Below are 128,020 nucleotides of genomic sequence, written 5' to 3' on the forward strand. Positions count from 1 at the left end.
TTAAGAGGGCATGTCTTACCGCACTACTACAGTACGGGGGTAGGATTTTCGGGTTCGTTATACTCCGGCTTTATTCGTCGTCCGCTAGCTCCTTAGGTCGATATCTCTAGTTATTTTCCTTCCGATATCTTAATTATTATAGGGAGTATAGGATAGAGTTATTAAAATATTATAATCGGGATATAATAAAGAAAGAGATAGGAAGAAGGTTTATTTCGCGATTACGAATAGTAATGAAAGGTTTCTTATTATTAGTATCGCTTATATTACTACGGTAATAGTAATTCTTCCGATTAAGTAATAATAACTCTTCTAACCTTACTAATCTATATTACTAAGTCTAATAATACTAATTAATATTAATAGGTACGTACGTAAAGCAAAGTAAATAATAAGTAGGTAGGAAATAATAGGAGTAAGACTGGTTATATTAAGATATTTAATCCAGGAGCTATTTATTTAAGAGTAGGACGGGGGAGCCGTCCCTTATATGCCACGCAAGTACGGAAGTACTTGCGCTACCCTTGATTACTGAACAGACCATCATTACCCCTTTTCTCCCCTTACCTCTTATGCCTTCGAGCTAGCGACTACTATATCTCTACGACTAAGGGGCACAGCTAAGATACGATAACTACATTAAATTCCTTACCTTTCGATTAGTATAGCGATACTAGTTTCATCCATCTTAGACCATCGTACGTACTATAGTCTTCGATAGAATATACTTTCGAGTGAACCTATCCGGGTCTCTAATATCGCGTACGCTCTGCTCCTCCTCATTATAAATTTTAATATCAAGATTTTAAGTTTAAGTTTCTTTTATAAATTCTTTTTTTAAAAAACCTTACTATTAGATTCTTTTAATACTATTTCACTTATATTAAACTACTAAAATATAATATGAAGTTATAATAAATATATATAATGTTGAAATAAAAAGAAAAACTAGTAAAATATAAAATTAAATATATAAATATAAAATTTTAAAATTTTAAAACTATTTCTTAATAATAATATAAATATAAAAATATATAATAAAAATAAAGTAAATGTTTTATATTAATAATAATTATAATTATAATTATAATTAGTATTAAAAGAAAATTTTTTAAAAATTCTTAATATTTAAAATTTTTTTAAGTTTTTTAAGTTAAGTTTTAAGTTTTTAAGTTAAGTTTAAGTTTTTAAGTTAAGTTTAAGTTTTTCTTAAAAAAGTTTAAGTTAAGTTAAGTTTTTCTTAAAAAAGTTTAAGTTAAGTTAAGTTTTTTTTCTAGAAAACTTTTTTTTTAAGTTAAGTTTAAGTTAAGTTCGAAATTGCTTATGTTAAGTTAGGTTCGGCCCGAACTTAACTTAAAAACTTTTTTTTTGCAACCCTGGTAGCAGCTAATCGGGAGATAAAAGGTACGAAAAACAGCTCGTAAAAGGCTACGTAAATAGCTATAATTCTATTAATTATTTATCCTTTCTTTAGATAGTTATATAGTAGTACTTCGACGTTTCGTAAGTTTATAATTACGTTATTTTATTTATTATTCATTTACCTATATTACGGAGGTAATTAAGTAACGAGGCGGGTGCACGCTCGAAAAGGTCCATGTCTTCGGGAGATACAACATCGACTTATGTGCTTCTCTTAACACACTCCACATTCCGATAAAGCTCGAAGCAGTGACTCGAGCGGACGCCAAATCCAATTCTAAATCTAAAAACATAAAAGATGATCGGACTAGTTTTCTGCCGCCCAAGTTAGTTGAGGACGCGATGCTGACTCATGGCGTACGAAACCTGATCCTGTATGAGCTGGGTGTCGCCTTACTTCAGATCGGTCTGTGAGAACGCGTGCCTTATGGGGACCCCAAGCAGGTTCACCAAAAGGTGGCAACATGCAACAACCTTGGGAAGTCGTACATGAACGCGACGAAGAAGCTAATCAATTGCGACTTCGGGCTCGCGAAGGAAGATCTCTGCGATCCGGAGCTCCAGCCCGCCATCTTCGATCATATTATAAACGAGTTAGAGGGAAGGATTCGCGAATTGATGCTCCAGGAAGCTGTCGCCTAGGAAATCCTACCTTATAAGCCCGCATAGCTTACGAGGGAGATGTAGACGTTTACGTCTTCACCTGACAGAGGCCTGGGTGTCCGCCGTCGTCTTGATGTTGACTCAACTCCGCCGTAAACCTTCATACCTTAACTCTTGTCCATTAGATGGCGGCATACCCTGAATTGCTGTCTATTTGGCATAATCCCAAGTCAATTTTGTTATGCCTTGGCTCGAGATAGTCAGGATAATACTTCGAGTCATTCCCAACATGAGTTCGTCACGGCCACTATTCGGCATTTATTAATCTATTATAGTTTCAATATTATTTTCTCTAAGATATATTACTAGAGGAGACCATATTCCCCCCCAAAGTGCCCTTAGTCGAAGTCACAATTCTATCTACACGTATCCCAGTCTAATATTAGAATACCCAAGCTCATTCGTATTAGCAATATCGTCAGATCATAATACCCCCCCCCCCCCCCGCGCGGTCAAGGGCCGGGGGAATGCTGGCCGTCACGACTTCGCCTCCAGGGCCATGGAGGCCTTCCAACACCTCTCAATCGCGTTCCAGTACCGCTCCGGGTGCATGCGCATGTGGCCGACGTGCGGGGAGTTGTCGAACCTCTCCAGGACGGTCGTGTATCCCCTGCTCTGGGCCACGGCAGCGTGCGCTTCGACATCCTCCCACCCGATGAGATCGTCGGCTTTGGAGTACATGTACAGGCGCGGAGCGCGGGGTGTCGCCATCGAGTTCTCGAGGAAGACGCGGCAACTGTACTTGCCCGAGGGCTCGCGGCCCACCGCCGTCTCGATCAGGTTGACCGTGTGCAGGAACGCCCACCAGAGGCCCTGCGTCACCGCGAACGGCCAGGGGAACCACTTGGCGGTGCCGAGTGCCATCGCGCGCGACCACCGCCCCACTTCGGTCGAGAACTCGAGCCCGCCCGGCGTCGAGTCGCTGACGCTGAGGAAGTGCGGCAGCGCCTTGTCCTCGCCGTGGCGCTGCTTGAACGCGTTGAGCGCCGCCGCGGCGTAGATGCCGCCCGTGTTGGACATGGTGTGGAGGAGGACGCGCTCCCGGGCGTCGTCCGCAGCCACGGGGAAGACGGTGTCGATGATGGGGATCATCGACTTCGTCCGCTGCTCGAGGGAGTCGTAGATGGCGGCGAAGATCGACGAGATCACCATCAGGACCCGCGCCTTCGGGTACAGCTTGTGGTACCCGTCGGCATACTTGGAGACGTGCTTCGGGAGGCCGTCGCCCCAGCCGAATATGATGATGGTCGTCGGGTGGTCGGCCGCCGAGTCGCTGGGAGGCTCGGCAACAGGTCCGGGCGCTCCATCACGTAAGAAGATCCGGTCTGAGATGGGTGTGAACCCCGGTAATGCCGACATCGTCCCCCGCAGTAACGCCTGGGTCAGGTGGTAGTAGCGCTGGTACTGAGAGAGTCAGACGGGCGGGATGGTTGGACGGATGGCGCTGGTTCGGGGTTATTCTACTGCGGCCTCCGTTGGATACGGCGCGTTAAGCTGACGGTGCCTGAGAGCCGAGGCGACTCCCATATTTATCAACGAAGCTAATAGGGGTCGCATCCGAGACGCGACGGGGGCTAGCCATTCCTACCTAACCACACGTCACTACCTACATCTGACAACGCCTAACCACGTCGAACCTAGGCACAGACAAGCCAAGTCTTCCCAGAGCCGAGGTAAGTGGGGCGGTTGAACTCGAATCCAACGAAGCTATACAGAAGAGCCGTCCCCAACAATTTTGTACAGGGTTACATCCCGCTGCCTTGTTGAAAAGGAGCAGGGGTTAGATCTCAGCCCCAGGGTCAACTACGTGGGCACGGCACGCGCTGAGCCAGGGCGCGACTTGTGAATATTACCCACTTCCTTGAGCTTGCTTAAAATGATAGAGCGAGTGTAGTTAGCGGTGGCGAGAAGGACGATTCGGATTAGTGAGCCCCGCGCACCTCATAACTCTCGTAGTGATGTAGGTGATATCATGATCACAAGTCTTAGTGTCGTTGAGAAAAGGGGCTCACTTCGAGCGTTGCACACAATTACCTACATAACGGCGCAACGCAGTTCCCTTCGTAGGCTACCTCAATCTTGCACGAACAAAGCAAGTAATAGTCTATTACCACACGCCACCACGTAGACGCATCGTGCTAGGAGGCCTCAAATTCAGCATCACATCTAGTCAATGCCGATCTCGCCATTTTTATCTGATACAGGATTGCAGTTTACTTAATTAGCTTGTTGCCGAGGCGAGGCAACCCTCTAAGGATCTCAAGCTGAGAGGACATCGACGCAACCTCGCAGGTTCAAAGACCAGATAGATCGACCGAACTACCTCTACAAAAGGCCGGAACCAACTTGATATTCTGTGGGGCTGATCAAGAAAGAGGGATCGGCAATAAACATGGTGCTAGGATAACCATAACTGGTTATAACCCGAAGCTACCACGTTTAATACCCCTGAATCAAGAACAAGGCTGTAACTAACTTGAGCAAAAGAAATTCGAAACTCGTAACTCTGTTTCGGGCTAATACCTCGCCAACCCATCCCATCACCGCCCTCCCTCCTTCTCCTTCTTACCTTCTTCATTCTTCTCCCCCTCTCCCTGCCCCGTCCCCGCCCCCTTCCTGCGCTTGCCCCAGGTCCAGTGCTTGCGCGGGTCGTCGGCGAGGAGGCGCATGGCGCGGGCATAGGCGCGGGCGCGGGGCTCGTCGCCGAAGAGGGCGAAGTTGAGCGCCGCGCGCGTGTACGCGGCGCCGAGGCCGACGTCGAGGCGCTCGCGCTCGTACAGCGCGACGAGCTCCGCGCCCGCGTCCGCCCGCACCGCCACGCCGCCGCCGCCGAACGACTCCAGCGCCGCCTCCAGCGCCGCGATCCGCCGCAGCCGCGCGTCCGACGCCGCCGCCGCCGCTGCCGGCGCCGCGCACGCCGCGCACCCGCACGCGAACCCCCACTGCCCCCGCAGCCGCGCCTGCCGCTCCGCCCGCCCCAGCGTCACCTCGACGTAGCTGATGCTCAGCTCCTCGCCCGCCGCGATGTCGCGCGCCGCCACCGTCCGGTGCGTCGCCCCCGCGAGCCGGTAGTGCACGCTGGGGCGCGGTTAGCGCGGGTGTGTCATGTCTGCGCTCGCCGGTCGGCGTTGAGGACGGGGGAGGGGGGGGCTCTCGCCGCTGTCCGCGAGGGGGAGGCGAGGAGCGGAGCGTGCGGACTTACTTCGGCCGGCAGTCGTGGTTGAACCGCGATACATCGGGGTAGCAGCCCAGGTGGCTTCCGGACTCGTTGCTCCCGTCGATGTACAGCTGGAAGCAGTTCTTCTCGATCTTGTCGAAGATGCTTTCCCCCACCTGGCTCATGAATAGCTCCCGTCCCCGTTCCGGAAGCCGCCCGACGGCGATATCGTACAACGCGTCCCTCGCCCCCGGCTCCAGTCCCACGTGAGGAGCGGTCTGCACGATTAGAGCCAGCGGCCGGACTAAGAGTATCTCGCCCTTGGGTATCTTCCTGTTGGCGACGAGACCAAGACCTTTTCCCGGCACCTCCGCCACGTCGAAGGGCGCGTTAGCCTCTGGGGAGCGGCTGGGGACCGGAAACCCCCTTGCGATCTGCGCATTCTTCTCAGACGTAATGAGTACAATGCCGTCGCCTATCTGCTGGTTAGAGAATATGCACGTGCTGTTCACGCAGTGGTCTGGGCCCCTCCACGCCTTCTCCGGCGAACTAGGACGATAATACGTGCGAGGCCTAGAGCATGTTGGATATTCGATTCTCTGCGATGGCGTCCATAGGCAAATTCCGGACGATACCGTACTATTAGTGGTGGTGGCAGCCACCACGCCATAGATTGCTAGATGACCGAGCTGGATAGGAATACGCATAGCGTCGTCTATCTAAGTGCATAGATATGGTTGCGAACAACACTGGCATTAGGAAGGCTTCGCCGATGCTTCGTCAATAGCCCTAAATATTGGTACGCACGACAGAAAACCGTGTTCAGATTGAAAAGAAGAATAAAGGATTTAATGAGCAACATTGGCATCGCCAAGGTTGTCCAGTTTACCCAGTTATTAAGAGCCCGCTCGGCGGGCTTTGCTCCGGCTGCTGATATTAATACTTATTACTCCTGCAAGAGCCCCAGCCTTCGGTCAAGCCGCCGTACACTTCAGTAAGTTTACCACATGGCTAAAGGAAAAAAGCTAGACGACCCTGATTAAACCTCCGACAACAATCGTAATCTCTAATCCAAGGTAGAATAGTTCGCTGCGTCCCTTAATTTGCTTAGCGGGCTTGCGGTAGGATGCCGTCAGTTAGGCGTTCACGTGGGGGAACAAAGTATGAAAGTCGCAGTCTACCCGCACTAATAATTCGAAGGAACATGTCCAGCTCTGACCTTCCTACCGTCTTCAATCTGACCTTGGGCGGAGTGATGGAGGATGGTATCAGCATTGCTCTTGTGGGACATGTTCCTGGTCATGGCTAGGAAATTTGCTGTGTCAAAGTTCGAAATTACTAACGTAATAACTAACTTTTCTATCTTCCTCAAGTCTTTGGGCCCGAAAATGTTTCCCTTCTGAAGGATTGCCTGATCGTGGTGAGATCCTGGCTGTTGACATGGGAGGCTATGACGTCGGTAAGGCGTTTGAAGCCGTTTCCCGACCTGGAGATGTAGACCGGAATTTTCTTACGTAGAATATTGTTAATTACTTCGCCAATGAAAACCATACTTATTGTAGGGTGCGGTAGATTAAGTCAGGGAAGATGTGTTCGCAAGTTCCCTAGGGGACTGACGATCGCCTTTTTATGTTTAATTGCTGCATAGGATGAAATTATATTCCTGTCCTAGCTAGACTTTGTGACAGTTCCCTCTCACGGGGAAGTGTTCCGGCTGGACAAAATTTACAGAAGAATTCTGAGGGTAAAGAGAGAGAAAGGGAGAAAGTATGGGTGCCCATTCACGCACATAATATCTATAAGTGTCTAGGACTTCATGCAGTTCTTCAGTTCTACATGTTAAAAGGCTAGGCTTCTTTACTCAGTCTGCCGTTGTCTTGGAGGTCTTTACATAGGGTTTTATAGGGCCTTCTCTGCCTGCTCATCGGAATCTCACTCCTCAAGAACAGAGCCGGAGACCACAGGAATACATGCAAGACTATGTTTGGAAATTTGGATCACAAGTGAGCTTTGGAGTAGACTGCCGGAATTGGTTAGCGAGCGATAGACGAGTGAGTCGTTAACCGGCGAAAAGCTGGCTGGAGTGCTTCTATGGGACCTTGGATATATGCCTTCCCCTCTTGGGAAGGGCCAGCATCCCTGGGGTCTGGAGGTACCATAGGATCTTGTATAGTATTTTCTGGGGCGGGAATGAATATTTTCACCGTGGGCGACGGTGTCATTGTCGCACACCCAGCTGTACGGGGTGAAGATGCAGTGGAATGCGTGCCATCCACGGTTGTGATATCACAGGATTCTACCTCTAATTGTTGAATAGAGGAAGAGCTCACGTGGGAGGCTCTAGGCCTCGAGGTAGCTAGCGAGAATATAGATATTTTATGTCAATTGTTATACCAAGGCTCTGAGAGTACTGAATGGTCGGGCATAGAATAGGAAGTTGGAGGTTGCTACGGTAAAGACTGTATTATCATTCACCACGGGACAACCTCTATGAAAGGTGAATTTACTAGTGTTGCGTAAAACGTAAGCACTTACATTCTACGACTTTAGGATATAGACTTATAAGGGCATCGAGCATTGAAATCAGGCCATCGATCTCTATCCCAATTCCCATTTCCGTTGCTGCTTCTATTAGCATCCCGAGAGCCCTCTACGTCCGCGGCTCTGGTTATCTTCTCAAAACAGTTAATAACCTACAAGTATTAGGTATTCCCGCGCCGCGAGACGCATATCCAGCGTGGGTAGGCGGATGAAATGAGATCTTAGGCGTAAACCGAGAAAGAAAAGCATTTATCTATTCGATGCTGTCCTGTTCTAATCTTGTATCCGGGACACACTGATCACTCTCAACGCCTCTCAAGACTGGCGATTCTCCTCCTCCGAGACAACCTTGTCGACCACGGCCACCACCGCTTCCGTAGCCGTGAAGTTGGGGCAATGGCCTGTCGCCAGTTCGTACGTCTGCACCTTGACGCCGGCCTTTTCCATGCCCTCGACAAAGTTCTTCTGATAGTCCAAAGGCACGGTCATATCGGCGGTGGTGTAGATATACGCGACGGGGATCTCGCGCCAGGCACAATGTTCTAGGGGCTGGTACATGCATTTTCCGTTCCAACGCACCAAGGTGTTGAGGTAGGCTTCGGTCTCGGCCTCGTCACGACCGGGGCCCACGACCAAGGTTTTCGGATCGCTGGAAACGCAGCTGCCGTCTTCGGCGAAGTCGAAAGCAACCGGCACGAGGTCGATGTGGCCAAACTCCTTCACCTTATCCATCATGGCAGTGCCCTCGGCGACGGCATACGCAGTCATGTATACGAGGCGCGAAACGCCGCCCGGGAGACCTCGGGCGGAACGGGCGGCGACACCGAGCCCGTGGAGGGCGTTGGTGCCGACTTGTCCGCCGTAGGAATGCATGAGGGCGACGACGGTACGGCCGTCCTGCACCAAGCTTTCCACGTAGCTGCGGATAAGCGCCGTGTCGCTGGACAGGTCCGCGTCTGGCGGGCGTACTGGGTTGGTGGACGGCATGCGTGGGACGTGGACATCGTATCCGGCGGACTGCAAGGCGGCAGTGAGCTCCCCGTAGCTCTCGGGTACATGCCAGCCGCCGTGGACGTGTGGACCTGACGCTAAGATACCCCATCGCCGACGCTCACTAGGTATATTGGGTACCTACCTAGCAGTATATGTAGGTACGTGCCTCTCAGGTACCTCGGTGGGTGGTGTCCTTGGCCGGAGCCGCTGTCGTGCAGGTATCTGACGTGCCGGCAGCAGGTACCCAGGGTACCTGGGTGCGCAGAGGTTGGGCGATGTCAAGTCGAAATCCCCGCGCGACCGACCTGCTTCATCAGGTACCTCCTCAGCCCAAGTCCAGGTACCCAGGCGGAAAGGCGGTACGTGCGGAGCGAGCCGGTGACATCACGTCCAGGTACCTGCGTCCCAGGTTACCATCATGTAAATACTACTAGTACCTAGGTAGAGTACCTCCTATAGTAGGTCTTCCGTCGTGGTGGTTCAATTTACCGCCTTGATAACTCAGGTACCTACCATATAGGGAGGGGGGGGTCTATTGACACTATGTCAGCAACCCTTTCTATGACTGGACATAGTGTCTGCCTCGTGATAAGAGTAAGTTAAACTCTAGGCTGATATTATTACCATTTCCCGACATAGTTACCATCCGGACATAATGTCCTTATTTTAAAAAAGGTACATTCTATAGGATTACCCGGTTACCTCTATGTTACTAAGTACGTACCTTTGTACCTTTGTATCTTTTACGTCTGTTACCTACCTCCTAACCTCCTACTTACCTACTTACCTACCTCTTCCATAGGTTCGAAGATAGATAGATTCCACGCGCGCAAACTAGCTCCCATAGATTTAAAGATAGGTTCGAAGATAGATAGATTCCACGCGTGCGAACTAGCTCCCATAGATTCAAAGATAGGTTCGAAGATAGATAGATTCTACGTGCGCGAACTAGCTCCCATAGGTTCGAAGATAGATAGATTCCATACGCCTGAACTAGCTCTCACAGGTTCAAAGATAGATAGATTCCACATGCCTGAACTAGCTCCCACAGGTTCGAAGATAGGTTCGAAGATAGATAGATAGATTCCACGCGCGAACTGGCTCCTACAGGTTCGAAGATAGATAGATTCCACATGCCTGAACTAGCTCCCATAGGTTCGTAGATAGGTTCGTAGATAGGTTCGCAGATAGGTTCGAAGATAGATAGATTCCACGCGTGAACTAGCTCCCATAGGTTCGAAGATAGATAGATTTCACATGCCTGAACTAGCTCCCATAGGTTTGAAGATAGGTTTGAAGATAGATAGATAGATTCTACGCGCGAACTAGCCCCTACAGGTTCGAAGATAGATAGATTCCATATGCCTGAACTAGCTCCCACAGGTTCGAAGATAGGTTCGTAGATAGGTTCGCAGATAGGTTCGAAGATAGGTTCGAAGATGGGTAGTAGATCATGGTGTTTGTAGAAAAAAGATGAAGACAACAGGTCTAGGTAGGTAGGTCTAAGTAGGTAGATAGGTAGGTAGATAGGTAGGTAGGTAAGTAGGTAGGTAGGTAGGTAGGTAGGTAGGTAGGTAGGTAGGTAGGTAGGTAGGTAGGTAGGTACCTATGGAATATATAGACATTATATCCGTCTGGACATTGGTTCCTACGCAGTCATAAAAACCATCCTGAAATTATAAGAAGGGAAGGTAATAAGGTCGGTACCGCGACCCTTGCTGTAATTCTTTTAGCTCTTTCGAAAGAATGACTAATTAAGGTAACCCTTACTAGATTTAGTTACCGTGTCCGTACCCCGACTCTATTGCTGACATACTGTCCATAGACCCCCCCCTCCCCGTATGGTACCTAAGTAGGAGGTAGGTATGCGTAGACGACAAGCCATTACTCTGAACTCCCCTCCCATCCTCCCAGCCTTTCTCCCCCTCCCTCTCTTCTTCCCTTCTTTTCCGTCGTTTACAACCAGACATGATAGAAATGAATAACAAAAACCCATGGCCTCGCCGGTTCTCAGCACCGACTGGCTAGCGAAATTCCCGACGGATAACCGCGGCGGTCCGCGAGCGGGGGTTGATCCTGTTGGCACCACGTCTTCCCGCGTGTTGGTCGTGACAGGCTGCGACGGCCTCCTCCTGACTGGCATATAACACAGCCCTCCCACGACCCCGATAACTATCTGGATATCGGTTGGCCTGTGCCGTCTTCTAACATCGGCCGCGGCCCAATCGGCCACGGGAGTCCTCCGCAGCGATCATGGAAGCGGCCAGATGCGTCGAATTCGCCACGATGGCCAGTCGCCATTGTACACTTGCTCCGCCCTGGCTGCTCTGGGGCCGGGGCTGATGTGTGTGTGTGTGTGCCGGGTGGAGGGAGGGCTGTAGACGGCATGTTGGCCGCGAACCAGCATTATATATCAAGCGTCGACTCCCCCTCCCGCAACGTCGAGTGCCACCCTGAACCCCGAGACCATGCATAGTACCTCTACTACACTTGGAATATTGCCATAATTTGCATCGCAAAAAAGCCTATCTCCACGGCAAACGGCCAGAGACGGTGGCACATTATGGAGGTAATGTTTAGTTCCGATTCCTTTCGTACGAGATATCTACTTAACATTTAGGCGTAGGCGGCGCAGTTTTCTTTTGATATGTCAACTTCGGGCGAAATCCCGGCGTCGCCGCCAGCCTGTTACAAATGCGGGAATCCTACAACGAGAAAGATAACCAGCCCATTCAACCCGAACGGGAACGCTAACCGGCGGTACGATATATGTCTCGAATGCGGTAATTTCGCTGGATTTGCCGGCCCTGAAGGCCTTGACCCCAACAACCCCAAATGCCATCATTGCGGAGTTCCGAGCCGAAGGCAGGCTGCGAATCGGGACAAACGTGTTGCTAGGGGTATGCATTTTGTTTGCAGTAGAAATGCGTGCAATTTCTACGAGCCGGAGCTTCATGCCGACGGAACACAAGTCAGAGCGGAGTACTGGTAATGCCATGCTTTCTCGGCTGGTATTATCGCGCTCTATCTCTCCTGGGTAATCACTATTAGCTGTGTGATGCTGGGGAAAGCTTTCCGGTGCAGGATAACGCAGTGGATCTTGGTTGTAGATTCTTTTTGAACCCATTTTCATCAACATCAAGGCGGGAGTGTCTGCGTGTCTCTAGAACGTGTAGCCACTCTAACATGACCTCGTCTGAGCCCTTACCTCTCCGGGCATGTAGGGTCCTAGAAATTAGGGAGAAACGCAAAGCCGGGAGGGAGCCACTGTTGTTAAATCTTACGGCTTTTGAAGTTATTGGGGGGCAGCGTGGCTCACGCCTCATAAAGGCAACACTCGACGGTTCTTGTTTAGGACCGTGAGCCGGGCAGTTTCAGGGGTTCCCGTGTAATCGCACTGGAGAGCTGACCAAAACTGTACGGGTTCCTGAGCCTCACCCTCGCGATCATAGCCTTGAGCGACGTAGCGCAGTACTCCATAGCAAGGAGACCATAAGGAAACCCCAAGTCCATCACCGAACCGGCGCGAGCGGGGAACAGCATCGTAATACAGCTGAGGACGGCTCACAGCACCGGCTTCACCCGCGAGCCGAACAGGACCGCCATACTCTTCACCCCGATCTTACGGTCGCCCTCCACATCCTAGTGCACGTACACCTCACGAAATATCTTTTGATCACACACCTTATACTACCACAAGGTAGATATTGGCTGCAGGGTTCTCTGTGGTGTGTGCAATACGATGTGACGCTTACCCCATCCTTCACAGCTCGCAGGCGAGGTTTCCGCTCGCATCCCTCGCAACCCACGCATTCCGCACCTCACGCCGCATAATTCTGCCCCGGAATCGTACCGTCTGCACTGTTATTGAATTGCGCGAGTTAACATATGTATAGGGGATGACATACATGATACCAGCAGGGGACTTCTAGAGAATGCCCATGCAATAAGCTAAGATGATCAAGTGTGGACTAGAATTACTGTTTTCGGCATCGCTCCCCGGTGCTGTTAGCGCCGATGGTTAACTTAGGGGAGGGGGTTGCTTTCGAAAATCTTATAGGTGATATTAGGGCTCTCGGGTGGGCTAACTGAGCGTCTGTGTTGGATTGCAAATATACCGCGAAGACGATCGTGAGCGGTCAGTAAAGACCTGCTCTCTCACCTATTATTTACTACTGAAGAATGGCGACGGTGCAGTTTCGTACCCGGTAGCCACCCAGCGTGGTTCCTATCTCCTTGGTGGGCGCCTTGGCCGCATCGCTAGATGCCAGAAAAGCTGCGAGCCAAGACCTAGAGAAGTCTTTCCGTCGAGCCAACTTCATGCCGACAGAACCGAGATATGAGCGTCTGGGGACCAGGAACTGGTGCGTTGTTTAGCCCGTCCATCCATACCTCCCTAATATCCGCCTCTTGTAGGTTTCGTATCAATAATAGGACCCAGACGGCTCGGGGGTCACCTACGCGCATTTTCTAGCCGGCTGACGCCGAGGAGCTCCAGACTATTATTATACCACTCCTTGTGTCTGTGAACGTGAGCTTTGATCTACGTTCTGGTGGTCACTTGCTGCTACCGAATGCGGCTAGTATTGACGATGGGGTTTTGGTCGGCATGTCTAGTCTTTTGACCTCCGCGTAGCGCCCAACAGTATCCTTCATTCAGGTTTGACTGGCGGGCCACCAGCTTTGCCCCCTCCAAAGCCGTATACAGCGGCCTATCGGCATCACTGCAGGTAGCGGTTATCAGCTCCTTCCTGGGGGGGCCTATTAGCCTTCGGAATACAGCTCGTATACTCGAGCGCCGTCGTGGCTCGACACGCACGCGGCGGCAACGCGCTGGGATTGGGAGCTCGCAACCAGACCTGGCTCGGCCTCGACTCGGCGCTGGGCATCACAGGTGGGCGATACGAGGGTTCACGGCACTACGCAATCCCGAATAAGCGAGGTGGGAGAAGCGGCGTCTCGCGCGGGAGATGGCAACGTTAGGTGTCTGTTCATGAATGACGCGAGCCATGGTTAAGGCGTTTTGGAGAGTTACGGAGAGGAAAGCGTGCATAGGCTGAGAGAGGTCGCCGTGCGATACGACCTAGGTAGAGTATTCTAGAGGCTTGTCCTAGGGTACTTCAAACTACCTTTCACAATTGGCCATCTAGCGCTCACGGCGGCTGTAGTATAGAAGTGAAGGGTCACTATGAGATAAGTTAAGAGCATACATACGATAGATTGGATGATAGTATTGGCATACTACTTCAGAATAAGCTTCCCGGGATCAGAGTAAACTCGGGTATAATAAATCATCAATATGGCGAAGCGTAACATTGAGTGAACCCAACTCTGAATGTCCAACCGTGGTAGGTATATATTTATGACTGTTGTCTTTTGGTGGCTACTTCTATGGTAGAATATTGTATAAAATCGTAATATTTCCCTGATAAAATAGCATATCGCTTAACTACAATAACAATTAACTCTACTCCGAGTCTCGGAATTGACAGGAGCTTGGGGCTCTTTCAGACATTGATGAAACTTCACTACAGAGCTAAGAATATGATGTAAAGATGTGAGGAATTACGGAAGCAAACCAATAGGGTTAATGGGGTAACTCCCTACTGACCAGCGTATCTTCGTCGCTGTGAGGATCTACCATGTCCATTCTCAGGCGAGACACTCTTTGTTAAACTCACAAGCGACGGCAACTAGCTAAACCCTGGGAAGAAGTAAGCCTCTATTTTGCTGTGTTTGGAACAACTGGGCGCTGCCGTACTTTTGCGAGGCCTTCTTGAGCCGCTCCACGTTCTCGGCGACGTACGAAGCGAGGGGGTTCTGATCTCGCGAGGCGCTGTTCATGTGTAATAGGAAGGGGATGTGTGCGCCGCGGGCCTCTCCGAGCTTCTTCCACTGCCAGGTGGTCTCAGTATGCTGGCGGATCGCACCGCGTCGTCGTCTTCGGCCGACGAGCATTGCCCACCCTAGTCGGAAGAATCAGCACCTCTTCAACCCCCCTTCTCCTGGGAGTAACACGATATCTACACGTGATGTAGAGGAACTCACATATATGGCTTTCCCTCGGTATGCCCATGGGGTTGCCGCCGCTCTCTATCCCCTGTTCCGCCACATTGCGGGTAATAGGCTCTAGAGTGAACGTTTAGTTAGCATCCGTCGCTCCCCAGACGGCGAGAGTCTTTAGACGCCAAAGGTTATAGACGTCATTGTAAAGGTGTGCGTCAATTCTAGAAGTAGCGGCTCGATATTCGTGGCTATGAGAGAAGTTTAGCGGTCTATTCATCTCTAGCAGGCTATCACGTGGAGGGGTGACGCTTGTACGTACCGCATTGGTTACGTATTGGTGGCGCAGGTGAGAGTCGCGGCTAGGGACAGGGACGGGGGAGTTCCTATCGTGCCTGGAAGGGAAACGTGAAGCGGCTCCAAGCTGTAGAACGGGGAGAAGACTGCTCGGTTCTCCACTGGTGCTGAGTACTGCAGAAGAACGGCGAGGGCTAGCACGGCTGTGCGTGGTCTTATCCGTTATCCGCCTCACTCGCCCACTACCGCAACGAGAGTAAGAAGTAATACAAAGCCTGCTGGGGGCGCCGGCGGGAAGCAAAGGATCTGCGCGCCAGGACTGCAAACCAATCCCGGCGCGAGACTGCAGGAGCTGCGTTTCCCAACGTCCTGTGGCGACGAAGACATGCATTGAAGGGGTTAGACCGACTGGAGGGTAGGTTGATAATCCGTCCTAACGTATCGTCTCGGTAGAACATCGCGACGACAGGTAGGTATATGATGCTATACATAAGCGTGCCGGGCTAATTTCTACCTTGAAGCTTCTATTGCCACGCCGGGGTGTTTACTAGATAGGTATCCTTGTGGGATTTCTGGAGACGTTATGCCTACGGTGACTTGTAGGTGACAAGAGTTACGAAATGGGGCTATACTAGATGTCAAGATTATCAAAATCAGCTCAGAGTACCTATATCAACATTTCCCAGCCGCAGCCTTCACATGCCTTTTCCATACCGTTACCTATATTAACCCGCAACCGAGACCAGCAATACACATAACCCCGGGTATTACGGGCTCGGAACCCATTTCCCCCGTCGCTCTCGCCAGCTAGTCACGTGCAGCAGAGGCTTCACTCGCCTCGCCTCCCATTCTAGGTATCTATACCTCGGCCAGCACGTCGGCGACGAGGCTCTCCAGCATGCGCAGGCCGAACCAGCGCGCGACGCCGGCGTGCACGCGCAGCCGGCCCAGCACCTCGTCGCGGCGCACGCTCTCGGCCCAGCGCCCGCTGCACGTGCAGTGCTCCATCATGTCGTTGAGCCGCACGCTGCCGCAGCGCTCGCACCGCACGTCTTGCGTGCTCCACTCCACCACCAGCCCCTGCACCTCCGCCAGCAGCCGCTCCTCCACCCGCAGCCGGTTCACCTCCGCGTCGCAGAACGCGCAGCGCCACGCCTTGGCCGCCGCCGCCCTGCGCGCCGCCTCCGTCGCTGCCGCCTCGCTTGCCATCCCGTCTCCCGCGGCGGCGGCGGCGGCGGCTGCGATGCTCGCTAGGTCCGGCAGCAGCGCCTCGTCCCGGCACAGGTCCCAGTCGCGCGCGAGCGTGCACTCGGGGCAGCTCCACTGCGCCACCTTGAGGCTCTCGCTCGGGTTTGCGAACGCGCCCTCTTTGCTGAACTCGCGCACCTCGAACAGCGCTAGCAGCTCTTTGCGCAGCAGCCGCGCCTCCATCGTGATGTTCTTGTCAAGCGACAGCACCTGCATCAAGCTCTTGACCAGCTCCAGCACGGCATTCCGATGGCGCATATCTTTTTGGTGGCTCCCCGGTAGGACCGGGAACGACCAGTCTGACGCCAGCTCCGGGTGTAGTAGCTCGCGCGCCTGCGTCGAGACTAGCTGCCGAATCTCCTTTTTCAGCAATTTCTCGAACGGTTTGTTGAGTATAATCTGCGTCCCGTTGTCGCCGTCACCCTGAGAACCGTTGCGCAGTGGTAGTTGCGTGAGGCGGGGCGTCGCGCCCGGCTCCCCGTCGGCAGACTGGGGCCGCTTCAGGTTGTGCATGAGGTGTATAAACTCCACTACCCAGTGCTGGAAGGTATCCTGTAGGCGGGACGGCAGGAAAGTCTTCATCTGCCAGTTCATGATCGTCTGGAGACTCTGTTGCTCGGCTTCCACGACCTCCTGGCAGGCCTTTCCGCCATAGTTGAACTCGTCGTACCACACAAGGTAGTCCCAATACTCTTTAATCTCGAGGTCGATGAAGTGGAACAGAGGCTTGCTCTTGATACTCTTCAAGATGTACTGGCTGTAAGCGTACGCGTTGCCCACCTCTGTCTTGGTCGTCTGCAGGAGCAGTCGGTTCGCATTCGCGAACACGACGTGCGAGCCGACGCGGCGGAAGTCTGCCATGAGTTGCAGCAGAGCTTTACGACTCATCATCTGAACGTAGTAGTGGAGCGTGCGGTCGTACATGAAAGAATCAGGGGATTCCACCCAGCGCACGAGGTGTTGGACCATCACGTCGGCCATCGGGCTGCCCTTGCAAGCCTCTGCCCACCACGACTTGACCATCTCACGTAGTACAAGCACCCCGGCATTGGCGAACGCCGACTCGGAATGAAGCATTTCGGATCCATCGGACGGTGCGGAGTCGGCAGCCGGGTTGAAGGAGATCGAGTCCGAGCCCTCGAGCTCATTGATCAGGGATGATGTGAGGATAGTATTGATAGCGAGATTTCGGACTTCAAGGTCGATGCATACCGAGGCGTACGTGCCGGGAGTATTAGCTGATGGCATGGAGACGGTATCTAGGGGGCCCATCACGTCGTCCTGCTCGTAACCGGCATGGTCCGGTTTAGACCCGGATGACCACCACAACACCACGTTGTTCAACTGCAAACGGCGCGCGTACGCAACATCGATGATAAATCTAGGATCGTCGCGCTCCAAGTTGCACAACGGTATATCGCCGTATCTTGCTAGTGCGGTAAGGTGTAGGATCCAAGATCCAAGGTTGAGGTAATGCGTGACTATGCGCTTGGCGACGACGGACTGCCAACCGAGCGGAGGGAGGGAGCTGTCAGCCTGGTCGTATCGAAGGGGTAGGATGGGGAACTCGGCGAGGATGGGAACGTCGTGGACGAGGAGGTTCTGTTGCGAAGACTGAATAACCAGCATCAACGGTTTTAACTCGTCCTTCTTCATCTTCTTGATGAGATCGCTGATCTCGAGATGCGCCTTTCGTCGTGTGGTCACCTGTGTCGTCTTGAAGGTGAGTTTCTCCTGATACCCAAAACAATCTTGCCAATTGGTGCCTTCGGCTTCCCGTAACCTCCGGGAAAACATTTCGCTGTATATCTTGGTGACGTTCGGCAGGTCTTGGCCGGCGTCCCTACTCTTCTGGAGGATGACTATGTGAGCTTGGTCCTTTGTCGACGAGAACAGTCCGAAGATCTGTCGCTCGCCGGCCGTGATGTGCGAGATGTAAAGATACGCCAACGGGTTCGTTTCTAAGTAGGGTTTCGGCTTCGTCGGTTTTATTAAGCCCCCAAGGTCGAAGCCCTGCTCGAGGCCCTTTCCGAGCACCCCGGGCTGGGTCTCATCAATGGTGCACGTGTTCCCAAGTTTAAGCATTGCTCGCAGGTTTAATGCAACCTGCTTCTCGTAAATGCCTTCTACACTGGGGTGATTCGATAGCAACGAGAACTTCTCTGCTTCTGCAAAGTAGATGTCCTCGGGTACGGTGATTTTAAAGAGGTGCGTTGACGCGTGCCCGTTAGGAAGGGTATGGTAGACCTGCTCAACCTCGCAGCCGTCTACGTCGATATCAGGTAGGTCTTTAGCCTTTAAGTTGAGGAATAACTGCCGGGGTACCTTGATCTTGAGCGAGTGAACCTTGGCATCGATCAAGACAAAAGCCGTCACTATGCCTGGATTGTCTGTCGTTCGAAGTTGCAGCAGTTGCCAGGTATTTCTGAACGTGACCTCGGCTCGCTGGCGGAAAGATTGCTGGATATTGCTGCCTGCGTTAGTACGATGCTCTCCAAAGAGATGCCGGCGACGTATTCGGGCCTGCTTCTGGATCTTCCATTTCTTCTTCTGGTATTCCAAAAACGCCGGATAGTCCTCGGATGGATCAGGCATCTCCTTGGGAAGCGCCGCGAATGGATCCAGGTTTTCCTTTTCGGGCTCGGGCGATTTCCGCTTCGCTGCCGTCGGGGCAGGTTGGGTTTGCTGAGATGCGTTGATGGCAGCGGTGATGCTCTTCGGCTTCAAGAGCTTGGTCCCAAAATCCTCGAGGTCATCTAGCCTAGCTACCGACACATTTGTTATATCCTCCAGTGGTCCCTTCGGAAAGAGATCGGTTAACTTCTTCTGCTTCATCTTGTCGTCCTTGATGTTGATCCGCCGCTGGAGCCAGTCGGGATGCAGCACTCGTGGGACTGGATTCCGAACTTTCTGCAGGGCCGCGGGGATGGTGATCAGCTTCTGGATGACGGATCCTAGACGTTCTAGATAGTAATCCCAATCTAACAACGCTCTAGGATCCGTATCAGACGGTTCTTCCTTGAGCCATTTGGTTAAGTATGTGCGCTTGACTTCCGGCGCAGCTGAAAAGATCGCCACAGGCACGGCGCGCTCCGTCACAGGGGCACTCCGGGGTCTTGCGCAGATGATGTATTTGCAGTTCAAACCCTTGTCCTTGACCATTTGTTCGCCTAGAAATTCTGCTAGTCGTTTTGCTGTGGTAATGGAGGTGGACTTCTGGGTACCGTATTCTTCGAGAGTCTTGGACATGCTTCGATTTTCGCAAATGAGATCGATGAGCTCCTCATCAGCCAGCGTCGAGCCCTTGTTGTGCAGCACGTCGAGCCATCTATTCGCAACCTTGGCTACCGCGGCGTAGCATTCGGTCAAGGTGGTTCCCTCTAAGAAGAACTTGAAAATCTGCTGTTGGAAGATCTTGATGAGCTTGAGTTCACCTCTTCGCTTCACTTCAAACCCCTTCAGCTCTGCCAAGCTGCCATCATCGTTAAAGACCGCATATCGCTTCTTCAAGTTCTTGTCTTCTTCCTTCGATGTTGGTAAGACCATAGCCTTATACGGGCCATCGACTTCGAAGAAGATTGAATTGTCGCTGTGTGTCTCGTACTTGAACCTCTTAGGGTCGACTAATGTCTGGTATTGATGGTTGGTGAATTTGGCGTGTACAAGGTGGTTCAACATCACGCAGGGGTAGGAGATGGCGCATTTCTTGCCGTTCTTGAGCTTGAACGCGAAGTTCTCGGGAAAGGTCGCGGGCAACATGCACCAGATGCCGTCAGTGTCCAGTTCCAGGGGTCGTCCAAGACGCTCGACAAGTGATCTCGCTAACTGAATGATCGTCGCGCCCGTTAGACATGTGACGCCTGCCATCTCCATAGAGTACCATCTTGAGCCCTTTCGCATGACGTAGCCGTAGAACGAGTTGAGAATGACCTTGTGCGCCAGCTGAAGAGAGTCGTAAAGGACAATCATCTTCTTGGCAGCATCGACTTCAGAGCTTGGCGCCCCGGAGGACTTCAGGGCATCGGTCTTGCCTTTCCAAACTTTCGCTTGCCCCTTGTAGTCATACCGTCGGTCTCTGAAGTCCCGGACAGTGTCGATATAGAATGGGTTCTCGCGTTGACAGATGATCGCTTCCCGAACAATAGTTGTCGAATCGCGAATCTTGTGGTAGACCTTTTGGCTGTATGATTGCAACCGTTTTCTCGTGAGATTAGCTTGTTCCTCCTCCGTCAATTCCTGAAATGTGCGCATGGGTGCGTCGGGGCGCTTCCCGGGAAATTTCTCGTTCTCGAGAGCATGTCGGATCATGTTGTATTCGTCCCTTTTCGCGGGCAGGTATTCCCCTCTCCATGCCCAAGGCATTCTCCTATCGCAACTCTTCCCGGGACGGTTAAAATCACAGGCGGCACAGTCTGATTCTTGGATCATGGAGTCGGGTTGCAATCGATTCGTTGTCATGATATTCGGGTACATGGACGCGACGTCCAGATGATAGATCAACGGCCTTTCGTTTCGATTCGGAGTCTCCTTGAGCTGAGTTAGGCGTGACGCGATCTGGTCTCTCACCTCCTCGTAGTTCGTGACATCATCCAAGGATTTCTTCTCTTCGACTTCGACAACAAACTTGAGGGCCGCGTCCAAGTCACGAAGCAGCTCGTCGACAGCTCCGGGGTCGACAACAAAGTTGACCGGGATATCAGCCCGGAACACACCCGCCTCGATACTTTCGACGTGGCCACCGACGTATGTCTCAGCATCGAGCAAGTGCCCGTCCCAGAAGGACTCTTTTGGAGATATGTGCTTATTTGGTAGTATGATTTCGTGTTGATATGCCTGCACCATCAACAACATCTCACACAGGGTACCGGTTCCTTTCCGTAGCACGTCGTCGCCACCCAGGGGAAGAATTGTACAGAGTGAGAAAATGAAGGGGTGAATATACTTCATATACAGGTAATACGTGGCGACGGCGTCGGAAACCGAGTACTCGGCTAAAGTCTGAGGCCGCTCGGCCGCGTACGGCGTCATGAGTTCGGGATCGAGTTCGTCCGGGTCGTAGCCCAGCTTGGCAACGGTGACCGCCTTCAGACCTCGACTACCCTGGGGCAAATAGGAGTCTCGGTTGACCCACGCTAGACAGTCCATGTGGACACCATACGTGCACTTGTAGATATCCTCACTGTCTTTTTTCCACCCAATCTCGCGATACATATCGATGCCGTTGACACTCGCTCTCGCCTCGACGAAAGGCCAATCGAAGAAGTCTCCGTTGTAGGTGGCAATGACAGTCGGTCTAGCCTCCTTCACGTGGGAGAAGAACCGTTCGATGACGGCCTTCTCGTTGGGCTCGTTGAAAATCATGAACGGTCCCGGATATTCTGGTTTGGGTGTGTACTCGAAATCCGCGATGTCCTCCGACACGATCTCCCTATTCGTGATGAGGAATCCTTGTCCGTCGATCATGTAAGACATCATCATGATCTGATCTATCGCGGCGTCGGGAAATTTTAGAGGTGCCTTGGTCGTTTCTATATCGAAGGCCATTACTACCGGGTCGGCCTGGACCAAGTGTTCTTCGTTAAGTTTTAAAGTGGTAATGCCATGCTTCACTTCCACGAAATACCATTTTCCTACTCGAATATCTAGCGTGTCCCTGTTAGTCATAAGCAACGCGAGGAGGCAGAAAGCGTGGACGTACCCATATCAATCATTACTCTTACATGGTAGGGTACATCATACTCCCGAATATCGACGATGTACTCGCTCGCGTCGGAAAATGAGGCATTATTTCGTGTATCGTCGTCTCGTGAATCATCAAAGAGGTCAATTCCCGCTTGTTCGCTTTTTCGCGTGTTAGCGGCTGGCTTGCCGATACAGCACTGTGACCCTCGCGAGCAGGAAGGACTCACGAAGCAACTTCGGCATAAACATCGATGGCCCCCATCGACTTCCTGTTCTTCTCCGCTATAGGCATGATATCCCTCCTCGCGGTCATCAGGTCTGACACATTCCTAAAATGCAGCTCGAGGAATGTCCTTCTATACCCGAGCAGATGGTTCGGCATGGACAAGTCCTCCTTTTCGACTCGCCTGACGTTGTGGACCAGGCCTCCGCCGGGGACTCGCTTCGCCCACTCCTCAACCTCGCTCTCTCTCCCCTTCCGGCACGCGATCACAAAGTACGGCTCGTACTCGATGGTTGCCTTGAATGTCTGACCGTCTTCTTCGATGAAGTAGCAGTCGAGCGCCGCCCTGCCTCCAGGAGACCGGTCGTCCTCGAGCGCCACGGTGGTCGGCTGGACGTTGACGAGCCACCCTTCTTTCTTCCGGCCCGACTCGTATCTGGCGAAGCCCATCGACTCGTCGATCTGCTGCGCGAGGCGCGTCCGTTCGATCTTCTCGTCGGCCGACGTGGCTTCAGTGCGCGTGGTCGAGGCGGCGAACGTTCGGGTCCGGTTTGCGCCATGGTAGGCCATCTTACCGCCGCGGCGAACATAGCCCTTTTGGGGGCGACGTAGAGACGTGTTGGGCATACTGGCGGGATTGGGTAGAGAGGGAGAGGTAGGGTAGATTTGGAGGTCCGCTTCGTCAAGGACTCGGATATCTCAGGGACCCTACAATGTCTCGACGTAAGGCCTGGCGAGCATGATTTGGCACAGGAAAATTCGAATGAAGGGAACGGGAACTTTGTTTAGAGAACCAGGGCAACTGAAGAAAATTGGCCGCTTTGGGGTAGAAATTGAGGAATTTCTCGAGTCTTTCTTCTATAATGAATGAGGGTGGTGTATTGTTACGGTGTAAGTGGGTGGGAAGAATCCGAGCATACAAGGTCCCCTCCAATGAATGGCTCTTTCCCAGGAGCCAACAGGGCCCCAGTCATTACTCGCTACGCGTCGCGGACCGCGTCGCGTTTTGGTCTCTCGATCAATCAATACTCCATTTTAAGAGCCCCGTCTAATGCATACGACACCATAACTGGCATATCTGGGTAGATAAGATCGCCCACAATTTGCTCCTTATGGCATCCATTACATTACTCATACACAACTTTGTACACAACGTGCATGCACATCTTCCTGCATAAGATCTACCCTGTGCAATACACAATCCCGAATTTGCTGCGCTCGCTCTCCCCAGCACCAAAGCCCGCCCACCTACCAACCACGAGCCAAACCACCGAGTCCGCCCGGCCGCCCTCACGTCAGCCCGCCCGTCCAGGCCCCGATGGCGCAAGACGACCAGCCACCTCCCGCGGCGCGCGGCCCCCCTCCCGGTGCTACGGCACCGCCGGCCCACGTCGGCAAGCCGCAGATCCACGAGATATTCCACGGGCCGGGCCAGGGCGCTCCCGCGGCGCCGGGCCAGCCGCCGCCGACCATCCGCGACGGGATCCAGTCCATCAAGCGCGACGACTTCTTCGGCGTGCACCGCATCCCCTGCGCCCGCCAGGCCTTCATGACCGGCATCGTGGCCGGCACCGTCGCCGGCTTCGGCCGCTATCTCGTCGGAGGTAAACCAGTCCCTGCCCGCCCATGACGACGCGCACGCCTGTGCGCGCATATAACCCCACGTCCAACCCCCCCTCCCCTCCCCCCGCCTACCGACAACATCTCCCGCAGCGCCCGCTAACCGCCGCCCGCGCGGGGCCACAGCGCGGATCCCGAAGGCGGCAAACTGGGCCTTCGGCACCTTCTTCGTGGCCAGCATCGGGCAGTGGGAGTACTGCCGGGCGCAGCGGGCGAGCGAGCTCGTCGCCATGGCGCGCGTCGTCGAGGTCATAGACCGGAAACAGGCCGAGAAGAAGGCCGAGACCGCGAGGCTGCAGCAGGAAGCTGCCGAAAAGCTGGAGCGCGAGGCCGCAGCCAAGAGGAAAAGCTGGTACAAATTTTGGTGATCCCCATCTACGATTTACCTGAGACTACGTGACTCGGGACGACGGCTCGCACCGAAGAAACAAGGCGAAGAACAGAGAAGGGAGGGAGAGAGGGAGAAGGAGAGACGGCCCAGTGAGGACTGGTGTTACATCGTGAGTTGTATTGGTATTGAGGGATTGGATACTCAGGGTAAGATTCCCCTGACCCGTCTACTACTACCGGAAGTGGCCGTGCGCACATGAATACTAATCGAAACTGCCACCCCTTGGTCAGTCTCGATGCCAGCGGGATGGATATCGGTAAAGCGATCGGCTGTATAGAGTCCAAACGCCAGGCGTGCTCCTCGCGGGAGGGCTCCATAGAAAAATCGAAACCCAAGTCAACCTAATAGAATACGTCGCCCTTCCAACCTCGTTGACCGTTTCCTGGCTCCTACAATCCTGTCCAGAGCCACCCAACGCCGTACCAATCCGTCTGCGATCGGCCTTTTTTTTTTTCAGCCTCGCATAACGCGTAACGCCCAAAGTTCTCGAGGTGACAAGTGTTAAGAATCGGGGAAATAATAGGGTGGTGTCAAATCGTGACCGCCGTAGTCGGTTCTGCATCGGAGAAACGCACCCGCACGATAGAATGGTTCGCGTCCAATTCGGAGGCGCCGCCGAGCTTACCTCGACGGCGCTGGTTTCGCCTCGCCCTTGCTTCACTCTCCTCGCGCTTCCTGTACTCGGCCAGCTGCTGTCTGCGTTTCTGCGCCCGAGCATAGGCTATAGCCGGGGTCGGCTTAAACCCGATGCCGTTGATGCCGGTGCCGTCGTCATCCTTGTCGTCGGGGTCATACACGGTAATCTCGTCCTCGTGCCAGGTAAGTGCCGCGCGAATAGGGTCGATGATAGCAGGCTCTTCGGCCGAGAGCGCCGTCGTCCTTCTCTTCGACAGGGGCGGTGTGCCGGCCCGCCTTCGATTGCGCGAGTGGGAGGCGGAACCCCGGTTGGTGGGAAGATTTGGAGTCTGCGAGTGCCCGTGGCCATTGCTTTTCGTCGCCTTGAAAGTTGTTCGCCCCGCGGTTGGCTGTAGCGCAAAATGATGTGGTTCGTTAGGTTGGATGGGCTTAGGCGCAATTGGGATGGCACGGCCGTTCAATCCCGTGGCGGCGGTGTCTTGGCGGGGATTTGGGTCTTGAAGCCTGATGCGCTTGTGCGATGCTCCGTCGTCGTCGTCGTCGTCAAGGTGCATATTCTCGATCTCGGTGTGGTGGCTGCCGCGGTTGCCGTCAATATCGCCATCGAAGTCGAAGATGGGGAGCTCCGGGGAAAAGCGTGGGCTCGCAGGACCCGGGTCACATCCAGGGTTAGCCTCCTCAGCTCCCGTTCCCACAACAACCGTCCGATCCGCCCTGTCACCATGGATTACCCCGCCCCCACTTTCTAGGGCGAGCTCCTGGAACTTCTGGGCTACCTTGCTCCGAGGGCTGCTGTTACCGTCTTCGGAACGCTCGTGGTGAGGATGGCTGGCGGGTAGGGAGATCGGGGGTTGAAACGAGAAGGTGGTCTTGGGTAGGGTGAGGCCTCGGGACTGGCCGCTGAAGGCGTGCTCCTCCAGGATCACATCATCGCGCTTCCGCTTAGGTGTAGCCCCCATCGGCCACAACGACGATTCGGCCATGACCAGGCGTTCTGGGGATGACAGATAGACGAAAGGAGGTTGAAGGACAAAAGGGAGAGGGGGATGTGATGAAGTGGGTTATTTTGCTCGCGGAGAGAGCTCGAGGAGCTAGAGCTGGTCGGCCATCGGTGTCGCCAGCTGGAAGTGTCTCATTTATAGGTCAGGTAAGCAGCTAGCGAATTCAGTTGCTCGTGAATAACGATGGTGTTATCCCCCACCGCCGCGTCATCTAGCACACAGGCCGTTGGTTAGGCGGAAGGTAGAGGTTTGTTCAGGTTGGAAGGCTCTGGGGAGCGGCTGGTTGAACCGGATAGGGAGTGTGTCTGGCTTAGGCTCGGATACGACGAGGGGCGTATGCAACGAGAGAGCGAAGAGAGAGAGAGAGAGAAGTAGAGAGGGTGTAGCACCGGCCGGTATAGACTGGACAGAGGTAACGAAGTATTGGTGTGCAAAGCAGAGCATTAATTGGCAGGGCGGGATGGGGAGAGGGTGAGATGGACGGAATGGTTAGGAGGTTAGATCCAGTCCAAGCGGGCTTGGGTGGACGGGTGGACATGTGTGAGGTACCTCGTGATGTACCTGGCCTCGCCGATGTTCCGTACCCACCAGGGTAGATCCATGCACGGCATGTACATACGTACACATATACAATACGATAGGTACACATCTTAGATAAGGTGGGTACATACCAGGCACTGCGCAGGTACGTGTGTCCCGGCCTGGGCACGACGACACAGAGGTACATGTAGATGCGATACAGCTCGCTGGTTGACGAAGATGGATGGACAACACTCCAAACTGCCCTGGACAAGCCAGCGCCAGGGCCGGGCATCTCCACGTGGGCACAGAGACGGGGCAGCACACACGGCTACAGGAGGTACCTTGCTGGCGCGTAGGTACCTCAGGTAGGTACAGATTCTGACAGAGAGGGACAGGGATACCTGACCAGGGAGCCGCCTGAGCACGCGCTTCGAGCTGGGAAGGGCACCTTATAGGTACCGAGCCCCAGGCAGGGGGGAATAGGTTAGGTACCTAAGGTGGGTACGTCAGGCAGGCAATGTAAGGTACCGCGATATCTGCCTTCACTTCACAGGCGCCCAATGCGGACAGGATGGCGGGAAGTACCCGGATAGGGAGGTTAAGAGATGCGCGCTCCGATGAGTATGTGCAGGTTATGCATCACAGGGGTCGTGGCGACGGCACGATTGGCTCTATGTAGGTAGCAGCATGTTTCCAGCGAGTTCTCTTCCTGCCACGAGGGGGCTGTGCGAGTTCTGGTTATGCCCCGGAATCCTGACTTAGAATCCGGCGACGTGCAAGGTGTTCTGCGATATCAGAATAAGCCGTTACAAATCCTGGCTGCGCATCTTCTCACCCCTGCTCTTCCTCGCGTGTAGGGCAGAGAGAGATCGACGACTTCTACTCTACCCAACTCCCAAAGAGGGTGGCTAGTCCATCTTGGTAATCTGAACCCCCTCTTCCGGTTCCATGCTCGACATGAGTCGCTCACCGCTGGTATTCGCAGCCGAGCAGGGCGGAGCAGGAGGGACACGGGAGGAATCAGCCCCTTGAGCGTCACCCCCTTACCAGCGGGAAAACACCGGGCTGTCTACATATAAGTAGTTAGCACGGGGCGAGCGAGCTCGGCGGAGTGATCGGGTTCCCACCTCACCGGCCAGGGATGGATTTCCCCTACCCCGCCGTATTACCCCACTACAACTCCTCATGGCTTATCCTTAGGTAGGTACCTGCTTAGGAAGTACCTGAAGCTTTCATCGCCACAGGTACCGAACCTTGCCTAACAATAACGTCCGCTACCATTACAGGTACCTCATCTCTCATGGTGGGTTACCTCTTATTGCGGGCAGAATAACAGATCGGTATCTTAGGAGCTAGGTACCATACCAAAGTCTCGGGCTACCCGTCACGGAATTGGCCCGAGGTACCTTGGATAGATGGTACCTAAGGCATGGAGGGGAACGAGACCCGCGGTGGGATGTCCTTGTCGATGTACCTACGTCACGAAGAAAAAGCACTAGAGCTCGCTCCCTCTCTCCGCATCGCACCCAATCCGTCCCCCTCCGTCACCTCATGTCTCGTGAACTGTTCATATATAGCCTGAATGGCCGGCGCAACCGAGAGTGGACAATTCCCATCCTCTCTAGGTAGCTATATCTACGAGCCCTCCCTCGAATTGCCAACTAGATAACCCGAGGTACCCTGCTCGCTCGAAGGCGGAGAAAGTACCTACCGAATACTAGCATCGTACTGTTGTCGATACTGCAATTGCTACATCCGCCATGGCAGACGAGATTGCCTTCGTGCCCCTGGGCGCCATCATCCAATCCTTCAAGGTCGGCGGCGTGAACATCGTCCAGGGATTCCCGACCCAGGAAGACTACGCCGCTCACAACAGCCCGCACTTCGGCGCCACCATCGGCCGCGTCGCGAACCGCATCTCCGGCGCCAAGATCACCATCAACGGCGGCAAGTCTTACAGCTTCGTCGCCAACAACGGGCCCAACACCCTGCACGGCGGTGACGTGGGCTGGGGCAAGCGCATCTGGAAGGGACCGACGCCCGTCGGCGTGCGCAAGACTATTCCCGGCATCAGCGGCGAGCTAAAGGGCGGCGAGACCGTCGAGTTCGCCTTGACAAGCGAGGACGGCGACCAGGGATTCCCCGGAGAGGTCGCGGTTAAAGTGTTTTACACGGCGGGCAAGATCACCGAGGACGGCAAAGAAGTCACCGTCTTGAGCCAGGAATACGAGGCTGAGCTTGTGGGCGGCGCCGAGGAGACGGTTATCAACATGACCAACCACTCGTACGGTCTCCACCGTTACATATAAGCGAAGTACGCTGTGCCTGGCGGGAGAAACTGACGCCGAGTTAGATACTTCAACCTCTCAGGCGGCGCCACGATAGACGGGACCGTCGTCCAGCTCTCCAGCGCCTCCTACCTACCCCTCGACGAATGGGGCATCCCGACCACCGGCCCGACGCTGTACACCAAAGTCGCCACGACGACACCCTTCACTCTGGGAGTCCAGGAACCCGACTTCGACGACTGCTTCGTCGTGGACCCGAAGGCGTCGCCGAGCGAGGTGCCGATCGACACCCGCGCCCAGCCGCTCACCAAGCTCGTCACGGCCCACCACCCCGTCAGCGGCGTCCACCTCGAGGTCCTCAGTACCGAGCCGGCCTACCAGTTCTACACAGGCAAATGGATCGATGTACCCGCCATCGCTGGCCTCCCCGCCCGCGGATCCCGGAGCGGTTTCTGCGTCGAGCCGAGCCGCTTCGTTAACGCCATCAACGTCGATGACTGGAGGAATCAGGTGCTGCTGAAAAAGGGCGAGAAATTTGGCGCCCGTATTGTGTACAAGGCTTGGAAGGAGTAGCCGGGGGGCCGTGTGTGTGGATATGTTCACAATAGATAGCTAGCCTACCCTGTCCAGGGACAAGCTAAGCCCATGCTTAATGGAGCCAGTGCCTCCGCTTACCCCAAGTTATTCATCGTCCCGCTCATCCGCCTCTTCCTCCACCGCTCTACTGCCATCTGCCAGCGGCGGCGGCGGGGCCCTAGCCTCCTGCTTCCTGTACAGCGCGGCGAGGAACTCGCTGGTGCTAGCCTCCTCGATGCTCTTGTCCTCGCGCTTGCGCAGAAAGCGGGGGAACCGTAGGCTGAGGCCGCGGTCGAGGCTCACAAGGCCTAGCGCCGCTGTGTAGATCGGCGAGAGGGTCACATCGGCAAACGCCATCTCCCAGACCTCCTGGGGTTCGAACCAGACGTCGGGCTCGGGGCCCGCGTAGCCGACGAATCCGGGCTTCGCGCGGCGGACATTGATGCGGTTCCCGTCGCGGTCTGCCCCATCGGTATTACCCTCTGGGCCGCCCTCGTCCTCGCCCTCTTCGGAGCCAGAAGGCGGGGCAGGAGATGGTGAGAGGAGGCGAGAGTCGTCGTAGAACTCGCGGTTCGCCTTGTAGAAGGCGTCGGTGAAGCCGGAGATGCACTTGCACACGACCTGGAGCTCGCCGGTGGCGTCGTCGCGCACGGCCATTAGGATCGGCGACCACCACCGCGCCTTGCGGCCCTGTCCGTGCCACGCCGCTACGGGAACCAGGTCCAGCGTCTCGAACGCGCTGCTGTCGTAGTCCTTCTTCACCTTCAGCCACGAGTCCAGTCGCTTGTCCGGCTCGTACGTGGCTAAGAGGGCCTTACGGCGTGACGAAGATGGTGGCGGGGGTGTGGACGGTAGCTTGTTATTCTCGCCGCCGCTAGTTGATGTAGTGTCGGTTGTAGTAGTAATAGCAGTAGCTGGTTCCTTCGCCTTCGCCTTCACTTTGCTCTTCTTACCTTTCGGTTTCGGTAGAGCTAAGGGCTTACTTGAACCATCCCCCCGTTCCGGATCATCTCCCACTTCGGTTCCAGCAACAGGAGTGTCGAGGCTGTCGGGCAAGTTATCAAGGATCTTGACCATGATTCCCTCGCACTTGCTATCGGTGGCCTGCTTGAAGAAGTCGAGCACCGCCTCGGAGTCCTGTGACGTGGCGTCGAGGCTGCGGACCCAGGTGAACCGGTGCGGGACCTCGGTAAACAGCGACCGCAGCAGCGACCGGCGCTCGCGGAACGGGCGGTCTAGCAATGGCTGCCCGTTGAGGTACATGAGGTCGAAAGCAAACAGACACACGTCGACGGTGATGGTTCCAAGGGAGACATCCTTGCGCGCGCGGCCGGTCAGCGTCTGGAAGTTCCGCAGCTCACCTGTGCGGCGGTCGACGGCGACGACCTCGCCTTCCATCACGAAGCTGTCGACTCCGCCACCGCGGATCCGCGGCACAATCTCTACGAGGTCCGGGTACTTGTCCGTCATGAGCTCGAGGTGGCGCGAGAAGAGAGAGACGCGACCGCGCTCATCGCAGTGCACCTGCGCCCGCTGCCCGTCGTACTTGAACTCGCACGCGAAGTCGCGCCCCCACAGCCGCGTCAGCATCTCCGAAAGGTCCCGTGTGATACTGCCGAGCATCGGCCGCAGCGGCACGTGCAGCAGCAGGGCGCACCGCACCAGGAGCTCGTCACATACGCCTATCTCGAGCATCGCCGGCACGAGGTCGTTGTAATTAGGCCGCCGTGCAAAGCACGCCTTGACGATCTCCTCCGCCCGGCCCCATACCGCCGCCAGCTCCTCCTTCTTGAGCGCCCGGAGCTCGTCGACGGACTTCAGGGGGAAGTCTGCCCCGGGGGGTCGCGAGAGCAGAAACGCGCGCGACAGGGCTATCAGCATAGTCGTTTTAACCGCACCTATGCGGAGGTGTTGGCACAGAGTGCGGACCACGTAGCGGCTCTCCTCGCCGCCGCAGGCATCCTGCAGGAGGCGGTCGACAATGCGCTGCTTCGCCTCGCTGCTGCCCGGCCCCTGGCTGCCGGCCACCTTGACGAGGGACTTGTAGACTCCCTTGATCGTTAGTGGCTTGGGCCGGCGCAGGGTAAAGCTCTGCTTCTTCTTGGCCTCGAAGGCGACGTCGCCGGCGTCACCGTGTTTGTCGTAGATAGCTTTCAGCGAGCGCGCGTCCAACCCGCAAACGTTCTTCAACGCCTTCGAGATCGCTGAGGCGCCCAACCCTAGCTCTAGCGATTCATATGAGGGCGAAATGGAGTTCGTAGCTAGCCAGACCTGGTGCAGTGAGTAATTAGCAAGCCACTCTAATGAGAAGCTAGAGTTATGGGGAGGTAGGTTTACCGCTGGGAGTAAGCTCTCCGGATCTCCTTCTATGAGCACGCGTAGACAGTTGACCAGCGTATCGACTATCTTGATTCGGCTAGACGTGCCGTTGATGAGGACAAAGCAGCGCGTAAGGAGCGCATATGACGCGTCTCCTCCGTCACGCTCCCAATGCTCCCTCAGTTGCGGTATATACTGCGCGGGGTCGAAGGTCAGAGGGCTCTCATCAAACGGTACGGAGTCTGATACTCCGTCCGCGGAGGTTGCCACAGATTGTAAAGACAGCGTGTTTTTGCCCTTACTAGCCGGTTCCGTTTGAGCTGCCATAAGAGGGGGTAGTGCCTGTTTCTGGATGCCAACAGCCCCCCGGCTGTTCTCGGAGTCGTGCGTATCGGTGACTATAGGCTTAGATGTCAGAGATATGGAGTCGCGCCCGGCTATTTCTGCCTCCCTGTCCCACTCAGCCTGGAGTTTCCGGGCTAGCTCCTCATCCGTCATTCCGCGGTCCTCGAGCGCAACACTGCTAGGCTCGGGGCCCTTCTCCGATTTGAGACCGCCGCCATCCTTCTGCTTTTGCTTCGAAAAGAAGTATTCCAGACCCCGCGAAGGCTGTGCACTATTCAGCTTGCGTTTCTTCGCTGGGCTAGACATTAGTAGTCTGACGAGTAGCCAGGGACGACGAGTTGAGGAAACAACCCTTCTTTTCGGTCTCCTGTTGTATCTTCATTCGTATGTGAATAAACTGGGGGTGTCGTGCACAAATTAAGAACACATACAATCTCCATGGATGGTCATGTCGTTGTTATGTTTAGGTAGGAACTCGCCCAGTAGGCAACACTACGGGAAATTGCACGACACAGGTATTATGTCAGCAACTGACGGTCAGACCCCCTGTTACGACATATATGCAGATAAAAGATGCAGGTGTATGGATTACGTGCTCATGTATGACATGCCGCGGCGCGTCATACAATACTCAATTCCAACTGCACACTTACATAATCATTCTGTCCTCGACATGCCCTGAGTGGCATTCAGTCATCTCATATCGCCAAACGCCACACGGGGAGAGTTACCTCCTTCCGGTATAAATAAAGAATGCAGTCAATCGACGAGTGACACGGGGTTGGTTTCGAAGTAGCAACCTAGGTGCCTAATTTTTTCCACGAGAACGACAATATTTCAGGGCACTAGAGCGCCTGGGCCACCGAACCCAGCCCCCTTTTCCCACTTGGCGAAGCACCTGGTCGCAACCGTAGATCTTCCGATCACTACGCTAGACCAAACCATTCAAGGTCAAGCTGAGGGCGCGGAGGCACGATATGGCCGACACCCCGGGCGGAGTAGCCGACCAACTTGGTGCCGTCGCCGTACACGATCTTGGTGTAGCCGGACAGGGGGGTATTGGTCTGGTTGCGGGCGAACTCGACGCCGAGCAGGGCGGACCATTCCTTGAGCTGCTCCGCGAGGTTCTTGTAGTCGACGAAGTTGTCGGCCTCGCCGTGGAAGGTCTGCATGCGCGGGTACGACCCGTTGAAGCTTGGGTGCATGGCCCGGACCTGCTCGGCCCACTGCGCGCCCGTCTTGACGACCTGGCCGCTGGCGCACTTGGGATCCGCGCTCTGCGGGCTCGACCCGGGCGAGCCCGCGAGGCATCCCGCCGCTACCCCCGAGTAGCACGACCCGGCAGCGAACACGTCCGGGTACGCGGCCAGCAGCACGTTCGTCATCATGCATCCTGACGACGCGCCCGTCGCGTAGATCTGCGCTGGGTCCGCGTTGTACTTCTCGGTCAGGTACTTGACCATGTTGACCAGGCCGGTGCTATCGCCTCCCCCGTTATTCGTGAGGGATGCCTTCGAAGCGACATCCTATAGTAAATACAGCCGAATCAGCGCGGGGCCCTGATAGCGCGGGGGTGAAACGGCACTTATTAGCCTTCCCGGCTCAGACTCACCCAACAGTTGCTATCCTTGTTCGTAGTCGGATAAACCACGATGAATCCCTTCGCGTCTGCGTACCGGTCGTAATTTGCCGTCTGATGGTACGCCTGGCCCGTCCCGCCGCAGTAGTGTAGCTGTTCATCCCTTGAGCCTGTGGGTGACTGAAACATTGGGGAGCGCTGAACCTTACAGCCAGGATGATGGCGGGCCTCTCAGCCAACTTAGCTGGCATATAGACCGCCATATTCAGATTCGTTGGGTTCTGTCCCCAGCTACTGATCTGTGTCAAGGCGGCATAGGTGCTCGGGGACGCGAGTAAGGCGGCTAAGACGCCGGTGATGGTAGGTCCACGCATTTTGATAATAGTTCTAGGCCTGCGGGCTTCGCTCTAAGGTGATTTACGATATAAATCGTGTTGGACCAGACCAGCAGACGGGCTTACACCGCCAGTATTGATATACCAGACGGTGAGTATAGTGTGAACAGATAACGAAGCCCAGTACTAACTTAAATACTCCAGAGGCAGTGGGAATAGACACTTATTACCCATTTACGTGGCCCGAGGTCTACCGTCGGCTAATTGTCTGTCCATCCATACAGGGACAGCCAAGAGGTGTGGCAGGTCTCGATGTAACCAGGTCCATTAGAGGATCCCAGTCTTCTCATTTAACCCAATCTCAGATCCCCGCCTTCGGTTCGCAAAAAGCGTGCTAAAGTGCCGGTCAGAAGAACCGCATTGGGGTGTGTTGCGTAGCCGAGAGTGACAACTTCCGGAAACCGCCCAAACTCGCCAATATGCTCCTTTCAGGCCCGGAAACCTGAACGAGGCCTCGTTTAAACCTGTGAATTCTTACAATTATAGGCAAATCGAACCCGTTGACTTCCTACTGGATGTTATCTTTCGGTTGGCTCGGTTCATTATCGTCGCTTACGTTTGCACCACGGAATCCATTCTGGTTCATTAACCGGAAGAGTCTTCACCGTGGTGACTACCGGCATATCTCGTTCCTCAGCTTGTGATTTTCCAAAATCCGCCCAGTTCATCAACGAACTAGCACATTTCTCTACACAGCCCTATAAGTACTTAAGGGAGTTGCGACAATTTCTATTTGATGGTTTAGATGCTGTTTAATGGAGGAAAACGAAAGGCACTGCCTTCTCATTTGGTGATATAGGTTCAAATATCTCTTTCCGAGTCACATTTTAATACAGTCTCGCTGAAACATTTCCCCGCCCTTCTAGGTGATACCTCCGAGTTCTGGAGGAGGCTGAGAGAGCAAGTCTACTACAATAAAAGAAGTCCCTGTTACTATCCAACCTCGTTCTTTCTTGTGTTTATGTAGGCACATTTCCCGTTATTGAGTCCTGTATAGTTATGGTCTCTTTCGTAGAGAAAATAGTGATCACCAGTAAGACCTTCAGATGGATTGACGCACTCGACCGTCACCTTTATGATGATGCGGAAGACGATAAAATGCTAGAATACGAAGGAATTCCCAAGAATGAGAGCGATCTGCGGAAGTTGGGAGTAGTTGAATCCGTGGTATGAAGATGACCTGTCCAAGGGCTCACGACAACTACAGTTGTATGCATTATAACACCTATAGCTTCTTATATATACTCACGACCCCACAAAACGTGTTCCTCCCCCTGCCTCTTGGCGCCAAGGAGAAGAATTAGGGATGGTGAAGCCGAATTGTGCGTTGATTGTCGTCGAGCCGATTTTACGGTCCATAAATCCCTGTAGCGGCCATGCTGGCCACGAAATATTCCTTGCCTGGAACACAAGCTAGTTTCATGCCAGGGTCCACCCCTAACCCGAGCGCATTGACTCCATATTTTGCAGCGCCATGGCGACACGCCTATTTAAACATCATCTTGTAGATGTTTTTACGAGCCTCTCGTCATTCGAAGCTTTTCCCGACAATTATACAGACCGAGCTAAAACCTGCTATACACAACCATCTCAAAGCGGACCGGAAAAGGAAAATGGTGAGTCCTACGTCGCCACACCGGAGACTCTAAGCCAAGATTCGCTGATGGGTATGTCAGGCACGAGCCCTATCGAAAGAGGAGATCCAAGTCTTCAAGGATCTCTTCGACTCCTATGTAAGTACTTCACAGACTCACTTCCGCAGATAGGACGAGCTATCCGTCTAACCACGTCGTAGGATACCGACAAGGGCGGTTAGTGCCTCTGCTCTTATCCGGAGCCTAGACACCCGATAACAGTAAACAAGTCTGGCCTCCTTACTGACGGGACAACTAGGCAACATCACTGCCGAGGAGTTTGCGAAAGTGATGTCTCAGAGCCCGGGCAAGCAGCCAACGAAGGAAGAGGTCGAGCAGATCATTAAGGACGTTGACCTCGACGGCGACGGAACCATCAACTTCAATGGTAGGTACTATCCATCCTACAAGCTCCCTATCGCAATGCGACACGGGGGCACAGGGAAATGCCGCGACGAGTGCGAGACGTCGAGGGCTGATTCCATGCAACAGAGTTTATCACCATGATGACTGGCCAGCCATACCCGCCGCAAGACGAAGACGAGGACTATGCCCGCGCGTGGAAGAAGTACGAGCCGTCCCTCAACGGGTCGATCACGCAGAGCCAGTTCCGGCAACTGGTGGCGGATCTCGGGGACTCGGTCACCGATGTGGAGGTTGAGAAGCTGGTGAACAGTGTGGATGGCGAAGGGAAAATCAGCTGTAAGTTGAATTACGAAGGACCAGCGAGAGGACCCTCGCTGACTAGAGTCCAGACAAGGAGTTCTTGAACTTTATCCGTAACAGGAACGTCGAGGATGACATCCTCAGCGGGTATCAATGAGGAACTCGAGGTAATACTTTGTGATAATAATAGGAAGAGTGACTGGTATCTTCCACAATGGCCTCGAATTAATTGAATTACTCAAACACGCAAATAATTATGCCACTGGTGACGCCGGAACTTTTCCATTCCATCAATTTAAGACTGGGAAAGCTCGCACTTCGTCTTCAAATACCGGGATCTCTTCTGAGGATAATAGCGTGGGTTTGTGCTAGACTGTGTCGACTCCCGCAAAATCAGCAGAGCTACCCGGACGGGGACCGTGATTCCTGGAGTCTATTATTCCGCGAGGCAGAGGACAAGGTTCACGAGTTGGTCTTACTGTTGTAAGAGATTGTTTATGCAAATTGAATAGCCTGGTATTGGCATTACTGAGTAATATGTGGGTTACGGCAGTCCTAGGTAGACTCTATAGGAGAATCGTAAATACGACCAGGTAAGGGGCTAGAATGGAGGCAATCTAGCCAGTCATCAATATATGCTGTCTCACGGGAAAAGCTGGGGTCTAGGTTGCCAAACGAAGGTTGAGGGGGGATGCTAGGTATGTTATTGTCCTTACAGTTAGTACTGTTAGTTTCCAAAGGGAAAACCCTGAAATTAGGGCAACGATCACACCGGTTTACCGGGGAGGGAGTTTCCAGCGAGGAATCTGGCTAGGCGGTGACGCGTGACACGCAGCGGTATGGCGAGGCCTGACTTAAACGATGGTGGTAGGGAGCAGGACATTCTCCCCATTCAGCTTCTCACAGGCTTGATTATCCATCTTGCCTTGAATGGGAAGTAGGACGGGAGGCAAAATGATGTGGCAGAGTGTTAGAAAGTGGATAGTTCTACAGGTATACGATAACCTACCGCTGTGTGAGCCACTCCTTTAAGAACCGCCTAAAGTAAGCATTACTTTTTAATGATTTAATTAGTAATTACAGGTATTTAATACAACATTGTCGCATAGGCATACGCCTCTGATAACTTTATCTTTTTATGTCAGAACGGATACGGATTCGTAGGTATATTAGTCTGACCAGTACCGCGATACCTTTTCTTCTTGTGTTGCTAGAATGATTAGGGAATCGTTGCGGCTCTTATGTTATCACATTATTGGCGGACGACTAAGGACGCAGCTGACAAGCCCTTCGGACGAAAGACTCCAAGAGGAGCACATATTAGTCTGCTCGCTCGAGTTAAATGCAGGGATGATAACTAGGCATCACGTCGAGAAATTGTGAGAAGCATTTCCACGCATAAACAATTTTAATTAACTGTCTCAAAGGGGATCTTCGGACAACAGTAACTCGACGTCCTCGCCGCTATTAGGTGGGTTCCCCCTCCCCCTGAAAGTCAGCCCTCCCTGACACAAAACAGATTTGTGCGCCGCACCCAGTCGCTGATACATGGTGATATCTTGTCTCAATGAAAGGTGTGCGAGCGTGCGTAACGAGGTCCAAGAACACCAGCTCTAAACGATAAAATCAAGCCTCCCGTCTTTTTGCCATCTAATACATGCCACCGGGGAGCGCGGGGAGCCCTAAAACACGACGAGTGGTTAGCCTAAGGCCCATCCTCGGTCAGGGAGTCGGGGGAGCGGGCTTACAGTTGTTGATATCCTCGTTGACGGTGCTCTTGACGCTGCAGGCGTTCATGGCGGCGACGCCCTGGGACTTGAGCGGGCGGCCGTTCTCGCAGGCATTGAACATGCAAGACGAGTCCATGGCCTGCTGGAGGGTGTCGCCCTTCCAGCCGAAGACGTAGTCGGCGTGGGTACCGTAGCCCTTGTTATCGCCGTAGCTGAGCGTGAAGGGCTGTGAGCCGTCGGTGGGCCACATATTGTTGAACTGGGTCGTGTCCCAGAGCGTCTCGTACGCGACCTGCGGCACGCGGATCGGGTGCGACGCCGGACACGGGCCCCCGTTCTGGAACGCGTCCTTGACCGTGTTGTACATGTGAGACTGGTGGTCGGGGCTGTCGAGGTTCTTGCCATCCCAGCAGCTGCGCGGAGGTCAGCGGACCTGCCGGTACCACGCCGCGAGAGGAGGGCCCGCGGTGTCTAGGGAGGGTAGGGCTACTTACGCGGGGAAGTGGTGGACGGTCATGATGCCGCCTGCGCAGGGCCGTGTGGGGAAGTCGTCGAGCTCGGGGAATCGGGTTCCCTTGTTCTGGAGGCAGACGAACTTCAGGCCGGGGCCGTACTTGGACGTCGAGGTCGGGCTGCCAACGGTCATGCGGAAACCCTAGTACTGTCAACACACCACACAGACACTCAGATTCGCCGGCACGCTTACGGGCTTGAAGGCGGTGATCTTCTGGTTGCCGTTGGAGGAGAAGTCCTGCTGGGTGTAGTAGATGGTCATGCCACCGTTGATGCCGTCAGGCAGGGCGGCGTTCTGCATGATGGGGACACGCTTGTAGGAGCCGTTGGTGTGCTTGAAGAACATAACGGCGGTCCAGTAGTTGGAGAAGTCCTCAGAGAAAGTACATGTCGTACAGGTGCCCCTCGCGCCGACGTCGCCGGTCATAGTAGCGTTAAAAGCATTCCCACCGACGATCTGGTGGAGATGGGCCGACGGAGCCGCGCCGGGCTCGACGAGAGGGTCGAGACGCTGAATGGTTAGCGTCGAGCATCCGAACCGGAGGGCGGCCTCGGAAGGCACCGCGAGCGCGAGAGTGAGAGAAAGCCACTTCATCTTTGGAGATGGTAAGAGAACCTTAGTTTAGCGATGCGTTCACAGCGATGACGGTGAGGTCTAAAAAAAGAGAAGGGCAGTGTCTTACTGCTCAACCGTACATATATGTACTACTGCCATGCCTAGATCAACCCCCTACCGCAACGACATGCCGACGACTGGCCACCCACGACCCGGCGTAAATAGATTATACTATTCCCCTTTCTCACTACACCGTCGCCTTCCTTTCATTTATTTCATTTAGGCGCGGCGTTGGGCCACCCCTTTCGGGAATTCCACCCCCGCACTGCTCTGTTCGTCAACTATCATCTCCCCTCAGCATCACATGAGACGCTGCCCAACCTCATGTAGATTTGTCCTATTTGGAATTCTCAGAGCGTCTTCACGAAAGCAATGAATCGGCCCTGAAGTTGAACTTGGCGCGAGACGGCAGTCGACCAGGGAGTGCTAGGGCCAATCAGACCCAGCAGAGAGCAAGCGAGCGGGATGGGATCTTCTTGTAACTGATACCAGGCATCTGCGCACGAATGGAAGAAGAGGCGTCAGGGGGGATGCTGGTGGTTTTGCCGGGAGATTCAAGGTATGCTGTCATTACTCCCGGGTTTCTCTCGCCTAAATCCTGCCTCACGACCTTCTTGACATCGTCCCCGAGCTTTTGGGAAAGAGGTAAACATTCATAGAGGCCATATTTAGAACAAAACGGAGGCTCTCTATCGGCACACGACCCTTGATGTCATAATAATTCTCCGTCGCTCCCCTGTGGTGACACCGGTGGCCTGTAGCATTTTGAAGCGTTGGCTTGCCCTCGATAGCTACGATGTATATAGGACTATTACCATATGCCGACACCCGTCTAAAGATGGGATACCCAACCCACGAGGTTTATATATCCACAGTTGGATTTCTTGGCCCTTATAGTAGGGCGGACTCGGCGTTAAACGGCATTCCTCGTATCCGGCCACTCGATTCTGTGGGTATTCTCTAGAATATTCTGTAACGGTCGAAGGGAGGACGTGGCGCTTGTTCCCAGGGCGGGCCAACCTTATGCAATCGCTTTAGTCGGCATGGAATGATGGCCATCGACGCTCTGCTGGACAATCTGTGCTCAAAAAGCAGCCGAGAGTTTACGTAGGCAATCTAAGGACTTACCAATTCCTGACTCGAAAATTCCGCGAAAGGTTTCCTCGCGAACCATAGCAGGGAGTGCTCGACACGGACGATGAACGGCGGGTCAAACCTAGTCAACCGGACACTTGGCTCCCGTAGGCTAGCTATTGACGTAGTGTTGCTTATGATTCGGGCCGTGAATGAGGCGCCTCATTGGCATCCACGACAGCCGAGACTCTTGAGTACTCGCAGCCAAGGCTCGTCATTTCCCCTCAAGACGGTCTCGCAAAGCCGCTTCTTGCCGACTGTGATGTAGAGCCAGGATCGGTGTCTCCGGCCGCGCAAGCTGAGATGCCTAGGAAGAACAATTTCCTGCCTCAGGACAACCCGATAGAATTGCCGAAGGATTCGTGACCCGATTTGAGGGTTGGTATCGGCAATGGGACCAACCTCGGGCGCTTGTTCCGTGGTGGAGGCTTAGCTCAGGAGCTGTGGACCGAAAGTGAGATCGAAGTCTTGCCCTATCAATACACGCTTCATTCGCTCATGACCATTGTACGGATGGTATCGATGAAGAAATTGAAGAACTGACGGTTTAACTACCTACCTATTTATTCAATGCCATGGTGAGAAATCGTCTATCAATGGGCTTCGGAGTGACGGACGGGATGGTTATACGTCGAATGAATGAGCAGCCGTTATGTTGTCGCTTGGTGGTTTGGCTGGAAGGCATGGTGAAAGTTGAGCTCTGTCACGGCATCCACGGCATCCTCCGACACCGATTACGGAGCTTATATAAGCCTTATAGGCTTCAATAGGAGATTAGCTTAAGCTTTAGATGACTCGTTTAGTTCAGGAGATAATAGATAGATAGCTTCATCTTCACATAAGCTTTTTCCCATTACGAGTCTCGTCCACTAGTCGTGATAAGCTCTCTCTTGGCTAGATATACTTGTTGAACAGCTTAGGTAAGCAGACAGATGCTCGACTATGTATGCCTGTGCACGTAGAGAAGCTAGAGGCAATATGGCAGAAGGCGACAAGTTCAGATCGATATTCAGGTAACTGACGAGTAGGAGAAGCCGAGGCGAGTACGGCGGTGTTTAACGCTGGCGAGATGACTACGGAAGTTACAGGATGTATAAGTTGATACCAGGTCCGCCCTCAAATACCAACAGGTCGAGAAGTCCCGTAGTAGAAGTTGTTCGGTGTTGGTAGTAGGACGGGCAAAAGCGGGAATATCATGCTAAATTTATCCCGAGGCTGTTGTTGGTTTAGGCCAGACTCCGCGCACGCGACTCCGCGTCTGTAGCGGTCCATACTATCCCCGTCCCAGACCTGAAGCAAGGACGCAATACCTACCTATGTACCACCATTTCAGGATATTCGCGTGCCTATCTACGCACTCTACATCGGGTCCTATCACAGCTCTCCCTACCCCAAGAATCTGCCCGGCTAATAGGAAGGGACCGCGTCGCTCTATTGGTTGATCAGGCCCCGGCCGAGTGTCGTTTCAGGCGAGATTCCCAGCGCGATCTCCTACTTGATGGCGGACTCTAGCGCGAGACGCGTTGGCTGGGACCGTGTTTCGGATCGGCTTGCTTACGAAGCTGGGGCGGTCTTGTATGACGGTATGGGGAAAATACTAGTATAGTACGTTCCTGGTGTAGGTACCGCGTAGGACCCGGCTAGAGGACGCTGTCCACCTTTTCTGTCCGTGATAGGGATAGTCTGCGTGGATCGTGGAGGTCCTGGGCGATCTCGCCTCGAGGTCTGCCTCTGCCTCTGCCTCTACCCCTCTACGTGCAGGTTTTGGAGGTGTGGATGCACGACAAATAGAGATGCATACCTCGTATCGGTCATGATTGCGCCGCTGGTGATCATAGCCATCTGAGATGACCGGGACTCTACATACCTGTGTGGACTCCTCTCCTGCGTGCCGAACACAGGGCGTCTTTGGCTGCCTCGCGCTACGCGTCTCGCCACCAGCCTGCCCTGAGGGAGCGGCGGCTGTGGCTTGCTGGCTGGCCGTGTTTACCTGTGGAAACACTTGAACGTATTAGCATACGCAGACGGACAGACGCGTGAACTTGTGAGTAATAAATATATGAGTTGGTACGTAGGTGCGAGATCATATTGTGTTGAGGCGTCAAAGCGCGGAGGAGGCTGGTGGGGGAATTCTCGGTGGCATCCCTGCTTTGCTACGAGGCGGTAAGTATTCACGTAATGCATCAGGTACTTACCTCTCTAAGTACATAGATGCCTTAGGTACCTAAGGGAATGACGCCGAGGATAAGTTTGAATATTAGGTCAGGTACCTCATCACCTCCTACGCATTCGTCCCGTGTACATTGATAGATCCGAGCCTCGTGCAGCACTTGCGCGTATTCCCGTAGGTACATCTACCCGGTGCGCCTTCGCTCCCAGGTACCCAGCTCCTTTACGAGAGGGGCCCGAGAACGGATAACACATGCTTATGTAGGTACATGTCTGGTACACGTCCCCAGGCAAGGCGTGCCGGCCTCACCTAGGTACCCGGGGCGTCGCGCCAGGTGGCGCAAGGTGACCTATCCGTCTCCACCGCCCCGCTATTGGCCGTCGTTATTTAACTACCTACGTCTACCTTCGCCCTCCCCCCAGAAGCTCTTCTTACCCATAGCCACCACCGACCCCAGCTGCTGGAGTTCCGCCCCCAGAACAGCTTCTCTCCCAAATCTACACATGCCGTTCTCCGTTCCGCCTTCTAGTCGGCCGACAATGACTGCGCGACAACTCTCCATTGCACCCGCTAGTCCAGTCTGGCGGTCCTGATCCTGTGGCAGTTTCTCCTGTCTCGCGTGAAGCTGGACTGCGCAGCACGCCACGCTTGAGGCCATTCCCTGTCTCCACGCTGTGTCCGCCTGCCCGGGCCTGTGTCTCTTCCCACCGTACCGATATATCCTCATCCTCGCTGCTCCCGTGCAAGCCTGCTAGACGCCATTCCTGCCTCGACAACTCCTTCAGAGGGGCACCCCGTTGCTTGCCACACCCACAACCCTTGCCAGCAGCCATCGCCACGCAGATGTGACTCCGCAAACCCACGTACATTCACCCTCCATATTGCCTTAACTTGACCCGTTTTCTCATAGCCCGGAGTCGTTGTCATCTGCCGACCCAATGGACCATATTCCAGGACGCTTCTGGCGTAGCCGAAAAGTTCCCTCCACGCCATCCTCCCCAGCAACTCGAGCGGGGTCGCCGCCTGACAAATCGTCTGCGGAGAGAAAGATCAACACCGTAGCGCAGCGTCAGTCAGCCCCAAGCCTGGCTATTCCTGACTCGCAGCCAGCCCGCAATGGCTCGATGGGACAGATCCCCAAGTCCCCGTTCCGGGCGTTCCACTTCCGAAGTTCTCACAAACGAGCACGGTCGCCGCCTCCTGCCTCTTTACCAGTGTCTGCCTCCCCGGTGGTCGTAAATCCAGACATCACAATCGACACCAATGTGTCGCCACCGACCAAGGATAAAGAGGATGGTGGCGCAGCTGTCGTCCAGGAGAAGCCCATGATTCCCGCGTTTCTTGCCATGTCTCGCCCCGGTACGTCTATGCTCCCTGGCGTTTCTCCAGTTTCCGGCCCCCTCCCAGGTATGGACATGCTAACCATCAACTCCCCCCCCCCTCAGAGATCGAGTCTAAGTTCCACGAGCTCGCATGGCAAGAGCGCTTTCGCATCTCGGAATCTTTTCAGAACCCGTCCCCCAGCTACCGATTTGCTCGCGTGACCGCGCCCGAGGCTAAGTTCTTGGACCGATACGCCAATATCCAGCCGTGGGAGAATAATCGCGTGAAGCTGCAAGTGCCCGAGGGCCAGTTTGACTACATAAATGCGTCGCCAATCACTCTTTACTCTCCCATCAACCCCGAGGGCCGCCCCCCGCACCGCTATATTGCGATGCAAGGTCCTAAGGAACAGACTATGGATCATGTCTGGCGGATGGTGGTAGAGCAACTGAGAAGCCCGGCCGTAATTGTCATGCTGACCCAGACGCACGAGGGCCATATGGAGAAGTGCTTTCCGTACTACCCGGACCTCAAGGAGGAACCGCTGGTCGTGGGCGAGGATGACGAATTCGGCGACGGTTTCCGAGCCGAGATTCGCTGCGTCGGCATCGAGCAGCATGCGAAAGGCGCTATCGAGATGCGAAAGCTCAACGTCCACGTCGACGGCCGCGACGAGGATATGACCGTCTGGCACCTGCTCTACCGCAAGTGGCCCGACTTCGGCATCCCGGACATGAAGGACATCAGCAGCTTCTTCGAACTCATGCGCCTGTCGCGCGAGAAGAACGCGAGCGAGGACAACCCCCGGATCGTGCACTGCTCGGCCGGCGTCGGCCGGAGCGGAACTTTTATCGCGCTCGAGCACCTCATGAGGGAGGTGGAGACGGGCGACCTAGACCGCCGCAGCGAGAAGGAGAGGGAGGAAGACATCGTGTTCCAGACCGTGGACGCGCTGAGGGAGCAGCGCAAGCAGATGGTGCAGGCAGAAACACAGTACGTATTCATCTACCAGGTGTTGCGCAAGCTGTGGCTCGACAAGCACGGACTCTCGGAGGAGGACGTGGACGAGCCGGCCGCCAAGAGATTGGAGGTTGATCACGATCCCTTCGTCGACCACCTCGTCGAGGAGTAAGGCACCCAGCCGCACGGTCTGGGTTAGAGGACGGGGCGTATAGGTTAACCAGTACAGCATCGCGACGGCGTTTAGGGAACATGGGAGGGCGAGGACGGCTTCGCCGATCAGGCTCGCCGACCCGTCACCATAGCATTGGAGCACATAGGAAAATATCGATTTGTTTTGGGCGAGATGCGGCACGGGAGGGTTGCCGTACGCCTCACAAGGGTATGGCGAGAACCAGAGCGAAGACGCAGGGGAGACATTCTCTCTATCGATGTGCGGTAAGGCATTCTTCGGGGCGGGATTCTGGCCCAGGGCCGTTTCACGGTTTGACGTTAGTCAAGATACCCATCATGTTTGCTATACAGGAATACGAAGCACATAGACACTTAGCACATTGATCATTGATTTCCACCACGGGGGGGCCTACGTTCTGCGAATCACGGCCTCCCCCCCTTCTCCCCCCCCTTTCAACCCCCTATCATGGGGTCAGCACGACTCCCTGCGCCTAGGCCCTAGTGGCTATCACATGCCTCTTACGACTTTGTCTTTTCTGGCCTCCAATCACCCGCGCATGTGTTTGTGTGCCTCGCCGGGATGAGTGCGCGTGGACGGGTGCGCGTGGATGGGTACGTACGTACCCGTGTCTTGGCTAGGCGGGTTGAGTGTTGGTGCTCCCATACCCAATTCGGCGGCTCTGGGCGGGTCTGCTCGAAGGCTGGAAAGGCCCCAGGCGAGAGCAGACTCATATGCACACGCAGTCCTACCAAGGCAGCCTGCCTCATTTCCTCGAGGTCGGAGGCGAAGGGATGTCCCGCAACACAGCTACCCCGCCCCGCCCTGCGCAGCTCGCGGTCGACCTCGCAGTCGGCCTCGCAGTCGGCCTCGAAGTTAGCCTCACATACCCAACCAAGTTAGACAACTAGGATCAAGCGAGAGAAGCACCGGTCCGAGCCTGATACCAGCGAGGACGTTGTGGGGAATCCGTCCAACAGGCGCCAGCGGGATCAGCCGGGTTTAGGTACCTAGTAGTCAGTACCTACTAAACAATGTAGGTACTTATCCGAGTTACGCGTCGCCCACGGTCAACCACCGGCTACGTCAAGGTGTGCAGTCCCAGCGTGGCGGATGGCCAGGGCCTTAGCTTCGATTGCGTGCTTCTAGACGATTCTGCATTTCGTGGGGACGCGCAGGGCGAGGTACCCAACAATAGAAACCTACACTGAACAGATTACCTACCTATCACCAAGCGACCTACGCGCATTCTAGTTATGTAAGTACGACAACAAGTGCGACGACATGTGCGTAGATGCACCCAGGTCTACACCGGGTGTCCACCGTCCCTCCCACTACCCCACCGCGAGAACCCGTCAGCTTACCTAATCAGGCGCCGGCGACGTGGTGCGATGACATCATGTGGTGCCTTGTATGCCAACCTCCAATCTAGACAGCAAACCTGACTTTCTCTTCTCTTCACTACATGGCGACTGGCCTGGCGCTTACACCTTACACCTAGACAGAGGTACTGGATCACCACATCAAGGCTGGAGCCGCCTTCTTCCCTTGGCGTTACCGCGTCTTCACGTCTCTCACTTCCCTCGAGTTGCCTCTGGATCGGAAAAACACACGCATCGTGGGTCCTACACCTACAACCCCAGCCTGGCCTATCGTCCGCTCGCCCCGTCCTGCCCACGTGTACCGTTTGTGAGGTGTTACCGGCAAGCAATCGACTCTGCCAAGATCCGTCTCGTCACGAGCCCGCACCTCGTGCCGTCGCACCGCCCCACCTCCTTCCCTAGCGCCAGCGGAAGCTAGACAGCATGGCTAATCCCCCGCCGGACCTCGTCGATCTCGGCCGCCGGCTGCTCGAGCACGGGCCGGTCAAGACCCTATCCTCTGCGGGCCGGCGGATCCGCGTCCTGTTCAACGGCGCGTACGTCGCCGATAGCACCGACGCCCTGTTCGTCTGGGAGCACCCGTACTACCCCTTCTACTACCTCCCCGCGAGCTCGTTCGCCCCGGGCACGCTCGTCCGGCGACGCCCCCCGTCCTCGCCCGCCGCGCCCCCCTACTCGACGGCGGACCTGCGCGTCGGCGGCCGAGCCACGGACCGGGTGCTAGTCTTCTCGGACGAGTTCGGGGCCGCCGGGGAGGCGGACGGCGCGCGGCAGCTGGCGGGCCGGGTGCGCGTCGAGTTCGGCGCGGCCGACGGCTGGTTCGAGGAGGACACGCAGATCTACGTGCACCCCCGGGACCCGTTCCGGCGCGTCGACGTGCTGGCGTCGGCGCGGCCGCTCGCCGTGCGCGTCGCCGGGCGGCTCGTCGTCCCGCCGACGACGGCCGCGCACCACCTGTACGAGACCGGCCTGCCGTGCCGGTACTACGTGCCGCCGACGGCGGTCGACCGCGCCGTGCTGCGCAACAGCGCCACCACGACGGCCTGTCCGTACAAGGGCGTGGCCAATTACTACCACGTCGAGGTCGAGGGTGGGGGCGAGGGCGAGGAGGGCGAGGAGAAGGAGCAGGCGAAGGCGACGAAGACGTTCCAGGACCTCGTCTGGTATTACAAGACCCCGACCCTGGAATCCGCGCCGATCGCGGGCCACCTCTGCTTCTACCACGAGAGGGAGGGCGTGGAGATCATCCTCGACGGCAAGGTGCTGCCCAAGCCGAAGACGCCTTGGTCGTGAGGAGCGGAGCGGGCGGGGTCTTTGGTGAGTTAGCTGCGCGTGCGTGATGGAGAGGTAAATGCTACTATAGGGGAGGTTGGTCTTGGTGCCGCTCGCCAACTCACATTTGTGGAAAATTCTGCACCCGCGACGTGACTAATATGTGCGGTGTCGCGGGAATTGGGCACCCATCCTGTTTCCCCGCGCGACGGGCGACGGGGAGTGTCCGGAGGCGGAGGTTTATCCTAGTTTTTCTTGCCGGCGTGAAGAAACCGTCCGTGAAATCCGCGCCAATGGCAGTGAAGGCATCTCAGTGCAACGTTGATAAAGAACAAGAGTGTAGATCCCCTTTCCCCAGATTTCCGTAAGCAGCTTTTTTTCACGTCTCTCCGCCGCGCGAGTACCACCCACACCTTGAGCCTATATGAATCCGGGTGAGTGTGTTACTATACCTATATCCCGGCCCCCTGTCGAGCATATGCATACTGAATGCCCTTTATTACGTGTAGATGCACCGTATGTGCTATGTAGTTAAGGCCGCCCTGTTAACAGTTGACCCCCCTAGTTTATCCGACTATACTGCGTTGTATAACTGAAGATGCAGCAACTGTCGATTCGCAATACGAGCAATGTCACTTACTCGCATTAGTTTAACTCGATCTTTGCTGCTCTCATACTCTCTCGTAGTAGCGCTAGTGCTAAATACGTCTGCCCAACCGTGATAGCTTCGGCGTGTTATATCCCAGACACGTTGAAACGTCCCAGCCCTAACTCCGCTGTTGGTAATAAGGAACACGATAGCCGCACGGGTTACTAGTAATAGTAGCCTACCGGTCTCTCGAAAGGGAACATTACGCGCAGTTCTCATGCATGTTGGACTTTTCCAGACCCCCTTTTACATGCACGTATACGTATGTGGCGCTATCCCGTTCAGTAACGTGCCCGGCACTTTGATCGTGTGTCGTATGTTGCTTTGGGAGAAGGGTCCCGTGTAGGCAGGTAGGTAATTTTCCACCACTCGACATCCTGGCGCTTCGGTAGGGGTCGAAGGCGGTAGCGCTTCATCTGATTATGGATTAGGGAGGGGGACCGACCCCTGCTCGCTAGAACTTCCCTCTCCGCATCGTCTCGAACAGAGACAATCTGCTCGAAACAAGCCGGCGCACCCAAGACCACAACACGTCGAGATGTGGTCGCTCGAATCGGTCCAGTCCTCCCCTCCCTTTTGTTCCGTCTCTCCTGACGCAGCTAGCTGGGCGTAGCCGCGGTGAGCCTCGCGCCGGAAGCGTCTGATCGTATGCATGGCTCAAAAAGGAGATCTCCCACGCGCCCGCCGGGATCGCCCCACCGCAGATCCACAAGTGCTTCTCGCGCTGTTCTACTACTCGTGGTTCGGATAGGACTTGGCACGAGATAACTTGTTGACTTCGTCGTGCAAACAAAGTGTTTCTTGGTCCTGTGTCCCGGCCTCGGGGTTTTCGTCGAGCACATACCGAGACACTCTGCATGTCTCGAACGGCTTTACTGATTATTACTACAACCAACTGCTGAGCTGCCGCAGATACGCGGGCTTAGAGCGGCTGCAATGGGGCGGTCTTCTAATTACAGGGTGGATCGGTACCGCCTTGGCGCAAGAGCCCGCGGTATCACCAGGGGAAGACTAGGATAGCTCGAGATCGCCTTTAGGACGACAGATCCACCTGCTAAACGCGATGGTGATGTTGCATTATGTGGGGATCGAATAACCATCGTATAGGGGCGGATATTCGTAGAGTAGCTGTCGGAATGGGTATCTCTCATGATCTAAGGCCACATTCTTCGGTGCCTTGTTCGACGGCTTCTTGTCTCGCCCGAGTCACCCGGCTCATCGTGCCTATTTAAATCAACTGGCTCTCCCGGCCGGTATCCCTTTGTTTGTTCTTTCGCTCCAGCAAGCTAAGCTTTACCGTTCTCTCGTTTAACTATTCTCTCGTTTAACTATTCTCTCGTTTAACATTCCCTCGTTTTTACCATTCTCTCGTTTTGACAGCTGAGTCCCCGTAACTAGTCCTCTTACCAGGCCAACTCCCCTCACCCACAGCAATCATGAAGTTCACGTCCGTTCTCTTCCTCCTCGGCGCCTCCCCCGCCGTCCTCGCCACGCCCGCGCCTGAAAACGGTGTGACTCCCAACACCGTGGCCGCCCTGGGCAAGCGCGCGACGTTCCCTATCCCGGCGTCCAAGGGCTCTGTCACCTACACGAAGCCCGAGACCATCAAAGCCGGAAAGGTTTTCGACGGCGGCTTGAAGACATACGGACGCGGCGTCAAGTGTACCGGTCAGGCCGAGGGCGGCGAGTCTGACGCCGTCTTCCTGCTCGAGGAGGGCGCTACCCTGAAGAACGCGATTATCGGCGCGGACCAGATCGAGGGCGTCCACTGCAAGGGCTCCTGCACGATCCAGAACGTCTGGTGGAAGGCCGTCTGCGAGGACGCGCTGAGCATTAAGGGTGATGGAAATGCTAGCGTCAAGGGCGGGTAAGTCACGAACCAGGCGACTCCCCCGGAGTTAACGGAAGCTAACGCAGCGTGTAGCGGTGCTACCGGTGCCGATGACAAGGTGATCCAGCACAACGGCTTGGGCACTGTGACCATCGACGGATTCACGGCCGTGGACTTCGGGAAGCTGTACCGCTCCTGCGGCAACTGCAAGAAGATGGGGCAGCGCAACGTCGTGGTGAAGAACGTCAAGGCGTACAACGGCAAGACCCTGGTGGGCATCAACTCCAACAAGGGCGATATCGCCACTATCGACAGCAAGACCTGCGCCAGCTCCGTCAAGGAAATCTGCGTTGTAAGTCATCCACTGGCTAGGCCCAGTCCTCCGCCACAGCATTACGCCGCGGAGTGGCGGAGAGCACGCCGGAAAGACAGGCTCGCTAACCCCTGATCCAGGAGTACGAGGGCACCACCCCCGGCAACGAGCCCAAGAAGCTCAGGTCCGGCCCCAGCAGCAACTGCAAGTACAGCTCCCTCAAGGCTTGCTAAACGGAGCAGCTCTCCGAGCCGAACTCTGCATCCTCGCCGGTGCTTCTCACCCGATGCTCTCGGCCATCCTACGAGGCTACTCCATACGAGTGCTACGGCACGCGCACTGAGGAAACAAAAAGAAAAAGAGAGCAAGCGAGCAGGACTTTCCGCAACAACTGCGAGCAGATTCTTTACTTCGCCTCCTAGCCTAGCTGCCTCTTCTCATGTACATAACTTTTTTAACACTGAACATACCTATGCCCAGCAGCACCTCTATATCTTACTAGACCGTGAAGCGTGTAAGCTTGACCCCCCCCCCCCGGCCGCCCGTGCTCCCAAGCGGCCCACGCCGAGAGCTTCGCCAGACGTTCTAGGCAGGGAACCGGCCCGATAGAAGGGGTCGGCCATATCGCGAGCGGGTCTCGGCTAGGAGGCCTGCACAGACGCAGCCATGCACCCCTGTAGCTGGCAAGTTTCGCATGCGGGTATCGTCCGGCCCATGTCGCCGGCCGGTCACCCCCGTTTCCGAGCTAGCCTCCTCGAGCTAAACGTTAAGCACGCATTACCTCCCCCCTATTATTCCACGCTTCCGCTGTATTCGCCGATTTTTTCGTGTCCATCTCGTCGCCCAATTTCTTGCGTTGCCTTCGCCGCGTTCCGGCTTTTCGCTTGATATCTGTCGCGGACCCCTTTACGCCCCTCCAGCCCGATTGACTTCGCGTGATTTCTTTCCCGAGGCATGCACGGTATGCCTCGTCGCTTTAGCTTCATGTCTCGATGCGAAGCTCGTGGCGGCGAGATAAGAACCCTAATTTCGGCGCATCACCGGATTTGTGATGCAATGTCCTAGCAAGCTTTTCTGCTAGCACTCCGCTTGCTGTCTTCGAGGTTTACCCGCCTACCCAACAAAAAGGCGTCATCGCCCGCACCCTCCTCCTAGTAGACTTCGACTACGTTTCCGTTGACATCTGCTACCTCTTATATCTATCTAGGGAAGTGTGGTAATAGTAATAGGGCATGCTTTCCTGAAAGACATATTAGCAGCAAAGACTCGACACCTAATATCTTAGGCACAGTCTGGTCAGAATCACGTGTCTCTCGCAGCGATCCAGGATTTGGCCATGCAACTGGAGATACAGCACGCCGCTCACACATTCAGTGAAACTGAGGCACGGCGCTCGAAAGAACGGGGCACTAATAATATTCATCGGTGAACACCCGGGCACCGGATATGGGAGCCGGCTGACAGACGCATGAGTGGTGATTGGGCCACAAGACCTGATGTGTTCGCCGGTGGCTGCAGGGAGGCCAATTAACGGCCCTATCCGCATGGCCTGCATACATTCGTCAAGGTCTTACAGCTGCAACTTGGGATGAGCGAGGGAAGGCCTCGGCGCCGCCCCCCGGGGTCTCCCTAGACATGCCCATACTATAGCCCTGTCGCGCGAAATGCTGCCCATCCTTAACGATAGGGTGATAGTAAGCACGTGAAGCCCAACTATATCCGAGGCTTTTATGCCTAGATCGACTGCTCCTACTGCGGCTTCGTGATTCACCTGTGGCTCGAAGCGAGGATTCGCGATTTCACAGCTGTCTCTGTCACTGTATTCGAGAGCCGTAGTCGTAGCTAGCAATCGAGGTGCGGGCGGATTCGTGCGATGGCACGGGCTTCCTTGTCATTGTTTACGGGCACAGAGCTCAGAGTCGGAGAGAAGTGGGGCCGTTTTCGGGCCGGAATTCCTGTCATCACCGCCGGCACCCATTTTCCCGGCGTAGCGACCGTCACAAACCCGTCGAGAGGATGGCTAAAGGCATCTGTTGGTCATATTACGTGAATAGCGACCGTTGGTCGAACTAAGCCAAGCCCCTACTCTCCTAATGAGAATGTAGGTTCTTTGGTACGCGACTAGCTGGCTCGTCGCGGCCTATAGCGAGGATTACGCCGTCGCGTAGCAAGCGACAACACGATATGCTCCCACTAACCACTGTAAGAGAAGCCGGAAAGCCACGCGCCGTCCGCACCATAGGAGCTCCCGTTGATCCAGTTCGCGTGCGTGCTGCACAGGAAAACCGCAATGTCCGCTATCTCTTCCGGCAATGCGAGACGCCCTTGGGGGCTCTGTGACAGTATTGATGCCTCAAGAGTCGGTTTCGCTTTCATCGCTGCATTTATCATCGGTGTCGCCACCCACGACGGGCACAAGCAGTTTACCCGAATGTTGTGCTTGGCATTTTCTAGAGCTACACGCCGTATTACCGTCAGCCGCGATTGTTGCACTTCTCAGTTTCTAGGCCATAGACAGAACGAAAACGGGGAAAATAGAGACAGCACGCACCGGCTACCTTGGTCATGCCGAGCACGGCATGTTTCGATGCGACGTAGGCGACCGCGGCGGATATGCCTATGTGCGATGCGATGGAGCCTAGATTGACGATTGCCCCACGCGTAACTCCTCGTGCCGGGAGGGCCGGGTCGATGACGTGGGCCTCCTGCGACGCCATCGCGGCCAAGACGACCTTGAGGACGATGAAGGTCCCCTGGGCATTGACCCCCATGACGCGCTCAAAGTCTTCGAGAGGGAAATCGGTAACACGGGCGGAATTGCCAGCGACCTGAGCGGGCGATTAAGATCGGCAGTGAGAACCGCGCCCTTGGCGGAATACGCAACCGGTCGGTCGCACGCGATCTGAAAAGGAAAAGGGAGGGCCGCTCACCCCAGCACCATTCACGCAGTAATCGATTCGGCCAAAGACCTCGAGCATCCTCTGGGTAGCCGCCGCCACCGATTCCTCCTTCGCTACGTCAATCTGGACGGCCTCCGCGCGGAAGTTGGGATTCGTCGCCAGGGCCTTAACCGCCTGGGCAGTCCCGGTAGCGGATTCGAGGTTAATGTCGGCTACAAGCAACCCGTCTACGCCGGACTTAGCGAAGGCCTCGCAGACCGCTTTGCATATTCCACTCCCTGGAGCGTCATCATCAGCTTTCGCAGTTATGAACGGAAGACGAGCCCGGCTTGGGTGGTCTGGGTATGCAGCACAGGCAACGGATCCTCACCTCCACCGGTAACAAAAGCATAGCCAGTTATAAGGAGCATTTTGGTCGCAAAAGTGAATGAAACCTGGGCAGGAAATACACACTTGAGCAAAGTGGCCGCTTGTTGAGGGATAGATGCCTACGTTACAGGTAGCCTGGAGCGGGTCTCCCAGTCGAGATATATAGGCGGTAGCTTGGAGAAGAGGAGAGGGGGTGGGTAGGATGAGTTTCAGGACTTACCTTGTCCCGCGATCTATCACCTACCACATACTCCGCAGGGGAGATCCGAACCGCATCCCACGCCAGGACTTGCAGAGGCACCTAATACTACACTTCGGCCTCTCCTCCGCTCGCTGCCGGTGAGGCGAAAACACTGGAAGCCACATTCCCTCATTCGACCATGCGGGCATATACTGACGACATTTCCCTCGGTAAATCTGCTGTACGATCCAAATGGCCAACGAGATCACAGACGGATTCATCGTATCGTGTCTAGGCCCCAAGGAGGGTCACGGGTTAGTCCAACGGAACGGGGGTGAATGTAGACTCGCAGAATGAGGCAGGGCAGGGGTTGCCTGTTGCTTGTAAATACCTATACAATTGTTCTCGTTCTTCTAATAGGAATCGAGACGTCAAGGAACTAAACCTGGTAGTTGCTTATCCATTATGTACGTATCGAAGGGCCACTGGCAGTTGCAAGTTGTCCAGTTATCTTCCGTCATAACGTTGCAGGCCGTATTACGCGGTGCTGGATTATGCAATGTGGGAGTCTCACGACCTGCATTACTCGCTAATACCGGATGTCGGCCTCGGCGACGACGCTTCAGCCCGAACGCCGTCCCCCGACAGACCGAGGTTGCCAGTATGCGGTGGGCCACCTCCCATTACCCTAGCCGATAGGGTTCTCTAATATTCCACCGGCCGATTCGTTAATATTAGCTATCTCGAGGAGAAAACTACAATTCGCGCCCCTCGTGCTCATGGCTTTGGTCCAGCCGGAATAGTAAGCCGCCATAATCCGACCGCTCCTGGGACGTGGGGAAGTGTTCGGAGCGATATCAATTTAACTAATAATTCTATAGGGGATCTCCAAGAGCTATAGCCCTATCCCCCTTTAGTCAGTCGTCCAGCTAAGAATATATATCCTTAATATACCTGTATACCCTTACATCCGTATACCCTTTATCCGTGAGTATCCGTACTTATTTGGGACTTCTCTCAGTAGGTCGCCGTACCGGTAACCTTATTACCTTATTCGTATGATGCCTGCCTAATATTACTCTTATGACCTATGTATTGGCACTGGGGCCATATCCCCGTATGACAGCTTCTGCCTGTATCCTTCTTGACTATATTCCTGGTCGATCGCTCGATCTCTCTTCTTTCGTGCAAGAGCCGAGAGAACGAAGAGACCTCTTCTGCTGACAGCTTATCGGTATTCTCGCTGAGCCCCGCGAGCAAGAATTTGACCAAGTCAGCTCGTTGATGCTGGATCTCAATGGTGACCCTGGTCCCACCCTAGGCCCCTCGCTCTCATTATTTTGAGGGGTTAAGGCTCCCACCACGACCTTCCGTCCCGCAATCAGGTTCGCCCCTCACCATCTCCAACTTCCGGACGAGAGATATCAGTTGCCCGCCAGCAAGATGTCCTTAGTAGCTGCCCAGCAGCGGGTATTTGACTTAAATAATCTCCGGTAAAGAAGCGGATGCTTGAACACTTGGTTTCTTGTGGCGACCACGGGCCTTTCGTGCTCGCGCATCTCTACCTACGCCGGTCCAATATCATCGTGGATGACTATCTGACTACGCAGGGTATTGCTAACAGGGAATAGGTCAGTACAGTAAGTTAAGCCACCCCTTTACAGGCCACCTCTTCACGGCCTACCGCGTTAAAAGAATATATTTAATATTATGAAAACGCTTTATTAGCAAAGCAGATAAATAATTAGTAAAAACGTCGTTAAAGAATAAGGTAATAAGTTAGGTTACCGCTTCACGAGCCACCCCTTCGCGAGCCGGGTATTTTATATGGGTTTACATACAAACGATTTATCCCCGTAAAAAACCGGGAAAAGATCGGAAAAATCTGAAATTCACTTACGTAATCAATTGGCTTAATTAAGTTAACATATGAATTTTTCGAATTTTTTTGTTACTAATATAAGAAGTTATATACGATTTTGGGTTTTTTAAAACTACACTAACAGTTTGCCATATAATTTATTAATAAATCTGTTAACTATGCTCTATATCAGCCTCTTAACCTATTTTTTTCGCGGTAATAGAGTGGGTCTATTACATAATCCTTTATACTATAGATAAAATGATAGTTAAGATTATGTAAACTTTTTTCTTTTCATTTTTCTGATTTTTATTAAATTAAACAAGTCTTAAAAACGTTAATTTTTAGTGTTCTTTTTTAGAACTTCTTTGTATAGAAAAATAAGACAGTCGGAAAGGTAGAATTCTTACTGTAAAAATGGGTACAATTTTAGAAAGTTTTAACTTGTTTAAAAACGTGGTTTTTTTAAAATAATAAATTAAATAAAAACGAAATCAAAGAATAAAAATAAGATTACTTAATACTAGCCATTCTTCTATTTATGAAATAAAGTATTGGGTAATAGACCCACTTTATTACCGCGAAAAAAATAGGTAAACATGTCGATATGAGTATAGTTAACAGGGTTACTAATAAATTATATAGCAAACTGTTAGTGCAATTTCAAAAAACCCAAAATCGTATATAACTTCTTATATTAGTAACAAAAAAATTCGAAAAATTCATATGTTAACTTAATTAAGCCAATTGATTACGTAAGTGAATTTCAGATTTTTCCGATCTTTTCCCGGTTTTTTACGGGGATAAATCGTTTGTATGTAAACCCATACAAAATACCCGGCTCGCGAAGGGGTGGCTCGCGAAGAGGTAGTCTAGCTTATATAAAAACGAGGTAAACGACGAGAAGATACTTAGAAATGTTAAAGCAATATTAGGAATTCTGAAAAAAAAAATTTATTATAAACAGAGAACTATATTGTAGTGGTGCGGTGGGACTAGGTCACGTAGCCTTTTGGATGAGTATTTGTATGGGTCTCGCACCCAGATTTTCATAGATCAGACTTAGACCCATAGGCATCAGGACCTACAGCAATTTACTCCTTTTTCTTGCCATGCCTTCGACCTCGTTCTAGCCTTCTTTTTCTTATTCCTTTCCTAGATGCCGTTTCAGCTAGCCAATCAACTGATCACAGTAAACAGCTGTGATTTAGTTCCATCGGCACTAGGCCAGTTGTTGGCAGTTGGGTTGACCATTGCCATACGGGTCTCCAACAGCGTGCCCACGCTGCTCCTGTTCAATATTAAAGTTATAATACTATGGCTAAAGAATTTTATTTAATTTGAATAATGAAATTAACTTCAACTATAAAGGTAATGATCACCAAAGAGTATTTAATTTAAGTAGGTAGCCTATTGAGAGGTAGTCTAGCTTATTAGATCTACTATAAAGGAACATCGCACGTAGTTTTCTAACGCCTGTTCTTCCTCCATAGGCTCTTAATTAAGCTCGGCAATTTCTTTATTTACGGCCCCATCAAGTTGGTTAACGAAACGTGTAGCGCCTCTCTTCTAGCATGGGTGTATCATGTAAGTGACTAATCGCGGCTGTTGCGTGTACCGCGACATCGCCCGCGTTGTCAAGTAGCATGGGGAGGCACTCGCTACAAGGATATCAAGAATTATTTCGTAGATCACACAACCTTGGGCTGATAACATCATCGAATTAATTCTGCACTTATATATAATAGTGTGAAGGAAAATAGCGCCCGCCGTAGTATTAGAATCCTCGCGGTAAGGTAGCTCGGACCTATTAGGGCCACGACTCCCATGTGCCACGCCGTGGTCCCGTCGCCTTTATCAGCTCGTGGACCGCGTTCAGGGCGTCGGCCCCCCGGAACGAATCGGGCCACCCGTGCCGCCGGTAGAGCTGCCTCAGATATTGGACGTCCAAGTCGGTTAGCCACTCGTCCGCCTGGGCGCAGACCTGCTCCTCGGTGATCTCGTCGGTCGCCTCGGCCACGTCCCACGCCTCGATCGTGACCCTGCCCTGGCAGGGGATGAGCCGGAGGGTCCGGTACGCCTTCTCCAGGGTCTCGAAGTAGTACTGCACGTCGACCTGGCTCAGCGTCTGGGCGCGCACCATGTCCTCGGTGATCTCGCCGTCCCTGACGTTCAGGAACAGCGTGCGGCCGTAGCTCTCGCGGCCCAGGGCGAGGCAGACGACGTCGGCCGGGTCGGCGATCTCGCCCTCCTCCGTCCAGAATTCGATGTCCTCGCCGCAGGGTTGCAGGCGCTCGAAGTCGGCGGCCTTGTAGACGCTGTAGTCGATGGGATACGACTTATAATGCAGGTGGAAGCCACGATCCTCTTCAATGTAAGGCAGGAGGCGGAGGACCCCGATGGCGTAGTCGGATTTGTGGTGTCCGCAGGATTCCGGGGTCAGGCCCGGCCACCCGCCAGGAGGAGGGATCTTGAGCGCGGTCTCGTCTATGTGCAGAGCGGTGAGGAATTTGTAGAACTCGAGTACGACGTGGGCGAGCTCGTCGGGCGTATAGGGCGGCTCTCTCTCTTCCGAAGACGAATCGGACTCTTCTTCGTCCGATGCCCCGCCTGAATGTAGGGAGGCCGGGAGCTGCTGATTGTGACACATGGCGAGGACGGATCGGATCGCCGCGGACGAGTTTTAGATCGTCGCAGCCAAAAAACACCGTGTAGCTGTACCCAAGTCGAGGACGCAGCAGCCGAAGAGTAATCAAGTTGTACGAATATAATAGAACGGACGACTTGGACAACAGCGCTAGCCTGAGGTCCCCGTGCTTGTTGCCTAATATTCTGCCTGTTAGATCCCAGTAAGCTGCTTATACGTTAGCTGCATATACCCGATCCCATGCATCTAGCCTATACATGTATATTGGCAGAAGAAAAATCGCATCGCCGCGGTCCCGGTCACCGTCAATCTCTAAGGGCCCGGGTGGACGAACCGTCAGGGGATAGATATATAACATGTAATGCGGCAATGGCAATCTTTTGAATGCAAGAGAGAGGGAAACTTGATCTTAGTCTGGATGCCAGTGCAAGTAGCGTGCGGGAAACATCAGCCTAGGTGCTGGTATAAACGACCAATAATCGATAGGTACACGTTCCCCTGTAGTTGGTAAGATCTACTAGAACAGAGACTGCTGTTATAGCCATAACCTAGGATGGAATTCTGGCAGCTGCTCTGTCTTTCTGCCTCTCATTAGCTAGAAGAGACCCGGCCACTTTGCCGATCGAGACCTATGTAGGGGGGCAAATGGCATGGCCTTACACAGATGCTATAAGCGGCTTGATTGTGTACCGAGACATCGGGTTGCTGACACCGTCCTGACTATTGGTCTTACTGTTGGTCTTACTGCTGGCCTTGGTGGCATCCTTCCATAACTTCAAATTACTTTAATATCTGGAAAGCGTGGTAAGAAGTGGCGTCATACGGGTTTATCTAACCACCACCACCACTACTCTAGGCGTTGGATCTGGGGCACTTCAGCGTTGGGGTTATACTTGGCTAGTCGAGTTCCGGTTAAGTATCGGCTCTGTTACGGACTCTCACATGCTCGGACTCTTATCGCTGCCGTTAGAGAAGTTACTCGCCGGGAAACTCATATAAACCCCAAGTCTTGCTCTCGGTTAGGTGTATAGCAAGTTTATCTCTATGCTCTTAATTACCTACATAAACGCGCCGTCCTAGCTAACTCCGCCCTGCTAATAACGCTACCTGCCTTCTTCCTCCCGCTTCCTATTATTTGAGAGTGAGTTTAGCGCAACCCGTCGCCGTAAACTCTTGGCCCCACACCGACTTCGCTCAATACTATGCAAAGCGGAAGGGCTCCACGTAGGAAGAGAGAGAACCGACTGGTAATTTCTACCGCCGCGTATGAACATTCGTTTTCGGTCGAGAAGCAGGCCCCTCGCCCTACCACGCCCGACATCCGTCGCTATTAATGCTCGCGACGAGAGAACTGCATGCTGATTCAGTTCCCAGTCTTGTCGTGGTTTTCGCGCCTACACACCTCTACACATTAAATATATAATATAGACATACCTAGATAAGAATGCGGACAAATGACGACAGCTAATAAACGTAAGGAACGCGTAAAGCGGCCGGTGAAACTTGGCGCAAATTGGGAAGGGAATCTACCCTGCGAAATCCCTAGGCGCCGTAGCTACATGTCAAGATGGGTTGCCGCGCACACGCAGCGCTTTCACATCTGTAACGGAAAACGAAGGCAACGGCGCTGTCGAACCCAATTCGGGGCCAACATGTGGGAAAGTCTAGAACGGGAGGCTACAACATGAATAACTCCCGTCTACATATCCAGGCTGCACGCTATATGTAGGTACACTACCTGTAGTAGGCGGCGGGATCTAAAAAAAGCCAGGTTGCCTGGAGATTATTGCTTGGCGTCGACCCCAAATTCGAGCACTGCTTAGCTTTGCCCCGCCGTACGTGTGAAGAACGAGTGTCTCCCCCCCTTCGTTAGAAATGGTAGGTATAGAGTAGTAGTAGTAGTAGTAGTATACTGCACGCGTGCCGCGTAGTACTGCCTACGTTCAAAGTGGTGGTTGTAACAGCTGGTATGCAACCTTCCTAATCCGAGGGGCGACGTCTCGAAAGGGGGAAGACGCCAAACATCGTTACGCAGGGTCGACTGCGACGTGTCCAGGGCGAAGAGATCGACTTCCAGAACAAGAATTAGCCCCCGGGGTGAAAGTGGCCTGGCTGCAGGGGTGCTTCCGAATCTGGCCCTCTTCCCCCATGACCCTGGGGAGAGGCAAGGGGGGAGCGGTGCTTTAGGCTAAACCGCGACAAGATGGTCCAGGCCCCGATGGCAAAAGCACACGCACGTTGCTGTCGACGATGACGACGCGACGATCTAAAATACCGGCGACGTCATTGGATGGGCCGCGCAGTTAGCGTCGACATGGGCTCGATACCCTCTCTCCCCCCTCCCGCCGTCAGTGATCCAACGCCTCAGAATCCTGGGTCGGGTGTCAAAGCGTGCGGAGCTGACGGGACACGAAGCCGAACCGGCTGAGGCCGGTTGTTGAGCTCGCGGCCCGGGGAGAGAGCCCGGGGAAGCTGGGGGAAAATGGAGGCAGGCAGAAGGATAGTCTCCTTCGATGGGAGTCCGGAACGACACTTCCCCTCCCTGGTGCCTGCTCGGCAGTACCCTCCATCCCACCGATGATGATAATAATAGCAAGGCTAGACGATGGATGCGAGCGGGAGACGCGCATAGGCAAATGCATCGAGCCGCGCCGCAGTCTAGGGTTGGGATATACGGACGTAAGCACGCAGGCGATGGGATGATGGCTGCGACTAGCCGAGGGCACCGGAGAGGGATGTGGAAGACGCGAGGGGGGAACCAGAGCGGCGCATACTCGCCGCAACCTGCTCACGTAGGCGTAAGCGTGAATATCCTACCCTTTCGTGCACGCTGGCCCCGAGCGAGTTTTCGGAGGGAGGAGAGAGACGTGTGAGGAACTACCATCATGGCCCTGGCCGTCATGCGTCGTCTGGCCGCTGACATTTCCCTTGCTGTACACCACGGTTGCATCCTGACCCGCGTTGCCCACGTGTGCGCTTCTTGACGCACCCCGGACTCCCGGGAAGATTGGCTAAATTGGTAGGACATCGTCCCGGGTCAAGCGCAGGCGAGACAGTACCCTGCGCGCGCTGCGGATAAGTTGGGGTCGCTGATACCCGCGAACGCGCCCGCGACTTTAACTACCTGACATGTGAGGTTGGGCGGTTGGTGGAACCGAGCTCGAGGCATTGGTGGTCCTGGCGGCTCAGGCCGCCATCTCAGCTATACCTAGGTAGATACTATACACACACGTCTGCTACGATGTTCTCAGCGTACTGCTAGTGTGACGGGACTCACCGGCGGATGGCTCTTCCAGCGACTGAGGCAGCCCGGAGTCGTCACGGTACGCACGATTCACGTACCTACCTATGCGCTATGACTGCGAAGAGGGCGTGGAGTGGGAGCTTGCTGGCTCATGGCTGCCTGCATGCAATAATGACGGGTCGAGGTTCGGATCCCTGACAGCCACGCGCCGGTCTAAATGCTTGACGCTCGGGTATGATACATCCATTCCTCTCCGGCGGGCCACGTAGATCGCGAGGTGGTGGTGTTGAGACATTGGGGAAACTGGCTTGCGCAGAGGTTTGTTGAGATAAAATTCCTACGCCCTGACAACCGTCTTGTCATGGCGAGTCGTGTGTCTCTATCCACTTTTCGCAGAGCGACTCGGCCTGGAGTTAGGCATGTAACGCATCGTAGATAAGAAGGCGGTGGTGACGGCAGAGCTAGTAGCCAAGGGGAATGGCGGGTTGGCACGCCCTGGGCGGCGCGGGCTTGGCTAGGGATGAGGCATATATGTAGGCAGGTAAGCCCGTACGTATGTAGGCTAGGTATTGGCTAGGTAGAAATTGATGTGTACGCATTACCGTTCCGACTTGTGGATGGCGATTCCGAACGTCCCGAGCGCCAGTCGCGGGCATCCAGGATGGGAGGCAGGTGGGTAGGTAAGCCCAAGCCCACGACAGCTATGGTTCAGGAAGAGGGGGGGGAGGAGGTGCCTCGACCCGGGAGCGGAGACGGATAGCAACTTGTGGGTTGTGTTGATTCATCGATGTCAGAGAGTAGTAGGACGGGTAGGACGGGCGCTGTCAAGTCTAAAACGACGCTGCGCCGTGGCAGAGCAAAAGCGGTGGTGGTGAAGCTCTCCGAACGGCACGGGTAATTGGCGAGCCTTATGCCGAAGACAGAAGCGAAAAGCCATCGTCAGATGGGTGTCTTGGGTACAGGTACCTACCGATATTAGAGGACAGGTACCTAGGGTCAGGTAGGTCCAGGTAGGTCCAGGTAGGTCCAGGTAGGTTAGGTACCTCTAACCTACTAGGTGGTAGTTGGTATCGGAGGTACTCGATAGGTACCTAGGTTAGGTACCCTACACACACAGCCCGTGGGAACTGCACATATCCGCCAATGGCAGCCAGCTGATTCGACGATGTAGGTACCTGTAATAAAGAGTCGGGCGGACTCGACGCTGCGCGTTTCTGTAGGTAGACGAGTCCGTCCCACGTAGCACGCGTATACCTGCCGACCTACCTGCTCTTTATCGGTGGTACTATAGTGGTACGACAGCTGAGCCGCCAGGTTATCTATAGCAACACCACAACGAAAATTGTTACCTATTATCGAATTTGCCGAGCCTTTTGACGTGCTGACCAGTATGTATGCCGCAGCACGGCGTTCCGATTTGTCGGGCCTGATTTCGACGTCGCAACGAGACGAGATGTCACGCATCTTTATCCCCGAAGCTTGGGCGCAATCCCTGTATAGGCATGCTCGCGGCGGCAATGCCATACATACTTAGGTAGCAGTAGCCGTACGAGTGGTCGCCGCCGTGCTCGTTGTAGTGGCAGCAGCAGAAGCACTGGTGGTGGTGGTGCCCCCCCCCGGGAACAAACTCCGACGAACGGGAGCGCGGATGTCTATAATTACCATCGTCTCCAACCACGATTCGGAGTTGGCTGGCTTGCCTTTCCTGATCGAGGGCTGCCCTCCCCTCCCTTCTTGACTCCGGATTCCCTGTCGTGGATAGCCAAATCCTCCGACTCCACGCGTCACAGTACCCTCTCTATAGGAGAGCATATCCGACGGGTGGGACGGATAGACCAATGGGGGTTTGGCGAGGAACGATCCGTCCGGACGGATGTGCGACGACTACGGCTTGACAGCGTCTGCGCTACGTAGGTACTTGAGATCGTCCGATGTATACAGATGCGTGTGGGTAGCAGTGGGTGGGAAATATATCGCGGGAGATATTAGGGATGTAGGGTGTCCCGTGCCGGTTTGCCTTCTTCACATGCATCTTCGCGCGTGGCTTTTGTTGTTATTGCTGGGTCTGATCCCCCGGGTCCAACGAAGTAGCGAGCTCCTATGTTAGCGATTCCATTACTAAGTGCTTCCCCATCGAGCGATTCCCAAATCCGACCGACATCTTAACCCGACTCACCCCAGCTGCTCGGCAAATTCTGCTCCATCGGCCACCATTGGCTTGCTCATACGTAGGTACGACGTAGTAGCGAACCTGGGCAAGCCGGGGCGCCCTCTGTCCAGTCTGGGTTCGGCGTGCTCGACGGCCCCGAGTTCTCTCCCCCACGGGTTTGTTGTGATTCGTCCAGGCTTGTTCGCCAACCGTGCTCGCGCGGCTTTGTTCGCCGGTCAAGGTGCTTCGGGGGAAAATAAGATCTTGGGGCCTGATCCCATCTGCCCATCGCATGACAGCGAAGACCGAGCGACGGAATCCTTCGCAGCAAGCGATTTAATTGTCCCAACCCCGGCCCAGGTCCGACACGCGACAAGTCGACTGGGCAAACCTGGTCGATAATAAGTTAGCACCGCCTCGTCGGTGTGGCAGTCCCGCATCTGCATACCTACATAAGAGATTCGCTCGGCCTTCCCAACACCGCATGCGATTCTAGTGGCTCTTCTAGAAGGCCAGTCCCTACCGGCTAGTGTATCCGGGAATACGAACTAGGTCGATTGGGGATGGTTGTGTGTCTCCCATCCCAACCCGACCCAGTCCATCACGGGTCCGCCTCGGGCCTACCACTTAGAGGTACCCAGAAAAATAGTCGCTCCGCAGCAACGACGCCGCTTGGAAAGCACCCAAGGATCCAGGACCCGGCAGTATTACATGGTCCCGTCGTAGTTTGGGTGCTAACGGCTGGTTTTCCGCTTTTTTTTCTTTTCTGGTCTCTTTTCGGAACCGCTACGGTGGTGAGAATTAAAAAGGCAGACCACCCCATTGGCGACCTTCACCAGGCTTTGATCTCACCAGACTCCTCAGTGGCCCGTCTCTCCGCGACGCCTCAACCGTCGACCGCACTCGCCCTTCGTTGTTGGCCGGGAGGAGGGATAGCGAGGCCGAGGGGGAGAAAAAAAAAGGAGAGACAGGAGTTGAAATAACGAGACCTACTTTGCCCTGCCAAGGGGAAGAAGGGGAAAAGGAAAGGGAGGGAAAAACCGACGTTGGTGCGCAGCTTCAGCGGAGGTACCTGGCCTGCCTGACCTGCCTGACCTGCCTGACCTAACCTCGCACACCCGGAACCACACCTTCATCGCCCTTTGCGTCGGTCCTGGGCCTCCTGCCGCATACCTCCCTCTCGCGATCTGTGACATATTGCATACATTACTGCTAGGGGCCGTATCGCTACCTACTGCCTCAACGCCGGGGACGAGGAGGCCAAGGCATGAGGGAAAAGGCAGCGTCCTCGATTTGGAATTGTATAATATACCTGGTACGTAATGTACCTGCCTCGTTTTCTTATCCTCTCGAGCTGCACCTGCCTCCCCTTCATCTAAGAGGAGGCCCAACCAGCGAGCGACAACACTTTTCGTCCTCGTCCTCGTCCTACTCTTTTATTATCTTCCTCTTCCTGCCCAATTCACTACCCTCTCTTTCTCTCCCCTCCGCTCTCTGTCTCTCTCGCCCTCGTCCTCCTCTGTCTGTATTCACTCAACCCCTCCCTCTTTTCTTTATTTTATCAGCGCCGTCTTCTCTGCTTACCTCTCTGCCGGCCCCGTCTCCCCCCCCCCCCCCCCCCCCCCCCTTCTAATTCTAACCCGACTTAACTTCTAGTCCGACTCGACTCTGTGTCGACTTGCCGCGGACCTTTCCGCCATCCCACCTTCATCCGGCGATCCTACGCACATGACCTCATCCTTCTCATCTTCGTCCACCCCCTCTTCCTGCTTCTGCTCCGTTACCTGGTGCCGCTGCCGCTGCTACTGCTGCCGCTACTCCTCGATCCCCGTAGCGAGCGTTGGAGGTCAGCTTCGCAGCTGTTAGCGCTACTTGTTTGGCCTAACCCTCCCTAAGACACCCTCACTCCGCAATCGCCAAGGGTGTACCTTTTAAGTCCGTCGACCAACCAGAGCGAAACACAAGGGTCAATATCTCAGGACCGGAAGCCGATTGGCGATTCGTTGCAGCGTCCTGTCATCCTGTGCCGCATTTCCTTGGTCTGTGGCTCGTGATTAATCGGCACACACACATACACGACACCAGGATTAGCAAGTGCCCAAGTGCCCAAGCCTCCGAGGGCTCGTTTTTCCCATCGCCTTTCCTGCACCCGAAAAGACCCCGACGTAATCGCCGTCATTGGCCACACCTGGCCCCCAACGCGACCGCGGCCGCGACCGCCGCTGCTTGCTTAGGCGAACCGGAATATTCAGTGTTATCGATTCGCGAACGAGATAATATACACGTTTTCGGGTTCGACCGTTACTTCGGCCGGCCTCGACGGGAGGACGAGAGTCAGGTCGAGTCAGGACCGGGGGCGCGTGGGAGGGGAGATTACGATAATTTGGGGGTCGCACGTTTATTTTTCCCTCTGCTGGTGCCGGCTCCCATTCGCAACAAACCCCATAAATCGACAACCCCGCCGTGCGACGCTCCACAGCGCTGGAGGATACGCCATGACGTCCATAGTGAGTACCCTCGTCGTATTCCCCTTCCACCTCCCTCCTCGCCCTCTATATCGTCACCCTTTGGATATGTTTAGTCAGCCCGATCATGCTTCCATCATCGCACCATGACTGCGAGCACGGCCAAATGTGTTTCTGTCCCCTCCCTCCCCCCTCGACCGTTCTACCCCGTGCCCGTGTGTCGAGATATAGGCCAGTTTTCCACTGGTCTGATCTGCATGCCTGGCCCTTTTCTCGGGCCTTCTGGTTTGCTTCTTTCCCTAAACACTCGTATCCCACACCATCTCATACTTCCACCACTCATCTTCCTCCTCCTTTCCCGCCTCCCAGCGACTGCAATCCCCTCACCGCCTCGTTCTTCCAGCCCAACCTAAAAGCCTCGTGCGTCCCCCCACTCCCTTCAACTCGTCAGCCCCCAGGCGCCGTGTTCGCCTGCTTATGTTTGATATCCCCGTCCCCCCCTTCTCCCCCCGTCCCCCTTCCCCCATTTCTCTCCCACAGCGACGGCACGGGGCGAAGTGATGCCCTCCTACATGCCCCTGGCCTTAGGCTTGATTGGTACGTGGCCGCGACTACTGCAGATGCCTAAGTCGTCAACGGGCTTGGAATCTGGGCTCGCTTCATTCTTACCCCCTTGCGCGACAGTGACGTTTTCCTGCCCCAAAGACCACTTTCCGGCCCATCGATCCCTTTTCTATTTGTCCCTAAATGGTCACTCGCCCTCAGTTTAACTCCTCCCTCCGCTCCAGCCAAGTGCATTTTTATTGCGCGCGACTCCCACGCCCTGACACATTATTTCCCGCGGAAATTCCGCGCGTGCTTTATTATCCTAACCTCCCTTCGATATGCTGTTTTGACACGTGAAAACCAAACCGCCCCACCTTGTTTCCACTCACGTCCTTAGGCCGACCATGACCGTCTCTCCGAAGCCGACAGGATTCCCTCAGCTGACCTCCCATATCCAGCTATGCCTTGCGCACTACTGCGATCTACATGGCCCGACCCCTCTCATGGTCACTGAGGGTCTGCCGGTGCCCTGCGGGCAGTGCTGCGATGATACCATCGAACCGGCACGACCACAAACGAGCGGCGCGGCGCGCGATCCGCAGGCGGCTGTTACCGACACCCTGAGAAAGCTGACTATCGGAGCACCTCGCAGCTCATCCACTCCCGTCACTGACCAGGAGGCGCAAACACACCGCGAATCGTTGATTCGGGCGTCGAAGCTTGGGCCTGGCAGTACGGGCCAGCCGATTACTGCGGCGTCCCCGACTATGGCCTCCGCTATTCAGACTCCGCCGCAGAGCCCACAGAATACACCGTCAAACCCGAGCGAAACAAACGGCAAGGGTGCCTTGCGACGCGACTCGAGTTTCCGTCGAACCTACGATGATTTCGACACGAAGCGAGCGAACCCATGTCAGAATTGTGCTCTTACACTCCCTAGGCGACAAGACCCTCAAAGTCGCAAGGGCCAGGATACGGCTCCAGCCGTGGACCCCAAACCCGATCAGCGGGGTCCTACGCTGCGCACACGTGCTCCGTATGCCCGTGTCTTCGGAGGTAGCAGCGAGATCAGTCCACCGAGCTCTAATCCGCAATCGTCGTACCCCTCCGACACGGAAGAAGATGCAGTATCCAGAGATAACATAAAGCGTTCGAGTTCTCGCCGCCGACCAACCACATCAACATCGCGCTCAAGCCTATCATCCTCTAGGTCTAACGTGACACAGCACACTCATTATCTCGATTACACGTCAACTCACGAATCAGTCGTACCGACCACGTATTCGATTGTTCGCGCCTCGTGCTTGCGCACACTCTCCTTCGAAACGCTACCCCGAAGACCCGAAACCGCGCAGCAACTTTCTGCCCTCTCTGCGCCCGCTCCCGCTCCCCTGCCCTCATTCCCATACTCGATTGGCCATGGCCCAGGCTACCTCACCACAGCACCCAGCCCCCAATCTGCATCTAATGGCGGCCCGATCTTTTTCGGTGATCCCCTGGCTGGCTACACAACGGCCTATATATTCCGAATTCCCGACGTGCATGCGCGCGGTCGCAAGAGGGTTTACGCGTTCCTGGCGCTTAGCACCCACCGCGAACGCCTCGCCATGAAGAGCTTCAGTTTCGTATCCGGCGCGTTCCGCGAGTTGGCAAACTGGATTCAAGAGCTAGCCGAAATCGAAGCCGAGCGGGAGCGCGAACGCGAGGAAGCGAACAGCCCAATTGCCGCGCTAAATGCCGCGTACGGTCACGTCGGATATGTCGGGGAGGGTCCTCGTGATAGTGGTGTCGGGCTGGGCCTAGGAGGCGGACCCGGCGACCGCGATCGAGAGAGGGAGAGGATAGCGGACACGAACAGCTTCTTGACAGGTGGTGCGCGCGGTGGCTTCGTTCAACGCATGGGCGGATCCATGGGTCCTGGTGGATTCGCACCCAAAGCCCGTGGGTTGGCCGAGCTAGTGGGTCTCCCCGACTTCTTCATCGAGTTGCATTCTCGCTTCGTGCAGCTACTTCTAGAGTTGGGGGTCGTCCTAGGCTCTTGATTCCACCCGACTTGCGACTGCCGATTACCGGGCCTTAGCCTCCCAATCCCTAGCGACGACTTATCAACGGGTGTTTACCTCGCCCAAGAGATGCACTACCTACTCCAACCGCAGGAAGCGAAAACGTAATGATAGAAGACATACCGAAGTTGTCGAGTGGACAAGATACCCTCAGGAGCGTTGTTCAACACAGTTGTGTTGTTGGACATATTGATATCCACGATACCCCTATTTCTCAACCTTTGATTTCCTTTATTTTGTTCTAGGGTTTTCTTTTTTTTTCACTTTGCCTTCCCCGGAAGGAAAACACACCCTGTATTAATACTCTCGCGGCAATATTTATGCCTCGTGAGATTTTCGGTACCAGTTCTATGAAAGACGAGGAATCGCGGCCTATGGTAATCACATGGACACGGTATGGCATATAGGGAGGGAGAAAAAAAAAGAATCAAAGTCGGCATACAACAGGAAGGGAGGAAAAGGCTGGATAATGCATATATAAGGGAGCGAGGGAGAGGGAGGGGGAGAGGGAGGGTGCGGTTATACCTAGAAGGGTTTATCGATACGTAGACGGGGACAGCATGGAATAGGAGACATGGTAGCGTCGGTAAGGACATATTAGTTGTAAGCGGCGAAACTTGCAAAATATGCGGGGACGAGGATGACGATGACGATAATGACGAGAGCGAGGATGGGGGGATGGCAAGAGGGCAGGTTTAAGGGACCACTTCAGGTGCGCGCGCAACCTAATGCGCACAGCTATTTATGTCTACTCCCACAAACAGAGAACAGCGGACTTCGTGATCGCCCCTGGCCTGGCAGGCTTCCGGCAACACGGGGCCCTGTTCCCTTGAATTGACAAGATACATTGCTCAGACGGACCGTAATATAGACGAGGCGAATAGGATTTTGTCTATTACTACTACCGAACCGTACCCGACCCAGGCCGTGCTCGGGCCGGCATACGTAGGACTGCTCGCGGCCCCGACTACGAGCACTAGGTGAACTGACTTGCCTGCCAGCGTCTGGGGTGGAAAAGGGGAAAAGAAAACCACGGCGGCAGGCACATTGTAATGTCCGCCGCGTGAGGATGCGCGCGCACGCGTGTGTGTATTGCTATGATACAGTTTACATCAGGATTATTCTCTTCCCGCCACGGCCGTTCCCGTACCCATACTCATCGGCATAGCCCTGCCGCGTCCCGCGACCCGTTTTCGCGCCTCCGCCCGTCCTCACACACAAGCCCGGTGTGGTTAGCTAGGACATCGCACGTCCCGAGGCGCCTTCGAATCTCCTTCCCCCCCGTCCGCTCCGAGGGCGAGTTCTTTGGACGCGCTGCGAGCCCGGCCCGCCACGATTCCCGCGCAAGCGGAGACGCAGCGCATCGACTTGCTCGCCCCCTCCCCCCTCCCCCCAGGTCTTGCCGTCCTCGCGTTCGTCTATTTGTAGAAGTCGAACTTGTTCTCGTCGCTGGTGCCCTTGACCTGGCTCGAGTAGGCGTCCTCGAGGTCGACCTGGATGATGTTGTAGCGGTTCTTGCGGACGGCGCGCAGGCCGGCCTCCTGCATGATGGCGGCGATGACGGCGCCGCTGAGCGGGTCGTTGCGGACGATGAGCGAGTCCAGGTCGACCTCGGGCGCGAGGCTCATCTTGCTGGCGATGGTGGTGAAGATGAGGCGGCGCTCGCGGCGGTCGCGCAGGCTCGGGAACTCGATCTTACGGTCGAGCCGGCCCGGGCGCAGCAGGGCCGGGTCGAGCGTGTCGGCGCGGTTCGTGGCCATGATGACCTTGACGTTGGAGGTCTGGTCGAAGCCGTCCATCTGGTTGAGCAGCTCGAGCAGGATGCGCTGCACCTCGCGGTCGGCGCCGGTCTGGGCGTCGAAGCGCTTGGTGGCGATGGCGTCGATCTCGTCGATGAAGATGATCGCGGGCGAGTTCTCGCGGGCCATGCGGAACACGTCGCGGACCATGCGGGGGCCCTCGCCGAGATACTTCTGGACGAACTCGGAGCCGACGACGCGGATGAAGTTGGCCGTCGTCGAGTTGGCGACGGCCTTGACCAGCATGGTCTTGCCGGTCCCCGGGGGGCCGTAGAGCAGCACGCCGCGCGGCGGGTCGATGCCGATCTGCTTGTAGAGGTCGAAGTGGGTCAGAGGCAGCTCGACCGCCTCGCGGATCTCCTGCTTCTGCATGTCGAGACCGCCGACGTCGGCGTAGGTCACGTCCGGCTTCTCGTCGGCGCCGAGCATGGCGATGGAGGAGTCGGCCTCGGGGGGCAAGATGTCGACGAGGGCATTGGAGTGGCGGTGGAGAGCGACGGAAGACGAAGGCTTGAGCTTTTCGCGGTCGAGGGTGGATAAGATGCGCACGACGTAGTTAGAGCCGGTGCTCGATTGGACTATGCCGGTGCTGGTAGCAGCCACGTCAGTCGGTGCCCACGCGCTTCGCCCACGCACATACGAGCAGGGACGGGCGGTGGGAACTTACTTCTGGTCGATGGCCTCCATGAATTGGCCGATAACCAGAGGCACGCTCTGAATTCTCTTTATCTCCTCCTGGGCCCGAACAAGCTCGCGTTTCAAGCTCCTGTAGGGATGGCGATGTGTTAGAAGGGCGCGGGAAGCGAAGCTGCATCTTGGGCGGTGTCCTGTTACCTCTGCTCGTCCTTGATGTACTCTTCCTGCAGCTGGATATACTCGAGATGTCTCTGCAGCTTCTTTAAGACGGCGTATTCGTCGCCGCCCTGGGCGGGTATGCCCTCGATGCTCTCGACATTGGGGATATTGGACGGGATGGGTTTGTTGTGTGGCGCCACGACGTTGGCCGGGTTTTCTACCAGTACGTCACCCATCTTGTCTGCCTCTTCTTTTCTAGTGGTGATTCTTATGCCCCCGTCTTTCTTCCTCCCTTTTTCTTTTCTTTTTCAAATAGTTATTATGTATTCACGTCGAATCGCAGAGCTAAGGGGGGTTGGGGGGATCGTGGGTGCGTGGAAGGCGGGAAGAGTAGGTGTGCGGTTTGGAGGAGGATAGAATTGAGGACGAGTCGACGTTGCGTTGTCACGGTGCCTAGCTGCTTATCAGCAGCTTCTTCTCGAGGCGCCCGATGCCAACGCCAGCCTCTGGCGCCTTGCAGCGGGCTGTCATGTACTTTGTACCCAAAGACGGTGCCAGGATTAATAGATAGTCCGTCACCTGACGTCGCCTAAAATGTGACGAGTATGACCTCATCGCCTCGACGGATGCTCAAGTAATCTTTCCCGCACTACCCGCACAGACAGCTAGTGACCCAACAGCAGCATATCCTATGCTTCCCCCCTCCCCTCCGGTCTCGCCCGACCCGGTCCAAGCTGCGAAGGCTCGAGCTTCTGAGTTATGACCTGGACCATGGCTGTCCCGGCAGAGTTATGCATGCACATAGCTAGGTACATACCTCACACATACCTATATGCTGAATGCATGCGACGAATTCGATACGAAACAGAAATTCATATTATACCTACACGTAGAACCTCTTCGGGGTCGGGGTTTGAAAACATGGAAATGTGCCTCGAAACGCACGGAACGCATCTGTGTTGGTGCTGGTAAACTCTCCAACCCTAGCCAGATGCTGTCAGGCACCTAATCTAATTTGCAGTTGCGGTTGTAGCTGTTGCTTGAGCCGCTCTCTTATGCTCTGCATTGAGTCATCGTAATATGCACATATTGCTGCCGATCCGGCCACGCATCAACCATACTATACGAAGTACCATTAACAGGTAGCCATAGGTATATTTACCTGCTTAAGAGGTACCTCTCAGGAGGCAGGTGTATGTAGTAGGTGCCTGTGGTGCGAGATGTAATTCTCATGCCCACGATCTTGATAAATACCATGATAAATATGCTGCCTCCTGCTTCATGACGTTGCGTACCTAACCTTATAAATGTAGACATCTGGAAGTGATCTATAGGCAAAGGTAAGGTACCTACTACCTCCTGATCTCCCGCCTACCTAATGTACACCAGGTATGTGATGCTTCTACGTAAGGTTCCCCCTGAAATGTATGAGTTAGGTACCTAGGGAGGCAGGTACCGAGCCTACTAGACCTAAGGTGCCTGTACTTGCCGCCTAGCCACAGCTACCTTGGGTACCTTGGGCGCGCTGTAGGAGGTACCTATCCTAATCCCTATTCCTACTCTATTAATCCCATCCTTATCCCAGAGGCGTCGTATCTGGCTACCTCCTACCTACCCACCTACCTACCTACCTCTACCTCCGTGGCACGCACCTGACTTCGAAGTCGCTTGCCCTTCTTCCTCCTAATTATTTTTCCAATCTCTCTGCTTACCATCCGTCACATCACATCACATCGCATCAACTTTTCGAGGCCCGTTCATCCTTTGCTTCTTGCACTCTGCCCTGCGTCGCCCGTCTCTTAGTCCACCTCGGTATCACGCCTGCCTGCGCGGCCCCCCTCAAGGTCTCCTTCACCCTCTTACTCCTTAGCCAGCTGCTTGCAGTCATCAACGCCTGCCCCTCTGCCACTCTGGGCCTCTCAACCACCTTCGTCTCGTTGACGCATTTCTACCTTCGACTCGACTACCTACACAGCTGCCACTGGTCGTGTCCTGTCGCTACTTCACCTAGAACACCACAGAAACCCCTCCCTTCTCTCCGCCAGGTCCCAAGCCGCAGAATAGGCGCTACGGCACCACCGTCACCCTCCTCCAAAGCGACCATGTCTTCTACAATCGCCATTCCGGCCAGCCGGCCCTCGGCGACCGACTACGAGCAATCGCCCAAGACTGCCAGTAGCTCTTCATCTTCCTACTCTAGTTCTCCTCAAACACCCACTTCTAGTGAGGGTTCAGAGCATTGCGGCTGCAAGCCAAAGTCGGTTCATCACCGTCGACCAAGTCTGCTAAGTAGGCCTTCCCTCCCCCCCCTCCCCCACCACCACCACCACTACCACCACCTCCTCTTCCTTCAACCGTCCTAAGGGCCATCCTGAGGAGGCCTACAATACACCAACTTTATTAGTTGGATAGACTCATATTATATGTCATCTAGGTTCTGCTTTCTGCAAGGACGAGTGTACTGTCATTAACATTGGAGATCCTGACGGCACCCCCCGACTGGTAAGTCCCCTCCCTGGCAACTTGACGTATCTACCAGTTCACCGGTCTGACTTGTATGTCTCGCCCACAGATCTCTTACCTCGCATCCAGCCAAGGGTTCACGTGGAATCCTGAGCTCTTCGTCCCATCTTATGTCGACTGCGATTACGTACCATTGGAAAACCGTCGAGAGCCAGTGCACGAGATTCGATTGAGCGACGAGGAGATGAAGGGGATGTTGCCATAATGAGCATGCCGACCGACTCCGGGTATGAGTAGTGTTGGTTTTCTCGCTACTGTGCCACCGGCCACTATCCGGCCATGCCGGCTCGTTTTTCATGCCAGATGAAATATACACCCTCTCCGCCTACGGATACGCACACAGACGAACACACACGCGCACACGAATACACACACGCACACACGCACACACGCACGCATACATACCCACACGCAAATACACGGACATACGGCCTCTGCAGGAATTCGGTACCTCGACGGCTCCCATCTGATCAAAATACTTTCGGCGTCCGGACTCGGGCTTCAGCACAGTTCCGGGATGGATTGTGGATACCAATCTGGGCATTTTTCTCGCCGGGGAAGGGGAGACTCAGATGTGCGAGATCAGCATCACAGGCACTGCAACGACTTGATGGAAATTGATGTCACTTCCCGAGGGGGAGGCCCCTTCGCACGGCGAGGGCCTCGGAGTTTACACGGCATTTCACAGGACTGCTTTGTACGATCACACGAAGGCGACTGGCTTTTAGGATGGCGGCGTTGGGATCCCCAGGTTCGCCCGGTATTTTGGGACCAGTCTCGATGTTTTCTCTCTTTTTCTTTTCGACATGGTCGTTCAGAAGTGGGCGGTTTTGTCTAGACGAGTAATGAAATAAAGCAGTAGAAGGGAGATTCCCCCATGCACTCTCCTCCAACGCCAGCCTTCCCGACGGGCTACGCTAGCATCGCCTTCTCTGTGTTGGTAAGCTACGGATCTCGGTAGGCGCGCGAGAGGGCCGTCGCGGACCTCTGCAGAGATCTGATCGGTATTTGTTGTCATAGAGGCGGGACATGAGCAATCTCCCCACCAACCAGGCAGCCAAGAGGTGGCAGCCCATGAAACAACGGTACCATTTCAGAACCGGCTCTCTCCCTATTACGAGGCGAAGGTGCGTAGGGGTGTGGATGATGTAAGGTGCGCCAGGAGGTTACAGCTCCTGAAATGCATCTGCAACCGCCTGCGCCCGCGTGTGTGTAGGGTCGAGAGAAACGAGACGTGGAAGCGAGAGGAGGCAGAGTGCGCGTACGGAGACATCTCCTGGCCCACGGTCCGTACAGGTCCATCGAAGTCATCGCCCCTTGAGGTCTCGGGCATGTATGTACTGGGTACCTAGCTGTTTTCGTAACCTTGCCCGGCATTACGTGTACGTAGGTACATACAGGAATAGGAGAGAAGGAGAGGTTTTTTTTTTAGCGATGGAGGGGGACCCTAATGTATGTGCCTCTCTCTCTACCCCACAATTGCGCTATCGGATCCCGCCCACCCTGTAACATCCGCAACCCCCCCCTTTTTCCCCTCTACATGTACCTACCTTAGGTACCTACCGACCTGAGCGGGAGGTTACCTAGGTACCTACCTAAGAGGTACATAAGTATGTAAGTACCTAAGATACCTACATTCTCTACGTGCAGAGGTACCTAAGGTAGCACTTATACAATTCCATCCCGCAAAACTGATAGACAGCCATCTGCCAGGTGACCTGTATAACAGACAAATGTCTCCTACATCGTACCCATACAGGGCGACCACCGAGCCCTGACAGAAACGACGTCTGGTGAACGTTACGTACAAGAGGTTGATCACGATCCACGGATGTATCTAGGTACAGGATATCTCGCATTACATCATCTGTGCAGGAATGAGGTGGTGGGCTTGCGCTCCCTGCGTAGCGCGCTTGAAGATTGGCAGACGGCGGCCGCGCACGACAGACCCATAGAGAGGTAGGTATGCAGGTAGCAGCTTGACCTCCGAGACGGCGTCTACCTCGGTTGGTGCATGTGCCTATCTGTACCTATGGCAGCTCTAATAGGTAGGTACCTAAGGTACCTAATGTTTCTAGAGGGCAGATACCTACCTTCAAGGTCGGTAGGTAGGTAGGTAGGTAGGTATCCATCTCGGCGCCCCATTTTCCTCTACCTACCATGTCCTGCCTAAAACACCTTCAAACCCACGCCGGTGGGCGATCGACAGCCAAGAGAGAGACACACACGCAGAGGCAGAGGCAGAGGCAGAGGCAGAGGCAGAGGCAGAGGCAGAGGCAGAGACAGAGACAGAGAGGCATACGGTAAGGCACCAATTATCAGCCTCACTCTCCCGTCCGACGTATACGTCAATCGATACATGGCCACGACAGGCTCTGATTCGCCCGATCGCCATGGGACAACGCGAGAGAGGAAGAGAGAAAAATTTTCCCTTCTCCCCATCCATCCTCTTCTGCGATTACTCACCCGGCAAAGCCTTGCATCCATCCACTCGTGGCGACTCGCCATTCCGATCCAGCTAGCTGTGCCTCCCACCCTCGTCCCTCGATGGGCGCCTAACCTCGCGGCACGCCTGTTTCACAGCCACGTGTACAGCCTAGACGGTAATGGCCGGAGAGAGCCGGGAGACCGTTGCTCGTCTGCTAACCTAACCTGCACAGCCCGATGCGGACGGGCCTGAAGGAGCCTGCCTTACCCGGCTGCATCTCCGCCGTTGCCGTTTATAAAGGTGTAGGCACGGGAGAGGAGGGAAGGGAGGGAAAGCCGTGGACGACGTCTGCGATACGAGTATGCGCAGCTGGGGAAAATACGGCCAGTCTCTGGCGGAGGCAGCAAATTTACTGGATGCTCTGACATCAGCTATATGCAAGCCAGATGGGCCGCGTCCCGCATATTGCGGCGTCGCAGATATAACCAGACACGATCTGCCTTACGTACGCACGTAGAATATACCTACCTACTTGGTAGGCATACGACGTCGGGACACAACATTCGCATGGGCAGACGCGCAGGTTACCTACCTACCTACCGAGCCGGGGGGGGACACGGAGATACCGACTCCAGAGTGGTAGTGAAAGTCGCAGCCATGGGACTCGAGCAGCAGAACACGGGGCCGTCTGGCTATCGGTGACAACCTCGGATTGACGGGTGCTACGGAGAAGGTACCGAAGTGAGGCTCAAAATACCCTACAGGTACGTGTACATACGGGCTCCCTGAGAAGGGCCTGGGTTAGGAGGTACCTCTTTAGGCGGGTACCTAGGTGGGTAAGTACCCTGAGGTAGAATTCCCTCCCTCCCTCCAAATCGGCATGGCAATCCACTACACGTACAGTGGACAGGGCCGCGCTCACCATGTCGATGGCGAGACCCGCCGATCTACCGAGTACCTGATATGGGATTTGTAAATGCCCGCCCCTTGAGGTAGGTACCTCTTTATGCCGAAGGTCCCTACATGTAGGTAGCTGCATATTATGTACCTCATACCTTTATCGCCTGGAGGGGTGCCTACTTAGGTACCTAATGTAAAGTGCCTGCACCTAGAGGTACCTACCTAGGGTGCTCGCATGAGTACCGTGCGACGGGAGAAACGGCAGGGAACGATCCTCCCCAGCGGGTACAAGTGCTGCTATCTTAGGTACCTAGGTAACCTCCTAGTACCTTGGTAGGCAGGTTACCTCGGGCACAGTCAGAATTCGGTTTCCGGTTACCGATCGAGGTACCTAGATACAACACGTACACACCCGCCTCCTATATCTCCATACGAGCATTTCGACAATCCGCCGTCAACCCTGCCGGGAACAACCACATCGGCAAAAATCCGTGCCGAGATATCGACGCTCTCGCGGAGCGCTCAACGTGCCTAATTGTGCAGCGCCGATCTTGATCCTCGCCGGGGCGGCCATGTACCCGAGCCGGAGGCGGGACCGCCCCGTCTCCGTACGTCCAAGTCTGCGCCAAGCTCACCGGTCGTGAGCCCACCGCACGCATCAAACTGATCTGCACTGCCCACGCGACGAAAAAAAAATTTTCATTCAACGTCTCACGACGCAGGTCTCCGCGCTCTTCTTCCCGTCTGGTCGGCCAGCACCGCCATCGGACGCCGTCGCCATGCACTACATCCGGCTGCTGCGCCCGGCCAAGTTCGTCGCGTCGCCGTCGCCGTCCCTCTCGCTCCTGCTCACCATCACCACCGACCTCGGCGACTCGTTCCTGCGCCCGCCGCGGCCCGTCGAGCTGGTCGTCTCGGTCGACGGCCAGCCGCGCGGGCGCGAGGAGCCGGGGGGACCCAGTGCGGATGCCGGAGAGGAGGCGACGCCGCTGCCGCCGCCGCCGCCGCCGTTCCTGAAGCCGCTCCGCCCGCCCCGCTGGTCCGCCGGCATGCGCGTCCTCGAGGTCCACCTGCCGCTGGCGCCGCGCGCCCGGCCCGAGGACGTCACGTGCAGGCTCTGCATCCGTGCCGTCGACCCGCCGGCGCCGCTCGGGCCCGACGCCGTGCTCGCGGGCCGCGGGGGGTCGTTGATCGTGCCGGTCGGCGTCGATGTGACGCGCGGGGCGTGCGCGGCGGTTTCCATGCGCACGCTGCGGCTGCGCGGCGGCGGCGGCGACGCCCTCGACCTCGGCTTCGGGGAGGACGTCGGCGAGAGCATCGCGCGCCACGTGTGGGACGCGGGCGTCGTGGCGGCGTGCCTGGTGGCGGAGGGCGTGCGCGAAGCGGAGGGGGCCGCCGGGCCGGGGCGGGAGGCGGCCGTCGGCGACGTACTGCGGCCCTTCCTGGCGCGGCCGAGCCTGCACGTCCTCGAGCTCGGCGCCGGCGTCGGCATCCTCGGGATCAGCCTCGCGGCCGCCCTCGCGACCAGCGTCCGCTCGTCTCCCGCCGCGGCAACGGTGCTGCTGACGGACCTGCCTGAGGCCGAGGAGCGCGCGCGCGCGAACATGGCCGCCGCCGAGACCGCGCTGGCCCGCTGGCGCCGGCAAGCGCGAGACGCGCCGGGCCGGCGCGAGGTCGCGCTGCGCTACGAAAACCTCGACTGGGACGCGGCGCGGCACGGCGCGCTCGGGCCGGCCGCCGCCGCCGCGCGCCCCTGGGACCTCGTCGTCCTCAGCGACTGCACGTACAACGCGGACTCGCTGCCGGCGCTCGTCGGGGCGCTCGGAGCGCTGCACGCGAGGGCGGACGGGGGCGCGAGGGCGCCGTCCGTCCTGCTCGCCACCAAGCCGCGCCACGCGTCCGAGCGCGCCCTCTTCGGGCTGCTCGAGGACGCCGCGTGGCGGTACCGCGTCGTGCGGTCGGTTCCGCTCCCGAAACCCGACGGAGAAGGGCAAGATGAGCGGGTGGATGTGTATCTACTGGAGAAGGGGGTGGCTTCACCCTAGGGGAGGGGGGAGGGGGCGGGGGAGGGTAAGTTCGAATATGCAGGGGGGAATAGGGGGCTACGCGTAGAGAGCCATGGACAGGGGTTAACGATGGTAGGTGTACCTATGAGTCGTCGTAATTTGGCACTTTACTATCCCCCATCGTTATTACGCAGGCCTAGGGTCATGGTGGTTGGCGTAGAGTGCTAGGAGCGCAACATACTTCTAGTAATCTAAGAAGTTATTAGTAAGTTAGGATACCGCTCTACGGACTACCCCTTTACGGACTACCGCGTTTAGACCTACGAACGCGTTTTTTAACGCGATACCGTTACTTAAATAACCTATAATTTCTCGATTAGTTTTAATCCTTCGTAACTTATCTTACTATTAACTTATTTCTAAATTCTTTCTAATTCTCGTAATGCCTTTAAAAAATACCCAAATCCGGGTGAACGCCGCCGTACGTATGGTTTTATACGGTACGAGTATCCGTTAAGCTACCTTTAGAACCTATATCTCTTATTCCTACCTAATACGCCGTATAGCTAATAAACCGATAAAAAAGGAGCTTAATAAGGATCATTAGGCTTTATTACTTATTTAAGAAGCCGAATTAATTCGTTAGATTATCGGGTAGGCTAAGTTAGGCTTCGCGCCGGCGTTTACGTAGTTTAGGTTTATAGCTTAGTACCTATTAAATGCCGACGGCGGCTCTCGAAAGCTAGGAAAGTATTAGCATTACCGTTTTCTAGCTCGAAACCCGGAGGTTAGGTCGTTTAAGGCTACGGTCGTTAATTATAAGCGGATTAAAGGCGTTACGGCGGTAAATATTAACATTTTTTTCGATAGGTTAAAGGCTTCTTAATTAATAGCTATCCTTAACGAACGCTTCTTTAACGTTAATAAAATAAATATCGCTAAAGGCGTTACCGGGAATTATTAGGTAATTACCGATACTAATACCTAAAGGGTACTTAAGAAAGGCGTCGAAAAAGGCTAATAAATTATTATTCTTAAGTATATAAGTTACGGCGAAAGGCCTTTTCCTACCGTAATACTTTTTAGGGGTATCGACGTTTAAGCGTAATAATTTCCTAACGATACTCGCGAATTATAAAAGGATTAGCGGTTTCGGGTATTACCTAAAGAATAAGCTAATAACGTTATTACGTTATATTAGCTTTAAGATATCTTTATTCCTTATATTCGGGCCCGTTTCGGTAATATATAGGTAATCTTAATCTACGACGGCTACGAATCGTATATTAACGACGACTTCCTTTAGCGCTATCTTTAGAATAAGATATAGCTCGTCTTTTATTAGCCTTATTATAATTACGTCGTTTAGGTCTTAAACGTAAGAGTAATCGGTATCACGGTTTTAAGAGCTATTCGCTGGGTAAAAGCCGTATGTTGATGACAAAAAGCTAGACCAACCTTCTTTTATCGTTTTACGGAAGCAGTATCTTAACGAGCGGAATCAGTAGTAGGAACGGCGATACAGCCCTTAAAGAAGCGGTACTAAGCCAGTAGTCGGAAAGGCGGTATTAGCTTTTAGATATACGCGCCGGTAGTACCTACGAAAGAAAACCAACGAGAGATAACGATAGCGGCAGACTAATATCTTAGTACGCGGGATTAATAATAGGAAAGGCGATGCTAGCGTTTACGCCGGCTAAGTTAATAATCGGAAAAGCGGTATTAGCTTTTAGACATACGCGCCGGTAGTAACCACGGACGAGGACCGATAAGATAACCGAAGAAACGACCGATAGATCCCGAGAAAACGCAGTTCAAACGGTAATTTCGAAATAAAAGAACGTCGAAATCGACGAAATTTACGGCTAAAAAACGGCGGAAAATTTTTTTCCGGAAAAAGATAATAGAGCGCTAAAGTATAGCGCTCGTCGAGAGTTAAGAACGCCCGAGGCGTAATATAAGGAAGGAACGGCGTTAAAATAGCGACGAAACGATAGATTAAGCTAAAATAATAGTACTTCGATAAGGATACTAGAGGTACTAGCGGTTTACGGAAAGACTACCGGTTTCTTAGCATCGATAAAGACGTTAGCGGCGCTAGTAGCAGACGGGAGGACGCGCTTTCGCGCGTCCTTAGGCGGAGCCCTTAGCTCCGCTAGCGAACGATAAACGATGGTCTTTAAACGAGTAGGGACGGCGTACCTTAATACGTCCTCCGGCGGAGCCTCGCGGCTCCGCTAGTAATACGAATAAGCCCTTAGCTTTTAAACGGTAGGAAAAGCCGCAGGCCTTTTAACGGTAGTAGATAGAAAGGCGCGCCTTAACGCGCTTTTAGGCGGATCCCTTTAGGCTCCGTTAACGAACGGAAGATAAACGATAGTCTTTAAACGAATCGGACGGCGTACTTTAATACGTCCTTTAGCGGATCCGACGGAATCCGCTAGCGGAAGATAAACGAGGGTTTTTAAACGGAAATAAACGAACCGACGATCCCGTAGCTACGGAAGTTAAGCTAGACCTAGTAAGCGTCGATAACGACTTCGTACGCGAGGCTTTAAAGCTTTACGGTTTAATAAAAAGATCGGAACTAGCCCCGGGAAATAATAGTACCCCGGGGAACGAAAATAATAACCCGGGAAGCGGATAACGTAACCCGGGAAACGGAAACGACGGCCTTAAGGAAATGATATACCGGGAGGCTAAATAATACCTAAAACGCCGGTAGTACCTTAGGAAGAGGAGGATAAGGAGAGGGAAGCTTTCGGAAGGAATAGCTACCGGAAGAGCGTACCCGGTTAACGAAGAAACCCGGGAAACCTACGGAAGAGGAGATCCCGGGGAAAAGTAGGACCGGGGAAAGAGCGCCGGAAGGCTAGAGGCGCCTGGTATAATACCCCGGGAGACGAAAGGCCCCGGAAAGGAAACGGCGGAAGAGGAAACCCCGGGATATAGTATAACCGCCGGGGAAAAGAGAAAGGAGGCCATACCCGGAGGGCATTAATACCCCGGGAAACGAACGGAACGGAGGAAGAGGCCTAGGGATATACTAATACCTTAAGCGGCGGAGTTAGTAACCCGGGAAGTAAGTAACGTACCCCGGGAAACGGAAGCAGTACCTAAGGATACGGTACGTATCCTAAGGCGCGCGGAGAAAACGGGTTAGGTTATTAGGGCTAAACGCCGAAGAAAAAGGGCGGTAGGGCGTACTTTTTTTTTCCGGGAGGGGACCTTATATAATAGGCTATACTTATAATAAGGCCCTGGCTAATACCAGGGCTTAGTACGTAACTAGTACCTACGGAGGATAAGGCTAGCTATTATAGGTACGGCCCATACGGCGCACCTTTTCTTCCTTTTTCTCCTCGTCTAGCTTTAGTTTATCAACATACGGCTTTTACCCAGCGAACAGCTCTTAAAACCGTAACAATCGGGTTATTAAAAAAAAAGCTAAAAAACCTTATTAAGGAGAGCTAAAACGTAGCTCTTAGCTTATACCTATCGAAAACGGATATTTTAAAGGCATACCGATTAACTAAGATCTAATCGATAACTTCGCGAAATATTAAGAACGCCTAGAAGACCTTTAAGATTATTTTACGGGATTGTAAGAAGCCTCTTTCGTCGAAATTCGTAGTTTTAAAGGATAAGAATATTCCTCGGATATAGTCGGAGCTATCGGAGTCGGTTACGCGACCTAAAACACCTAATTTTACGACATTATTAGTTCTAGAGTATATTAAAACGCCTTCTAACGGTTAAGAATTACGGAATGCCTTTCGGAAAGAAATACTTACTACGGTTAGGTCCGAAATCCCGGCTTTAAAGCTATTAATTCGGAAGGCTAGCAGTAGCTAGGATCGTAACTAGGGTAAAATAACGGCTCTAGAGATATAGGTTAAGTATTAAGGAGGAGCAGAGCGTACGCGATATTGGAGACCCGGATAGGTTCACTCGGAAGTGCACTCTATCGAAGACTATAGCTCGTACGATGATCTAAGACGGATGAAACTAATATCGCTATATTAATCGAAAGGTAAGGAATCTAACATAGTTATTATATCTTAGCTATGCCCCTTAGTCGTAGAGTTATAGTAGTCGCTAGCCCGAAGGTATAAGAGGTAAAGGAAGAAAAGAGGCAAAACGTAAAAGTTACTTATTCGGTTATAGCGGTACGACGAAATAACTTAAGCGCTTATAACTAAGATAGATATATTAATCGGAGAACGACGAATCTAATAATAGAAACGAATCTTTAATTAAGGTAAAAATAATAAAGATAGCAATCTAATTAGGTCGTAAACTAAATAATAAGTATAGCATATCCCGTACTTACGGGAGCTATAGTTACTCTATATAGGTATAAGGCCTATCGTAGCGTATTACGTAATGCATTAAGAGGGCATGTCTTACCGCACCACTACAGTATACGGTAGCAAAAAACGAAAGAAGTACTCCTAAGACCCGTCGGAAGGTCCTCCCGGCGCTAGGTAAGCGCTTCGTACGTATAGCTAATATACGGCGAGTAAAAAGGTCGTTAAAAGGAAGGATCGTATATAAGAACGAGGCAAGCGACGAAGAGGTACCTAACGAATAAGAAACGGCGCAGGAACCGGCTAAAAACAAGGGATCGCAAACGGAGGACTATATTAGGGTAGTAACGCCGCAATCGGAGGATTTCAATTAATTTTAGTAATCTAAATAGCTTTAATTACTTACGTAGTAGTAGTAATAGTAAGGGTTTTTTAGGTAGTCCGCGAAGGAGTGGTCCGTAGAGGGGGGGTCTAGCTTAACCTATGAATTACGTAAAGCATTGGAAGTCCACAGCCTACCTACAGTATAAGAAGTTTTTACCTGCGTCCGTAGACTACGAAAAGTATAGGGAGCCTGTAAATACCGTAAAGTGTTTAGAGTCTAAGGGAGGCTGTAAACTATAGGGAGGTCGTGGCCTACGGGTAGTCTGTGGAGTGCACCTAGGTTACGGTAGTGCTGCTAATCAATGGCACTAGGGATCGTATAGAACGGAAAGCGTGTAAGCCCCCCGTACTATGCAGAGACTATGATAGTGAGCGATACAACAATACGCAATGCAATAATGAAAAGAGTTGCTACTATCAACAGTCAAGCAGCGTAAAGAACGCAAATAAATATAAGTAGCAAAGCAAAAGCAAAAAGTAAAGCTAGGTGTAGCCCTACCCTACTCCAACAGTCGTATAGAAAGGCAAAGACGAGGAAAGCCGAGTGAGTCATTCTGTGATGCCCCCTGGGGCCCGCCCGCTCGCAATACACGCGCGGCGTAATAAAAAGATGCGAAAAAAAAGAAGAAACGGTTAAAAAAAAGAGTAACAAGACATACAACACCGGGGATTCGCTAGTCGTCACCGACCCAACTGCTAATCCGGCAGTATCCCGGCCTATCTAAGGGAGAGCGGACGGGATCCAGAGGTTTCCTATGAGTCTGTAACGTTGGTGTAATAGAGGCTGCCGAATATGGAAGCTCTGTGAGGCGGGAAAATGGGATGCCATGTCCAGAAAGTGGGATGTAAGGCTGATAATAGCATTAGCCCAATGATGCTTGATCGCACTCTTTCAAGAAAGTAGCTTATGAAGGAGCGTGGCCCCTATAGTAGGTCTGCTCTGGCTAAGCGTACTAGCTCACATAACATATCAGCTGACCTACTAGCTATAGCATCCCCCACATTAACACCCTCCTACACTTTTTCTTCCTCTTGTAAACAACAAACTTCTCTATTGCCATCACCTGAGATGGCAGAGACAGAATACTTGATGTGAAATTTCCCAAGCCCCTGTAATTGCCTTATCTATGCTTTGCTTATTGCAGTCCCGTGCCTGGAGTGACAAGTATTGTGGGAAGGGGCTGCAGTCTGAATCTTGGATGGATACTCTTCATACAGCGAGGAACCCTTTAATGTGCCCCGAGAGCCCGTGTACCGTGTGAGTCAAAGCTGACCAGGTGAGTATGTCTCACCAGGCGACGGAGTTTTTCCACCCCCTTGATCAGTACGATGACTGCAGACGGTACGGCAAGACAATCAGAATAACATCCAGATTCTGGGTTTCTCTTCTAAGCGCGAGTCTGAACTTCCGCATGGTGGGCCTTGAGCCCCGCAAGTTTTCGCCGTCTACCTAAAGGCGCCGAAACCTCTTAAGGCCGACAGGCCGAATTTACGCTCAGACACGAGCAAGGGGCTCGCTGTCCTTGATCTTCCTCGTACCGTACTTCTCGATGCGGATAGATTGTATGGCGATGAAGCCCGATGTATCCTGGGGCGTTTAATTCATGTCTAGCGTGTCCATGCTGCTCTTATCGGCAGAGCAGAGACTGGAGGTCTCGCTAGAACGTCTAACGACGTACGCGTACCCTTTATAGGCGACGAGGCTTACCTTGCCCTCGACTTAACGTTGTGAGAACTTGATGGCATGCTCTATAAACTCGCGCTTAGGATTAAAGTATATGCCTAATTAAAGAGTTAGGATGTTTAATTTAACGATAAGACGTAAGCGTGGACGGAGATAAATAACCGTTGTAAATAGCGGCTAACTAGTCTTAAGAAAGACGGTCACGGATGGAGCGTACCTAGGAGGGTATAACCAGTCCTTTAAGAGCTAAATAAGCCTGTCGAAGAATCGTTAGGCCTGGAGTATTTGTGGACGCGATGTTAGAAATTATACGGTTATTGAACTAGATCTAGCTGTATACCGTAACAGCCCCTGCTTTTCAGGCCTAAGAGTCGCTAACGAATGATATAGCTAATAGTAATATATTCCTTAACGAGCGCGAACTTACGGATAAACCTGGATTCGACAATTTCTACGTCCGATTCCTAGTAATTAGTCAGTAGGGCCTTACCCGGCCGATCTCATTTGCTTCGTTAAAAATCTCTAGCGAGCCGGTAACGACCTTGTCGCTGACCTCAAGCTTAACAAAAACGCCTTATTCGAAATGGACCGTGAAGGGTATCGGCTCGTCGGGAGCCTTTATCGGATCTATAGATGGACGTTAGCGTCTATTCGACTTAGTTAGAATAATTAAAGGCGCATTATTAATAGTACGCTTCTACATATCCTTCCCGGGCTCCAGTTTTATTTGCTTAAGAATCTGATAGGGTTAGTACGATATAAAATAGAATTTATTAAGTAGGTATAAGGCGGCTTGCCCTAGCCTTATAGCTATATTATCGTCCATGGACTAGGGGGCCTTGGGCGTAGAACTGACGGGAATGTTTTGTTCGGCGGTGTAATGGGCTATGCCCATAGTAGGGCCCTGGCTAGTGCCAGGGCTTAGTACGTAACCAGTACCTACGGAGGATAAGGCCAGCTGTTATAGGTGCGGCCTATACGGCGCACCTTTTCTTCCTTTTTCTCCTCGTCTAGCTTTAGTTTATTAACATACGGCTTTTACCTAGCGAATAGCTCTTAAAACCGTAATAAAAAGCTAAACTAACCTTCTTTTATCGTTTTACGGAAGTAGTAGCATCTTAGCGAGCGGAATTAGCAATAGGAACGGCGATATAGTACCAAAGGAAGCGGTAGCTAATAAAGTCAGTAGTCGGAAAGGCGGTATTAGTTTTTGGATATACGCGCCGGTAATAGCCTACGGACGAGGACCGATATAAAATAACCCGAAAAGAAAACGACCGATAACCCCGAGAAAACGTAGATTTAGACGGTAATTTCGAGATAAGAACGACGAAAAATACGGCTAAAAACGGCGGAAAATTTTTTTCCGGAGAAAGATGGTAGAGCGCTAAAGTATAGCGCTCGTCGACGAGTTAAGAACGCCCGAGGCGTAATATAAGAAAGGAACGGCGTTAGAATAGCGACGAAACGATAAGTTAAGCTAGGATAATAATACTTCGATAAGGGTACTAGAGGTACTAGCGGTTTACGGAGAGACTACCGGTTTCTTAGTATCGATAAGGGCGCTAGCGGCGCTAGTAGTAAACGGAAGGGCGCGCCTCCGCGCGTCCTTAGGCGGAGCCCTTAGCTCCGCTAGCGGACGATAAACGATGGTCTTTAAACGAATCGGACGGCGTATCTTAATACGTCTTTTAGCGGAAGATAAACGATAGTTTTTAAACGAGTAGGAACGGCGTACCTTAGCACGCCTTCCGGCGGAGCCTCGCGGCTCCGCTAGTAATACGGATAAGCCCCTAGCCTTTAAACGGAAGGATAGGCCCCTGGCCTTTAAACGATAGCAGACGGGAGAGCGCGCCTTAGTACGCTTTTAGGCGGAGCCCTTAGCTCCGCTAGCGGAAGATAAACGAGGGTCTTTAAACGGCGGTAGACGGACCGACGATCCCGTAACTACGGGAGCTAGGCTGGACCTAGTAGGCGCCTATGCGCGACTTCGTACGCGGGGCTTTAGAGCTTTACGGTTTAATAGAAGGATCGGGACTAGCCCCGGGGAATAGCAATACCCCGGGGAACGAAGATAGTAGCCCGGGAAGCGGATAACGTAACCCGGGAAACGGCGAAGGAGGAGGGGCTCTTAGAAGGGAGTAGCTACCGGGAAAGCGTACCCGGTAAGCGAAGAAACCCCGGAGACCTACGAAAGAGATCCCGGGGAAGAATAGGACCCGGGGGAAGAGCGCCGGGAGGCTAGAGGCGCCCGGTATAGTACCCCGGGAAACGAAAGGCCCCGAGAAGGAAACGACGGAGGAGGAGGAGACCCCGGGGTATAGTATAACCGCCGGAAAGGAAAGGAAGGAAGCCTAAGGATATACTAATACCCTAGGAGGCGGAGGTAGTAACCCGGGAAGCGATTAGCGTACCCCGGGAAACGGAGGTAGCAACCCGGGGAGCGATTAACGTATCCCGGGGGACGGAGGTAGTACCTAAGGATACGATACGTATCCTAAGGCGCGCGGAAAAAAACGGGTTAGGTTATTAGGGCTAGACGCCGAAGAAAAGGACGGCAGGGCGTACTTTTTTTTTTTTTCCGGGAGGGGACCTTATATAATAGGCTATGCCTATAGTAAGGCCCTGGCTAGTGCCAGGGCTTAGTACGTAACCAGTACCTACGGAGGATAAGGCCAGCTATTACAGGTACGGCCTATACGGCGTACCTTTTCTTCCTTTTTCTCCTCGTCTAGCTTTAGTTCATCAACATACGGCTTTTACCTAGCGAATAGCTCTTAAAACCGTGACAGGCGGCGAACTTAAGTAGATCCGTACGTCCTCTATACGCTCGTTAGCTTAGCTGCGAGAAAGCGAGGATAAATGATTACAAACGCGAATCGGTTGTAGAACTCTGGCATACGCTACGGAGCCAGAACCTTCAGTATGGGGTCGCAGGCCTTCCATGCTAGCTCGAAGCGAACTTAACTAGGAGAAAGAAGTAAGTATTAAGCCAGAGGCTCCTTAGAGATATAAATATACTCGTTCTGGAAACGTTAGCATTAGGAACGTGAAAAGATAGGATTCGAAAACTTATACCCTTGCCGGTACCTGAACAGATAGGATACCTGCGTTAGTAAATTGTCGATACAATAAGCAGGCTGGGACCTAGCCTGGAGACCGCATATCCGTGGCTCAGGATCGTGCAGCTGTAATCCTTCGCGACTTTGACCATCGCCTTGGCGATCACTGGGCGGGCGAGGCTTGTCCCGAGCAGGTTATTTCGATGTTAGTTAGGATGTCGATAAGCGGTTAAGCTAAGTATCTTATATCGGTCCTTATAGATTGCGTTGCCTATGGATGTCAAGTGTTAGTAGGTTCGTAGAACTTACTCTAAGACGTAGAGCGGGCGGACGTACATTGGATGGCAGGCCAGACCAGCTCGTTAATAAGCTCCTGTTGGATATCCTGGACGATTATACGCTTAGCCCCGAGCTTAAGGGCGTTGGACTTCAGCCTCGAAGTCCTCCTCCTGACCGTAATTGGTAAGAAAAATCTCAGCCTTAAACCGGAAAATTGTACTTGTGCCAAGGCCTATTATGTCCATGAGTACATTTGTGATCTCCTTTGAAGCGTGTAACTTACCACCTGAGTAGGCACTGAATTAGGTCAGTCGTCGGTCAAGCTGTATTATCTCATACCAGCGTCAGAGACTCACAGATAAACACGTTCCGGCGCCATTATAATGGTTTCTTGAAGTCAAGAGGTGACCTGAAGAGGGAAGTGTGGGGGAAAGATGCAAGGGTTAGATGCAAGAGGTATACGGGAAGCAAAGCAACTTGGTGTCTGGCACAAAGTCGGCGAAGATGCTGTCAAGGTTTCTAAGATTTCCAGCTCCGAAGACGGCCAACCGTAAGTGGTGAGCAACTTGGCCGTTTTTGTGGGACTGCTGATAGAGGTTAGTCTAATCTAGGCGCGGCGAATTGATAAGGGCTAACCTACCAGGGCCTCTCTGCCTTAATTGTAAGGCATGCAAGACGTGTTGAAGGCTGAACCTGTTGTTGTTCAATTGAAGGAATTAGGCTAGCTGCTGGAGACAGCTTAAATATGGCATTTTAAGGTCAATTGACAATTATGCCTTTTTCGTCAATCTGACCAATCGCAGGCCTCCATTCTGGATGCCTGGATGCCTCAGGTACCACACCCCATGACTCACGGCACACACCAAGAGCCACTAAAATCACCAGGTAAGTCGAGAGAAACACGACTGCAACAGCGTCACAACATCTACCGCCTATGCTGCCACGCATCGAAGTCTAGCACTGCTACGAGCAATGTCTGCGTCACCTTACCGCAAGCGAAAGAGACCTCTAAATTAGGGTTCAAACCTCAGGGACTTTGCAGTCCGGGAGGGAAAGGCTCCCAAAATCCCAGTTGCACCGCGTCCGAGCCGCAAAGGAACAAATCATTCGCAAAAGCCCACGGTTGCTCAATGCTAAATGCAGTGCTTAATGATCTTGTCAAAGCCTTTGGTTAAGAAATCCTCGGCGTGGTGGTTGGCGAAGAGGGAATCGGTAGCGGGGTGGTCAGATTCAACCTCAGTCCCATAAACACAATCCTTGAAGACAGACACACGGTACCATCCCGCTCGGAGGGCCAGCAGGAGATCATGCGAAGGAGGTCTGGCTTGGCTGCTTGGGTCCGAGGCGCGGGCGCGCGGTTGCTCTGGACAATCCTATGGCATGCTTACCTATCTAATACTAGCTCAGCAGCTGCAAGGCGATACCATGACGGGGGTGGAATCTCATCAATCAACATCTCACCCGGCTATTCTTCGCCGTCATTGGCCGTGCTCCACCTTCCAGTCGGACGTCGTTGTATATTTTATTCGTTCCCTGCGGGCCACGTAGGTACCTAGTTAATAAATCTGCCTTGCCCACCACCCCGAGGCTCCGCGGTTTGTCTCGCCTCCAGCTACGCTTTCATCCTAGCCGCGATATTTATTCTTATCTGTTTCCTGCTCGCCGCCCCAATGTTCCCTGGAGATCTTGGCGCGAGCGCTATCATGGCTGTCGCTTGCTGACTCTCGGAAACACGCCTCCAGGAAAAACATCATGGGCCTCTCTACGATGGTGCTAACGCTGCCAGCGCTCGGCCAGGACGTGCAGCTCGGCATGCTGTACGACATACGCACCGCGCAGTTCTTCAGCGGCGTCTCGCTGTGGAGCAACAGCATCGTCAACGCGAGGCAGACGCTTGACGATCACGTGGTGCAAAACACCGAGTTTACCTACTCGAACTCCCTCGAGCAGGCGCGCAGCCATGTCGCCCTCGACGTCGAGGGCTCGCTGAGTCTCGATCTCGGCATCATCAAAGCCACCGGCTCGGCCAAGTACCTGAATGACAAGCAGTCGAGTAGCTTCGAGGCACGTATAGACGTCTCCTGCACCGTCGTCCGTCGCACGCGCCGTATCCCGCAGGAGATCCTGGGGTCCATGCAGTACGAGCGTAACCTCGATGACCCTCGCTTCACGCACTTCGTTGCAGAGGTGGTAGAAGGAGGAAGCGCCACGCTGAGTTTCGTCCAATCCTGTTCCTCATCCGAGGAGGCGAAGAAGGTGACGGGCAGGCTAGAGGCCAAAATTACGAAACTTCCGATCAGGGGCAAGGCCAAGGTAGAATTCTCGGAGGAGAGCAAGTCCGTCTTTGAGAGCCTCAAGATCTCCTATAGTGGCGCGATAGCCGAGAACGTCTCCAACGTCGAGGAGGCTTGTCGTGTCGCTCGCGAGATGCCGACGAAGCTAGGACAGCAGTTCAACACGCTCTCGTACAAGCTTTTGCCGCTCACGGTCCTCCGCAGCACCGTGAACCGAGAAATTCGTCATCTCGACGCCAACCTCGTCGTCAAGACAGCCGAGGCGCTGAAAGCCGGCACCGTAGCAGGACTCAAGCTGAAGGACGTCATGGAGCAAGACGGGTTAAATACCCCTGTAAATACGGTGTTATTTAAGGGATACTTTATTTTTATTAGCTAAAAGTTCGTATACGCCGTTTTAATTAGTTAAAAGCTCGTACGGCCTATTTGAAAGTAATATATCTAATAAAACCGCAGCGTACGCGTCTATTTATTTACCTACTAATGCGTTCAATTCTATTTTCTACTTAATCCTATTTCCTACCTATTTTAATCCTATTCATAAATCAATCCAGGTCAGTTTCTCCCTGTTCAATCAAGAGTCGATTGCTAATTAATCCCTTTTCGTAGTTGAATCAAGCGTCGATTCCTACTTACCTTTTTTTCCTTAGCCTTCGGAGAAATTCTAGGTTTTCGGTACAAAAATCTAAAGAAGCACAGAATGCTTTAACGTATTTTAAAGTTAAATAAAAAAACAGATATTATAGTAGTGCGGTAAGACATGCCCTCTTGATATATTACGTGATATACTACGATAGGCCTTATGCCTATATAGAGTAACTATAGCTCCCGTAAGTACGGGCTATACCTATTACGGTTTTAAGAGCTGTTCGCTAAGTAAAAGCCGTATGTTAATGAACTAAAGCTAGACGAGGAAAAAAAAGGAAGAAAGTATATCCTATAGGCCGTACTTACGATAGCTAGCCTTATCCGCCGTAGGTATTAATTACGTACTAAGCCCTAGTACTAGCTAGGGCCTTATAATAAGTATAGCTTATTATATAAGGTCCCCTCCCGGAAAAAAAAAGTACGCCCTACCGCCCTTTTTTTTCGGCGTTTAGCCTTAATAACCTAATCCGTTTTTTCCGCGCGCCTTAAGATACGTACCGTATCCTTAGGTACTACCTCCGTTCCCCGGGATACGCTACTCGTTCCCCGGGTTACTAACTCCGTTACCTAGGGTATTAGTATATTTCTAGGCTTTCTTTCGTTCGTACGTTTCCCGGGGTATTAATGCTTTCCGGATATAGCCTCCTTTTTCCTTTTCCTTCCCGGCGGTTATATTATATCCCGGGGTTTCCTCCTCTTCCGCCGTTTCCTTCCCGGGGCTTTTCGTTTCCCGGGGTACTATACCAGGTATCTCTAGCCCCCCGGCGCGCTTTCCCCGGGTCCTATTCTTCCCCGGGATCTCTTCCTTTTCCTCCTTTTAATCTCTCGGGTTTCTTTGCCTACCGGGTACGCCTTCCCGATAGCTACTCCTCCCGAAAGCTCCCTCTCCTTATCCTCCTCTTCTTAGGGTACTACCGGCGTTCCGGGTATTATCTAGCTCCCCGGTATACCATTTCCTTAGGGCCGTTATTTCCGTTTCCCGGGTTACGTTATCCGCTTCCCGGGTTATTAGTTCTGGTCCTTTTATTAAACCGTAAAGCTTTAAAGCCCCGCGTACGAAGTCGTATATAAACGTTTACTAGGTTTAGCCTAGCTTCCGTAGCTACGAGATCGTCGGTCCGTTTACCGTTATTTAAAGACCTTCGTTTATTTTCCGTTAACGGATTTCGTCGGATCCGCTAGAAGACGTATTAGAATACGCCGTTCGACTCGTTTAAAGACTATCGTTTATCGTCCGTTAGCGAAGTTTAAAGGGCTCCGCTTAAGGACGTATTAAGGCGCGCCTTCCCGTTTATTATTAAGAGGCCTAGGGCCTTTCCTACCGTTTAAAGGCTAGGGGCCTATCCTTCCGTTTAAAGGCTAGGGGCTTATCCGTATTATTAACGGAATCGCGAGGCTCCGCCGGAGGACGTACTAAGGTACGCCGTCCCTATTCGTTTAAAAAACTATCGTTTATCCGTATATTACTAGCGGAGTTTAAAGGGCTCAGTTTAAAGGTGCGCGGAGACGCGCCTTTCCATTTATTACTAAAAGGCCTAGGGCCTTTCCGTAAACCGCTAGCGTTTTTAGCGCCCTTATCGAAATATTATTATCCTAGCTTAACCTATCGTTTCGTCGTTATTTTAACGCCGTTCCTTTCTTATATTACGCCCCGGGCGTTCTTAACTCGCGCTTCGGGCGCGGCTTAGCTCCGTAAGCGCTATGCTTTAGCGCTTTACTATCTTTCTCCGGAAAAAAAATTTTCCACCGTTTTTAGCTGTACTTTTCGTCGTTCTTATCTCGAAATTACCGTCTAAATCTACGTTTTCTCGGGGACATCGGTCGTTTCTTCGGTTATTTTATATCGGTCTTCGTTCGTAATAGCTACCGGCGCGTATATCTAAGATTAATACCGCCTTTTTAACTACTAACTTAACCGACGTAAACGCTAATATCGCCTTTCCTATTACTAATCCCGCGTATTAAGATATTAGTTTACTACTATCGTCGGTTCTTTTCGTAAGGGCTACCGGCGCGTATATCTAAAAGCTAATACCGCCTTTCCGATTATTAACTTAGTACCGCTTCTCTAAGGGCTATATCGCCGTTCCTACTATTAATTCCGCTCGTTAAGATACTACTACTTCCGTAAAACGATAAAAGAAGATTAGTCTAGCTTTTTATTACGGTTTTAAGAGCTATTCGCTAGGTAAAAACCGTATATTAATAAACTAAAGCTAAACGAGGAGAAAAAAGGAAGAAAGTATACCCTATGGGCCGTACTTGCGATAGCTGGCCTTATCCGCCGTGGGTACTGATTACGTGCTAAGCCCTGGCACTAGCTAGGGCCCTATAATAGGCACAGCTCATTATAATACCATATTTATCATCGAGTTTACTACCTAATTAGATTGCTATCTTTATTATTTTTACCTAAATTAAAGATTCGTTTTTATTATTAGATTTATCGTTCTCCCATTAATATATCTATCTTAGTTATAGGCGCTTAAGTTACTTCGTCGTACCGCTATAGCCGAATAAGTAACTTTTACGTTTCGCCCCTTTTCTCCCTTTACCTCTTATACCTTCGGGCTAGCGACTACTACATCTCTACGACTAAGGGACATAGCTAAGATATAATAACTTGTTACGTAAAACGTAGACGCCTACATTCACGCTTTGCGGTATGTAGGCTTATATAGGCTGGTTCAACTGCTCCGTGACATAACTATATTAGATTCCTCGTCTCTCGATTAGTATAGTAATATTAGTTTCATTAATCTTGGACCATCGTACGTATTATAGTCTTCGATAGAGTATACTTTCGAGTGAACCTATCCGGGACTCCAGTATCGCGTACGCTCTGCTCCTCCTTAGTGGCGACTACCACGGGACTCGAACCCGCAATCTTTACCACAGTCTTAGGAGCGACCTTTTGGACGATCGTTTTTGCAGCCAATAGGTTCAGGATACGTCGATCAGGAGATTCCCTGATTTTCAGCTGATCAGGAGCTGTTTTCGTGGCTCCAGAGCCGTTTTCGTGGCTTTTGGCCTTAGCTTTTCAGGTCAGGCAACAGGATCAACGGGAGGGCAGACAACCATGGCGACCATCAACAACCCACGCCCTCCCATCAGCTTTTGATCAGCTTACCTAAAAGCTCGTTCGCCGATCAGCAGGAATCCCTGTTCTCGTTTCTCAGTTATCTCTTTTGAAGGAGCTATGCCCGTTTTTACCCGGTTTTACCTCCGTCGTTTTTTCACCAGTGCCTAGATGGCAGTTTTCAATCAGTTGATCTGACTCCGTCACCGCCACTACCCCTTTTTACAACCTCTCACGCGCTTGAAGGCATCCGTTCGTTATTAATCGGTTTATTTCAACCGCAAGAGGCTTGCCGACAGCTCTGATTGCCCTTGTTTTATCCCTACCAGCTAGTTACAGACGGCACCTAGGGAGGTTTCTCTCCAACCGATAGGTGCCACGATGCCCTCAATTACCACACGAAGATACCGACACACCTTATACCCACGAACCTAATCGGGAAACCTACCGATCAGCGCGAAGACCTACAGACGAAACCGATACGAAACGAATTAAACGGATATTAAATAAGACAGCCCAGAAACAGTCATAAGATAGGAACGAGTCACAGGATATTGCCCAGAGACCCCTCTTATCGCCCTTACCGATATGTAGTTGGTAGGAAGAGCCCAGAGAGTCCCTAGAACCACGTACACGGGAGGGATCGAGGGTCAAGGGAAGCCCGGTAGATGCTGCCGGACGAACAACAGCCAGAAACGAGTCAGGAAACAGTCGGGCATGAACAGGATATATCAGTCAGTTTACAGGATCAGGATCAGTTAAAAGGATCGGCAATAGCCATGGACGAGAAGGACGGGATCACGTTGCATCAGATTTTTCACGGGATTGTTTCTTTATTTCTCATGGGAGCTATGCTTGTTTTACCTGCCCCGTTGCAGTTCCTATTTCCTAACTATTGATCCCTGTTGTTTCTTAATGGCCCTAATGGACCTGGCTCGCTCCCAGTTGATCAGGGTTGATCAGGGACAGGTTAATTAGGTCAGTTTACAGGTTTACAGCTCCGCCAGCCCAGTTCTTGTTATCAGATTTTTCTTATTATTTCCCGTTAATCGTTAATTAAACTGGCTCAGCTCCCAGTTGGCAGCGATTAAACGGGTTCGGGATTGATCAGGCACAGCACGGTTACAGTCACCCACCCCACCACCCACTTATTACTATTGCAATCGTTCCCAGTTAACCTATTCCCTAACTTATCCTGTTAGCCTTTAATTGAACTAGCTAGCTTTCAGTTGATCAGGGTTAATCGGGATCAGGTTGATTAGGTTCAACAGGAACGAGAGCCACCGTACCTGTTGCTGTTAGGAGTTCAATTACTCCTTACGGATCAATTAAACTAGGGAGGCTGTAGTAGTGCGGTAGATCTAGGCCAGGTAGCCTTTTCGATGTCTATTTATATGGGTCGCGCACTCATATTTTCATTAGTTAGACTTAGACCTGTAGGCATTACGACCTGACAGCTATTTACTCGTTTCTTGCCATGCCTTTCTAGCTATCCTCGTTACCCTGCCATTCTAGTCTCTCCTTTCCCAGCTGCCGTTTTCAGCTGGCCGATCAACCGATTATAGCTGTTTACAGCTATAATCTAGGTCTGATCGGCACTGGGCCAGTTGTTGGCAGTTGGGTAGCCGTTTCATGCCTCCATCACAGCGTGCCCACGCTGCTCCTATTCAATATTAACGTTTAAAAATCAATAAGTTTTAAAAAGTAGAAAGTAAAAACTTACTCTCCTTGTCATATTACTTACTTTACTTCTACTTTCGACTAAGTACTATAGCTTTTCGTAGCTTCGTCCTCGTGCAATCTCAGCTAAGTACATGGGTACCTTACCTTCGTCATGAATAGGATAACTAATGGTAGGCATCTCGAGGAGTTACCTCCACTCAGTATATAGGCACCACCTCACACCCTCCACCGAGGCTTTTGAGCGCGAGGCGTGGCTCCCCTGACAGTATCTACCGACCTGCTAGCCTCATGCAGCTTTCCGGCAATCGGCTCTCGTTGCAGCCGCGCGCTTTTCTTCCCCGAAGCGGACGTTGAAGGCGATGTAGGTTTGGGCGTTGGCATGGGCGTCAGTCGGGGAATCCAGGATAGCTTATCACGCCGCGGAACAGGCACGGGCACCGGCATGGGCGAAGGTCCCTGCACTTGGGCGGTGGCGGTAGACTTAGGGGCAGCGGACGGTGTATTTGCTGCAAGGCCCAAAGACGCTGGCACGCGCAGTGGTAGCGCAGAGGATATCTAATCCGTCGATGCTCCCGAATAAGTTGCGGATGCAGCATCGCCCACGTCGCCTTCGTCGTCGTCATAGTGCAGGAACTCTGGCGACCCCGCTGCACCTGACATGGCCGCTAGTACCAGACACGCCCACTGCAGGTCGGCCATAGTCTTCATATTATATGCCTCTTCGAGAGGCATGCGCAGTGTTGCTGTTGCGCCCGTCAGAAGGAGGCGACTTGTAGGCGCGACAGCCGCGGTCACGTGACGGCCACCCGTGGTACCGCCGCTGTTGGCCGGTGCCACAACGCCGGAATACAGCTGCTCGGACCATTCGGTCCACCAGGCTTCACCCTCGCCGGTGTCCATGCGAATGGGCTGGCGCCACATATTCTTCTTTGCGCTCGCCTTTGCCTCCGTGCCCGCATGCGCTATCCGCTGCGGCAGCCAGTACAGCTGCAGCACCACGTCTCCATCGCTGTTGCCCTGGCCGTCGAGGACGGGCACGACGCCGGTGCACTTGAGAGCGAAGAGGCCCTGCCCCCACCACTTGTGCAGTTGGCGGTTGAGCGAGATCATGTTCCAGGCACGGTCGGTGCATCCAACCCCCTGGTACAGGAGATGTTGCTGTTGGCCGCCCACGACTGCCCTGACCACCCCAGCTGTGTCAAAGAGATCGTCTGCGTTGGCTGTGTTTGAGTTCGCGGCAAAGGGGAAAATATGACAACACTCTGGGTCAGCAGTTTGCATGAAGATGCAAGATTCGTTGTCGCGTTGAAGGCACTGAATCGATGGGGCAAAAGAGGTGAGAGGTAAATATGTTAGCCATGATCAAACAGAGGGAGACAAGAGCCACTCACAATTTGTTTCTCTCTGCTGCTTCTGTGCACCTTTTCGCCTGTCGCTGTGGCTTCGCCTGTCGCTGTGGCTTCGCCTGTCGCTGTGGCTTTGCGGGTTGCCGTGGGCCATCCCTTTAAGAGATCTGGATATTTAAATGTGAGATAAACCACGACAAAGGAAGGAAAAGAAGGGGGGGAGTAAGAAAAGATAGGGAAAAAATCACGCTCCATACGTACAGATGCGCACAAGCTTTTCAGCTACGAGGGAAAAAGCAATGAGATGGTCGTGTGGTGGGTGGCCGGTCACCTCACGTAAGGCTGGCAGCGGTAGAGTAAACAAAACGCTGAGCTGAAACGCGTTCAGGGACCGGTTGAACGGCAGCCACTGAGCCTCAACGGTCTTTGCCAGTGCAATTCGTTCTTCCACCTCCTCGACCGAGCAGAGCGGCGATGCTGGCATCTGCGGTGGCGCTATGGTCAAGTAGCGGAGCAGCTGCTGTGCGTCTTCTGGCTTTGTCAATTCGGTCACCAGGAAGGCATCCAGCGCCGTATGAAGCTCCTCATGGGGTACGTGGGCCATGGCGTCCAAGGATGAAGGGAGTGGGGGATGGTGAGTTGTGAAGGCGAGGAAAAGGGCTGAAAGTGAATCTTGTAATTGGTGAAGAGGAGCAGTGTATACATGCTGCAGGGCAGAAGTATTTGATGGTGAGAGATTAATGGTGCCGACGGGCGAGGCGAAGATGTGGTGAGTCGGCGAAGAAGAGGAAAGGAAGAGAAGGAGATGGAAGGAAGAGAAGGAGAGAAGGAGAGGAGGAGGAGAGATGGAGATCCTTATATAAGCTAAGCTACCCCTTCACGGACTACCCTTTCACGGACTACCGCGTTACTTTATTTAAATAACTTATAATTTCTCGATTAATTTTAATTCTTTAAATTTATTCATATTATTTATTTATTTATTTTTACTTTAATAATAGCTTCAGAACATATTAAAATCTATATAGAAAACGCTACTTAAAAGATTTTATATGTCACACGAGGATGGAACCCTGCGCCAATAGATCAGGCCATAAAGGTTAGGAGGACAATATCGGGCATCGAGGCCGTTACCTCGGCGACCTACTAAGGAAAGTCCTAGATAAGCTTCGGATAGCTTCGGCATTAAGGTATAAAGGTATAAAGGTACAAGGGTACTTCCGGGTTATATTAAGACGAGAAGGAAACGTAAAACTTAGAAGAAGATAAGGACCTAAGAAACCTCCTATAGAATTATTAATTAAATTAAACCTATTCTAAGTATATCCCCTTATTATAGATAATTTTATACTATTCTTACCTTTATAACTTTACTATAAGTTAGTAATAAGAAAAGCCTACGCCTAAGCCGGCGTTATACGCTAAAGCCGCTGCCCCGGTATTATTACTACCGGATTAACCTCGACCCTCTACTAAAGAACCAGAGTCGTAGACTTTCCTATTCCCGCGATTAGCCGCTTCGGGGGTAGTACCGATCTTTATAGCAAAGATAGCCTAGATAGTAACCACGATTAATAAACTAAAGGCCGTAATAACGGAATTAAAGGTAAAAAACGCTAAACGAACTACCCTAGTACCTTAGCCGGAGCTAACCCCCGAACTAATTAATAAATCCCTCGTTGTATATTAACCCTAGGAATATAAGGTAATTATAACGGATACTCCGGAAATCGCGAACTTAGGAATAATTATACGTAATCCCCCGTAATAAATCGTAGATTTATATAAGTAAATGAAATAAGCATATTAAAGCCTAATAATATTAACTAACTAGGTCGACGTAAAATACCGATAAAATACGATCCTAAAGAAATAATACGAATAATTACGATAGCTTTATTAAACCGCTACGGTAATATAAGCTACCGGTATCCGAATTACGAAGATATAAATCCACGAGTTCTAAAAATAAATCGTAGAATAAAGTACCTACTTCGCCTAAAACGTATAGGAAACCGTAGCTAAGTTTACCCGGCAGGATAAAATACGAACGGCCGTAATAAACTAACTTCGAAACGCCGCACTATAAAACTAACGAGCCTTAACTTAGCTACGCGAGGAATATAATAAATTAGTAACGGACGTTAGCTCCTAGGCTACGTAAAAGGATAAATAAATTAACGAAATCCTTAGTAAAGAATACCTTATCCCCGGGGCTATAGAGGAAAAAACCTAGTTAATTAAGAATAACCTTAAGGCTTACGCGGTTAATTTAATTAAGGAATATTAGTAACGACGATTAAGTAATAAACTAACGGATATTAAGTCTATTATCGTAAGAGCTAGCTAGAAGGTAAGAACGCTTACTCCCGCGCCGGGTACCCGTATTACGATAACGTTTACCGGGAAATATACTAATAACGAGGCTAGAATAAGGGAGATTATCTCCGACGGCGTATTCTAAGACGCCGCGGCTAAACGTACCGCCGCGCGCGTAAGAGCCCGATTTTAAAACGCCGCGGTAAGCGCTTTTATATTAAGAGGAGCCGGGTAAGGACTACCGTAACCCCTACGGATCCCGCGGAATATCCCGGAGGACCTAAGGGATTCCGACGACTCGGATAACTTAGAATCCGGGAACCCGTAAAGGCTACGACGCCCGCCCGGCGCCTCTAGAGAACCGTAAGAGCCTTACGACCCGGCCGAGGAACGTATGGTTAGGGCTTAAACTAGAGCTATAAATAATCGACGAAGTACTACGGTAACGACTAACCTAATATACCTTATTAAACCTACGGCCTATAACGGTAAAGACTTAGCTAAGTTCCGATTATAATAAATTAAGGTTAAATCCTACCTCGAAACTTATAAAGAAAACTTTACCCGGAACGTTTAAAAGATTAACTAAATAAGATCGATACTTACCGAAAAGGCCTAGCTCTAGTATTAATAACGGCTAGCCTAAGTAAAAAGGTTAATAATCGTCGATATTTAGGCGGGATATTCCTAAGTACTCTAAGAACGGTTTAAAAACCCCGCCGAACGATATCGTAACTTTAAGAAAATATAGGAACTAAAGTATTAAGGAGATATCTCCTAGTACCTTACCGAGCTTATAAACCTTAACGATATCGTTTAATAATCCGGAACTACCTTTTAAAATTATATCGCCCGTACCTTATCCGACGAAATAATTAAGCTAGTTTACTCGCGACTAAGTAGCATTCCCGAAAGCGATAAAGCCTTCCTTAGAGTAATTAAGGAAGCCGGCTAAATCTACGAAAATATAATAACTAACCTAGGGATTTCGGGAAAAGGAGGGTCCGCTTCGTAGAAGAAGTATACGAAAGCGGACTAGTAATAGCGGTAACCCGTAAAGGAAACTCGCTCCCGCTTAGGTTAACTAATAAACGAACGTAAGGAAAAGGATAATAAGAAATCCGTACCGGCTAAGGACTTACGATAGGTAAGTAATAAAAAGGCTTTAGCTAGGATTAACTAGGCCGCTATCGACTAACGAAAGAAGGATAAAAAAGCCTACTAAAGATACGGAAGGAATAATTACTAAACCTTAGCCTGCTTCGTAAAGAAGGACTTAAAAGAACGGGACTTACCGGTACTACCTAAGAAAGTTTCATCGGGAAAAAAAGGAAGGAAGAAGTCCGAGCTACTACCTAATAAAAGGACTAGGATCGATACTACCATACGATAGGAGGAAATTCTTTCCCGTATTATAAAGCTATCCGACTCCGATAAAGAACGGGATTTTTAAATGCCCCTTCGTAAGCGTTAACGGAAGACAGGGGCGATAAAAATAACGTAAAGATTACGGCTATTAAACGGCCCGGAACGCTAAAAGTAATAAAAGCGGTACTAATAATAAAGAAACTACGAGTCCCCTAGCGTAACCCCGACGAGCTAAGGTTAGGTAAACGGCCTATCTATATAATATAAATAAAATATTAGGGAAAGGAATACCTCTTATAAGTCCTCTTAGATACCGGTAGTAAGGTACCCTTAATTAACGCCGCTAAAGTCGAATAATTACGCCTTTCCATTAACTAACGCTCTAAGGCTAGAACCCTAGTAAGATTCGATAGCTCGGAAATCGCGTTAGAAGAATTCTAATATATAAATGAAATAAAGCTCCGTAACTACGACTATATCTACCGCATCGCTTAGGAAGTTAATAAATTAAACGAAGAGGTCGATACTATCTTACCTTAGTAATAAATAAAGAAATATCCCCCTTAGGGATTATTTATAAACGGACGGCTATACTTTAACTCGCTACGATACTAAAATTATCGCCTACGGCTAACTCGTATAGGAATAGCATAAGAAGTAAAGGCTCTAGTATAAGTATCGGAATAATTTCACGACTTCGTTCCTATTATAACTAAGAAAGCCGGGTAACGATTCCCTAATCGGTAACCGTAGGACTACGCTATTAAGCTCCGACCGGGAATTACTCCCCCGTAGGGACCTTTATATGCCATAAGCGGACGATAGCTAAACGCCTTAAAACCTTAGCTCGACGAAATAATAGCCATAGGGAAAATCCGAAAATCCAAGGCCCCCTACGGCGCATTTATAATATTTATAAATAAAAAGGACCTAAGTACCCTAAGACCGGTAGCGAACTACCGGAGGCTAAATAAAATTATAATACCCGTCCGATATCCGATCCCGCTAATTAACGAACTATAGAACCTATTCTAAACGGCGCGGTAGTTTACTAAGATTAATTTAAAATCTAGGTTCTATATAGTACGGATTAAGAAAGGTAATAAATGAAAAACCGCCTTTAAAACGCGATACGGGCTATACGAATATATAATCATACCTATGGGATTAATTAACGCCCCCGCTACCTTCTAGGCCATAATAAACCATATCTTCCGCGACTTCTTAAACGCCGGGATTATCGCTTACCTAAATAATATCCTAATCTATATTAATACGCTAAAGGAATATAATAAACTAGTTAAAGAAGTCTTAAAACGGCTTATAAAGAACTATTTAATAATAGCCCTAAAGAAATATACCTAGCGAACGTAGGAAGTTAAATTCTTAGGATATAATATAAGCCCTCGAGGTATTACTATATCTAAAGATAAAATAAAAGCCATTCTTAACTAGCGTACCCTAGCTATACTTAAAGACTTATAGAACTTTATTAGGTTTGCTAACTTTTACCGTAAATTCATACGTAATTTCTCGGATATAGCTAGGCTAATTACTAGCGTAAATAAAGGAAACCGTAAGCTATAAAAATGAGAAATCGAGATAAAGAAGGCCTTCTAAGAATTAAAAAAAACCTTTACGAAGGCCCCGGTACTTATATATTTCGACCCTAACCGAATCCTAATTATCGAAGCCGACGCCTTAGATTTCGCTATTTCCGCGGTCCTTTCCTAGAAGGATAATAAAGGGAGACTAAGACTAGTAGCCTTTTTCTTACGACGACTTACCCTAGCGGAAATAAATTATAAGATATATAATAAGGAACTACTAATAATCGTCGACGCATTCGAGAAGTAGCGATATTATCTCGAAGGTATTTAATATTAAATAAAAGTATATTCCGATTATTAAAACCTAACGTACTTTACTACGGTAAAGGTATTAAATCGACGCTAAGCCCGTTAGGCTTAATAGCTTTCCTCGTATTACTTTATAATATAATATCGCCTAGGAAAGTAAAATAAAAAGGCCGATATTCTATTTAAACTATTATAATATCGCCTTAAAAAAGGAAGAGCTAAGGATTAGCCGATAGCGACGGTCCTATAGGAAAAGCATTTTTTAAAAAATTTAGGCTTACCCGCGGTAATACTCTCTAGCGTACGATTAAGTAGTATCCTAATACCCGCTTGGATTATAGAATTCGTTAAATAGGTTAAAACGGTAGTTATATAGGACCTAGAATACCAGGCCTAACTAACTAAACCACTCGATAAAGAAATAAAGCTCTAAGAAGGCTTCTTCTATCGGCGAAACCGTTTCTAGATACCTAAGGACCTATAATAAAAAGTAATTAAATCGGAATACGATACTAAAGTAGCGGGGTATATAGGTATAAATAAAACCATAGAACTTATTACTCGTAACTTTTAATAACCTAACTTAGAAGTAATAGTTAAGGAATTCGTTAGAAGGTACCGCGAGTACTAATAAAATAAGGTACCCCGATATACCCCGTTCGGATTACTATAGCCTATGGAATTATATTATCGACTATAGTAAACGATTACGATAGACTTTATTACGGACTTACTAATATCTAACGGCTACGATTCTATCTAGGTTATTATAAATCCCTTTATTAAGATAGCGTACTTTATCCCGCTAAAGAAAGACGGTAAAAAGGCTAAAGACCTAATACCTATCTTTATACGTAGTTATTAGCGGCTATATAGGATCCCCTTAGACATTATCTCCGACCGAGACTCGCGATTTACCTCCTATATATAGAAGGGCGTCTTAAAGTTCCTCGGCGTTAAGCTTAGAATAAGTACCGCTTTTTACCCCTAAACGGATAGATAAACGGAAAGACTTAACTAAATCCTAGAAGCATACCTACGCGCTTTCGTAAACTACGAGATAAGTAACTAGGAAAGCTTACTACCTACTACCGAATTTACCTATAATAATACTACTTTAATAACTACCGGTATGTTATCTTTTTACGTTAACTATAGGTAATACCTAGCCGCATATAACCCTCCTTTAGGTACCCCTAAGAATCCAGGAAGTAACCTCTATATTTATTAAATAACTCGGGTATATAACGAGGCTAAGTAGCATTTAGAAAAAATACGGTAGCGGATAAAAGAATAAGTAAATAAATACCGAAAAGAAGAACCCCCTCTAAAAGTCGGATAGCTTATTATATTAAACGCCCGTAATATTAAAACCAAACGCCCTATAAAGAAAATGGATAAGAAGATACTCGGTTCCTTTAAGATCTAGAAGGTCGTTTCCCCTACCGCCGTAACTCTAATACTCCCGAAAGGCTGGCGTATTTACAGTACCTTCTACGTATCCCTTATCGAACCTTACCGCGCTAGTAATTAGGAATTACCTAACCTTAACTAGGTCCTACGGAAAGTAGCCCCGATCGAAGCAGAAGATTACGAAGTAAATAAGGTATTAGATTCCGTAAGGACCGGAGAAGTTATTAAATACCTAATAAAATAGTAAGAATAGCCGGCTAAGCGCTACTAAACTTAGGAACCGTAGGAATACTTTACTACCGAAGGAGCGAAGGAAGCCGTTAAGTTATTCTACCTATAAAACCCTAATAAACCTACTAACCATCGGGCCTAGGTATTACGCTTAAAGACGAGCTCCTCCGAAGAAAGGAGATAATATTACACGAGGATAAAACCCTACGCTAATAGATTAGGCCATAAAGGTTAGGAGGATAATATCGGGTATCGAGGCCGTTACCTCGGCGACCTACTAAGGAAAGTCCTAAATAAGCTTCGGATAACTTCGGCATTAAGGTATAAAGGTATAAAGGTACAAGGGTACTTCCGGGTTATATTAGGACGAAAAAGGAACGTAGAACTTGAAAGAAGATAAGGACCTAAGAGACCCCCTATAGAATTATTAGTTAAATTGAACCTATTCCAAGCATATCCCCTTGTTACATTATATAATATAAATATTTAATAAGTTACATTCAAATACGGTATTTATTTTTCTAGATAAGCTATACTACCACTCTATAAGCCACCCCTTTACGAGCTGGGTATTTTATAATCTAAGTCTAACTGATGAAAATATGAGTGCGCGACCTATATAAATACACATTGAAAAGGCTACATAGCCTAGATCCACCGCACCACTACAATAGTTTCAAAAAACCTTAAATTGTAAATAATTTCTTATATTAGTAAGAAGAAAATTCGAAAAATTATATATGTTAATTTAATTAAGTTAATTAATTACATAAGGAAATTCCTGATTTTTCTGACATTTTCCGGCTTTTTATAAGGATAAATCGTTTATATGTAAACCTATATAAAATACCTGGCTCGCGAAGGGGTGGTTCGCAGAGCGGTACCCTAACTTATCCAAATAGGAAAAAGTCCAACCTCTTCGATCATATTTCCACAGTCCTGCGGTAGGATCCGTCTACCACTGTTGACTTGATGATGTCAGTGGTTGTAGATCACGCCGTAGCATTCCTCGATGCCTCAAACAACGCCGGGCTCGACGAGAATATGTTAGATGCCTTCGAGCAAAGCATTGCTCACTTGGTAGGATGAACTACCGAAGTCGAGACATTAAAAGAAGAGTGCGACTAATAAATACATTCACGTTCCAGGCTCAAGGGGAGACAAAGTGCCATGACGAATTCCATAACGCTCAGAAGGCATTAGGTGATCGAAATGAAATGGAAGAAGATAAGATGTGGGAGACGGATAAGAAAAATCAGAGGATCTTTGGGAGAAGATGTGCGGGATCACGAAAGAAGTAGGGCATCTTCGCGAGATCAAGGATGTCAAAGACGAGCTGAGAGTGATTCGAAAGGTTCTTGAGGACAAAGAGGCGGTGATTAACCAGTATCGAGCCCATCAGAGAGGACCTCATCGCCCGAAAAGGATGTACTGGCCAGCCTGAAGGACAATCTCTATTTTCGAGTTTCGAAGATCAAGCTGCTTTTTCGGGATGCGTCCTTGGTGGAAAGCTGGGTAAGTTTTCTAGCCGCTACGTATTTGCCTAGGTACCGGGAAAGTGGCGGTCGGTCATATATCTCCAGATGCCCAGTGCCGCATACCTCTTTGCAGCTCAACTATATTTTGGACATTAAGCAGAAACAAGGAAACCTCGACGTGACGGAAACCAGGGCGCTCAAGGGGAAGTGGAATAACCAGATGCTTTTCATCTTCACGGTGATAACCGTGGTGTTCGTAGAGCTCCCCACGATGCCGCATAGGTTGCGACTCGAATATCTTGCTGACAAGGCCCCAGACACCTATCTATTTCACAGCTGGGTTTCTCGCTACCCCAGGTTCAGAATCCCCCTAAGAAAACGGGCATGGAGACGTCGCTTGGCGATGGTGGCAGATATTCATTGCAGCTCGTAAGTTGCAATATCGCTCATACCTAACGTCTTCCACGGTTGATTTGACCCTTCCTAGTGGTAACGGAAATAGCAACATTTCTGGCTGTCGTAGCGTGCTTGCTTGGACAAAAAACAGAACCAGTCTGGCTAAAGACGAAACCGGGTTGGAAACATGAGAGAAGTTCGGTTTGGAGGACCAAAAACAACGACAACTGCCAGTCTAAAACGTCACAGGAACGGACTGGAGTTGATGTTGCCCGTTGTACCCATGTATCAGACTGTCGGATGTCGGGTTAACTAAATCCGACGCAAGCTCGCCCAGCCATTGGCTTGGCCCCGTCCCGCGCCCTGACGCGAACCCGTACTACTAAAACACTCGAAAATTCTTTGCAGTAAATTTTTTCCCCCCCCTCTTCCCTTCTTCTTCCACACATCACGGATCTGTACCCAGCCAATCCTCTCGCCGCTGCTCTCTGCCCCCAGGTAGCGAGTACGTTGCTTGAAGTCGATAGCTGCGGTAGCTCGGCCCATTACAGAGCACATTCGACTGCACACGCAGGTGGTGTGTTTCTGGCCGACAGGTCCCAGAGCGACGTTACCTTTTCGCGCGTGCTCGCCCTCGCAAGGGGACTTGAGCGCGTCTGCGGATCTGTCTTCGAGATACCATATTCCACTCCTCTCACTCAGGCCCTGGCCCATGAAGTTGAGGCAAACCATGGCAACCTACAATTCTCTATACCTACTTGGTCCCGCGCTTCTCGTCGAAGCTTCCGTCCATCTAGAGCGCCCTGTCTTCGGTATAGGTAGGCCTAATGATCGTCCCAGGTTAGGAGTACAAGGTGGCTGGCGGAGCTTGCGCCAACATGGATTAGTAGTATTCCTAGAAGGATGTATGTTAGTGACGAAGCATGATAATGGTTACTGCACATAAGTGGCAAGGGCGCCAGGGGTTTGATTTTGTGATGGTGAGGCATAGTAAGCGTTTTGATGAGGCGAGAAGCACCGAAAAGAGCCAGGACTGAAAGTGATGAAGACGTGCGAAATATCCGGCGCCGGCCTCACCTAGTGTTCTCGTACTACAGGGCATACGACCTACTGATTTCCCGCGCAAAAGCAAGATGGGATCCACGCCGGGGATGACTCTGTGACTACCTGATTCCTCCTACCAGCCGACCCTCTGGTTGATTAGCGAGAGTAAAGGCGCCTGGGAAACCCGGCACTCTCCTTCTACTGTATCTGGTAGGTCTATTTCGGCAAGGACCAATTTTACAGAAATAAGATAGATATCAGCTGGTCGGGCCAGCAAAATTAGAACGCAAAAAATAGGTAGCTATCAAACGCGCTATAGATTATACGGGGAGAGTGCATTCGCATAAAAGAAGGCAGAAGACGTTTGACGCCAAATGGTTATGCATTTATGGCACTTATTTTCTTACCAAGGTACAACTTGCCCCTCCAAAACTTCCACCGCCCCCTGTTACCTCGTCAGCTGTGCGTCCCAAAGTAAACATACCATACCCTAACCTACTTGCATACGCTCCGAGACAACTTGACGGGTGAGCTGCCCTCTCTCACCGCAGACTCGGCGCCGTATTACTTGAAACCAGCCAATTGAGGGAATACCTATACCTACGTCGCATCCCCATCCACGCGACCTGCCTTCTTTTTATCTCGTCCTTGTCTGGCCCCGGCTCGCGCCGCCTCGCACCCGTGTTGACTGGGCGCTCTCTCCGCTTTCTCTCTCGAACCAGACTATCTATCTAGCCCCTACCTCTCTCTCTCTCCTCCCTGCCGCACGCCTTACCTGCCAACATCGCGCGCGGGCCCCTCCCCTCCTCCATCGACCCGCCGCTCCCGCTCCCGCTCCCCCCCCAAGGCTCCGACCACCCACGCCGTCGCTCGCTCGTCGACCCGACCCTACCGCCCTCACCCACTCCGCGCCAGCGCGGCCCGCTGCCCGCTTACCTGCCTGCCCACCGATTTACACCCACCGATCTACACCCGCCGGCGCCCCCCCCCCCCCCCCCCTAGCCCCGGCCATGGCCGCCGACGACGCCAGCGGCGCCCACCGCCCCATCGAGCTCCAGACGCCCGACGACCTCGCGTACCTCGTGGCCAACGTGCGGCGCGCCGCGGCGGCGCGGCTCGACGAGGCGTTCCCGCCGCTCGCGGGCGGCGGCGCCGCCGAGGGCACGGCGGGCGAGGACGAGCTGCGCACGCGCATCGAGGAGCTGGTTGACGAGGTGGGTTTGCGTCTCTTGTCCCCCCTCCCCCTCTCTCTTCTCTCTTCCCTCTTCTCTCTCCTTTCTTGGTCGTCGTTTTTTTTTTTTCGTCTACTCCGTCTCCCACTCCCTTTCCCTCCTTTTCGCGGCTTGACGGCCGCCTCCTGTACTTCCCGCGCGCGGCGAGCCGCGGTTCCCCTACATGCAATTATGCGAGGGGCGGGTAGGCGGATGGGCGCGCGCTGCTGCGCGTTGCTAGCTAGGGGTGGGGCCTGGCCTCGAAGACTTGGCGCCGTGTGGGGAGGGTGAAACGGGCCCAGGTTGGTATATAGTGGGCGTTAGCACAGCAAACTATCACATACGACCATAGGATCTGGAAAACTCGGGATCCCGTCCGCTCTCCCATAGATAAGCCAGATACCGCCGGATTAGTAGTTGGGTCGGTGACGACCAGCGAATCCCCGGTGTTGTATGTTTTGTCTTTTTTTTTTTGGCTTTTTTCCTTCATTTCTCTCTCTATTTTCTTGACCATCCTCTTTTTTCTTATTTACCACAGTCTGTATTGCTACTATCTGTATTCTCTTCCCTCATCATTTCATAATTACAACCCGCGCACCGCCCTCCCCTTTCCCCCCTCCCCTTTTCCTTCTCCCTCCCAGGCAGCCCCTATATCGCACCTCGCCCGACACGGCCTCTCGCTAACTAACGCCGCCTCGGCCCGATCGGGGAACAACAGTACATCGCGCGCACCTTCTCGCTCGCGGGCCCGAACCTGTCGATCAACGGGCTGCCAGTAGAGGACATATCACCGTTCCTATCGGGCGACGGCGGCGGCGGCGGCGGCGCCTGGTCGACGGACCCGCTGCGGCCGGACGAGGTGTACGAGCCGTTCGACGCGCGCAAGCGCGCCCGCGTCGAGGAGCTCGCGCGCGAGGAGGAGGACCTGCTGCGCGACATCGCGCACCTCAAGAAGAGCGTGCCGGCGGCGGCGGCGGCCGCGTGGGCCGACGCGGCGCGCCGCGGCGTCGCCGACGACGAGGCCGCCCTCGCCGCCGCCAACGCGCGCGCCGCCGGCGCGTACGCGGCACACCCCGCCCCCGCCGCGGAGGGAGAGCCGCGGCCGCAGGCGCCGGAGCCGGCCCCCGCGTCGCTCCTCGGCGTCGAGGCCCTCGCCCTCGACCCCGACCGCCGGGCCGACGCCGAGCGCGCCTACCGCGACGCGGTCCGCGGCCTCGGCCGCCTCAAGCGCGAGATGCCGTCGGTGGTGGCGCGCATGGAGCGCGCGCGCGGCGCCGGCGAGTACGTGATCACGGAACGGTGAGCGCAAGGCCGGGAACCGGGTTTGTCGCGCTGCTTCTGCTGCTGCCCTCGTCCGCGTCCTGGGACGAGGCTGTGGGAAGCCCCCCCCCCCCACCCCCCGGGCAGCTACCCGCCGGGGAAGAAAGGGGGGCGCGGGAGAGAGGGAGGGGCATCCCGGAGGTGGAGGGTACGCGTGTGTCGTAGGTGCGTGGTAGACGGAGAGGTCGAGGGGAGAGGAAGAAAAATATCATCGCTACAGCCGCTGTGCTAGAGAATCTCCCCTAGTATAGTATACTCTGGCTTGCTCGAACGGACGACGTAGCTGTAATTGGAAGGGCAGCCGAAGAGCTGCGACGGATCGATACACCGACGTCCCTTTCTTCAGGAGCTCCTTTTTGCGATATGTGATTTTTCCCCCCGTCGCCTCGTTGCGTTTTTTGTCACCACCACCCCCGCGGCAACTCCTGGGCCGTATTGCAGCCGTAGACTCTCACCCCTAGCTCCCACCTTTAGCTGGGAGCCTGAAAAACGGGTTTCGCTTCTCCTACGGGATCGATTTAGCTACTACGTACGAGACTACTAGCAACGCGTGGTGTACTACGTAGTATGTTGGTAGGAGGTAGTATGCATGTGATGTAAACATCGCCGCGTCCCCCCTGCACTTCCCCTTTAACCCCTTGGCTCGGGCTTACATAAATACTTACTTATACACACGCGTCTTACTAATCTATGGTGCTGCCTTTCGTACGTATGCAAGCAGCCACGACAGGTCACAGCCTCATGTCCAGGGGGGGAAGGGCGCGCGGGTGGAACAGGGAAAGGATAGTGATGCAATGTTCGATCGCAGACGCAGTCCTCGTTTCGTCTCGACAGCCGAGCCACTCAGTATCCCCTAGTTCGTCCTCCGCCTGCTGCCTCGGGGACTTCGGTCGTATTTATCCTTCCCATCCATTATAATTACCGCCATACCTACGATAGAAGCCTCGATTTCGACGACAGCGATGTATTCTCTATAGACACTGAATGGTTATTGCGTCTCGGCAGCTTGTTAGTGTCCGTCGCCGGCGTAAGGCGACTTACACACTGGGGTTTGCAGTGGAGGAAGAAAAAGAAGTGATGTGGAAGGCCAAGGTTGTATATATGTGCGTATATAAACGGGGACGCGCCCTGGCGTCGAACGGGGCGAAAAATCGCTGTCCGAAATTAAGAGCACGCGAGCGTGGTGATGTCTGTAGCCTCCCTCCCTCACCCTATCCGGGATGCTACAAAGCCGTTCTATCTGGAAAAAACTCACACTCCCGACTAAATACGCCCCGCTTCGTCTCTCCGGAATGAAGCCCCCTGCCCTTTTCCATTTTTACCCTAATTGTATCTAAGCAGCACCCGGACCAGATCCGATCTCCGTGGCCTCATTCTTGATCGCTTCCCCGCCCTCCTCCCACCAGGCAGGCCGGGCATACTGAGGATCGCACCAGGGGCCGGCGTTGCTAAGCCCGCAGCCGCCCTCGCACTCGCAGGTACCGCCAAACTCCTTCGGCAGGTTCTCGGCGGGGATCTGAGCGAGCAGTTCTTTTTGGTAGTTGGACCCGAGGACGTTGATCTTCTCGACGGTGACAGGGTCGAGCAGGGGGCGGACCATGCGCCAGACACCGGTGAAGAGCCAGTTGGTGTTGATGAGGTACATGCGGCCGAGGCGCTCAGGGTAGTAGTTCTGGCTCATGCCGGAGGCCTCCTGGATATAGCCAAAGACCTGACGGGCGTTGCCGAAGCCGACGCCGTTGAAATCCATGATGGTGCAGGACGTCTCGAGCAGGTGGCCAGCCTTGCGTGAGCAAGCAGGCAGCCGGGGGTCGGCCATCTTCTCGTACTCGACAGCGAGGTTGGTCAACATGTGCTCGTACTCGATACCCTCGTTCTTCATGGCGACGATGTCGATCTTGCCGAGCTGTTCGATGTAGACCGGTCGGCCATCCTGTCGCCGCGGCGGTGAGCATTACGTCTCCGCGGCGGACCGTGCCAAAAACACATACCTTGTCTGTCTTGTGGTAAAACTGGGGGTAGTACTTGGAGACCTTTCTCTTGAAAGACCCATCCTTGTCCCACTCGCCCACTTCTTCGTCGAGCACGACGATCTCGCCGTTGATCTTCAGGGGCTGGCCGGCGTAGAGGATAGTCTTTCGCCACTTTTCAGTGTCGACGAACCTTGTTGCTAGGTCAGCTTCTCTCTTCCTCGTCTCCCCCTGTCGACGCCAGGCCCTTGCTATCGCCGGGGGCGCTCACATTTTCTTGGCCAGGTTTACATCGAATTTTCGGGCTCGCAGAAACCGTAGCTAACATAACGCCAGGGAAATTGTCAGCAGGTGCCCACGCACGATGCGGCGTTTTTGGAGGAAGGGGGACTTGTGTAGAACGGTGCACGCACCAACGTTAGTGTATCCAGACGCTTGGTGTATCCTTCGCTCTCGAGCAGCATGCGCAGCTGGTGCACCTGGGCCTGCTGAGCCTCGGTCAAGTTGCCCGGATGGCCAGGCTTCGGATCAGGGGCGACGGTAGGGTAGTCATAGTGGTCGTACTTGGGATCCAACTCCATCGTAGCGGTAGGAAATGCAAGGAGGCCGGGTTGCCGAGCGAGCGGGATATACCAGACTACCTAACGAAGGTAGACGGCGAGGACGGATAGAGCAAAGGGGCACCGACGACGTCGCGTTCAGAACACGGTAGCAATGCCAACTCGGGGATAGGCGGACGGGCAGAGAGGGAGGGAGAGACGTAGTGTAACGGCGAGTAGAGGCGGAAGAGGCACCGAGAGAGGGAGGGGGAAAAAGAAAAAGAAAAGAGACAAAGGCGGACAGGTAGGCAAATAAGCCGGTGGTCCTTGGTGAGGTTGGTGTTATGTGATCGAGGAAGACCAAGGCGGTAAGCAATTTCTGGTGGAGGTAGGGTTCTGGGTAGGTTGTTGAGGTACAGATTACGATATGTGGACGAGTCGCTGTGGATGGATGGATTCGGTATGGAGTGTAGGCGGACGGCCCCCGTAAAAATAAAGGGTAATTGGGAGGATTGGCGCTGGAGGAGAAAAAAAAGGGTGGCGGTGGGCGGGCATGTCCAGGTGGACCGCTGCCATTGGTGCGCAGCGGTGAGGTCCGGAGGAGGGGGGGAGTGTGTGGAAAGGGAGAGGGGGGTAGGTCGAGGCTAGAACCTTAAAAAGCCCACAGCCTCCAGAGCTCTCTCCGCGTCAGGCAATTCAGGGGTCCATACCACAGGTACGCGGACTGCGCACGTATTTCGAGTGCAGAAGGGATGTACCTACGGTACGGATATCGCCCACAGGCAGACTACATATAGGTACAGACGGACATACCACAGGGAGGAGGCAGGTACCGACATTAGGTGCACCCCGGGCAGCAGCGCCGAATGCACCGCCCACTCCCATACGTAGGACTGACGTGCGTACCTGCCCCGGGCGCTACACGCTAGGTGCGCTGCGTCTTCGATTAGGGGGCAGGAGGCACCTAACTAATGTGTAGGGAGCTTTTGTGGGCGGGGCGGCCTCATTACGCGAAGCGGGAGGCACCTCGCTCTCCATGTTGGTGTACCTACCTCCTACCTCCCTTAGGTACCTACCCTATCTAACTGACCTGTGCTGTGCCAGAGCCAAGGTAGCCTCCCCGAACATCCCTGATCCGCGCCCAGACCGGCGATGCCAATATAGTTTCCCAGGCCCATGCCACCGCTCGAAGCCATACGAGATTTCATTTCTACCCCGGAGCTGCTATCGAAACGCGCGACAAGACCCAGGCGTGAAGCTGCGGGGCGAGCGGGAGGCCAAAAAGGAGCAAGACCCTACTACTTACTACCTTACCTACATGCGGATACGATGAATGCCCTCCCCTATGTTCATATCTGGCTAGATGCAAGGTGGCAGCAGGTATCTACTGCTGAAAAATACCACTCTTCGCCAAAACCCACCGGCGGCGCCCTGCTCAACGGATTGCGTCACGCTCCAGACGAACGGCCGCGCAACGGTTAGACAGCCTCGACGTGACGGAAAGCCGGCGTAGTTGGTGCATAAGACGTCCATCTCGTCCGCACCTGTAGGTAAGGTCTGCATCTCTCTCTCTCTCTCGTCACCCTCTCCCCGACCACGTTTTTCGAGACAGATTGTATGCCCGGCAAAGCAGAGAGTCAGTAATAAATGCCTAGGCAGGTCGCTCGAGCACTTAGGCTATTATTCGAGTACTCCGCACAACGAACATCCAACAGTCGTTGAGTCTAACGGTAACACCGCTTGGCTACAGGTAGCTCGCTACTACCTACCTTAAGTAACCTGCCGGGCAATCGTCTCTCCACACCCATGCACGACAACGCGAGCGCGACGGGATCCCCCTTTCACCCGTTCGGCTGCCCGTCCCCGTCCGCCTCTCCCTTCCCTTTACGCTCCTCGTCCGCCTTTTCTTTCCGCTTCTGCATCACGTCCCAGTTGTACACCCTCGCGATCGCCACCTCCATCGTCTATTCGGGACACCGGTCAGCTCGGCTTCCCGAGGCCGCGGGACAGTAGACTCACCGTGATCTGCTCCCGGAGGAAATCCAGGTCCTCCTCGCAGTTGGCGTGGCTCTGTCTCGCCGCCGACAGCTTGGTCGTGAGGAGCGTCTCGGCTTCGTCGATGGGGTACGCCAGCATCACGTTCGCCTGTGCACACATTCGTCAATCCACCGCCCATCATCTCTCAGCCGGCCGGCCCTGGGGTCCCGTAGATGACCTACCCCGAGCCATAGGTAGACCTCCTCGGTAGGTGGTATCGACGCCTTGGCGTACAGCGTGTCGCTAAGTTCGAATGTCGTCTCGATCGGCTCCGAGTCCGCCTGTACACGCGAATGCCCAGCGTCAGCCAACACTGCCCCGAAACCCACCGTGATCGGCGCCCGGTGGTGTGGGGAGGGCAAGGCATCCGCGTACCGTCCGCGTCTTCAGGAACTGCACCGTCTCTAGCGTCTTTTGTATGTCGGGCATCTTGTCCTTGAGCCCGGCGATCCTCCGCTGTAGGTTGAGCTCCATAAACTGGTATTTCCTAGGTTTGGGCTCGCGCTCCCCTCTGGGTTAGCGAGGCACGTTCCGACCGAGGGGCGATGATGGCGACGGCAAGATCGAAGAGAGGTACGGAATACGATGCCGAGTAGGAAGGCAAAATCATTATAGATAGGTTTCGTACGAGATCATCTCCTGGAAGCTGCGCAGGGTAGATTGGACGTCCTCCCTCGAGGTCACGTAGTCCTCGACCTTATCGACGAACGGGGCGGTGGGAATACCTCTCGGATTCGTAGGCGTACTCGCGGCGACATCCCCCCTAGATACACACACGCCATCGCGTCGGACCTCGTCAGCGAAATGCTCAGGAGCGGCGCGGGAGGAGGTTGGGTTGCGGGCCATACTGTGCGGCCCGGTCTTTGCCTTTGGCAGACATCTTGTGGTGTACGTGCGTGCCACTTCGAGTTGAGTATACCCTTTTAGCGCATAGCTGTGGACAGCCAGACGGGCAAATACTGGATCAGACCGGAATCAGGGTGTTCCGCAGTCCCAAGAAGTCGGCGTGGGAGGGTGGCTGTCGTCTGATCGAGACTGGCAGTAGAACAAGGTCATTTAGCAGGGAATAAAAAGAATTAGCACATACCTAAATAGCATGGGTTGGCCTGAAAGGCGGGGGAGAGCTCCGAGACTCACCGTGCCCTCACCTAGGTGAAAGAGGGGCAGGCCAGAGAACTCCTACATCAGCATAGAGTATCCTGTTACGGTCAAAGGGGGCCAGCCGCTACCGTATTCCGTATTGCTGCTCGGTATCTGTTGGTTCCTACCACACCGTAACGTAGCCGTATCGGTATTACTATTTGCGGTCTTCGGCAGCTTGCATCTTCCCCCCCTCTCCTCCCCCCTCCCGCCATGCCGGCCGCCTTGCTCTATTTTAACCCTTTGCTTCCGCATTACCTAGGTACCTTTGGTACCTCCAACGTCCCCTAGAGTCGGCCTGCACATGCATTGCTGCATGCATACATAGGATATATGCGTGTACTTCTACTACCTATAAACATTAAGTACCTCATATAAGACCTGCCTGGGGGGATGTCGTGGCTTGTCACACTGCAACAGAACACACCTACCTCTACCTACCTACTCATACCCGTGGCCCATCCGACAAGTCACCCTGCAGCACCGAATACCGCATCGTCGCATTTCTGCAGAGGGGAGGTCCCTGTATAATAGGAGGCGTCGGTGGCGCATCGCTACGTGGGCGGCGCCGTCGCTATAAATGTCGGCGGGCGCACGCGTCGCCGAGACTCCAAACCACCCCGGCAACGCCATCCTCCCCTCTCCCCTCCCTACCTGCAAGCGTCCGCTACAAGCACCGCCCTCGCCCTCGCCCTCGCCGCCGCCACCACCACTCCTCCCACCCCCCCCCCAAAACCCCCCCCGCCACCGCCGACCTGGACGACCCCATGGGCCAGGCGCCGTCGCAGGTCGACCTCGAGACGCGGGTCGAGGACCCGCCGGGCGGGGCGCGGCCGCGCGGGCTCGCGCTGGTCGCGCACGGCCGGCTCGGCGGCACCATGGACCAGCCCCCCGTGCGCCGCCTCGCCGAGTACCTGCGCGACGCGCGCCGCCTGCGCGTCGTCACCTGGAACGCGCGCGGCGTCGGCGCCAGCGCCGGCGGCAACGAGTGGTCCAGCCCCGCCGTCTGGACCGGCGGCCCCTCCGTCGACGACTACAACGTGCGTTGCCCCCCCCCCCCCCCGCCCCCAAGAGAGAGAGAGAGAGAAAGAGCGCTCTGGCTAACGCGAGACTTGCGTCCGCACGAGTAGAGGCTGCTCCGCGAGTCGATGGCAAAGTTCCTGCAGGACTTCCCCGACGCCAGCGGGGCCGACCTATTTATCTGCGTATGATTCCCCTCGTTCCTCTTACCCATCCCCGCGGCTCTGATCCTCTCGTTTCTGACCGGAGGGGGCCCGCGCGGCGCCCGGGGGTTTGCAGGGGTACTCGGCGGGCGCGGTGTTCGCGGGGAGCGCGCGGCCGGCGGCGGAGCTGGGGGCGCGGTTCGCGTGGCCGCGGTACGTGCTGGTGTCGTTCCCGGTGGACCTGCTGCCGGCGATGGCGCTGGGGCTGACGGGGCGGTACCTCCGGGCGGTCGAGGCGCTCGCGCAGGGCCACGGCTGGGAGGGGCTGCCGCCCGAGTTCGCCGGCTCCGAGCCCGGCGTCGCCGGCGTGCTCACCGTCTCCGCCGCCGCCCGCCGACGCCGCCTTCGGCTACCACGCCTGGGCCGCCGTCCTCGCCGCCAAGAACCGCCGCCGCGTCCTCCGCCAGGTCGTCGTCCCCGCCACCGACCACCCCTGGAACGGCACCGCCCACCGCATCGTCGAGGAGGTCGACAGCTGGCTCGCCGGCACCTAGCTTCCGCGGCCGGATCCCGCCCGTCGGCGCTGCTAGGGGGGATGTCGGGAAGGAATGGGAGAAGAGGAAAGGAAAGGAAAGGAGGAGGTAAAAAAAACGAGTAAAAACAGGACGGAAAAGAAAGGAAGAAAAGTGATATGATAAGACCGTAACGGCTATGCTTGTATCTAGCGACATGTTGACGCTGTAGATGAACCTTCGATGCGACGTCACCAGCTGCTGCCAAAATAGTTGCACTGTCGCGCCATGAAGGTGGATTTGCCTTGCACGGGGCGCAATCCGTTAAAATCTCGGATGGAGCTGTTCGTACTTGAACCGGACTCGTGCCCAGATGTGTGCACTCAAGGCGATTTGGGGGAAGTATTCGGATATCTTATCACGTTATTAAAACCAATCTTATGGCAGCCAGGGGAAGCTATAACAGAGTATCACAATGCATTCTCTATAATATCTAGTCCTGTGTATGTGCCCCTTTTGACAAACCCTTATGATTCTAGGTAACAATGCCTAATGATGCGACTAGGTATTATCTTCATCCCAACCCCAAATTTTCCGCCCTCGGGGCCCTAGCCCCCAAATGCCCGCTCCGATTTCATAACATGCTGCTAATCTGAGCCTATAAAACAAGAATTGCTTTCTTAGAAAGACACGGTCGAAGTGAAGAGTCGAGGCGTCGTAGGGGTTCAAGGTGATGGTAGTAGTGATAATAATGGTCAGGTTGGCGCCGTAAAAACTGCATGTATTATTTCTCTATATATATGCTTAGAAAGAGGGTGGGTGGGCGAAGAGCGGCTCGTTGGGCTCGCAGATGGTGCCCGGTTTCGGCAGCGTGCCCTCGAGGAAGTACCTCTGGATGTAGCCGTCGGTGCAGTTAGAGGGTTGGGTCATGGCGAGATGCTGCGCGTAGGGAAGGCATGTTAGCTCTTTACTCTGCCACCTTTCTATATGGGCAAAGGGGGGCACAGGGGGAGAAGAGAAGAAAGTTGGGGCGAAAGCGGGAACAGGTGACTTACACCATGCCCATTGTGCTGAAGCAGTACGCTGCCCTCGAAGCCGGAGCTCACATTCTTGGCAGAGACGAGAGGAGTGACAGGGTCCCAGGTATTACCGACGAAGAGCAACGGGTTCTTGGTGCGGACGTGGAAGTCGCCCTCGTAGCGCTCCTTGGCCTCAAACTTCCACTGGGCACATGGCAGAACCCAGTAGCCCCAGGCCCAGTCCCAGAACCACTGGCTGGTCTTGATGAAGCGGGATAGGACATCCGAGAGGTCTGAGAGGTGATCGCTACGCGGGCCCTTGTCGCCGCAGCGGATGCCGAGGATTGCCTGGTCTTCCTGGGGGATGCCGGGGCCTAGGGCGAACGCGACTAACGTGTCCCAGTTGTTTTCGTGCACGATCTGGTCGATTCCCGCCGAGAGCTGCGGCCACGAACTTGGCCGGTAGAGTGATGAGAAGATGAAGCCCTTGAATAATGTATAGTCGATCACGGCCTCGCCCCTATACGACACAGGTTGTTCGCGGACCGCCGCGAAGAGATCTGTCATAATCTGCTCGAGCTCCTGCGCCGTGTGGTTACGCGCCAGTGGGCAGTTCTCAGGTGCCTTGACGCAACCTGAGAGGAACTCGCGGAACGTGTCGTCTGCTGAGGCCAGGAACTCGGGCTCGCCACTCAAGATATTTTCTAGTCAGAATAGGCTGTGAAAGAGGGGGCAGGGACGAAGGAGAGAGAGAAATACGTACAAGGAGTGGTAATACTCGTGAACGTTCATCACACCATCAAGCAATACTTTGTCCACCCTGTCGGGGAACATGGCGCTGACAGTGGCGCCTAATGTAGTGCCGCCTGATATACCTGTAATAATGACGAAGCCTCGGTCAGCCTGGCTCTACTTGTAATAGCCTGGAGGAAAACGACCGCAGTATCGACAAAAATAAGAAACTCACCCCAATACCGTAGCATGCCGTCCTCGCCGAGGGCGTCGACAATGCTAATCATGTCGCGAGCCGTATAAGCCATGCCGACGTAGTTTCCGATATCTTTCAGGTTCTTGTAGCACTGTTCGGCTATGACACCCCCCTCAGCCCAGAGCTGGCCTACCGCCGTGTCTGCCGACCCGGCCAGCGTCGTGCCCATAGCCGCGTAGTAGCCCGACGGGTCGGTTGGAAAGCACGAGAAGCGTAGCGTGCTGCCAGTTCCTCTGCGGATTGGGCCGTGTAAGTCTTCAGGCAGGGTTCCTTGAGTCGAAGGACCTTTCTTACCTCGGATCCCAAGTAACCAGGTCGTGATAGCCGCCGAGGACACTGAGCGACGAAGACCCATTAGTAACAACTCTTCTATCTTCGTCTCCTTCTACTCCGCCCTCCTCGTCACATGAAATATTCATGTGACGGAAACAGGCTGCGACAGGCCGACTTACGGGCCCTGGATCGGTGCGTAGGCGGGCAGACTCTCTACGCCGGGCTGGCCGGGGCCACCGAAGTTCAGGAGGATGCTGCCGCGGCGGGGCTCCTTCGTAGCCGGGATGCGGGCGAGGTCGAGCTCGATGGTTCGTGTGTCGCTCTCGTTAAGGTAGTCAAGCGGGACGGTCAGCTTCGCGCACTGGATCGGCAGCGTCGTGTTCTGCCGGAGCTGGCACGGCCCCCATTTCAGCGTCGACCCATCCGTCGGGTAGTCGCGCCGGATCGCGCTCGCGTCCGCGCCGAGGCCGGATAAAGTGAGAGCGAGAGCCCCGAGGACCCTCAAAGATGATGGTAATACCATTATTTCTCGTCGCCGAGGAGCGAGTAGGTGGAGGGAAAAACACAGGAAACAGCAGCGTGTGGATCGGTAACAACGGAGGCAGATTAGATGGGTGGACAGACGGCTGCAGAAGTCTCGATGCTCGAGCTGGCTTGCCTTGGCTCTCCTTGACCGTAACTTGGATGTTATGACGGACGACGGATATCGGGTGGACGGCCGGGCGGCATATATATACCTACCTACGCAGTTATTCCTCCTCGGACGCGCTGACCCGGGGCTTAGTCCAGGTATTCACTTGGCCGAGACACACGTCCTCTTCAAATAAAACGACTCCCTTGTGGTGCCGTCATGGCAACGGACCGCCCTACTGCATGCCGAATGCAGTAAAGACAAGTAGGGAGCAGCACTGCAAAGTACAGCCTCATTTTGCAGCTAGCCGGGGGGCAGGCGACTAGCTTACGATCCCATACTCGTCGACCCTACTCGGCGACTGAGCTGATCCGCCTAGAGTCTATATCTCCGTGGGTCTCGAGCAGGACGGCCAATCAGACTGGAGTCTTCTTCTTTTTTGTCTTGGCTTCGTCAACCCCAGAAAAGACGGGGCAGACAGGAATACGGCGTATCTGCCGCATTGGGTCCGCTCGGCGCACATCCTGCCCGATATGGCTGCCCGACTCAGCCCTAAATGCGCTTGGCGGCAGACCCGAGAATGGCTCACTATTCCCAACCGTTTTTTTCTGTTCTTTCCTATTTCTACCGCCTTTCTCTGAAACTAGACTCGTATGTCGTCGTCTGTATCGCTCCGTCGCCCCCGGTTTCTTTGCCAGCCAGCGCAGACTTGGCAGACGGTAGATCTCTTGGTACGCGGTAGGTCCCGCAACTACAGGAAATCCAGGTTAGATGCTGACGTCATCGCCGTCGTCGATTCATACTCGATGCGTCCGGGCCACCACGCCAACAGCAAAGAGCGGTAAAGCTGAGGCGGAATCGGCACATTGGACGCCTATCTACGCATGGGATGCGCGCAGGTGAGAATGTTTAGGGGTTTGGCAGGAGAAGGGAGCGGAGGGGGAGAAGATGAGATGAGATGAGTTCATCTCCGGATCTTGACTTCCCGCGCCAAACCAGATGAGGGGACTATGATGATTCAACTGTAGAGGTACATGCCTACTCGTATGCCGTCGAACTGGTCCCCGCTCTGGAGATCCTTCGACACAGCCAACAGCCACCAGCCACACGCTCAAGGTACGTAGTTGAATACGGCGTATCGCGCCGGGGAGGTACCTACAGGCACTTATTAATATTATTAGGGGCAGCGCTGCAGCATCGTGGAGATTAAAGGTAAAGGGGGAGCTAGGATTGTAACGTAGGTGCCTACCTACGTACCTATAGTGCCGAATGCTGGTTGTCGTCTGCGTTGTGACTTGCGCATCAGGTAGGTAACAACAACAATAACATGGAACCCCGTACCCCCTTTACCCAAGTCTATTACTCCCCCTTAACCGTCGCGTACCATCGCACTAGACACACGCGCCTACACCTACGCCTACGCCCACACCCACCATGCATACACACGGCGTACGCACTCATACACACGCATACGCACACACATACATGCGGACAACACATACATACATACACACACACATACATACATACACGCATACATACACATACATACGACTCGTAATATAATCTTATTCCGCCGCCTGCAGCTCATCACACTATCTGCAACGAACTACCACCTCAGCGACCAAAATCACAGGACCGGCCAAGCAGCAGCAGCAGCAGCAGCAGCAGCAGCAGCACGAACCGGCCAGCCAGCCAGCCAATTGCTGCCAAGTAGGTGTCGGGAACCACGGCGTGCATGCGTCTGGGGGCGCGCGAGAGGAGGGAGAGACCTTACGCGGACGCCTCTGGGGCCGACCCGTTCTATTCGCTCCCGTGCCGGCCCACCCCCGTAGCATCGCCGTCCTCACGTAGCATCCTGCAGTGTATGTACATATATAAATATATATATACAATGGATAAGGGTCCCCCTCTCTGCTCGCCCGGCGAAAGCACCTGTCACCTCGTTAAATCATTCTAGATGCGATGCGATCCGATCCTGATGCCACCCTGGCCACCCACCCCGAGAGGACCAACCAACCAACCAACCGGCCAACCACCACGCTATCGCCCGCTGCTACCGTGCCGTGTTGCTATACGCGCACCCCCTCTCTCCTTTCCGCCGTAATCTTCGACGATGCCCGCACCGGCCGCCCGAACCCTACATGCTCTCAGGCGTCCCCCCTACCCCCCACCCCACACACACACGTAGTTGCATTGGTCCGGGGGGGCGAGCTGGTAGGTAGGTAAGCCGCCTTGGAACCGGCGTAGGATAGAGAAGACGGGGAGATCTAGTTGGTCGTTGCCGTAGCGGAGGGGAAGCCGGGAGAAAGAAAAAAAAAAGACCAGGACGAACAAAAAGAAGAGGCAGAGGCCGGAGAGAGAAAGAGGAGAAGAAGAAGGGGAGAAAGAAATCCCCAACTGTCACAACTTCCCCTCGCCGCATACGCTGCGCGAGCCGGCCGCTGCGGGATTATCATCAGCATCGACCTAGGTCGGCCAGCCGGCGAGCCGAGATCGCCCCTCTCCTCCAGCCAGCCCAGCCACCCACACCCGCACATTGGCTATGCACGCCGACCAGGACGCTAGAGGCCCCCCCCCCTCCGCCCGCCAGGCAGCCGGACGGGGGAGACAGACCGCGGCCAATTAACACCTCCCTCCCGGCGCTTGCCTCCGGACCGCCAAGTGGCAGAAGCGTCCCCCCCCCCCCCCCCCCCGGTCTCGCGTTTCGCCTCCACCTTCCACGCCGGCGGAATTGGCTAGCGGGAAGGCGAGGGACGAGAAGAAGAAGCAGCAGCACTGAAACCGAGGAGGAGGGGGGGGATGTGCTTGGTCGCGTGATCTGATCCGTCTGTAAACTCCGGTGTGCGAGCGGGACGCACGTAGTTTTTAGGGCGGGCGGCTCAGGTTGTGTAGGTGCTGAAGGTTGGGCAGGTAGGTAGGTAGGTAGGTGGGTGGTGAGCTGCTTGCCGTACGGCCCCCCACCCCTCGGTAAGGCTGCTATTCGCGGATAGAAATGGGCATTGCTGAATGCTAGCATCCCCAACCAGGCCCCTCGAAACGGCCCGCTGTCCGGAGATAGGAGCCCGTCAATGGCCCGTAGCTGAATAGCCCATCGGGGGTTGGATCGTGACATGGGCATTCTCCCCTGAGTCGTAGCACACGCTGCGTCGTGGCGAGAGAGGAAGAGGCGGCGGCGTCCTACTAGCAACCATCCCAACCGGCGTGGAGCCTACGATTTCACGAGCGGGAAGACGTGGCGCGAGGCTCGTTGTAAACATCGCCATATATAACTTCACATCTCATCAAAGCTATGGTGGCGCTTTCTGATATCCCGCGATTCGTCCCGCCCACACCTGCCCCCTGTCTCGTTCACGCCTGGATCGCTTTTCGATGCCGCCCGTCCCGTGTGGTGATATCATTATAAATAAATAAAACCCCCCCCCTCCCCTTGCCCGGACGCCCGCCAAGCAGAGAAAAAGGAAAGAAAAGAAAAAAAAGGGAGCTGAGAAAAAGAACAGCACCGCCCGCAACGGTTCTGATGATGATTTTCGATAATGCCTGACAAGATACATTGGCTCGCACCGTCCCCGTATCATAGAGTGACCGCCCGCCCGCCCGAAACCCGAACATATTAGAAACAAACGTTAACGTAGTAGATCTCACGTGTCCTCTTCCATACTGCTATTGTATCCGCTGACAGCTCCGCCCGCAGTCGCGGCCGAGCTCCCCGTGGTTATCTTGGACAGTTCCGAGGGCTTCCCGCTGCGGCCCCGCTTGAAGTCGCTAAGGTCGGGCGCCTCGTCGGCGTTCTCGGGCGAGATGCTGCCGCTCGCGTCGTAGCCGTGGACGTCGTCGGAATGCTCGTCCTCCTCGTCGTTCCCGGACAGGTCGATATCCGAGCTCGGGTCGTCTTCCAAGATTGCCCGGCGGCTCATCAAGCTCCCCTCTGACGCGGCCTCGCCGCTCTCCTCCTCTTCGTCCAGGTCCGAATCGCCGCCGGGGAAGTAGAACGTAGCGGGGGGGAGGGGGACGGGGGGCAGCTTACGCATCTGATCGGCGAGGTACTCGATCTTGATGGGATGCGCCTGGATGACGGTCGGGAGGTGCAGCGGCATCGGCGATCCGGTCGTCATCGTGGCTAGCTTGCTGATGATAGAGTCCGTCGTAATCTTGGAATCCGCCGCCGTCTTCGCGCTCGGACGATCGAGAAAGCTCGGTCGCATCGGCAGGGTCTCGTCGCCGTCGGAGCAGCAGCTGTCGTTGTCGTCGTCTTCGCCGTAGCGGGCGTACTTTGGCCGCCGCGTCGACACAACTACGACGAAATGGTCCTCGGGAGAAACGCCGCCCAGCCCGCTGGCCTCGAGCTTCGACAGGGCAGGCTGCTGCTTACCGTCGGACCAGGGGAAGTCGGCGTCGATATCGTCGTCGGTCTCGCCCGCAGTCAGGTCGGGCAGGTCGGGCTCGTCCTGGTCCATGGGGTCGCCGCGGGGGTCGGGGACGCTGCTGAGCGGTCGGAAGGGAATCGACGATCCCGAGGTAGAGCGCTGGATCTGCGGACGTGCGATGCCGAAGCCCAGCGGGCAGCAGGGATCGTGGGACTCGTTCGGGTCGGTGTCGCGCAGGGCCCGCTCGCCCGATGAAGTCATATCGTACGTGTTGGGCGACACCTCGCCCTCTCCAAAGTCGCCCGACAGGTCGGTGCAGAAGGGTGCCCCGCTGTAGTAGATGATTGCGCCGTCGCGTCGGCGCTTACGCTGTGAAACGCCCGACACACCGCTCTGCCCCCACCGCGAATTCATTCCCAGGTTGCTCTCCTCGGGCGGCCCGTACGACGACCCCGTCTCCTCCCCTACCGACGGCAATTCGTCAGACAGCGACGCCTGGTGGTGCACGAACAAGGGCTTGTAGTGGAAGCTCTCCGACGAGTTCGACTCCTGCAGCCCCAACCCGAACTTGGACGGCTTGTGCGCCGTGACGTCATTCTTGCCCGCCGCCTGCGTCTTCTGCTTCTTCCGCTGGTCCTGGCCGTTGGACCCGTCCGTGTCGTCGCTTGATTGGTTGCGCTGCGACGTGCTCGTGCTCTCGCTGCTGAACCTGGTCCCTTCTTCCCCGCCCCGCCAGCGGATCTTCCGCCCGTCCAGCGACAATTGGAACTGCGTGCTCTTCTCCGACACCGCGTTGCGGATAAATGCCGGCGTCACATTGAACATGTGCAGCTGCGCCAGGTTGCAGAGCAGATTGAGGTACACCCAGCCCTCCGCGTCTGGCGACACGTCCCGTGCCGAGTATTGCATCTGAGATTCCGGTGCGACCAACCCCAGGTGGCGTATGTAGCTCATATTCTCCGACGGCACCTGCCGGCGATCAGGGTCCAGGTCGCGTGGCCGCGTCGGGCGTTGTTCTGGCGGCGGCATGGCCCCCCGAGGTGACGTGTTATTGCCGGTCCCGAGGCCGCCGCTGACGTGTCCGCTCCCGCTCCCGCTCCCGCTGCCGTTCCCGTTGTCTCGAGATTCCGTCTGGTCGCCGTTCGAGTGCGAGTTGGAGTGCGAATGCGAGTGCGACGCCGACGCGTTGTCGCGCGAGCTGCTCTCCTTGCGTCGCAGATTCCGCGGTCGGATCTGCGCCTCGCGTATCGCCTCCGTCGGGGGCACCACCTTGTCGTCCGACGCCTCCATCTGCACGTCCTCCGTGATCGGCTCGGGCACCAGGGGCAACGGCACCTTGTCGGCCGGATCGCCCATCTTCCCCGTGAACAGATGTTCGAGCCTCTTGACCACCAGCTTCTTCTTCTCGTTCTCCGTCATCGCTGTCGGCCGGGGCCGTAGGCCCTCGGGAATGTCTCGTAGATAGCTTTCGATCCTCTGATCGGAGCGCTGCCGTGCCGCCTTGGCCTGGCCGGGGAGCGAGGGGACCGACGAACATTGGCCGGTGGACATGGACGCGTACGCCGAATCCACCGGTCGCGAATTCGACCCCGAGGATGAGGACGCGTGCTTAGACATCGACGAGTGCACGTTTTTGGACTTGCCAAGCACCTTTTTCCGGTTCGGGGACGCGCCGGTGCTCGAGCCCTCCAGGTTCGTGGTGAAATCGCGGAGGGCGGCCTCCAACTCGCGCTTCTTCCGGCTCGACAGCCCGTGAACCTTGACTTCGAACAATTTATCCCTCCGCATCGAGTCGGGCCCCATCTGTCGGTATTTTCGAAGCTCCTCTTTCAAGCGCTTGTTTTCGACCGTCAGGTCGTCGATGACGCTGCGGTAGTCGTCGGCGCTGCTGCTATGGGTGACCCCAGGGCGGAGTCCGGGCGTGCGGCTGTGGGCGAACCGGTACGCCGGGCTGCGCGACGACACCCCGTAACCGCCGTACTTTGCGGCCTCTTCGTTTGAGGAATCCGTCTCCTTGGGGTAGAATGGCGGGTCGATGTCCATTGCCGTCGTATCTAGATTGCCCACCGCGTTCTGGTTCGACGAATCGAACCATTTCTTGGGGTCGCTCAGACCGGTCTCGTTGCTGTCCCCCGACGAGTTCCTCCTCGGCGACTTGAGCGCCGAGGCTGGGGGGACGGGGCCGGGCGTCGGGGAGAGGCGCCTGGTGACATCTCTGGCCAGGCGGTGGTGTCGGAGGGTGATGGAGTTGCCTGGGGACGTCCTTCGCGGGTTCTTGTGCTTGGTATTGGGAGATGATGCTGGTGGCGGTAATTGCGAGGGCGGTGGCTCGGAGCTTGCCGGCGTGTTCTTGGGATCCGGCATGGCTGTCTTCTCATCGGACGATACCTTCGTATGTAGATACTAGTAGCTGGTGCCGGAGCGAAGAGAAAAGAAAAAAAATAGCTCTCTCAACGATCATGCATAGGTATGCAGTAAGCAGAGCGGCGACACGGCCATCAATACGGAGGCTCTATTTTTCATGGCAACAGACCTGTTAGCAAACAAGCCTGACGGGAGAGGGTTCGCTACCGAGCCTAAGTATAAAGGTGAGAGGGCATGGGCGGACAAAGTTATGAAGAGAAGAAGGGTGCGGGTGAGGCGTGTGGTAGCAATCTGGCTCAGCGCGGACGACGATCAGGTGCAATGGGTCGATAATGACAGGCAGCGGAGAAGTGCGAGAAGGCAATGGAAACATGGGCTCCGCCTGCGAGATGGCGTTGAGGTGCACAGAGTCGGGGCGCGGTAGCCGAAAGGAGGTTGGACTGGTGGAAAGTCGACAATGCAACGTC

General features: G+C 53.5%; 31 protein-coding genes across 31 annotated transcripts; 15 read left to right on the plus strand and 16 right to left on the minus strand.

Moving 5' to 3' along the window:
* Nucleotides 1-2,342: 2,342 nt before the first annotated feature.
* Nucleotides 2,343-3,777, minus strand: GGS23DRAFT_564841 (DUF829-domain-containing protein). The gene has a single exon (XM_051516165.1). It carries the CDS (start codon nt 3,442-3,444, stop codon nt 2,563-2,565), a length of 882 nt encoding a protein of 293 aa, XP_051372368.1. The 5' UTR covers nt 3,445-3,777; the 3' UTR covers nt 2,343-2,562.
* A 1,412-nt stretch (nt 3,778-5,189) lies between these two features.
* GGS23DRAFT_564842 (uncharacterized protein) lies at nt 5,190-6,132 on the minus strand. Its single transcript, XM_051516166.1, has one exon. It carries the CDS (start codon nt 5,947-5,949, stop codon nt 5,284-5,286), a length of 666 nt encoding a protein of 221 aa, XP_051372369.1. The 5' UTR covers nt 5,950-6,132; the 3' UTR covers nt 5,190-5,283.
* A 1,966-nt stretch (nt 6,133-8,098) lies between these two features.
* Nucleotides 8,099-9,193, minus strand: GGS23DRAFT_604696 (alpha/beta-hydrolase; the record flags this gene model as incomplete). Its single annotated transcript, XM_051519639.1, has 2 exons — nt 8,099-8,865; nt 9,175-9,193. The coding sequence occupies 2 exons, from the start codon at nt 9,191-9,193 to the stop codon at nt 8,099-8,101; spliced, it is 786 nt and encodes a 261-aa protein (XP_051372370.1).
* Nucleotides 9,194-15,696: 6,503 nt separating this feature from the next.
* On the minus strand, nt 15,697-22,856 carry GGS23DRAFT_620447 (DUF1744-domain-containing protein; the record flags this gene model as incomplete). The annotated part of the gene is made up of 5 exons (XM_051521104.1): nt 15,697-21,441; nt 21,505-21,966; nt 22,023-22,165; nt 22,234-22,535; nt 22,626-22,856. 5 exons carry the CDS (start codon nt 22,854-22,856, stop codon nt 15,935-15,937), a joined length of 6,645 nt encoding a protein of 2,214 aa, XP_051372371.1. The 3' UTR covers nt 15,697-15,934.
* Nucleotides 22,857-23,547: 691 nt separating this feature from the next.
* Nucleotides 23,548-24,217, plus strand: GGS23DRAFT_596168 (uncharacterized protein; the record flags this gene model as incomplete). Its single annotated transcript, XM_051518442.1, has 2 exons — nt 23,548-23,833; nt 23,943-24,217. The coding sequence occupies 2 exons, from the start codon at nt 23,548-23,550 to the stop codon at nt 24,215-24,217; spliced, it is 561 nt and encodes a 186-aa protein (XP_051372372.1).
* A 335-nt stretch (nt 24,218-24,552) lies between these two features.
* Nucleotides 24,553-26,023, minus strand: GGS23DRAFT_509382 (uncharacterized protein). The gene has a single exon (XM_051514537.1). It carries the CDS (start codon nt 25,857-25,859, stop codon nt 24,771-24,773), a length of 1,089 nt encoding a protein of 362 aa, XP_051372373.1. The 5' UTR covers nt 25,860-26,023; the 3' UTR covers nt 24,553-24,770.
* A 1,477-nt stretch (nt 26,024-27,500) lies between these two features.
* Nucleotides 27,501-29,314, plus strand: GGS23DRAFT_509430 (aldose 1-epimerase). Its single transcript, XM_051514538.1, has 3 exons — nt 27,501-28,024; nt 28,094-28,683; nt 28,753-29,314. The coding sequence occupies exons 2-3, from the start codon at nt 28,160-28,162 to the stop codon at nt 29,258-29,260; spliced, it is 1,032 nt and encodes a 343-aa protein (XP_051372374.1). The 5' UTR covers nt 27,501-28,024; nt 28,094-28,159; the 3' UTR covers nt 29,261-29,314.
* On the minus strand, nt 29,025-32,233 carry GGS23DRAFT_620449 (ATP-dependent DNA ligase; the record flags this gene model as incomplete). Its single annotated transcript, XM_051521105.1, has 2 exons — nt 29,025-31,534; nt 31,601-32,233. 2 exons carry the CDS (start codon nt 32,231-32,233, stop codon nt 29,369-29,371), a joined length of 2,799 nt encoding a protein of 932 aa, XP_051372375.1. The 3' UTR covers nt 29,025-29,368.
* Nucleotides 32,234-32,763: 530 nt separating this feature from the next.
* Nucleotides 32,764-34,029, minus strand: GGS23DRAFT_509444 (carbohydrate esterase family 1 protein). The gene is made up of 3 exons (XM_051514539.1): nt 33,716-34,029; nt 33,540-33,659; nt 32,764-33,453 (listed from the first exon to the last, which is right to left on the minus strand). The coding sequence occupies exons 1-3, from the start codon at nt 33,878-33,880 to the stop codon at nt 32,854-32,856; spliced, it is 885 nt and encodes a 294-aa protein (XP_051372376.1). The 5' UTR covers nt 33,881-34,029; the 3' UTR covers nt 32,764-32,853.
* Nucleotides 34,030-35,288: 1,259 nt separating this feature from the next.
* Nucleotides 35,289-36,791, plus strand: GGS23DRAFT_564861 (EF-hand). Its single transcript, XM_051516167.1, has 6 exons — nt 35,289-35,517; nt 35,578-35,634; nt 35,697-35,712; nt 35,795-35,923; nt 36,028-36,237; nt 36,291-36,791. Exons 1-6 carry the CDS (start codon nt 35,410-35,412, stop codon nt 36,356-36,358), a joined length of 588 nt encoding a protein of 195 aa, XP_051372377.1. The 5' UTR covers nt 35,289-35,409; the 3' UTR covers nt 36,359-36,791.
* Nucleotides 36,792-37,705: 914 nt separating this feature from the next.
* GGS23DRAFT_509576 (uncharacterized protein) lies at nt 37,706-39,085 on the minus strand. The gene is made up of 4 exons (XM_051514541.1): nt 38,638-39,085; nt 38,426-38,586; nt 37,950-38,344; nt 37,706-37,883 (listed from the first exon to the last, which is right to left on the minus strand). Exons 1-4 carry the CDS (start codon nt 39,037-39,039, stop codon nt 37,852-37,854), a joined length of 990 nt encoding a protein of 329 aa, XP_051372378.1. The 5' UTR covers nt 39,040-39,085; the 3' UTR covers nt 37,706-37,851.
* A 3,720-nt stretch (nt 39,086-42,805) lies between these two features.
* GGS23DRAFT_564881 (phosphatases II) lies at nt 42,806-45,270 on the plus strand. Its single transcript, XM_051516168.1, has 2 exons — nt 42,806-43,723; nt 43,810-45,270. The coding sequence occupies exons 1-2, from the start codon at nt 43,303-43,305 to the stop codon at nt 44,817-44,819; spliced, it is 1,431 nt and encodes a 476-aa protein (XP_051372379.1). The 5' UTR covers nt 42,806-43,302; the 3' UTR covers nt 44,820-45,270.
* A 1,202-nt stretch (nt 45,271-46,472) lies between these two features.
* Nucleotides 46,473-48,153, plus strand: GGS23DRAFT_564899 (DUF427-domain-containing protein). Its single transcript, XM_051516170.1, has one exon. It carries the CDS (start codon nt 46,625-46,627, stop codon nt 47,492-47,494), a length of 870 nt encoding a protein of 289 aa, XP_051372380.1. The 5' UTR covers nt 46,473-46,624; the 3' UTR covers nt 47,495-48,153.
* Nucleotides 48,154-49,270: 1,117 nt separating this feature from the next.
* Nucleotides 49,271-50,751, plus strand: GGS23DRAFT_509667 (polysaccharide lyase family 3 protein). The gene is made up of 3 exons (XM_051514542.1): nt 49,271-49,989; nt 50,047-50,305; nt 50,407-50,751. The coding sequence occupies exons 1-3, from the start codon at nt 49,559-49,561 to the stop codon at nt 50,497-50,499; spliced, it is 783 nt and encodes a 260-aa protein (XP_051372381.1). The 5' UTR covers nt 49,271-49,558; the 3' UTR covers nt 50,500-50,751.
* Nucleotides 50,752-52,274: 1,523 nt separating this feature from the next.
* On the minus strand, nt 52,275-54,098 carry GGS23DRAFT_564906 (NAD(P)-binding protein). Its single transcript, XM_051516171.1, has 4 exons — nt 53,537-54,098; nt 53,197-53,444; nt 52,818-53,094; nt 52,275-52,722 (listed from the first exon to the last, which is right to left on the minus strand). Exons 1-4 carry the CDS (start codon nt 53,574-53,576, stop codon nt 52,460-52,462), a joined length of 828 nt encoding a protein of 275 aa, XP_051372382.1. The 5' UTR covers nt 53,577-54,098; the 3' UTR covers nt 52,275-52,459.
* Nucleotides 54,099-57,071: 2,973 nt separating this feature from the next.
* GGS23DRAFT_564907 (uncharacterized protein) lies at nt 57,072-58,367 on the minus strand. The gene has a single exon (XM_051516172.1). The coding sequence runs from the start codon at nt 58,225-58,227 to the stop codon at nt 57,388-57,390; it is 840 nt and encodes a 279-aa protein (XP_051372383.1). The 5' UTR covers nt 58,228-58,367; the 3' UTR covers nt 57,072-57,387.
* Nucleotides 58,368-66,112: 7,745 nt separating this feature from the next.
* On the plus strand, nt 66,113-68,670 carry GGS23DRAFT_604709 (vesicle coat protein; the record flags this gene model as incomplete). Its single annotated transcript, XM_051519640.1, has 2 exons — nt 66,113-66,124; nt 67,087-68,670. 2 exons carry the CDS (start codon nt 66,113-66,115, stop codon nt 68,668-68,670), a joined length of 1,596 nt encoding a protein of 531 aa, XP_051372384.1.
* Nucleotides 68,671-69,566: 896 nt separating this feature from the next.
* On the minus strand, nt 69,567-71,788 carry GGS23DRAFT_564914 (26S protease regulatory subunit 6B). Its single transcript, XM_051516173.1, has 3 exons — nt 71,325-71,788; nt 71,158-71,256; nt 69,567-71,079 (listed from the first exon to the last, which is right to left on the minus strand). Exons 1-3 carry the CDS (start codon nt 71,519-71,521, stop codon nt 70,110-70,112), a joined length of 1,266 nt encoding a protein of 421 aa, XP_051372385.1. The 5' UTR covers nt 71,522-71,788; the 3' UTR covers nt 69,567-70,109.
* Nucleotides 71,789-73,387: 1,599 nt separating this feature from the next.
* On the plus strand, nt 73,388-74,013 carry GGS23DRAFT_596181 (uncharacterized protein; the record flags this gene model as incomplete). Its single annotated transcript, XM_051518443.1, has 3 exons — nt 73,388-73,508; nt 73,720-73,787; nt 73,858-74,013. The coding sequence occupies 3 exons, from the start codon at nt 73,388-73,390 to the stop codon at nt 74,011-74,013; spliced, it is 345 nt and encodes a 114-aa protein (XP_051372386.1).
* Nucleotides 74,014-77,915: 3,902 nt separating this feature from the next.
* Nucleotides 77,916-79,181, plus strand: GGS23DRAFT_596182 (putative methyltransferase-domain-containing protein; the record flags this gene model as incomplete). Its single annotated transcript, XM_051518444.1, has 1 exon — nt 77,916-79,181. One exon carries the CDS (start codon nt 77,916-77,918, stop codon nt 79,179-79,181), a length of 1,266 nt encoding a protein of 421 aa, XP_051372387.1.
* Nucleotides 79,182-89,692: 10,511 nt separating this feature from the next.
* GGS23DRAFT_564932 (uncharacterized protein) lies at nt 89,693-91,623 on the plus strand. Its single transcript, XM_051516174.1, has 2 exons — nt 89,693-90,405; nt 90,604-91,623. The coding sequence occupies exons 1-2, from the start codon at nt 90,242-90,244 to the stop codon at nt 91,532-91,534; spliced, it is 1,095 nt and encodes a 364-aa protein (XP_051372388.1). The 5' UTR covers nt 89,693-90,241; the 3' UTR covers nt 91,535-91,623.
* Nucleotides 91,624-96,450: 4,827 nt separating this feature from the next.
* GGS23DRAFT_510157 (uncharacterized protein) lies at nt 96,451-98,741 on the minus strand. The gene is made up of 3 exons (XM_051514543.1): nt 98,248-98,741; nt 97,957-98,078; nt 96,451-97,879 (listed from the first exon to the last, which is right to left on the minus strand). The coding sequence occupies exons 1-3, from the start codon at nt 98,513-98,515 to the stop codon at nt 97,121-97,123; spliced, it is 1,149 nt and encodes a 382-aa protein (XP_051372389.1). The 5' UTR covers nt 98,516-98,741; the 3' UTR covers nt 96,451-97,120.
* Nucleotides 98,742-105,958: 7,217 nt separating this feature from the next.
* Nucleotides 105,959-106,616, plus strand: GGS23DRAFT_564940 (uncharacterized protein). The gene is made up of 2 exons (XM_051516176.1): nt 105,959-106,147; nt 106,250-106,616. The coding sequence occupies exon 2, from the start codon at nt 106,378-106,380 to the stop codon at nt 106,543-106,545; it is 168 nt and encodes a 55-aa protein (XP_051372390.1). The 5' UTR covers nt 105,959-106,147; nt 106,250-106,377; the 3' UTR covers nt 106,546-106,616.
* A 791-nt stretch (nt 106,617-107,407) lies between these two features.
* On the plus strand, nt 107,408-108,374 carry GGS23DRAFT_564944 (uncharacterized protein). Its single transcript, XM_051516177.1, has one exon. It carries the CDS (start codon nt 107,688-107,690, stop codon nt 107,919-107,921), a length of 234 nt encoding a protein of 77 aa, XP_051372391.1. The 5' UTR covers nt 107,408-107,687; the 3' UTR covers nt 107,922-108,374.
* A 655-nt stretch (nt 108,375-109,029) lies between these two features.
* GGS23DRAFT_620476 (uncharacterized protein) lies at nt 109,030-111,136 on the plus strand (the record flags this gene model as incomplete). Its single annotated transcript, XM_051521106.1, has 2 exons — nt 109,030-109,233; nt 109,949-111,136. The coding sequence occupies 2 exons, from the start codon at nt 109,030-109,032 to the stop codon at nt 110,531-110,533; spliced, it is 789 nt and encodes a 262-aa protein (XP_051372392.1). The 3' UTR covers nt 110,534-111,136.
* A 216-nt stretch (nt 111,137-111,352) lies between these two features.
* Nucleotides 111,353-113,565, minus strand: GGS23DRAFT_564947 (CRAL-TRIO domain-containing protein). The gene is made up of 4 exons (XM_051516178.1): nt 112,934-113,565; nt 112,792-112,841; nt 112,542-112,713; nt 111,353-112,483 (listed from the first exon to the last, which is right to left on the minus strand). The coding sequence occupies exons 1-4, from the start codon at nt 113,099-113,101 to the stop codon at nt 111,884-111,886; spliced, it is 990 nt and encodes a 329-aa protein (XP_051372393.1). The 5' UTR covers nt 113,102-113,565; the 3' UTR covers nt 111,353-111,883.
* A 612-nt stretch (nt 113,566-114,177) lies between these two features.
* GGS23DRAFT_564954 (Prefoldin, subunit 3) lies at nt 114,178-116,404 on the minus strand. Its single transcript, XM_051516179.1, has 7 exons — nt 116,234-116,404; nt 115,945-116,131; nt 115,725-115,859; nt 115,472-115,583; nt 115,279-115,377; nt 115,079-115,204; nt 114,178-115,023 (listed from the first exon to the last, which is right to left on the minus strand). Exons 2-7 carry the CDS (start codon nt 115,974-115,976, stop codon nt 114,901-114,903), a joined length of 627 nt encoding a protein of 208 aa, XP_051372394.1. The 5' UTR covers nt 115,977-116,131; nt 116,234-116,404; the 3' UTR covers nt 114,178-114,900.
* A 599-nt stretch (nt 116,405-117,003) lies between these two features.
* Nucleotides 117,004-117,953, plus strand: GGS23DRAFT_596190 (uncharacterized protein; the record flags this gene model as incomplete). The annotated part of the gene is made up of 4 exons (XM_051518445.1): nt 117,004-117,276; nt 117,367-117,441; nt 117,506-117,775; nt 117,843-117,953. The coding sequence occupies 4 exons, from the start codon at nt 117,004-117,006 to the stop codon at nt 117,951-117,953; spliced, it is 729 nt and encodes a 242-aa protein (XP_051372395.1).
* Nucleotides 117,954-118,377: 424 nt separating this feature from the next.
* Nucleotides 118,378-121,094, minus strand: GGS23DRAFT_510402 (TAP-like protein-domain-containing protein). Its single transcript, XM_051514545.1, has 6 exons — nt 120,371-121,094; nt 120,213-120,254; nt 119,898-120,151; nt 119,694-119,805; nt 118,967-119,621; nt 118,378-118,850 (listed from the first exon to the last, which is right to left on the minus strand). The coding sequence occupies exons 1-6, from the start codon at nt 120,712-120,714 to the stop codon at nt 118,716-118,718; spliced, it is 1,542 nt and encodes a 513-aa protein (XP_051372396.1). The 5' UTR covers nt 120,715-121,094; the 3' UTR covers nt 118,378-118,715.
* An 814-nt stretch (nt 121,095-121,908) lies between these two features.
* GGS23DRAFT_510361 (uncharacterized protein) lies at nt 121,909-122,969 on the plus strand. The gene is made up of 3 exons (XM_051514544.1): nt 121,909-121,938; nt 122,004-122,128; nt 122,218-122,969. The coding sequence occupies exons 2-3, from the start codon at nt 122,092-122,094 to the stop codon at nt 122,655-122,657; spliced, it is 477 nt and encodes a 158-aa protein (XP_051372397.1). The 5' UTR covers nt 121,909-121,938; nt 122,004-122,091; the 3' UTR covers nt 122,658-122,969.
* A 1,494-nt stretch (nt 122,970-124,463) lies between these two features.
* GGS23DRAFT_596192 (frequency clock protein) lies at nt 124,464-127,553 on the minus strand (the record flags this gene model as incomplete). The annotated part of the gene is made up of 1 exon (XM_051518446.1): nt 124,464-127,553. The coding sequence occupies one exon, from the start codon at nt 127,551-127,553 to the stop codon at nt 124,464-124,466; it is 3,090 nt and encodes a 1,029-aa protein (XP_051372398.1).
* Between the last annotated feature and the right edge of the window lie 467 nt (nt 127,554-128,020).

This window comes from Durotheca rogersii, assembly GCF_024521655.1.
Source record: "Durotheca rogersii strain YMJ 92031201 chromosome Unknown GGS23scaffold_8, whole genome shotgun sequence".
Lineage (NCBI taxonomy): Eukaryota > Fungi > Ascomycota > Sordariomycetes > Xylariales > Xylariaceae > Durotheca > Durotheca rogersii.

Bases quoted from the DNA above. Each gene is read 5' to 3' on its own strand.
- GGS23DRAFT_564841 (XM_051516165.1), bottom strand. From the start codon at position 3,444: ATGTCGGCATTACCGGGGTTCACACCCATCTCAGACCGGATCTTCTTA.
- GGS23DRAFT_564842 (XM_051516166.1), bottom strand. From the start codon at position 5,949: ATGCGTATTCCTATCCAGCTCGGTCATCTAGCAATCTATGGCGTGGTG.
- GGS23DRAFT_509382 (XM_051514537.1), bottom strand. From the start codon at position 25,859: ATGGCCGAATCGTCGTTGTGGCCGATGGGGGCTACACCTAAGCGGAAG.
- GGS23DRAFT_509430 (XM_051514538.1), top strand. From the start codon at position 28,160: ATGGCAGACGAGATTGCCTTCGTGCCCCTGGGCGCCATCATCCAATCC. The intron at 28,684-28,752 runs GTACGGTCTCCA...ACGCCGAGTTAG, and splicing joins ATCAACATGACCAACCACTC to ATACTTCAACCTCTCAGGCG.
- GGS23DRAFT_509444 (XM_051514539.1), bottom strand. From the start codon at position 33,880: ATGCGTGGACCTACCATCACCGGCGTCTTAGCCGCCTTACTCGCGTCC. The intron at 33,660-33,715 runs GTAAGGTTCAGC...AGGGATGAACAG, and splicing joins GGCCCGCCATCATCCTGGCT to CTACACTACTGCGGCGGGAC. The intron at 33,454-33,539 runs GTGAGTCTGAGC...TATTTACTATAG, and splicing joins ACAAGGATAGCAACTGTTGG to GATGTCGCTTCGAAGGCATC.
- GGS23DRAFT_564861 (XM_051516167.1), top strand. From the start codon at position 35,410: ATGTTTTTACGAGCCTCTCGTCATTCGAAGCTTTTCCCGACAATTATA. The intron at 35,518-35,577 runs GTGAGTCCTACG...TGGGTATGTCAG, and splicing joins CGGACCGGAAAAGGAAAATG to GCACGAGCCCTATCGAAAGA. The intron at 35,924-36,027 runs GTAGGTACTATC...TCCATGCAACAG, and splicing joins CGGAACCATCAACTTCAATG to AGTTTATCACCATGATGACT.
- GGS23DRAFT_509576 (XM_051514541.1), bottom strand. From the start codon at position 39,039: ATGAAGTGGCTTTCTCTCACTCTCGCGCTCGCGGTGCCTTCCGAGGCC. The intron at 38,587-38,637 runs GTAAGCGTGCCG...TGACAGTACTAG, and splicing joins AGATCACCGCCTTCAAGCCC to GGTTTCCGCATGACCGTTGG. The intron at 37,884-37,949 runs GTAAGCCCGCTC...GTCGTGTTTTAG, and splicing joins CAACGAGGATATCAACAACT to GGCTCCCCGCGCTCCCCGGT.
- GGS23DRAFT_564881 (XM_051516168.1), top strand. From the start codon at position 43,303: ATGGACCATATTCCAGGACGCTTCTGGCGTAGCCGAAAAGTTCCCTCC. The intron at 43,724-43,809 runs GTACGTCTATGC...CCCCCCCCTCAG, and splicing joins TCTTGCCATGTCTCGCCCCG to AGATCGAGTCTAAGTTCCAC.
- GGS23DRAFT_564899 (XM_051516170.1), top strand. From the start codon at position 46,625: ATGGCTAATCCCCCGCCGGACCTCGTCGATCTCGGCCGCCGGCTGCTC.
- GGS23DRAFT_509667 (XM_051514542.1), top strand. From the start codon at position 49,559: ATGAAGTTCACGTCCGTTCTCTTCCTCCTCGGCGCCTCCCCCGCCGTC. The intron at 49,990-50,046 runs GTAAGTCACGAA...CGCAGCGTGTAG, and splicing joins AATGCTAGCGTCAAGGGCGG to CGGTGCTACCGGTGCCGATG. The intron at 50,306-50,406 runs GTAAGTCATCCA...CCCCTGATCCAG, and splicing joins CCGTCAAGGAAATCTGCGTT to GAGTACGAGGGCACCACCCC.
- GGS23DRAFT_564906 (XM_051516171.1), bottom strand. From the start codon at position 53,576: ATGCTCCTTATAACTGGCTATGCTTTTGTTACCGGTGGAG. The intron at 53,095-53,196 runs GTGAGCGGCCCT...TCGCCCGCTCAG, and splicing joins ACTGCGTGAATGGTGCTGGG to GTCGCTGGCAATTCCGCCCG. The intron at 52,723-52,817 runs GTGCGTGCTGTC...TACGGCGTGTAG, and splicing joins CGGCATGACCAAGGTAGCCG to CTCTAGAAAATGCCAAGCAC.
- GGS23DRAFT_564907 (XM_051516172.1), bottom strand. From the start codon at position 58,227: ATGTGTCACAATCAGCAGCTCCCGGCCTCCCTACATTCAGGCGGGGCA.
- GGS23DRAFT_564914 (XM_051516173.1), bottom strand. From the start codon at position 71,521: ATGGGTGACGTACTGGTAGAAAACCCGGCCAACGTCGTGGCGCCACAC. The intron at 71,257-71,324 runs GTAACAGGACAC...CCATCCCTACAG, and splicing joins TACATCAAGGACGAGCAGAG to GAGCTTGAAACGCGAGCTTG. The intron at 71,080-71,157 runs GTAAGTTCCCAC...GGCTGCTACCAG, and splicing joins ATGGAGGCCATCGACCAGAA to CACCGGCATAGTCCAATCGA.
- GGS23DRAFT_564932 (XM_051516174.1), top strand. From the start codon at position 90,242: ATGCTTACCTATCTAATACTAGCTCAGCAGCTGCAAGGCGATACCATG. The intron at 90,406-90,603 runs GTAGGTACCTAG...ACACGCCTCCAG, and splicing joins ATTCGTTCCCTGCGGGCCAC to GAAAAACATCATGGGCCTCT.
- GGS23DRAFT_510157 (XM_051514543.1), bottom strand. From the start codon at position 98,515: ATGGCCCACGTACCCCATGAGGAGCTTCATACGGCGCTGGATGCCTTC. The intron at 98,079-98,247 runs GTGAGGTGACCG...TTAAATATCCAG, and splicing joins TCTACCGCTGCCAGCCTTAC to ATCTCTTAAAGGGATGGCCC. The intron at 97,880-97,956 runs GTGAGTGGCTCT...CCATCGATTCAG, and splicing joins GCAGCAGAGAGAAACAAATT to TGCCTTCAACGCGACAACGA.
- GGS23DRAFT_564940 (XM_051516176.1), top strand. From the start codon at position 106,378: ATGTGCGGGATCACGAAAGAAGTAGGGCATCTTCGCGAGATCAAGGAT.
- GGS23DRAFT_564944 (XM_051516177.1), top strand. From the start codon at position 107,688: ATGAAGTTGAGGCAAACCATGGCAACCTACAATTCTCTATACCTACTT.
- GGS23DRAFT_564947 (XM_051516178.1), bottom strand. From the start codon at position 113,101: ATGGAGTTGGATCCCAAGTACGACCACTATGACTACCCTACCGTCGCC. The intron at 112,714-112,791 runs GTGAGCGCCCCC...CCTAGCAACAAG, and splicing joins GTAAACCTGGCCAAGAAAAT to GTTCGTCGACACTGAAAAGT. The intron at 112,484-112,541 runs GTATGTGTTTTT...CCGCGGCGACAG, and splicing joins TTTACCACAAGACAGACAAG to GATGGCCGACCGGTCTACAT.
- GGS23DRAFT_564954 (XM_051516179.1), bottom strand. From the start codon at position 115,976: ATGTCTGCCAAAGGCAAAGACCGGGCCGCACA. The intron at 115,378-115,471 runs GTACGCGGATGC...TCGCGTGTACAG, and splicing joins AGTTCCTGAAGACGCGGACG to GCGGACTCGGAGCCGATCGA. The intron at 115,205-115,278 runs GTAGGTCATCTA...ATGTGTGCACAG, and splicing joins AGGTCTACCTATGGCTCGGG to GCGAACGTGATGCTGGCGTA.
- GGS23DRAFT_510402 (XM_051514545.1), bottom strand. From the start codon at position 120,714: ATGGTATTACCATCATCTTTGAGGGTCCTCGGGGCTCTCGCTCTCACT. The intron at 120,255-120,370 runs GTAAGTCGGCCT...TTCGTCGCTCAG, and splicing joins TACGCACCGATCCAGGGCCC to TGTCCTCGGCGGCTATCACG. The intron at 118,851-118,966 runs GTAAGTCACCTG...CCCTACGCGCAG, and splicing joins TTCAGCACAATGGGCATGGT to CATCTCGCCATGACCCAACC.
- GGS23DRAFT_510361 (XM_051514544.1), top strand. From the start codon at position 122,092: ATGCTGGTTGTCGTCTGCGTTGTGACTTGCGCATCAG. The intron at 122,129-122,217 runs GTAGGTAACAAC...CCATCGCACTAG, and splicing joins CGTTGTGACTTGCGCATCAG to ACACACGCGCCTACACCTAC.